The 119,260-nt window shown below is 45.4% G+C and overlaps 2 protein-coding genes across 10 annotated transcripts; one reads left to right on the top strand and one right to left on the bottom strand.

Moving 5' to 3' along the window:
- Positions 1-1,375: 1,375 nt before the first annotated feature.
- SNUPN (snurportin 1) lies at positions 1,376-39,591 on the bottom strand. 5 transcript variants are annotated; one of them, XM_081839202.1, is made up of 10 exons: positions 39,399-39,590; positions 37,377-37,539; positions 31,336-31,485; positions 27,229-27,333; positions 25,582-25,678; positions 23,487-23,584; positions 22,454-22,531; positions 17,962-18,042; positions 16,466-16,554; positions 1,996-2,191 (listed from the first exon to the last, which is right to left on the bottom strand). In XM_081839202.1, exons 1-10 carry the CDS (start codon positions 39,413-39,415, stop codon positions 2,131-2,133), a joined length of 939 nt encoding a protein of 312 aa, XP_081695328.1. In that variant the 5' UTR covers positions 39,416-39,590; the 3' UTR covers positions 1,996-2,130. The 5 variants fall into 5 exon arrangements, with proteins under 5 accessions (XP_081695325.1, XP_081695326.1, XP_081695327.1 ...); XM_081839203.1 differs by lacking the exon at positions 1,996-2,191 and adding an exon at positions 14,013-14,408 and having other exon boundaries at positions 39,399-39,591; XM_081839199.1 differs by lacking the exon at positions 16,466-16,554 and having other exon boundaries at positions 1,376-2,191; positions 39,399-39,585.
- Positions 39,592-46,821: 7,230 nt separating this feature from the next.
- Positions 46,822-92,828, top strand: SNX33 (sorting nexin 33). 5 transcript variants are annotated; one of them, XM_081838976.1, is made up of 2 exons: positions 46,822-49,691; positions 92,401-92,828. In XM_081838976.1, exons 1-2 carry the CDS (start codon positions 48,263-48,265, stop codon positions 92,811-92,813), a joined length of 1,842 nt encoding a protein of 613 aa, XP_081695102.1. In that variant the 5' UTR covers positions 46,822-48,262; the 3' UTR covers positions 92,814-92,828. The 5 variants fall into 5 exon arrangements, with proteins under 5 accessions (XP_081695102.1, XP_081695104.1, XP_081695105.1 ...); XM_081838978.1 differs by lacking the exon at positions 92,401-92,828 and adding an exon at positions 77,441-78,429 and having other exon boundaries at positions 46,825-49,691; XM_081838979.1 differs by lacking the exon at positions 92,401-92,828 and adding an exon at positions 74,040-74,360 and having other exon boundaries at positions 46,826-49,691.
- Positions 92,829-119,260: the final 26,432 nt, after the last annotated feature.

The raw sequence follows: 119,260 nt of genomic DNA, 5'->3' as shown, positions 1-119,260 counted from the left end.
TCATGGGGGAGGCGAGAAGCTCTTGTGCTCGAATCCTGCTTGCTGGTTTCCCACAGGCTTCTGCTCATCCTTGATCTAGAAGGCTCTTCTGTTATGAAACCCCTAAGCTGAAGGCACACAATTTTCCATCAGGCCTGCAGCCTGTTCCCTAGAAGGAAGCCTTGCTACGATGTTACGCTGCCTGGCTTTAACTACACGTGTTGCAAATACAGAGCTTGAACAATTCACCAAATGTGCAACATGCCTCCCTTGCAGCATCACAGAGAATTATGGGGTCCGACCACAGCCATTAACTCAATAATGTGCTGAAGTCACCCATCCCAGCAGCGCAGGAGGAGTGTCTGGCTGAAGAAAAGGATCTTGGGGGGTTTTAGCAGATCACCAGCTTAACATAAACTAACAGTGTGATGCAGCAGCAAAAAAAGCTGATGCACTTGTAGGCTGAATCAGCAGAGGTGTAGTGTTCAGATCAAGGGAAGTCATAGCCCCACTCTATTCTGCCTCACAGACCCCACCTGGAGTATTAACAGACCAACTGACCATACATTTGCTAATATATCTTTGCATTCAAAGGCTAGACATTTTTATTTTTAAAAAACACTGGATGCTGAGGTCCTGAGGAAGCTGGATCCTGCAAGGCAGATTCTGCAATTATAGTCATACCTCATGTTATGTTTGCTTCATGTTACGTTTTTTCAGGTTGTGTCCTGCAGCGACCCGGAAGTACCGGAAAGGGTTACTTCTGGTTTTGTTGCTCACGCATGCGCATAAGCGCCAAATCGCGATACGGCACTTCAGGTTGCAGGCTTTACATGTTGCGAATGGGCCTCTGGAATGGATCCCATTCGCAACCAGAGGTACCACTGTATTCTGATCCCACCCACTTTAGTCTACAGACAAAAGCATGCATTTAGTACTTGCTTATCACAGACACATTGACTCTCACATGTACTCTTCACATCCAATAATTTCCTTTTTGCTGCATTGACAGCTCTGTGTTCTCTCCACACATGTTGACTGATTTGGACCAATTAATTAATAACCCTGTTCTTTCTCAATATTTTTTCCAAAAGTGCTTCTATTACCTGCAATTTTTCCAACGGATTTTCAATTGTTAGCAAGGTGTCATCTGCAAATAACCTTATTTTCTCTTTTTCTTTATTGCTTATTCCTTTTATATTTCCATCTTCTCTAATTACATTGGCCAGAGTTTTAATGACCAATACAAATAAAATTGGGGGAAGGGGGCATTTTTGTCTTGTACCTTGGGCTAATGTTATTTGTTATGTTATACCATCGTTCACTAAGTTATATGCCTTGTTCCTCAAGTATAATTGATTTATTAATCCTTTAAATCGTTCTCCAAATCATAAACTTTCTATAATCATTTTTTAATGCCAGCCATTCTACTCAGTCAAAAGCCTTAAAGATATCCAATGCTACTATACCAGTTTTCAATATATTTCTTATTATATGTATTTTATTCAACACTCTTCCTATTAAACTAGACATCTGTTTTCCTACTAGAAAGGCTCATTGGTTTTTATTTATATATTTATACATGAAATTAGTCATCCTTTCCCCCTACTGATCAGAGAACGGAATGAGTTCACCAACAGAAGCCTCTGAACAGGACGGCTCCACATATTGCTCCACAGCTTTAATTCTTTTAAACAAGCCCTGCTGCTAGCAATTAGGATTTACGTCTCAGGCCTCAGCTAAATAACTTGCGATGCCTGGAGAATTATTATGGAAGTGGACATCCTTCTACCCAAAGTACTGTCAAAACAGAGCTGCTCCTATGTTAAGTTTCTTTTGCTCTCCTCCTGAACATGGAAAAGCAGCCACCCCAGGCTACCTATCAATTCTCCATCTTGCTCGCAGAATCCCTCAGAGCCGAGGGAAAGCCTTCTGCTTTTGGTGTGGACAAGTGTTCCAGTTCATAGCGGCCGTCCTGGGGGGCTGTGCTGACACTGGAAGAATCCTCCTTGGCGGCCTGCTGTAGGTTCCTCTTACGCTCCACGATCTGCTGCAGCTGGAATCCCGCGTAGTCTGGCTTGGCCGTCAGTGGGCAGAGGGGGACAGGTATGTCCAGGATGTCTGGCACCATGTACGGACGGAGCCAGCCCACTAATGGGGTGCTACCAGGGTTGTAATGAGTTTCCTTGTGGTAGAAGAGGAGCCCGTCCACCTAGGAAAGAGAACAGAGAGAAACCAGGTAGGCAGCAGCCTTGGGTCTATACAGTCCATGGCCACAAAAAGTTAGGGTTCCAGGTGGAGAAATCGAAGTTAGAAACAGAACTGTTAGAACCAAAGACAAAGGTACTATCTAGAATGTATAACTTGCTGCTAAAATGGAATACACAAGACGAAACGGTTAAATCGGCTATGATAAAATGGGCACAGGACATTGGGCATAACATTATGTTTGAGGACTGGGAAAGGTTGTGGACCACTGGGCTGAACTTCACCGCATGTAATGCTCTGAAGGAAAATGTAATGAAAATGATATATAGATGGTACATGACCCCAGTTAAACTTGCCAAAATATACCATTCGTCTGACAATAAATGTTGGAAATGCAGAGAAAATGAAGGAACATTCTTTCACCTCTGGTGGACATGCCCTAAGGTGAAGGCCTTCTGGGAAATGATATATAATGAGCTGAAAAAGGTATTTAAGTATACCTTCACAAAGAAACCAGAGGCCTTCCTTCTGGGTATTGTCGGCCAGAAGGTGTTAAAGAAGGATCGAACATTTTTTATGTATGCAACAACGGCAGCAAGATTCTCATTGCAAAAAACTGGAAAACTCAAGATCTACCCACACTGGAAGAGTGGCAGATGCAGCTGATGGACTATATGCAACTGGCCGAGATGACCGGCAGAATCCGTGATCTGGGAGAAGAGAAGATGGAGGAAGACTGGGAGAAATTCAAGATGTATTTACAAAAACATTGTAATTTGGTTGAATGTTAAGAAGGATGCTAGATTATAAAAAACTGGCCACCACTAAACTAGATTTAAATTCGATGATAAGTGAGACTAAAGAAAATATAAAAATTTTTGGAAGAAGTGCTAGATTATATTTGAATGAGTGGACATGAGATTGTAAACAAGTTGATAATTTGTTTGGAAAAAATTTTTTAACGATGTAAATGGGAGCGGGAGATGTGAGGGAGTCCAAAGAAGTGATGAAATTGTTGTAATAGAAGTAAGATCGTTTATTATGTGTGTATTTATATTTAAAAACCTTAATAAATATTAAAAAAAAAATATATACAGTCCATGGCCTTACATGAGGCCTTACCTGAGCCCGGTCTTGGCTGGGATATAAATAAAATTTATTATTATTATTATTATTATTATTATTATTATTACTACAGGATGGTTCAGGGGTAACCTGCCTTTTGAAAAATGGGAGAAAGTGCTGTGGGCATCCCACCTCACCTCCTGTTCTACTGGTTAGAAGGAAATGCTTCTTTCAAGCTTAAATCCAACAGGAGAAGAGGGGACCCTATGGGTATGCCTTTGGTGACAATTGGGATATTCTGTGGATTCAAAGCACACCCCTTTTGCTGTGGGAATCAGCTATAGCCTCTTTTAAAATAATGGCAATTTTCTTTTAAAAAAAGCCTACACCTTTTTAAAATTTCCACCTTTATTTTATGGAAGTAAATCACACAAACCAACAGAATAAAAATGACAGAAGTACATAAAAACAGTTCAGTATAGCTAGGAGAGACTGCCTATTAGGTTAGTAAAGAACTTAAGACCCTCAGGAAAGGCCAAATTTCACAGTGTACTATGGAGAGGGAGTTCTGTGAGTCTGTCTTTCCTGTATATAAGATAAAATCCCACCAAACGGCACAGAATTTTTCAGGGTCCTCCAAGCCCCTGGCAATATATACTGTAATTTACTAACTGCAGCTCCAATTCTACGGAGGCCAGCTTACTGTGCGGCACCGTTGGAAGGACAAGGTGTGATGATAGGCACCTTGCAGACCTTGATACCTTGAGCTCCTTGGATGGGAAACGATAACAGAATCTGAATCAAGTCCTACTGAACTCAGTGGGACTTGCCTGTGAGTAGGCATGAATAGAGCTGCACAGGTTGAACTGAAATCCAATCTGCATTTACCTGGAAGTCTGTCCCACTGAGCAAATATGTTAAAGGTTGTGCTTGTGGAGCAGAAAACATTCTTTCAAGTCAGGGGTGGGCAACCTGTGTCCTCCCAGATGATGCTGCGCTACAGCCCCCGTTTTCCCAGAGTATTGGCTGGGGGCTGATGGGAGTCAGATGTCCAGCAGGAGCTGGAGGACCCCAGGTTCCCTCCCGCCATCCTAAACTGAAAACTGCTTTGAGCACTTTGGCACAGCATGTAAGTGTTACCAAATAAATAATATGAAAAATGAGGTGCATTGATAGGGTAGCCAAGTAAAAAGAGGATGTGGTGGTGGTGGTGGGAAGAATCCCCTCTTCTCTACAACTATTACAGCTGCAGAAGCCCTGTCTTTTTCTTTTAATCAGCAGGCCACTGTAAGGTGCAATACAGATTTATAACTCTCTTGTGTACGCCATCACATGAGTGGCTTTTCATCAACTAGCCAAAAGTCTCTCTGTAAAAAGCTCCAACCCCACCCCCACACCTGGGTTATTTTTTAAATAGATACATGATTGGGTTTTGTATTTGCAAATCTAACAGCTTAAGGAGAAGATACCTGGATATCTAGTGCTGCTTAGTAATTAAAGCTGCCTGCATAATCCTGCTGGCATGTCCATCTGGCAAGGTCCCCATTGGTTGGGATGTAATAAGAAAACAAAAAAACATTTGCCTCCTTACTTACTTACTTCACCAAACCTTTATTAGACATTAAAAATATAGGCCATCATCAAACTTCTATATTTAAAAAATATACAAATAAACAGCCATGTAAAATATGTAATAACAAGGGTTTTCATTGGAGTTTCTTCCCACTAAATAGTGCTATTCACCACTCTGAGATACTATTGACAAAAAACTCAGCCACCTTTGCAGTTACTTCCGGGTTAATGTCAGACAGATTGAATCTGATATTTTCACCATGCCGTGATGTTAGACTACCCAAAAAGGGGGATAGCACACGTTTGCGTAGCTGATTGTACAATGGACAGTAGAAAAGAATATGTTTTACAGCATCTAGCACATTCAAAGAACATCCACAATGTCTATTATTTCTGGGGATGTTTGAATATCTGCCCTTGACAAAAGCTGAGGGGAAAACGTTCAGTTGGGCTAACATAAAGGCTCTGTGTTGGACTGGAATTATTAATTGTGAAATATAAGTGACCCTGTTATCTGTTGTATTTAAACCATAGAACTTGGGGGAGCAAATTTTATTTAGAGCTGACTTGATGTTTCGTTTTTCAATGACCCTTAGTCTGGATTGACTATTGTGATATATTGCTCACTTGAATTATACATGAGTTCCAAGTCAGTGCCAATAGATCTGATTTTGTTATGTAAGAGTTAGAACCATTTGGATTTATAAAAGTCCTCAAGTCAGAGAGCAGACTCGAGGGTTGGCAACGGAAATGGCAATGCAACCAGTGTTTTCCAGTGCTAGCCCACACCCAATATTCCATTGTGTGTATACCTAGTTCTGCACACATCATCTCATACTTGATTGAACTTGAGAGCCCCAGGATACGTCTCAAGAAACCTGAGTGTATCTTATCTAAATCACTATTATATGCTTGTCTCCATATTGGGATCCCAAAAAGTATCTGGGACGACACTTTAGTTTGAAAAATCTGAATATCAGCTGGTATAAATTGGTTACCTTTCTGAAAAGAAAAGCGAGCTACTGTTGAGGAGGTAAACTTTGCCTGTTTCATAGCACTTACATGATGGTTTGACCAACCTGAGTTGCTCTGGAATAAAATTCTGAGATATCTTTGAATCTTTACTTTACTTGGATTTCTTGTCCTCTAATTTTCCATTTCTCTAATTTGCAGGAATTAGAGAAGATCAGAAATTTTGTCTTCTCATAATTTATTGAAAATGTATTGCTTTCATAATAGGAAACCAGGGAAAGTAAAAGATGTTTCAGACCTATCGTCAGTGATAATAAGGCCACATCACCCGCATACAGTAACAATGGGACCGGGTTTTGATTGATTTTGGGGGCATGTGATTCTACTTTTTCAATGTGCTCTGGAAGATCTGATAAAAATAAATTAAAAAGAAAAGAGGCGAGAATACACCCTTGTTTTACACCTTTCGTATTCGGGATGTTGGAATAAAGCTGACCTTTGGCATTGAGTTTGATTTGGCAAATGTTAAAGGAATATAAATTCTGTATTAAGATCAGCAAATGATGATCAATTCCTAATTCCACAAGCATCTTCCACAATATATTTGCCATTGGGGCAGAGTTGCCTGCAAAAAAAGATTAGCTATGCTATTGCTTCTGTCCAATATGGAGACACCATTAGACATTTCCCAGGCAATAACGCTTATTTAAAAAGCAAGGTCCTATTAAGTCCAATTTTAAAGATTTAGTACCCTACTTTGTTGACCATTGGGTCTACAAAGCCTTTGCCGAAGCCCCATCAGTGCAGTGATTGTGGAATGAGAAAACAGCAACATTGAAATTAATTTTTTAATCCATCACTTTGTTTCTATGTTGTTCAAGACAGTTCTTAAATGCAAAGCTAACTTATGGAATTTCACTGCAATAAGGTGCAATGGTGGCCAGTAAGTTTGCGGTTTTTAAAAGGGGATAGGACAATTTTTGTGACATGGGCTGTGGTCTAAACCACTGAGCCTCTTGGGCTTGTCGATCAGAAGGTCCTTGCAATGGGGTGAGCTCCCGTTGCTTAGTCCCAGCTCCTGCCAACCTAGTAGTTTGAAAGCATACCACCCCAAAAAGGTGCAAGTAGATCAATAGGTACTGCTCTGGTGGGAAGGTGAATGGTGTTTCCATGTGCTGCTCTAGTTTCGCCAGAAGTGGCTTAGTCATGCTAGCCACATGACCCGGAAAAACTGTCTGCGGACAAACGTCGGCTCCCTCGGCCTGTAAAGCGAGATGAGTGCCACAACCCCAGAGTCGTCTGTGGCTGGACTTAACTATTAGAGGTCCTTTACCTTTTAGGACAATTTTATGGAGCAAGTTACTAGCCATAATGGTTCCATAGAACCTCCTGGTTCAGAGGCAGTATACCTCCAAACACCAGCTGCTGAGGGGGCAAAGGGAGATGATGTAGACCCTTGTTGGATGCTTGATGGAGGCATCTAGCTTTCTATCGTGGAAAACAGGATGCTGGACTGGATGAGCCTTTCATCTGAACTGGTAAAGCTCTTACATTTAATAAGCAATCAACATTTCCACAGCATTTTCAAGTGTTCAAAGCACTTCATATGCAAATCCCCTGCTGTAGCTTCCTCTGGGGGATGTCCCCATTTCTAAAAGTGCATTGTTTCATGAAAATAATACCAGCCAGACTGGTTAGTCTCAAATGTTCTAACTATCATTTTCAGAGGCAGCACCTAGGAAATACTTCTAAGTATCTAACAAATGGCATTTGGGGCACACTAAATTAGAACGCAAAAGTTCTGCAATTCTTGTATCCCTTGAAACTGAAACAATGTCAGGGAAGTGCATGCTGCTGAGTGACCAAATCTTCTAATAAAAATGGAAGGGACAAGTCAAGCCTTGCACTGGCTTGAATGCAACCTTAAACATGCATTTAATAATAATTTAAATAATAATAATTTAAATAATTTAAAGTGTGCTTCCTTGGATGCAAATACTTCCATTCCATTGAGATTCCAGGAGGGTGGGGGTGGGAATTGAGATTTGTATCCCAATGAATTTAGAATGTGAAAAATAGTTGCTGGTACCTCCAGCTTCATAAGGGTGGGGAGGGAGGGGAGAGTGGCTGTGTTTTGTATCTTCCTGCATGCTCAGGCTGAAGAAATCCTTAACATTCTCAGGATCCTCCTCTCCTCTGACAATCAATGTGAATTAAGAGCATCCTGTGCTTTAACAAGCCTTAACTCTTTCCATCATTTCCTCTTGCTGCAATACTGCAGCTGGCGAATACTCCACACCCCTCCTGCTAGTCCCATGTACATACATTCCCCCTTGGCAGTAAAAAAAAGAAAAGATTTTTCTATTACCCCTCATGTTCAGCTCCCCAAGGGGAACAGAATTTTACAGATAACCTGCTGTGGAGTTTCCTAAGATTTGAGCTTTTGCTACTTTCAGCTAAAGGCAATTTGTGTGCAGGGAAGTGATGACTCAGCTGGGAAGAAGTTGGGGGGAGGGAATGATGACAAAAGACACAAACTCTCTGCAAGCATTTCTGGCCGGTGAGGGGGGCTCCTCATTCCCACTCCAGCATTGTCTTTCCTTAAGAGCTCTGGCTCGAAAGAAGCAGCTTTGATCAAAGCCAGCAGCATCAACCTTAGAATCACAGAATCACAGAGTTGGAAGGGACACCAAGGATCATCTAATCCCAGCCCTTGCAATGCAGGAAGCCTGCCCACACTGTCTCGGGGGGGGGGGGGCTCCAGCCACCAACCTTCTGGTTAACAGCCAGACCCACTGACACACTGCGTTGTATGGGGGCCCTTGGCAAACTACAGCTTCCCAGGGTGCCAAGCCAAGACCCTTCCGAGAGAGACGTCATGGGTAATACCTTGGATTTTGTAAAAAGAAAATGCCCTGTTAGATCAGCTCAGAAGCCTGTTTACCGGGTATCCTGTTTCCCGAAGGGGTCCAACCAGATGCCTCTGGGAAGCCCACAAGCAGAATCTGAGCACAACAACACACTCCCCACTTGCAACTTCCAACAAGTGGCACTCAGAAGCTTGTTGCCTCCACCAATGGAGGGAGAGCAGAGTCATCAGGGCCAGCAGCCATCCAAGTCAGTGGCCATCACATTCCTTCCTTCATTCCTTCACTCAATACCTCCTGTGGAAGCACATTCCGCAGTTTAACAATGAGCTGGGGGGGGGGGTAATACGTTCCTTTGACTGTTCTGACTCTTTCAACATTCAGCTTCACTGGATGAATGCAAAGCTTGTAGCATCATTACAAAGGTTTGGTGTGCATGCTTTAAAGTATGTGTATCAGAACATACGGCGGGGGTGGGGGGGTAGCACCTGGCCTGACAGCAACACATGAAAAAAAGATCTAAGGCTCTTAGTAGACCACAAGCTAAACATGAGTTCACACAGGGTTGCAGCAGCAAAAAAGCTAATGCTATTCTAGGCTGCATCAACAGAAATCTAGTGTCCAGATCAAGGGAAGTCACAGTCCCACTCTCTTCTGCCTTGGTTAGACCACACTTGGAATACTGTGTACTATTCTGGACAACACAATTTAGGAAGAATGTTGACAAGCTGGAACATGTGCAGAGGGCAAGCAAGATGGTCAGGGGTCTGTAAACCAAGCCTTATGAGAAACGGTTGAAGGAGCTGGGCATATTTAGCCTGGAAAAGAGGAGACTGAGAGAAGATACTATCAGAAGGCCTCTTCTTCCTTGGAGGTTTTTAAGCAGAGGTTGGGTGGCCATATGTCGGGGTCACTTCCAACTCTAAGATTCTATGTGCATGTAACATACAGTATGTGCTACACCCACACATTCACCACAACACCCATCAACCAGGGTTCAGCACCTCACTCCCTCTGTATCCCTGGCACTCAGTTCTCACAGGATTGTCGGGTTCCATTGTCCCTTTGCACCTTTTAAATTGGATGCTGAGAGTTTTTCTTGCACAAAACAACCTTCATTTAGTCATTTATTTTTAAAAAAGCTCAGAACATGTGACCCAAACAAGGTTAATTGTTTTGGCATCTTATTTCCCATCTGTTTTTGGAGACTTTGGAAAAATACTGCCTTGTATGTACACAATTCAACCAGAGGGGCAAAGGAAGTATTGTCACCCTAACCCCCTCCCAAAAAACACACAGTTTCTGTTTGCTACTTTAAAAACTAAAATACTTACAAGAATTCAGTACCTGCACCCCTTAGGTCAAAACTATACAGCTATGTCTTAAGCCAGCTTTCTCCAGCTGGCGCCCTCCAGCTCTTGGACTCTGATGCCCCCCAGCCCATGCTGGTTGCAGTCCAAAACTAAAGGGGACACTTGTTTAATGACTGCATGGTTATCCTGCATCCCCCATATGGAACGGAAGATGGTATATACATGAGGTTGTTCATATTGCCAGCCCTTCTCCAGTTCAGACACTGGCCAGACCAAAATCTGCTTGCTTTCAGGATGGGGGCTGGCTGTACCATGCACTTTTGGACCTTGCCCAACCACAGCCTTCTCCAACCAACATTTCACACTGGACCTCCCAACAGCTGGAGCCAGCTGGCTTGGCTGATGAGAATTACCAGGATGGACACTTTCAACCCTTCTAAATGCATAAATCAGTTTCATACTATTTATACTGTTTGGGACACAAACAAAGAAAAAAGCTTCCCAAAGTGGGGAATACCTGCCCTCTCCTAGCTTTTTTAAAAAAGAAGACTGAAGGGTTTTTTGGAGTTGGTCACTCCAAAAGGAAGAGGATCAAACCACACTCTCCCGCCTCAGTTCCCCCCCAAGATCAAGGCATTTAGGGAAAGTCCCCGGAGAGCAGCAGAATCCGGAGGCTCAAAGGCGCTGCCTTTGTTAATAGCCTCTCCACTTTTCAGTAGCCCAGATTATTCCATCCAGTGAAGGTGCTCGTGTTTATTTAATGCACCGTCTGCCTCCTTCCCACTAACTCACAGCACTGACGCCAGCTGAATCAGGAAGGATAGATGAAGTTACTGTTTGCCTAAAAGCCTGGGGTCTGACTGGCAAGGAGTAGCATCAGCACTTTGCTCTCTGGACAGCCAGAGGTTCCAGACTCTCTAGACGAGACAGAAGCAGCTGAGCTGCGAACTGTGGCAGCAAAATGGCCATGCATGAGGCATGCTTAGAGCCAGACATGATGCTGGTCTCAAACCAAGGAACTGTGGGTGGGGGTGCTTTTGTTTTAAAAAGGGGCTCCTCAGAGACACATTTCCATCGCCACAAGCCATGCAAGTAGGGATGTGGCAGTGTGTGTGTGTGGGGGGGGTGTCCATGGCCCCTTCAGTTGTTGTTGGACTGTAGCTCCCATCCTCCTTGACGGTTTACCATGCTGGCTGAAGCTCATGGGAGTTGGAGTCCAACACGATTTGGAGGGTCCCCTATGCCTGCCTTACAGACAGAGCAGTGTTGCTCAACAGCACCACCTAGGTTGCAGTACAATATGGGGCTCAGTCAGCTGACACTCTCAGCTGATTCCCAGGGGCCAATCAGGTTCTGCCAAGCATTATAAAGCCACAGCCTCAGCCCCTGCCTTACTGCCTTTCCGCCAGCAGCTTGCCTTGCTGGCAAGGACTTTGCCTGGCTGAGCAACAGCTCCCTTTAGACCCTGGGCTACACTCTGTGCCTCAGCCCCTCCCTCTGCAAAATGGGGAATACTACTGTATTAATGGGAGCAAAAGAGGACAGGCATCTAGTACTGCTGAGGTATTCTGGGAAAAGTTCCAGAATTTTGGATGGCTCAGGGCAACCAACACAGGGCAGTAAACGCTGCAAGAGGACACGAGAAGAGTTCTGCCATATATGAGGCGAGGGGCCCATCACGTCCACCTTCAGGAAGCCTCCAAACTGGACATGAGGGGGAAAGTCCCTTCCTGCTGTTGCTCACTCAGCCACAGGTATTTCAGTGGTACAATGCCTCTGGATAATCATAGAATCATAGAGTTGGAAGAGACCACAAGGGCCATCGAGTCCAACCCCCTGCCAAGCAGGAAACACCATCAGAGCACTCCTGACATATGGTTGTCAAGCCTCTGCTTAAAGATCTCCAAAGAAGGAGACTCCACCACACTCCTTGGCAGCAAATTCCACTGTCGAACAGCTCTTACTGTCAGGAAGTTCTTCCTAATGTTTAGGTGGAATCTTCTTTCTTGTAGTTTGGATCCATTGCTCCGTGTCCGCTTCTCTGGAGCAGCAGAAAACAACCTTTCTCCCTCCTCTATGTGACATCCTTTTATATATTTGAACATGGCTATCATATCACCCCTTAACCTCCTCTTCTCCAGGCTAAACATGCCCAGCTCCCTTAGCCATTCCTCATAAGGCATCGTTTCCAGGCCTTTGACCATTTTGGTTGCCCTCCTCTGGACACGTTCCACTTTGTCAGTGTCCTTCTTGAACTGTGGTGCCCAGAACTGGACACAGTACTCCAGGTGAGGTCTGACCAGAGCAGAATACAGTGGCACTATTACTTCCCTTGATCTAGATGCTATACTCCTATTGATGCAGCCCAGAATTGCATTGGCTTTTTTAGCTGCCGCGTCACACTGTTGGCTCATGTCAAGTTTGTGGTCAACCAAGACTCCTAGATCCTTTTCGCATGTACTGCTCTCAAGCCAGGTGTCACCCATCTTGTATTTGTGCCTCTCATTTTTTTTGCCCAAGTGCAATACTTTACATTTCTCCCTGTTAAAATTCATCTTGTTTGTTTTGGCCCAGTTCTCTAATCTGTCAAGGTCGTTTTGAAGTGTGATCCTGTCCTCTGGGGTGTTAGCCACCCCTCCTACTTTGGTGTCATCTGCAAATTTGATCAGGATGCCCTTGAGTCCATCATCCAAGTCGTTGATAAAGATGTTGAATAAGACCGGGCGTAGTTTTTAGAGGAGGAAAACAAGAAAAAAATATTCTAAACGAAACAGTGGATGTATGATTTTTGTGGTTCATGATGTGGCCTCAGACATGTGATCTTACGGTGAGTTTGGGGTAGCCCAATGCAAAAATCCTGAGGATCCATGTGGATCCGTGCTTTGTAACCACGTTTTAAGTGGGGAGGGAAGGAAAAGAACTCAAGGGACAAGGAGCACGCGTGGGGGGTGTGGAGAAGGATGCTGCTAATAATGCAGGAGAGGCTCCTCTCCGGCTTTGCTCCTTTAGAATAAGCAGGCTCTGCGTCTCTCCCTCCTCCCCGGCAAGGAAACCATGATAGTAACCACTCTGAGACAAATCAAGAAAAATTGCGACCAACACTCTCCCCCAACAAGCGCAGTGAGGTCAAAACACACACACACACGCAGAGAGAGAACTGGCCCTAAAGTCGCAGGGCGCTGGAAGTCGCAGGGGCGCTGGGGGAGTGAACGGGAAGCAAGAGAAGGAGAAGGAGCCCTCACACACACAGAGACACACAGAGTGTCGATTCTAAAGTCGCAGGGGCGCAGGGAGAGCGCAGGGGCGCAGGGAGAGTGAACGGGAAGCAAGAGAAGGAGAAGGAGAAGGAGCCCTCTCTCACACACACAGACACACAGAGTGTCAATTCTAAAGTCGCAGGGGCGCAGGGAGAGTGAACGGGAAGCAAGAGAAGGAGAAGGAGCCCTCACACACACACAGACACACACACAGAGTGTCAATTCTAAAGTCGGAGGGAGGGCGCAGGGGCGCAGGGAGAGTGAACGGGAAGCAGGAGGAGGAGAACGATAGCTCAAGCACACACACACACAGCCCCTACAGTGGCTAATCCAAAATCGGACAGCAAAAAACTGCAGGCAGGGACAGAGAGCACGGGGTTGTTTTAAAGCAGCCAACCCCGCTCTGCTTCTCTCCCTCCTCCCGGCTAGGCTGGCTGAAAAGCTTTGCTGCTACTTAGCAGCTCAGTGGGGAGGAGAGAGGAACATAGAGGACGGGGTTGTTTTAAAGCAGCCAACCCCGCTCTGCTTCTCTCCCTCCTCCCCGGCTCCGCTAGCTGACAGGAGCCACTTACACCCGCTTTGCTGTTTCAAAGTGAGCCACGGACTGCTCACAACTGCAGCAGATTCCCCCGCCATCTGTAGGCATTCGCTCCATAACACGCACAGACATTTCCCCTTACTTTCTAGGAGGAAAAATCTGTGTGTTATGGAGCGAAATTTACGGTAATTATCTGTATTATCCTAATTATATGCACTGCACAACTCTTAATAAACTACAGGGCTGAGTATTATCCTGTACCTATTTTTGGTGCATCACGAACATGGAGCATTTCTCTACAAAACTGATGCATTGACTTGTTACATGCAGTACTCTGGAAAAGTCACAGCTTTTCCCCAACCTACAGATTGCTGTGAGATTATAACTCCTAGCAGCTCTGACCACCATGGCCAATGCTCAGGGGATGATGGGGCGTGTAGTCTACAATGCTTGTTTTACTGTCTGTGTTTAAAAATATCTGCAAGCTTCAACATTACTGCACATCCCAGATCCCACTCATCCCATTTCTCAGTGATGGCAGGTCCCTCTGTTTCCACTTATGGCCAATCGCCCGCCTGGCTGCCGTTAGTAACAAATCATCATCTGTCCATCATCCATGAGTACTTTCTTTCTTACACTGCCAAACAATGCAAACACCAGGCCGAATGACATGTTATAGCCTGGAATTTCCCAGCTATGACCCCACACCATTTCTTACTAATTACACATTCCCGAAAGAGACGTACCAAGCTTATTTCTCGTTAACAAAGAAGTCAGGGATCTAATTTGTTCTCATGCAAATGGTGCTGAGTTTGTTCAGATGCAGAAGACACCAGGCAGTTCCTATCACAGGAGGGAGGTATGGCTTGGCTGCGACGGAACGGGCTCTCTCCAGTGGAACATAATCATTCCTAAACTAACTGGAGCTAGAGATTACCAGCATTCATACAACATACGAAGCACCTGCTGGATCAGGCCAATGGCTCACCTGTTTCCAGCATCCTGTCTCCAGTGGCTAACCAGATGCCTGTGGGAAATCTGCAAACAGAACCTGAGTGTAAGAGCCCCCCCTCCCCCGTGGTTTCCAGCAACTGGCATTCAGAAGCGTTCCTGCCTGACAGGGGAGGCAGAGCAGAGGCATTATGGCCAGGAGGCATGGATAGTCTTCTCTTCCATGAATTTGCCCAAACCTCTCTGAAAGCCACCCAACTTGCCTCCTGTGGGAGTGAGTGCCATAGCTTAACCATGTTCTGTGTGAAGAAGTCCTTTCTTTTATCTGGCCAGAACTGTCTGTATGTCTTGAACCGTCTGAATCTCCAGCTAGAGCTTAGGACAATGCTAGTCTGAAATTGCTAGTCTGCATGAAGACAATACTTTATCCTGATGTTAAATGGACAAATGGTCTATTCATCAGGATAAAGCAGCTTCTTTCTATGTTCCACTGAGCCAACAAGTGCATGTGCCCCAAGGAAAAGGAAGGGGCAGAGCCCACTTGAGCTTGCAGGAAATCCCAGATCACCAAACCATGCTTTGCAGGTTGGGCAGTGCTGTGATATCCAACATCTATAAGTCACCCACACAGCCAAGTGTAGCATCATATTACTGAATCAAGTCATTAACAAAAAAGGAGCCTTTGCTCCCAAGCTAGGCTTAGCTGCACTAAACTTAAATGAGGAAGAACGGAGTCTCCGTTTGTGTGTGTGGTCAAAATGGGCTTCCATTGGCCAAGTTCTGCTGGCACAGCTGCATTTCAGTTAGAACATGCAAGGGACTCCTCAGCAGTTTCCTTGGATCCTGGCCAGCAACTCCGGCGCCTCCCTTGGTCCCACGACGGCTTGGAAAGCGAGGACCTGCCAAATACTGCTCAAATCCAGCTACTGCTACACCAGCCTGGTCAGAATCTGCAATGTTCAATAGCTGGGGCTGGGGGCTGCTCAGAAACAGGAGACTCTCCACTTGGATTTGGAGGATCATTCTGATCTGAGCTCTGCCAGTTGCTGGAGCCATTGAGGGCTCCATTCTACATGGAAGTACATGGAAGCAGCACACAGTTAAACTATGGAACTCCCACAGGAGCAGTGATGGCTATCAAACTGGATGGTTTTAAAAAAGAATGAGGCAGATAGGGGACGATTGATGGTCCAGGTTCTTGAGCTCATTGGCCAGTCAGTGATTCTCTCTGTGAGTCGGCGTCTGCGCTACGTCTTGAAGCTGGAGCAACAGGGAGACCACAGGAGGGGAGAGGGCTGCTCTTGTGCTCAAATCCCGCTTGCAGGTTTCCTTGGGGGCATCCGGTTGGCCACTGTGAGAACAGGAGGCTGGACCAGCTGGACCCCTTTGGCCGGATCCAGCAGGTGCTCTGCTTTGGTTCTTAAGAGAAGGTCTCCAGAGCTGCATCTCTTATTGTTTAACTTTCTTTCACTAGCAGCAGCAGCAGCAGCAGCAGCAGCAGCAGCGGGAAAATAGGCTTCCTCCTGCTTGCCTCTCCTTGCAAGCAAGAGGGGAGGGAAAGGGTGTTTGATTCCCTGAGACTCGGTCAGAAAGAAAGAAAGTGATCTGAAGGGAGGGGAGCTGGAGGACAGGAAGACTTGGAACGTCTGGTTCCAACATGTGGCACAAACAAGTTGTTAAGCCCTCTTGCACAACAACAGCATGGAGTCTGTAAGCAAATCCAACACATTTCCACTTCCTAACCTGATGCCTCTGGGAAGCCTGTCAGGGCAAAGGCCCTCTTCACCTGAGGTCCCCACAGACTGGTATCCAGAGCCTGCTCCCTCTGAGTGCTGGAAGATTCAGGACAGATAAAAGGAAGTCCATCTGTGCACAGTGCAGAGTTAAACCATGGAACTCACTCCCACAAAATGCAGTGATGACCACCAACTTGCCTGGTTAAAAGAGGACTAGATAAATTCATGGAGAGAGCTGATGATGGCTCCTAGCCACCATGGCTACGTTCTGCCTCCATGGTCGGAGGCAGCCATGCTTATGGATTTTTATTTTATTTATATATCACCCTATACCTGGAGGTTTTAGGGTGGTGACGAGGGGAGGGGACTCAAGTGCTTGAATCCCACTTGCAGGTTCCCCACAGACATCTGGCTGGCCACTGTGGGAACAGGATACTGGCCTAGAGGGGCCCCCATGGGCCGAATCCAGCAGGCTCCTCTTAGTGCTTCTGTTCTCTAAACCTGGACGTGGCATAGAACCATCATGACAGCAGCGACTGATGGCCTTATTTACTCATTTGCTTAGAGAACTGTTTTACTCACTCTTAAGCCCCCTAAAGGCTCTCATGACAACAGCTCAGTAATCCCCAACAGAAGAGCACCCAACCTCTTTTTAAAAACCTCCAATAAAGAAGAGTTCACCACCTGCTGAAGTAGTCTGTTCCACTGCCAAACAGCTGTTACCATCAGAAAGTTCTTTCTAATGCTTCTTAACAGTTTGGTCCAGTGGAGAGAATGAGTGTTTCTAGAGGGCAACAGCATAAAAACCACCTCCTGAGCTGTAGCCAATGCCTGTGCCAGCCCCAGCCATGTTCGCGAGTGACTGACAGCTGCCATCTGCTCCCCATCCACATGGTACTGGCCCATTTCTCTTCCTTCCTGCTAATCCGAATATTTGTGGCACACACGTTCTCTGCTCCCTCAAAAGGACAGGGTCAGATCTTTGGGGCTTAAGTTAAAGGAAGGCAATTTCAGCAGAACATTGGACAAAACTCTGAAACCGTAACAGCAGCAGGACATCAGAGCCGACTCCCCTTGGGGGCAGGCTGGCTCTCCCTCGCTTGGACGGTCAAGCACAGGCCAGAAGCCATACTTGGGGGTGCCCAATCACAGCTCTGGGCTGTCTGCATCAAGCAAGGGGTTGAGGGCTTTTTCAGTCCAAGGCCTGCAGTCCCTCCCGGGTAATCTTTTGCATCCTCCTTAAAGCCATCCAAATTGGTGGCCATCACTGCCTTCTGTGGGAGCAAGTTCCATTGCTCAACTATGTGCTGCATGAAGAAATACTTTTTTATTGGTCCTGAAAACTTTATTAATGGGGGGGGCAGTAAGCAGTATTGCTTAGCTGGAACCTGTTGCCCCTGGGGCTCCTACTCTCCAGGTTCTTTGGGGGGGTCTTTTCCACCAGGAATACAAGTCTTGGGGTTGAAAGAGACAGAGCTGTGGTGCCAACAGATGACTGCTTACCTCAAAGGGGAAATCTGTGGCCAGAACCTTGCACAGGCTTTCCGGTGTGCAGGAATAACTCTGCAGTCCCACAAATTTAAACTGAAAGGGAAGAAAGAAAGAAAAAAAAGAAAGATCAGAACTACAAGTGCTCACATCTGAGACTCTCCCATTCATCTCTCAATGGCTGAATGGAACCTCCAGATTCAGAGGCAGTGTATCTCTGAATCCCTGTTGCTGAGAAGGCTGCTGCACACAAGGAAAGGGCTATGCTCCCCTCACTGGAGGAATCCTCTTTGGTGGGTGACCTGGAGCTCCCACAGCAAAGCATCTTAGAGGAGCAGCCTGTGTTGAAGAACCAGGGGGCATGCCCGAGGGACCCAGCTTTCCCACTGGAGAGCCTTCTGATAGCCTGTGGCTGAGCCATGGGCTATGTGGCTGGAGGGCCACAGGTTCCCCATCCAGACTCCCACCAGTCCAGCCAGCATTATGATGGTTATTATTGTTGTTGTTGCTATTATTATTATTAATAATTTAAATTATACACTGCTATAAAATAGATGGTGAAGATGGGTGTTAGACACAGAACATACACATGGAGTTGGGGACCCACATTTCTTTCTTCAACAAGCCTTTAAACGGTGTTCAGCTCTCCAAAGTTTCCCAGAGAAGCAGTCAGCTGGCAGTGGAGAGCCATTTCTGAAATCTTTCCAGACCAGAAGCCCTGTGTGGTTACAAGGGGGAAACCGTATCTTTGTGTGTGTAAACCAGAGAAAAGTGGGGGTTGGAGTGTCCAAGAAAGAGCATAGCTGGCAGGAATCCTGAAGAGGAGCACCCTATGCTGCAGCATTTTGTTGCAGCAATTAGTCCAGGGGTCAGCAAACTTTTTCAGCAGGGGGCCAGTCCACTGTCCCTCAGATCTTATGGGGGGCTGGACTATATTTTGGAGGGGGGGAAATGAACGAATTCCTATGCCCCACAAATAACCCAGAGATGCATTTTCAATAAAAGGACACATTCTACTCACATAAAAACATGCTGATTCCCAGACCATCTGTAGGCCGGATTGAGAAGGCAATTGGGCTGGATCCGGCCCCTGGGCCTTAAGTTTGCCTACCCATGAGTTAGTCCTTCAAACATAAAAGTCATCCACCTGAGACTAATGTTCTAAGGGGCTCTTTAGCACACTGTGAGTCAAATCAAACAGTATTCCTTTTCTTCATCAAAGCCTTCTACAAACTGAAACCTGGAGAGATGTGCTATTTGCTAAAGTTTCCCTGTACAGAAGGCAGACAGATTCTGCCCCTGCCAGCTTCTCCTGCCCACAGTATAGGCACCAGGAGAACGCCCCCCCCCCCCACCAAAAGAAGGTAGGTGGTTTCTGTTTACATCTGCCTTTGTAACAGGGAGATTAAAAGCAGGGATGAAGTCAGCTAATACCCAAATAGTAAGGAAGGAGGCACACACAATTTAATCTTCCGGAAGGTTTGCCTTATGCCCGGAAGGTGGTATTTCACCATTGAGAGATGTTACTGTGTCCAAGATTGGCAGGTCCAGGATAAGCAATTCTTTACTGAATTGATCTACATCATATACACTGGGGTGGGGAACCTCAGTCAGGGGGCCAAATCCTTCCCAGACTTGTAGCCAGAGGAGCTGCTTTATAGATGTTTGATTTCTTCTTTGCAATGAGAAGAGAACAAAATTGTATACCTTGCAACTAGGCTGCTGCATTGCTGGCTGGCAGCTGCTTAGCAACTGGAAATAATACTACTACTAGTAATAAACATTTAGACCTCCTGCCTGGCCCCCAGAAGTCCCCCCAGGCCATTCCCCTCACTGTTTCTGCTTTGTACCCAGAGTGTTTTTTCCTGGCTGCAATGTGTCCTTGAACTCTGATCCCGCCTCTTGCTTGTCTGGATGGATAATAATAATAATAATAATAATAATAATAATAATAGATTATTTATACCCCGCCCATCTGGCTGGGCTTCCCCAGACACTCTGGGCGGCTTCCGTTTAGGGCTTTAAAGGTCAGCACCAACACTTTGAATTGTGCTCGGAAACGTACTGGGAGCCAATGTAGGTCTTTCAAGACCAGTGTTATATGGTATCGGTGGCCACTTCCAGTCACCTGTCTAGCTGCCACATTCTGGATTAGTTGTAGTTTCCGGGTCACTTTCAAAGGTAGCCCCATGTAGAGCGCATTGCAGTAGTCCAAGCGGGAGATAACTAGAGCATGCACCACTCTGGCGAGGCAGTCTGCGGGCAGATAGGGTCTCAGCCTGCATACCAGATGGAGCTGGTAAACAGCTGCCCTGGACACAGAATTGACCTGCGCCTCCATGGGCAGCTGTGAGTCCACAACAACTCCGAGGCTGCGCACCTGGTCCTTCAGGGGCACAGTTACCCCATTCAAGACCAGGGAGTCCTCCACACCCGCCCGCCTCCTGTCCCCCCAAAACAGTACTTCTATCTTGTCAGGATTCAACCTCAATCTGTTAGCTGCCATCCATCCTCCAACTGCCTCCAGACACTCACACAGGACCTTCACCGCCGTCACTGGTTCTTATTTGAAAGAGAAGTAGAGCTGGGTATCATCCGCATATTGATGAACACCCAATACAAACCCCCTGATGATCTCTCCCTGCAGCTGCATGTAGATGTTGAAAAGCATGGGGGGAGAGGACAGAATCCTGAGGCACCCCACAAGTGAGAGCCCAGGGGTCTGAACACTCATCCCCCAACACCACTTTCTGGACACAGCCCAGGAGGCAGGCATGGAACCACTGTATAACAGTGCCCCCAGCTCCCAGCCCCTCTAGACGATCCAGAAGGATGTTATGGTCGATGGTATCAAATGCTGCTGAGAGAACCAGCAGAACTAGGAAACAGCTCTCACTTTTGTCCCTAGCCTGCCTCTGGAGATCATCGACCAGTGCGACCAAGGCAGTTTCAATCCCATGATGAGGCCTGATTCCCAACTGGAAGGGATCCAAATGGTCCACTTCTTCCAGGCGTGCCTGGAGTTGTTCAGCAACCACTTGCTCAATCACCTTGCCCAAGAATGGAAGATTTGAGACTGGGCGATAGTTGGCCATATTGGCCGCATCTAAAGATGGTTTTTAAAGAAGCGGTTTAATAACCACCTCTTTCAGCAGATCTGGGATGGCTCCCTCACAGAGAGAAGCATTCACCATCCCACGAATCCCATTGCCCAGCCCTTCCCGGCTAGCTTTTATAAGCCAGGATGGGCAAGGATCAAGGAGACAGGTGGTTGGTTTCACTTGTCCAAGCAGCCTGTCCACATCCTCGGGGGTAACAGATTGGAATTGATACCACACAACTTGACTAGACAGGACTCTAGCACTCTCCCGCCCCGGCCCTGCTCCCACGGTGGAGTCTACTTCTTCCCAAATCTGAGCGACTTTATCTGCAAAAAACTTTGCAAAATCATTGCAGGAAATATTGTGGCCTATACTGGGCCCCGATGTAGCAGGTTGTTCCGCTAAATTGCGAACCACCTGAAAGAGTCTCCTGCTGCTGTTTTCTGCAGATGCAATAGAGGCGGTGAAGAAAGTCTTCTTTGCCGTCGCTACCGCCACTTGGTAGGCTCAACATTGAGCTTTAACCCGTGTCCGGTCAGCTTCAGAATGAGTTATCCGCCACCAGCACTCTTGCCATCACAGCGATTGTTTCATTGCCTTCAAATCTGTGGAAAACCACGGGGCTGTCTGGGCTCCATGCAATCAGAGAGGGTGCTTCGGAGCCAAACAGTCAATAGCCCCGGTTAACTCCACATTCCAGCAGGCCACCAGGGAATCAGCTGAAAGGCCATCAACATGGGATAAAGCATCCCCTGCCACTCTCTGGAAACCATTTGGATCCATTAAGTGGTGGGGGCGGACCATCCAAATCGGTCCCACCTCCCCGCAGAGGGGAAGGGTCGCGGATGACAAAGAAGGGTGGATGATCCTGTGTAGAAGCTAGCACATGGTGCAAAAGCGAAGTCTATAGCTTTGTTCTCTGCACACTGTTGCCTCTGGCCCTGCCCACCAGCAGCATGTGGCCCTCAGAAAGCTGCCCAGAAGGGAATGTGGCCCTTGACCTGAGAAAGTTTCCTCTCCGATATATTGCCACAGCAAACTCTATTCTCCATGTGCCTGCCAGCCCTTGCGCATCCAAAACCAACAGCGCCCAAGCACAAGGAGAAGGCATCAGCGAGTTTGCGGGTAAACCCAAAGGTATGCAGAAGCACCCACACAAAAAATAATAATTAAAAAATATTTAGGGAAGAACACCCTGCACCGGGGGAAAAAAAGCAGATTGAAGGCTGAGCATGCTGGCTGGTGGCAGGGGAGGGGGGAACAGGACAGAACACCAGGGATGGGGAGGGTAAATGGAATGGAGTATCCTGTAAGGGGGCCCTGAACAGGAAGACTTCACAGCAGATTATTTCCTTGCAGGTCTCACTTGTCTAGAACATCCACACTTCTGGGCAAAAAGGACTTACTGGATTAAGACGGCTTTTCTTTCCCAGGCCATCCTCTTCCTGCATTTTTGAATGCAGCCAATAGAACCTGAAGTCTGTCTGGGGGGAAAAAGAGAGGAGGAGGAGGAGTTTGGACTTGATATCCCACCTTTCACTCCCCTTAAGGAGTCTCAAAGCAGCTAACAATCTCCTTTCCCTTCCTCCCCCACAACAAACACTCTGTGAGGTGAGAGACTTCAGAGAAGTGTGACTGGACCAAGGTCAGCCAGCAGCTGCATGTGGAGGAGCGGGGAAGCAAACCCGGTTCACCAGATTACGGGTCCACCGCTCTTAACCACTACACCATGCTGGCCAGGAGGGTCATGTTAGGGGACTAAATGATAAGCAGCAGCCTCAAGAGCTCTGCCCTGAATATGGGAAATCCATCTGAATTTCTATGAGCTCCGCATGGAACAACCCCAAAAGGAGGCAACACAGAAGCTTTGTAGAAGCAGAGCAACTGCTTCTGCTCTGGATTGTGAAGCAAACTATCATGACTTCAACAGAATCCCTTATCTTGCTAAGCTCTTTTGTTGGTTATAGATTAAAAGAAAGTATATGGAGAGGTGGCCAAGACAAACAGGGATCCACTATTTAGGGCTGGTCTTGGTCGCCATGCCAAAAACCACAGTCAGCTGAAGATCGGAAGCTGCAGCCAGCGCAGAATGCTGCAGCATGGTTGCTGACATGAGCGAGGCCCTGTCAGCGTATTAACACCTCTGCTCAGAGATCTGCACTGGCTGCCAATTTGTTACTGGGCCATGTTCAAGGTGTCACTATTAGTATTTAAGTCCCATAATGGCTTGGGTCTACTTTGCTCCCAGAATTGTTTTACCTCTTATATGCCCCCCATTAAATAAAAAAAATTTAAATTTAACTATGGGGCAACATCTCCAAAAACACCATTACAGGTGAGTTTTAGCAGAATCCAGGAAGTGTCTCAGAAAGGGAACAGAGAGGAGGAAACAGCTGCCAGGGATGCAAGCCAGTGGCAGGACCAGAGGCAAAAAGGTACCTGGCAGTCGTACACAGGGTGTCCCCGCCAACACATCACATCGAGGATGTAGTACATCTGCTGGGCCTCGCTGTAGATGCAGTCCAGGATTGTGTATTCTTCACACAAGAAGAGGCAAGAGATTAATCTCGGCCAGTGGTTCCCAAACTTCTTTGGGCCACTGTCCCTTGCTTCCATACACTTATTCCCAGTGCTCCCTACCCTATAACAGGCATTATTCAGAATAGTTGTTTGCACAACCACTAAAGAAGAGAATTACACAATAAAATTCAAAATTTTGTTGTTGTTTAGTCGTTTAGTCGTGTCCGACTCTTCGTGACCCCATGGACCAGAGCACGCCAGGCACTTCTGTGGCGAAGTTGCCGTGGCAAAGGGGCTTGAATAACTCAGAGAAGCTATGAACTATGCCGAGCAGGGAACCCAAGATGAACAGGTCATAGTGGAGAGTTTTGACCAAACGTGATCCACCTGGAGGAGGAACCGGCAAGCCACTCCAGTATCCCTGCCAAGAAAACTCCATGGACAAAGACAACAGGCAAAATTCAAAATAGGAATGAATAATTGCACATTTAAAATCCAGTTAAAACTATTTGCTTTAGTTAATTCAGCCAAACTAAGGAAAGTGATCCTGAAGTTGCAAGAAAACAATGTTATAACAATGAACAATACAAATATGAAGAAACTTTGATCAAATTTACTCTAAGCTGTATAAAGCTCAAACAATCTTGGGGGGGGGGTCAGGGTCAGGTAGATGATTACTTGCAAAAACAACATCCAGCAAAAATCTGACTCTCCCAAAAATAGATAAATAAAAATCAATGGCCCTTTAACAATTCAGGTGTTATGTGATGCTATTAAAAAATCCAAGAAAGAAAAGGTACAGCGGCCAGCTGCTAACTACAACCCTTACAACAAGGACAATGAATAATATACTCATATACCAGATAGCTAAAAAGAGGCCAACATCCTACTTATACCTAAAGAGGGACAAGATTTGACCTCAGTAAAAAAAATATCAGCCAATCTTATTACTGAACAGTGACTATAAATTATTTGGAGTGATTTTGGCAGCAAGTGTTTTTTTTATTTTTTACAAGACTGGTCATGATGTATAATTTTTTTTATAGATTTTTTTATAGATTTTTACCTAAAAGACAGTTAAGAGACAATGTCAGAAATATGTTAGATATTTTGGAGTATTTGAACTGTCAGAACAAGAAGCTGTATTGATTTTTTGGGATACAGAAAAAGCTTTTGACATTGTGAACTGGGAATTTCTGTTTAGAGCTTTGCAAGAAATGAACTTTGGAGATTTCATTAAATGGGTGAAATTGATTTATTAAGCAGAAGACAGCTCACATAATTGTTAAATGAGAATTAACAAAACCTTGTGAGATACAGAAGGGAACAAGGCAAGGGTGCCAACTGTCACCATTGCTTTTCATTTTGGTTTTGGAAGTCTTGCTTAGAGATATTAGACAAGATGAGAGAATTAAGGGGATAAAGATTAAAAAGGGAAACTACGTTAGGAGTTTTGCAGATGATCTGATGATAGTTCTGGAAAACCCATTACAGGGAGTGGAAACTCTTATGAATAAATTAAAGGAATTTGGCATGCTAGTAAGTTTTAAGGTTAATCATTAGAAAATGAAAATTTTAATAAAGAATATGACTACAGAAGAACAAGACTTTGACAGAGAAAACTGAATTTCAAATTGACAAAAAAGTAAAGTACTTAGGTATTAACCATGAGAAATTTGAATTGTATGTTGTTTCAAAATAATTATGTTAAGACATGGGTGGAAATTTAAAAAGAGATGTTAAGATGGAATAAATTATAACTGTCCTTGTTGGGTAGAATTTCTGCGATAAAGATTAATATATTGCCCAGAATGATGTTCTTGTTCCAAACAATACCTGTTATAGCTAATGACTTATCGCTCAAGCAATGGCAAAAAGAAAAGAAAAAACCCATGGAAAGTGGGTAATGAATGGTACACGAAAGTTGGTTTTGAGTAAGGACCTGGAGTGTCTCTTTCAAGCAGATCTTTGCCCATTGGGAGATTGCAAAAAGGGAGGGGAATCAAGAAGTTACCTTTCCCTGTTGCTGAAGTACGGCGACTCCCACCTGGCAAAAGAGAAGGGAATCGGTTGACACAGAAACCGCTTTTGGTGTAAGCTGCAGTGGAGCCCTGGAAGGAGAGAAGAGAGGGAGGAGGAGGAGGAAGGGATCAAGAACAAACAAGAGTGATTCCCCCCCCCCCACTGTAAAAGGACTTCCTAAATGTATACTCCAAGTAGGGGGGGGGAGGCCCCCAAACCCCACATATATTTTATTATGTTTATAACCTCCCTTTTCTTCCATTGTGGAGCCCAAGGCAGTATTGCATGTGGTAGTAGTAGTAGTAGTAGTAGTAATAATAATAATAATAATAATAATAATAATAATAGTAACAACAACAAGAATAATTGTACCCCACCCATCTGTCTGGGTTGCTGTAGGCACTATGGGTTGTTTCTAACATATATAAAAACATAACAAAACATTACACATCAAAAGGCTTCCCTATACAGGGCTGCCTTCCGATGTCTTCTATAAGCCAGATAGTTGTTTATCTCCTTGGCATCTGGTGGGAGGGCATTCCACAGGGCAGGCATGACTCCCAAGAAGGCCCTCTGCCTGGTTCCCTGTAGCTTCGCTTCTCGCGCGGTGAGGGAACTGCCAGAAGGCTCTCGGCGCTGGATCTCAGTGTCCAGGCTGAACGATGGGGGTGGAGACGCTCCTTCAGGTTTTCAAACCGCCTGTTCAGACCCAGAACTGCTTAGCTTTAGCCTCATGTGCCTTTAGACCAGCTAGCTTCAACCTTTTCACACTCAGGACCCACTTTCAACCCAAATATGCATTTGGGGACCCATTTCTTAATCTTTTTACCATATATTTGCATGGTGGTAGTACTCCTATTGTGACCCACTTTGGATCAGGCTGTAACCCACTAGTGGGTCCTTCCCCAACAGTTGAAGACCATTACTTGAGACTGTACCTTGGAACTGTATTACTGTTGAAACTCATTGCAGTGATGCCTGCTCTCATTTCTTTTTTAAAAAAGAAACACATTAAGAGAAAATTATGGTTTTTTTAACAGCAGGAGTGGGGGACCTCTAGCCCATGGGCCAACTCTGGCCTGCCAGGCCATTCCTGGCAAGCCATGCCAACAGATGCCAAGCGGATGCTGGAGGAAGGATGGAGAGATTGGCTCCTCCCTCCGCCAGCTTGCTGACTCACCTATATGTAATTATTTGTCACCTACAGTGATCATGCAAGTTGTTAAAAACAAGGCTGGGATCACAAAAATGTTAAAGGCCACAAACACAATGCACAATTAAACAAACCTATCAACAAAACAGTAGATAAGAAGCAGCAGGGAAAACAAGTTCTTAGAAATCATCAAAATACTTCTTAAAATGGAGTGTGTGTTTTTAAAATTAAAAAAAATGCTCTGTTAAGCCCTGTTAAAATGCAGCTTGTTCAGATGGGGCGAGATGGAACAGATCCATTTCATAGTCTTGGAGGAGTTACACATGCAATAAGCCTTTGGACACGGACGCAAGAGTTGCCTGATTTCAAAGGTTCCTCAACCCCAGCTTGCCAAGCTATTAGAATGTGGCAGGAAGACAATTTACAAAGCAGCAAGATAAAAACTCTTCCTTGGTTTGTCTTGTGGTAGAAGCCATGGTCTCTTACCTGAGATGCCACAATAAGAGCCCTCTTCCCCACAGGGCACACCACCAGCAGCCACTCCTGCACCAAATCTGGGGGCACGTCAATCAGCCATTCAGACAGCATCAGCTACAAAGGCAGTAAAGAAAATTGTTCACTTGTAGCACTGGGGGAAATGGCAAATGTCACAGCCTTCCCTGGCCTGGTGCCTGCCAGACACTGTAGGACTACCACTCCCATCAGCCCCAAGCAGCATGGCCAATGGTCAGGGATGATGGGAGATGCAGCTGGGAAAAAGTGGAGGCACCAGTCTGGGAAAGCGTGGCGCAGAAGGAGAAATGCAACTAGAAACCTTACTGGTTAAAGCCAGGCCTGAACAGCTGTCAAGGCTATGAGATGGCCATAATCCAGCGGCAGAGCACTTGCTTAGCATGCAGGAGGCCTCAGGTTCATTCTCCCCTGGAAAGGACTTCCGCCCAAGAGCCTGGCAACCCAGTCAGTACTGAGCCAGCACTGGATTGATGATCTGAGGATACCTTCTCTGTTCCTCTTTATTTTTATTAATCCTGGCCCAAAGAGCCACTAGATGAAGCAAACCCCAGAACTGCCACAATGAAGCAAACCGCAGAGCTCTAGGCACCTCTTGGGGTTTGAGATGGAGGAAGCTGCTGTGGTCAGGAGTGTTGAAGTTTCAAATTCCAAGAATGAGGGATGCTAAAAAGTTGCAATGTGGCTCAGGAATTCTAAAGATACTTTGATTGATTGATTGATTGATTGATTGATTGATAAGATTGACTGCTTGGTAAGTAAAATATGTGTAAAATTGCATAGAAAACAAAAAAAATGATTGCCAAGTGCTTGAAGTTTTATTATTCATTATTATTGTTGTTATTATTAATCACTTTTCAGAAGGTAAAAGTAAAAGTCTTTCATTTTCTGAAAGCTGTTTATATGCTTCTTAATCAAAGGTAGACTTACTAAGCTAAATGTTTTCCAATCACAAAAATAATTGCAAGTGTGAACTCACACCCAAAAACATATTTTTAAGATCCCTCACTGAAGAAATGTACAAAAATTAAGTTTCTCCCCCTAAAATGACAATTCCTGCCTACTGCTGTAGATCTAAGTCAGGATTCCTCAAACTCAGCCCACCAGAGACTACAATTCCCATCATCCCAGACCACTGGTTCTGCTACCTAGGGATCATGGGAGTTGTAGGCCAATAACATCTGGAGGGCTGAGTTTGAGGAAGGCTGCTCTAAGCCACTTCCTTGGCTGGCTGGCAAGAAGGGAGAAAGAGAAAGCTTATCGCTCAGCAAAGGCTGATAAGAAAGGCCTCCTTTTGCAGAGAAAGCCATAACAAGCTGGCACCTGCTTATGGACAGCATTGAAACAGAACGTGCTTCCCAAACCAGTGGAATTAGGGTATAAAACTTAAAGAACCCTGGCTGCATTTGTCCCTAGAAAACTAAGCAAACAAAGTAAGTCGAAGGCCCTCAACAGCCCTCACAGTAAAGCCAACCAAGGCTTCCCTCTCGCCTTCACCCCAAGGGCTCACTGAGTAAGCCCTGCACTGGCAACTATGAAGGACTCTTCAAATTTAAAATGCTTTGTCGCTTCAAAGTTGCCATGAAACTTCAGCATCCCAGGAACTCTTATGTTGCAGGGCTAGAGGGATTTGAGGATGGAACCATCCGTAGGGGGAGACTAGCTTTGTCCTCGTGGTTTGTGGGCTTTTGCTATCATTTTCATATGACTTTTTAAAAATTCCTTTGCTATTTATTACACTGAGTATTATATCATTCCCTTTTTGTGGTTCTTTCTTGCTAAATTACTTCAGAATTCACAGTAATGATTAGGATAATTTAAAATGCAGGGTTTGATTTTCATTTTAGTTTTAAAAAAAGCAAACAACCCCGCATTTTTGTAAGTCATATGGAGACTATTTTTTATTAGGAGACTCATAAATGAAATAAAATCTATAAATGAGAAATAGTCACATTAATATCACATAAGGGTCATCCCTCAAGTAGTTTATTCTTTATGTTTATTTTCCCACTTTTCCTAGGTTGACCATTGTACATGAGTAAACTCTTTAATTAAGCATAGAACTGTAGAGTTGAAAGGGTCCTCAGGGTCATCTAGTCCAACCCTTGCAATGCAGAAATCTCAACTGGATCTGTTTCAGTTACAACTTTCAAGCTGTATAAACACCATACATTTAAAGAACATCCTCCTTAACTCCAAAAAGAACAATGGGAAATGTAGTTTGCTAAAGGTCCTAGGAGTTCTGTGAGAGGCAAACTACAGTTCCCAGGGGTTTAAATGTATGGTGTGTACATAGCCTGAATCTGTGGCCCTCTGCGGTTCCACTTTCTCTTTCTATAATGCTCCCAGATGACCATAATTCCATTGCTTGTACTCAAAACCACAAAGGAGAAAAATCAAATAAGGTTGTAGTCAACCAAGTTCTACTCAGAGGAGATCCACTGACATGAATGTACTCAAGTTAGTCATGTCCATTAATTTCTATCCTTAGGATTCGATATAACCCAAAATCTATTAACACTATACCAACTACAGTGGTGCCTCGCAAGACGAAATTAATCCGTTCCGTGAGGCTCTTCGTATAGCGGTTTTTTCGTCTTGCGAAGCAAGCCCATTGACAGCTTAGCGGATTAGCGCTATTAGCGGTTTAGCGGCTTTAGCGGATCAGCTGATAAGCGGCTTAGGGCTTAGGAAAAGGGGGGGGGGAGGGAAAAAACCCCGCAGGAACTTGCAAGACATTTTCATCTTGCGAAGCAAGCCCATAGGGAAATTCGTTTTGCGAAGCGCCTCCAAAACGGAAAACCCTTTCGTCTAGCGGGTTTTCCGTCTTGCGAGGCGTTCGTCTTGCGGGGCACCACTGTATACAAAAACAACAACAACCCACTCTCTTAATGGTGGTTATTATTTCTTAGATTTATAATCAGTCAGACAAACTTATTTGCTAAAAAAAGCTTGATCACTACAAAATACCAGATTGAGAAAGTTATAGTCTAGCACATGTGACCTCCAATATACTAGAATTTTTTGTCTGATTTTCAGGGCACCTAGAGCAAACAGAGCACAATTTATCCCTAACAATCAATACTTGGCAAATTTCTTTCCAGCAATTCAAAAAGAAAACTGTCCAAAAATCCTATTTAAAACCCTACGGTAGTTATATACAAGGAGCAATATAACAGTATATTAACAGTATATTCCAGTATATTCCACCTCTGCTTGGTCACAAACACATTAAATGGTGTTGGATTTATAGTCATTCATCAATAAACATTTCCTGGAGAGCTTACAACACAATATAGAATAGCATTAAAAACCAATGGCAAATGACATGAAAATATTTCCTTCCCTAAAGAAAGGAAAAATTGTTCACAACCTGGATTTAAAATATAGTGTGAAAGTCTATGCTGACTATATGAATGCACCTAACATATTAATTAGGACCGTATCAGCAAATAATAGAGGAACGGAAACCATGCATTGTCCAAGGGAGGTACAAATCTAGTTCATTCCAACACCAAACTAATTGGTTTGATTGGGATTGTAAAAAGTCTCCTACAGTTGCAAATATGCCAGAAAAATCAAGACAAATCACTCTCCAAAGATTATCAAGGAATTTATAAATAAGAAACACAGGAAGCAAATTAGGGATAAGAAAAGCGCTTTTCAGAGACACTTTTGGCTTAGCTCCTCTCTCTCTCAATATATATAACTCAGCCTTTTGGGGGGGAATTAATTTATAATTGTTTGAACAGAGATAATTTTTTATTAAGTTCCCAGTTTGTCAGATTAGATTGGGGGAAGTATTTGTACCTCATCTTTTTAATTCTGACCCGCTTCCTCAGGTAGATCAATCATTAGGCTCCTCTCAGAACCACAAATCTACAGCCTCCTGCCTCCACTCTAAAGAGCCAGAAACTTGAATTCACATTTTGCTAACAAATAAGGCACTGGGGAAAATTATGTCCCAGGAGGGAAATAATCAGAATGATACCTCATATACACAAAAGCAACAAGGGCTGGCTTCTATTTGGAGCCCAGTTTTCCCCTTGCTCAGTTTTCCTCTCTGCTACCAGTCCCCCTCACCTGGTTGGCGTAGCGTTTTGGTAGCTTCGTCCCGACTTCCATCTCCATGTCTGCACTGTCTGCACCTGCCCCCTCCTTCTCCTTCTCCTCCTCGGTGCCTGTCCAATCATCCTCTGCCAGCCTCCTAGCATGGTTGACATAATCCAATCGCTTACTTGTCAGGAGAAAGAAAAAGAAGGAAAGATTTGAAATTTCCCACCAACTTAGATAGGAAAGAAAATTCTTTATATCCTTTTCCTGCTGCCCAGTAACAATAGCTTTCGGGGTGACATACAAACAAAACAGTAATATTTTATTTAAAATATATATACAAAAATTTAAAAAATCCAATAAAACAAGGGTAAAAGACAAAACAAAACAAAATCAGTAAACAATGCAACTACAGTGGTGCCTCGCAAGACGAACGCCTCGGAAGACGAAAAACTCGCTAGACGGGTGCAGCTGATGGACTATATGCAACTGGCAGAGATGACTGGCAGAATCCGAGACCTGGGAGAAGAAAGGATTGAAGAGGATTGGAAGAAATTTAAGATTTATCTACAAAAATATTGTAATTTGGTTGAATGTTAAGAAGGATGCTTGATCATAAAATAATTGGCCACCACTAAATTAGACCGGAATTTGACGATAATTGAGATTAAGGAAAATATAAACCCTCTGGAGAATTGTTAGACTATTTTTAAATGAGTGGAAATAAGATGGTAAATAAGATGATAATTTGCTTGAAAAAATCATTCAACAATGTAAGTGGGAGCAGGAGACGTGAGGAAGTCCAAAGAAGTTATGAGATGTTGTTATGACATAACTAATGTTGTCTATTATCTGTGCATTTCTTTTATAAAAAAACCTTAATAAATATTTATTTAAAAAAAAAAAAGAAAACTCGCTAGACGAAGGAGTTTTTCGTTTTCTTAGCCGCTTCGCAAGACGCATCTCCCTATGGGCTTGCTTCGCAAAATGAAGGTGCACGCCTTCCCCTCTGTCCCTGGAGATTGCGGGGCAGGCAACGGGGAGAAGCAATCTTCTGCCCGCCGCCCCTTGCTTTAAACAGGTCCGGGGACAGAGGGGAAGGCGTGCGCCTTCCCCTCTGTCCCCGGACGGTCTCCATAGGAACGCATTGATTGATTTTCAATGCATTCCTATGGGAAACCGTGTTTCGCAAGACGAAAAACTCGCAAGAAGAAAAAACTTGCGGAACGAATTAATTTCGTCTTGCGAGGCACCACTGTACTGTATTAGAACAAACCACCATTCCAAAGCAGAGATAGTAAGGAAAATGTCAAAGAACAATAAATTAAGGAAGAAATGCAATAGCCCTAAAGCAATCAATTCCATAGTTAAAACCATTTTACTAAATCTACCGTGCAGCTTTTGTATGGTAGCATCCTGCCTTCATAAGTCTGCCTGCCTGCCAGGCTGACACTTTCTGTCTCATCTGAACTTTTCATTAACACAGGGTTGCCATATTTCAAAAAGTGAAAATTCAGACAGAAAAGTTGATCAGCTTTTTTTTCTTTCAAAATCTTGAATTATTATTTTTTTAAAAAATGGAATCCTAATTAACACTGACTTTGATGTCTTGCTATGGTCTGTTGGTTTCAATCTGAGCTGACCAATTTTATTCCATGCTGTGAATTTAAGATCTTCCCTCCACAATTTTTGCCATTCTGAGAGTTGTATATTATGACCTAGATCTCTTTCCCACTTTACCATGGCTGATTTTACCTCCTCATACTTCACTGACCATTCTAATAAAATTTTATACATTTTGGACAGTGTTTTGTTGTCATTATATATCATCTATATCTATCTATCTATCTGTCATCCATCTATCTATCTATCTATCTATCTATCTATCTATCTATCTATCTATCATCTTTTAAATTTTATTCAGTTTATTTACAACACGTATACACACACTTGTCAAACTGAACATAAAAATAATAATACAGAATCAAGAGAGAAACAAACAACAAGACATAAAACAAAACAAAAAAGTACAAATAAAACATAACATACAAAAACTTATACAAAACAAATAGTCATAGTCATACACACACACACACACACACACACACACATTTCAGTTCTTCTTTTCTTCCATTTGATTTAATCCTCTACATGGTTCTTTTATCGTTTTTGGTAAACCGTCTCCTTTTTAGTTCATTATTACTCCTTTTTCTTTGTTTTTAACTTAAGTACCATAAATTATTTTGCAGAAATCAATCAAAATAAGTCCAAGTATTAATTTGAGGGCACTGCTATTAAAAATATTCTCTTTGTTTTACCCATTCTTTTTGGAATTTTTGTTTGGTTTGACCCCTAATTGCCTCTGTCAATCTGGCCAATTTAATATAATAAAATAATCTGTCTTGCCATTATTTTTTTGTCGGGATTATTTCTTTTTTCCAATTTTTGGCAATTAGTGTTCTCGCCACTCCCATGGCGTAAAGGAATATTTTCTTATTTTCTCTGGCAATATCTATGTCTAGTATCCCCAATAAAAAAGCTTCTGTTTTCTTAACAGTTTTGTTTAAACATTTTCTTTAACTCTTCATACACTATATCCCAGAAGCCTTTGATTTTATCACATGTCCACCACATATGTATGAATGTCCCCTCTGCTTTGTTACACCTCCAACACAGATTTGATTTTGTTTTATGTATTTTACATATTTTGGTTGGTGTTAAATACCATCTGTAAAACATCTTTATTAAATTTTCCCTTATCGCTTCACAAGTCATCATCAAGTCACTTTTGAATCTTGAAGGTTCTTTACTAAAGCCCTTTTTTATCTTGTTTAAATAAGTCACGTATTTGGTGGTATTGTAACCAATTGTTGACTTTACTTCTTATTTCTTCAAAATTTTTGAGTCTTAGTTGGTTGCCTTCTTCACAGATAATTTCTTTATACGTAACCCATTCAACCATCTTGTTAATTTTCTTTACTGTCATGGCTCCCATCGGCAACAACCACCAGGGTTTCTTTTGTTCCAGGATACCCTTATTTTTTGTCCAGACTGCATATAGAGATCATTTTATTACATGAGGCGTAAAATCTCTGTGAACTCTCGCCTTATCGTAGCATAAGTGAGCATGCCAGCCAAACAGTTGTTAAAACCCTCTGTCTAATAAGTTGGGACGCGGGTGGTGCTGTGGGTTAAACCACTAAGCCTCTTGGGCTTGCCGATCAGAAGGTCGGCAGTTCGAATCCCCACGACAGGGTGAGATCCCATTGCTTGGTCCCAGGTTCTGCCAACCTAGCAGTTCGAGAGCACGTCAAAGTGCAAGTAGATAAATAGGTACCGCTCCAGTGGGAAGGTAAACGGCATTTCCGTGCGCTGCTCTGGTTCGCCAGAAGCTGCTTAGTCATGCTGGCCACATGACCCGGAAGCTGTACGCCGGCTCCCTCGGCCAATAAAGTGAGATGAGCGCCGCAACCCAAGTCGTCGTGACTGGACCTAACGGTCAGGGGGCCCTTTACCTTTTTAAGTCTAATAAATCAGTACAGTGGTACCTTGGGTTACATATGCTTCAGGTTACATACGCTTCAGGTTACAGACGCTTCAGGTTACAGACTCCGCTAACCCAGAAATATTACCTCGGGTTAAGAACTTTGCTTCAGGATAAGAACAGAAATCGCGCAGCGGCAGCAGGAGGCCCCAAGCGAATGTAACCTGAATGTCAGGCCTGGTCGTTGTCCTCTTCAGATCACCACACAAACGCTTCTTGTTCTTTTATAACTTTTTATTGTGTATCAACAAAACAATCTTATAAACGGTTCTTAAATATTATTCCTCGGAGTCACTTCTTTCAGATCCCTTCTGAGCTCTGCTTCTCCATGACCAGCCACTCTCAAAATGTCGAACGCGCCCTTCCCTTCGCTTTCCAGCTCTTTTTCCTACCCTCCTGGCTAGGGCTGGCCTGTATCTCCCCTCCTCCCAATCTGAGCTAGAACTGAACCCTTGCCTTTCCTGGGAACAGCCGGTCCCTCCCTGTTGTTCCTCTTGCTCTCTTCTATTAGATTCACTGCTCTCCGTCCCCCCTTGGGGAATGCTTTCTCCCTCTGAGAAACTGGAAACTTCTAACTCTTCCCTGACATCGAAGTGTATGTAACCCGAGGTACCACTGTACAGGGAAGCTACCAGAATCATGGGAGGAGGCCTATATAACCTTAATCCCTAAGGAAACATCAGTTAAGAATTACCGACCTATATCTCTCCTTAAAAATGACTATAAAATATTTGCAGATATAATAGTAAGTAAATTGAAACGTATACTGAAAGACTATATTCATGAGGACCAAGCAGGATTTCTCCCAGGAAGCCATATGAAAAATAATATGAGATATGTAATAGATACTCTAGAGCTGGGGTATCCAACTGGTTGACCACAGGATGATTGTGGTCAACCGTGGGATCTTTATTGCGTTGTTTAGAATCATGTCTCCACCCCTCCACCTTTCCCTGCGTCGCTGTGTTTGTGTGTTAGTGAATGTGTTGTTGGTGAGCAATTTATTTTAATTCTGCACACTTACTGTTTAAAAAAGGGGCAACAACTTTGACCTGCCCCCCTAAAAAAAGTTCAACAACTCTGAACTCCTCCCCCCATGGGTAGATCACTGCCAGTCCCCCCTCCCCCCCGGAGTAGATCGCAGTCTCTTGGGAGCTGGATGTCCCTGCTCTAGAGTATCTGGAAGTCACAATCGAAAAACAGGTGGCACTGTTATTTATTGATGCAGAGAAGGCATTTGACAATGTCTCCTGGAGGTTTGTGAAAAAAACATTAGAAATGATAGGAGTGGGAGAATTTTTTTATACAGGTATAAATGCAATATACTTGCAACAAAGAACTAAACTAGTTATAGTTTATAAATAGCAATCTAACAGAAAATTGTAATATAAAGAGAGGTACAAGCTAGGGGTGTCCTTTATTCACATTGTTATTTATATTGGTGTTGGAAATTCTGAATACGAACATTAGAAAAGAAAAGAAAAGAAAAGAAAAGAAAAGAAAAGAAAAGAAAAGAAAAGAAGGGGTATAATAAGGGGTATAGTTGTTGGAAACAAGACCTTCAAAGTAAAAGCCTTCACCAGTGACCTGACTATAACCACGGAGAACCCAAAAGAAAGTGTGCCAATAGTGATAGAGAAGATTACGGAATTTGGGCTAGTTGCAGGCTTTAAACTTAAGAAAGAAAAAAACTAAAATGTTAGTCAAAAATATGAGAAGAGGATAGAAGAGAACTACATCATCTTACAGGTAGAGTCCATTTCAGATACAACAGCTAAAGGCCAGAAATGATAAGCATTTAAGAATTTAAGAGACAGCACCTGGCATGTTGCCTGCAGACAATTATATATATTTTTAAAATATATTAACTATTATCTTTCCTGAGCGACAGGTGAGTGTGGCAGGTAACTGAGTGGCAAATGTGTCTGCTTCTTAAATTCCCCACTCCCTGTCTTCAATATGGCAGTAACGGTACTTGCCTGCTTTACAAGGTTGTTGTACAGATTAACAAGAAGACAATGAGATGTAGTCAGTGTGAGCTCAGAGCCAATCCATTGAAACGAATGAACATTATTCATTTAGGTCCATTAATTTCAATGGGTCTACTCCAAGGAGAACTTAGTTGGATACAATCCAATGTTTCATATATAATTTGCTTCCATGGCTCCTTTTTATGCCGCTTTGGGAGATTTATAGTTGCCTAATTATGTGGAATGACTATGATTAGCATTCTTTCGTTTTGAACGTGGAATTTGCATTTCCATGTTATATTGATGGTTTGGTTTACATTGCTTGGTTAGTATTGGACCTGAGAGCCCAGGATTCCAGCCCCACTCATTCATGAAGCTCACCAGTCTCTGTCTCTCAGCCTCACCTACCTGCCAGGGTTGTTGTGAGAATAAAATGGGAAGAAGAATCACCATGTGTGCCACAGTGGGCTCCTTGGAGGAAAGGCAGGATAGAAATTTAATAAATAAATAATACCCGCAACAACATGGAAATATAGCCATTTAGAGATGCCCCTTACGTTTTCTGAAATGCAAGGAGCTGCCGTCGCCTCTCTGCCTGCTCCAAGGAGCTGTACTTGGATTTGTACTGTGCCAGCCGGGGGTGTGGTGCTGCTGTGCTGTTGAGGTCCTGGGAGACAGCAAAGCTGAAAGCGAGAGCTTGGCTCAGCTCCTCCATTGTTTCTGTAGGCGAGACAGGGGAAAGGAAGCCAGACCAAGACATTTAGGTACAGCAGAATTAATTTGGTTCAGCTCAGAGTAGGTCAAGCCAATGCAAACACAACCAAAGGTCCATCTAGTCCTGCATCCTGTGGGCGTGGTCCAGATGATGCTTGGGGTCCTTTCCAACTACAGTGGTACTTCTGGTTAAGAACTTAATTCATTCTGGAGGTCCGTTCTTAACCTGAAACCGTTCTTAACCTGAGGTACCACTTTAGCTAATGGGGCCTCCTGCTGCCACCGCACGATTTCTATTCTCATCCTGAAGCAATGTTCTTAACCCGAGGTACTACTTCCGTGGTTAGCGGAGTCTGTAACGCGAGGTGTTTGTAACCCAAGGTACCACTGTATGCGATTCTACGATTCCTACATTGGCTACCCAGGATACTTCCAGGAAGCCCAAAGGCCAAAGATGAAGCTCACAGCTCTTAAATTGAGAGGAAGACTGCTCTGAGCCAGGAATGTCTCATACCTAGGGGCCAATGTGCCTTTGAGAACTCTGTCTGGCCCTTGTCACTCTCTCCAGGCCATGCCCCTTACTGGCCCCAGAGTTTTTGCCTGGCTGAAACATGTCCTTGAACTCTGATGATCCCACTTGTTTCTCTGGATGCAGGTCAAAAGTGTGTGTGAAGAAAGCAGCCTATTGGACCAAAATTAGATTCACTCTCATTGCTCCAATGGCCTTTTAGTCCATAAACATTTATACGGCGATGAATCTGTCAGGTGCAGAAAGTCTTGTCTTTAACGGACTGAAATCTGCTAACTAGCTTGTCTTTGCGTCTCTGCTAACTAGCTTGTCTCTCTTGTCATCACCAAATTCAGCATGAGGATTCCCAAGTTGGGGCAGCCTCTTCACCCACATTTGGATGCCAGGTGCCATTTTGAATCAAGATGGGAGACCAAAACATGGCATGGCATGACTTCGTCCTTTTTTGGGCATAGGTCCATCTGCCTCTCGATACCGCTGCCAAACTTGCATGAGACTTGGTGGTCTCTATCAACATTTGGACGCAAGGCACCATATGGAGTCCAAACGGCGGCTGAAACTTTGCCTGGTTTTTTGGCATAGGCTTGCCCACCTCTCAAGGTACCATTTGGCGAGGGCTCCTAAGACAGGAAACGGGGCCTGTCCACACTTGGGCCCCAAGCTGAATAAAGGCAGGGGACCAAAGCGGGACTTTGGCTTCACATGATGTTGGGGGTGATGGCAAACTCAGGAATTACACTCCCTACTGAAACACCGGCCTCTTTGGCGGCTCCTGGAGTTTCCTGGGCAGTGGCGGGTGGGTAGACCTACATGTAGGTAGGGAGCGCCCGGCACTGCATCACCATCTTTATTCTCTCTCTCTCTATACAGTGGTACCTTGGGTTACATACGCTTCAGGTTACAGACTCCGCTAACCCAAAATAGTACCTCGGGTTAAGAACTTTGCTTCAGGATGAGAACAGAAATTGTGCTCCGGCGGCGCAGCAGCAGTGGGAGGCCCCATTAGCTAAAGTGGTGCTTCAGGTTAAGAACAGTTTCAGGTTAAGAACGGACCTCCAGACCAAATTAAGTTCTTAACCCGAGGTACCACTGTATGTAGGAAATAAGCCCCAGATCCGAAGTTAACCCCTTCCGACTGTGATGACACGCCCTGGGGGGCTTCCCAGTCGCACAGCATCGCACCCCTCCGAGGAAGCCTGGTCCGTCGCCCGGCGGGGCTCCGCGGCTGGGCGGGGGCGGCGCTGATGCTTCTCGGCCGCCCGATATCCTCGGCCGCCCCCAGGCTGCGCCTCCCCCCCCCCCCCGCCCAGCAGCCCAGTCTCCCGCCGGAGCTCACCTTCCCCGCTGGACCATCCAAGGCGGGAGGCGGGGTCTCCCAGGCGCCCTTACCAGGCGAGCCTCGCTGCCTCCCGGCGGGACTCGAACCGGCAGAATTCAGGGCGCGGAGCGAGCGGCCGACCGCCACGCGCCCGCGGCCTCTGTCTCGCCTCGGCCAACCGGCTTCTTCCCCGGAGTTCGCCGCTCGGCGAGGCGGAAGGGCGGGGCCAGGAAAAGCCCCTCCCTCGGCCCGCCTCTCCCCGCCTCGGGGGGACGCATGCGCATTCTCCGCCCCGCCCCTCGGCCGCTTGCTTAAGGTCGTATTCCAAAAGCGCTTTGGTAAAGGCGGAAATGAAGAGAGCGCCTGCCCCAAGAAGACAGCCAGTTTATAAAATTGTGTACTGCACAGAGAAAGCGTCTAAAGAAAAGATTCCCCCCTTTCTAGAACCTGTGGACATCCATTGAGGCTGAATGGGGGAAGATCCCTGACGGATAAATAGAAGTCCTTCTTCACATATTTAAACTGTGGAACTCCCTTCCACAAGAGGCAGCCGTGGCCACCAGCTTGGATGGATTTCATAGAGGATTAGACTAATTCATGGAGGCTATCAGCGGCTGCTAGATGTGTGGCATAATGGATAGAGCGCAATGGTATCCTGGCTGCAAGGCCATGCACCATTCATTTGGGAATAAGCCCCATGGGGCACAGACGGACCTCTGGTTGTGCATGTATAGGATAGCACTGCCTGGCAGTTGCTCCCCCAGAAGCAGAGCTAATATGAAATGTGCTTTTGCAGGCATCCACATGTGACCTTCCTGACTGGCATTGTGGACCTTATTATTTTTATTGCGTCATTTATACTGCACTATCCATGCATATGGCCCTTAATAAAGTCCCTGGGGGCAGCAGTCTTTCCTGATGGGATTGCAATCTAAAATAGCTATAAATGAGAGTTGGAACAACCAGCTGCAAATCAATTCTGATAATCATATTTACTGCAACAGACTGCAATGGATGGAGGTGAGTATCAAGTTATTGCCCCTCACAGCAGACTCATTGAAATTAATCTGCGTACCCATTAATTTCATTGGGTCTACTCTGAGTAGGACTCTCTTTGGATTTAACCCCTCACCTGGGAGGTTTGGGTTTAAATCCCCATTCTGTCAGAGAGCTTGCCTGGGCCCGTCATTCTCTCTCTCATGGCCTAGACTACCTCCCACAATTGCCTAGCAGTGTTGGTCTGCCGTAGTCAAAACAAACAAACAAAATTCCTTCCAGTAGCACCTTAGAGACCAACTAAGTTTGTTATTGGTATGGGCTTTCGTGTGCATGCACACTTGTTCAGATACCCACAACTGCCATAAGGGGAAAGGGGCAGCAGGAAGAGCATCAGATCTTCATCAGCATTACAGGGTGGGATAAAACCTGCAGCACAATGTTGCAGCGCAGAGTGCTCTTGCTCAGGGTGCCAGCTATGCCCCTTTCCAGGGTGCTCCATTCCACCCCACCAGTCTTCTTTGGGGGCCTCCCATTATTCAGTAAGCAATCCATGCCCACTGAGCATGCTCATTCCTCATGGGGTTGGTTTTTTTATCCCCTCATGCCCTTTCCTTAGACTGCAACCCGTTCTCTGACCTGCACACTAATTTGGGAGCAAGCCACACTGAACACAGTAGGACTTCCTTATGAGAAGACGTACATTGGATTACTCTGGTAGGGTGTTTTTTGTTTTGTATTTTGTAGACCTTGGAGTCTGCCCCCCCCCCAGCTTGCTGATGCCGCCTTCTTATGTGGGAGGGGTGCCATTTTGTCTACACAAAGAGCCACCCTTGGTGTTATGTACTGAAGTTCTCACCCTGGGCCAGCAGGGGGATACTGTAGATAGTTTTCACTCAGGTCCACGTCAGTTATTTTAGGCGGGAAACCCTGGGTTGTTGTTGCTACAATGTTGACAGCCGGCTGCCTATAAAAGCAGGCCGGCTGAGCTGTTTGCTGTTCAGTTCTGTCCAGCTTACAAATAAAGAGCTGCTCTGGAGAAATCGCTGTGTCGTCTGCTATGTTCGCCCACAACTTAACACTGGCGACGAGGATGGGATCGATGGGCATCAGAGCACAGCCAGATGCAGCCACCTCTGAGCAGAGCTGAATCACTGATCGAAATCACTGAACAGAACCAATTCAGAGCTGACTGTTCTGGCTAGAGCACGGTGTTCCATCCATCGCCCTTCACGCCGGCATCGGAATCATGGCTTCACTTGTGCCTCTACCGCCGTTTGCGCCAGCCTCTGAATCATGGGACTCCTACCTCGCTCGCTTCAACTGCTACCTCCAAGTCAACGAGCTGACGCAAGTATCACAGGAGCGGAAGCGGGGCCTATTCCTCAGCCTCTGTGGGCCTGAGGTGTTTGAGACGGCCTGAGCATTGGTTGCGCCTGAAGCAGTCCAGGCAACACCGTGGGACACGATCCAAGAGAAGCTCTGCAACCACTACGCACCAAAGCCGTCCAAGATTGCTGCCCGCCATGCGTTCTATCACCGGAACCAGGCAGAGGGGGAGTCAATCAACAACTACACCACCGCCCTGCGACAGGCTGCAATGTACTGCAAGTTCTGAGACTTAGATGATGCCCTGATGGATCGAATCGTCTGCGGGGTCCGGGATATCCATCTGCAACGGCGTCTCCTCGCCAAGCCAGACCTCACGCTACAGAAAGCCATTGAGGAGGCTGTGGCCTCAGAAGCTGCTGAACGCTCAGGAGATTCGCAAGTCCAGCAACCCGCGTCTTGCTAGGAAGCCAGTTCCAGTGCATCATGAAGAGGCCAGCAGTGATGAGGCATCCTCCAGTGAAGACGTTGACGTGCACCAGACAAAGCGGGAGCGCAGGAAGTTCCAACAGAAGTCCAAGGGCCAACCGGAATGTGCCAGCTGCGGAGGGAACCATTCCCGTGCCAAGTGCCGATTCAGAGACGCCATCTGTAGGAAGTGTTCCAGAAGGGGCCACATCACTAAGGTCTGCCGATCGGCTCCGTCTGACACCCCCCCTTCACTGACTCACAAGTCCAAGTCTTCACTCCAGTCTGCCAAGGAAAGCTGTTTCACTCTCACCAACTGCCGCTGCTCGTCTGGACCCACGATTGGCCAAACCGACTCACCTACGCGACGCAAGCTGAACGTCACGGTGCTCATTGAAGGAGCTCCATGTGACATGGAGATTGACACCGGGTCTGCCCTGTCCATCGTGTCTTGGAGCACCATCAAAAGACTGGTACCCAGAGTGTCCAAAAGGCAACTCGACTCTCATCACGTACACCTGAGAGACTACCAGGGAAACGACATTCCTGTGGTAGGCGTTGGCCGGTTCCGGATCGCCTTCAAGGATTTTTCGGGCCTGCTCCGGTTGGTGGTGGTCAAAGGTCAGTGGCCAAGCCTCGTAGGGCTAGACTGGTATGATGCCCTCAGCCTGGAAGTCACTGGCATCAACTGCATCTCTAACGCAGAGACTGAGGGTCTGGTCAAAGACTTTGCCGAGGTTTTTTTGACGGCACTTTGGGGCAATATACTGGTACGCCCATCTCCTTTAGCCTTGATCCACAAGTCGCCCCCATCAAGCTAAAGCCACGGCGGGTTCCCTTTGCTCTTAAGGCTAAGGTGGACGAACAACTGGACAAGCTGATCGCCCAAGGAGTTTTGGAGCCAGTTGACCACGCCAAGTGGGAAACCCCCATCGTCACGCCTGTCAAGCTAGACGGGTCGGTGAGAATCTGCGCTGACTACAAGTGCACGATCAACAAGGCACTTCAGCAGCATGCTTATCCGGTTCCTGTTGTCCAACACCTGCTGCATTCCCTGGGTGAGGGTAAGGTCTTCGCTAAGCTGGACCTTGCCCAAGCCTATCAACAACTGCCCGTCGATGATGCCACTGCTGAAGCCCAGACGATCGTCACCCACTGAGGGGCATTCCGTTGCTGCTGGTTGCAGTTCGGGGTGAGTGTGGCTCCTGGCATCTTCCAAAGCCTTATGGAGCATCTCCTGCAAGGGCTTCCGGGCGTGGTACCATATTTTGATGACGTCTTGGTGTCCGCAGACTCACACCAGCAGCTGTTCGAGCACCTCCGTGCTGTGCTGACCAGGTTCCAAGAGGCTGGGCTCAAGGTAAAGAGGGAGAAGTGCCAGATCGCCGTTCCACAGGTGGAGTTCCTGGGCTATCTTATCGACGCCTCCGGCCTTCACCCTACCACATCCAAGATCCGCGCTATCCAGCAGGCCCCCATCCCAAAGAACAAGACGGAGTTGCAGGCATTCCTGGGGCTGCTGAACTTTTATAACATGTTCCTGCCCCACAAAGCCACGGTGGCTGAGCCTCTTCACCGACTCCTCAGCACAAAGACGCCTTGGTCCTGGGGTCATCGGGAGACGGCGGCCTTCAACGCGGTCAAGGCTCTCCTTTCATCGGACCGTGTGCTGGTACAGTACAGTGAATCCAGGCTGCTGGTCCTTGCCTGCGATGCCTCACCTTTTGGCATCGGTGCTGTCCTTAGTCACCGTTTTCCAGACGGAAGAGAAGCACCGCTCGCCTACTTTTCCAGGACGCTGTCTCCGACGGAATGGAATTACAGCCAGCTTGACAACGAGGCCCTGGCACTTGTGGCTGGAGTGAAGAGGTTCCATGAATACCTCTATGGCAGGACTTTTGACCTCATCACTGACCACAAGCCGCTCCTGGGCCTTCTCGCCGGTGATCGTCCAACTCCACCGGTCCTCTTGCCACGTATGCTGCGATGGACTGTTTTCCTGGCTGCCTACCACTACCGGCTCGTCCATCGCCCAGGGAAATCGATGGGCCATGCCAACGCCCTCAGCCGTTGCCCTCTTCCAGCATTTGTGGAAGACCCGGCTCCAGCTTCATCGCTCTTCCTGATTGAGGATCTTCCAGCAGCGCCTGTATCGGCTGCCACTGTGGCCTCCGCATCTGCCCAGGATCGCACCATCAGCCGGGTGCTCAACTGGATGTGGAGGGGGTGGCCACAAGGGCCTTTTGCATCAGAGTTCCAGCCCTTCGCAACCAGACAACATGAACTCTCGGCTCATCGCAGCTGTCTGCTGTGGGGAGACCGCGTCGTGATTCCCCAGGGACTCAGTCAGCGCGTCCTGGAGGCTCTGCACGTTGGCCACCCAGGAATTGTCAAAATGAAGGCGTTGGCTCGGTGTTACGTCTGGTGGCATAACATGGACGATGCCATCACTGCCTGGGTGTCCGCCTGTCAAGCGTGCCAAGAGTCGAGGCCTCCACCACCGGCAGCTAAGGGACACACCTGGGAGACGCCAAAGACACCCTGGTCGAGGGTGCACATCGATCTGGCTGGCCCCTTTCACGGCCGGACCTTTATGGTAGTGGTGGATGCCTATTCCAAATGGCTGGAGGTGGCCCTGATGCCCTCCACCACTACCGAGACCGTCATCTGGGTGCTGCAAGGCCTGTTTGCGATGCATGGGTGTCCTGATGTCCTTGTCTCCAACAACGGACCGCAGTTTACGTCAGGCACTTTTGAGCGGTATCTTTTGGGACTGGGCCTTTCATCCATCCAGCAACGGGCAAGCGGAGAGAATGATGCGCTTGGCAAAAGAGGCACTGGCGTGCTTGGCACGACCGGGGAGACTGGCACGAGCGGGTCGCCGAATACTTGTTCGTGCAACACATCACCCCTCATGCAGCCACAGGGTGGAGTCCTGCTGAACTGCTTATGGGCCGCCGCCTCAGGTCACCGCTCGACCGGCATCACCCGGACTTTGCCGTGGCTGAACCCCCAGGCTGTGCCAACGCGCCACGGTCATTTGTCCCAGGAAACCAGGTCTTTGCCCGGAACTATGTGGGGGGCACCACCTAGGGTCGCACCACAGCCTCATCAAGAATTGTGTGGCCCCCCCGGACTTGGCTACCAGTCCCCAGCGGTCTGGCAGAGTTTCCAAGCGCCCAACTTATTTAAAGGACTATGTTGTTGGACATGTATCACTGTTGGTCTAAGTATGGGAAATGTAACGGATATGCTTTTGAACCATTCAAAACGGATATGCTTTTGAACCATCTAATTGAACCATTACGTGTAGTGCGGTATATAAGGAAATCATTACGATTGTAACTAACGCCTTATCTCGGTGGGGAGGGGTGTTATGTACTGAAGTTCTCACCCTGGGCCAGCAGGGGGATACTGTAGATAGTTTTCACTCAGATCCACGTCAGTTATTTTAGGCGGGAAACCCTGGGTTGTTGTTGCTGCAGTGTTGACTGCCGGCTGCCTATAAAAGCAGGCCGGCTGAGCTGTTTACTGTTCAGTTCTGTCCAGCTTACAAATAAAGAGCTGCTCTGGAGAAATTGCTGTGTCGTCTGCTATGTTCGCCCACAACTTAACACTTGGCACATCAGTTCTTTCTTTGCATATAGGATTAGCATGCACCAAGCCAGTCTGACCTGAATCCCTAAAATGCATTTCCTTGGAAGCAAGTTCCACTTAAATAAACAATACTTCTATCCAAGTGAGCCTGAAATCCGTATAGGATAGAAGTATTGTTCTAGGTAACGTGGTTACCTAGACTAAGCACAACAGGGCAGTGAGTACCACTAACAAACAGGATCAGGCTGTACAGCTACAATCTTAACACAGTATTCAGTGGAACTTCAAAATAAGTGTAGGATTTTCTGGTGTGCATTGAGAACTGGTGTGCAACGTTCACTCCAGGGGTCTGCCTTTCACTGATGCAATCATTCAGTGTTTGGACTGCAGGTGCACAAGCAAATGAAAGACATGCATGCCCCTCCATATTTCACTCATTCCCTGTGCATAGAAAACCACCGGGAGCCCAATTTAAATGACTGCTTTCAATTAAATGTTCCCATCCCCTGTAATTCCTAAGCAAAGTCTTTGTTAATTGGCTGGAATAACTGAAAAGCAAAACTGAAAAGCTGGAGTCTCCATACCAGCTACATCAGTGGTCAGGGAGGGTGCGGGAGGACCACTTTTTCTTAAAGATAGCCGTGGGTCGCCTGAACAAAGCTGACAAGCCCCCGGTGGTCTGTAGAGCACAGCTTGCGAAATACAACTCGCAGCTCTCAGCTGGCTGCGGATGATGGGAGCTGTAGCAGCAGAAGACAAACCAGAGGTTGTGTTTTCGTTTTTCTTGAAGTCCGCCTGACGTGGACTTGGAGGAGCCTGCCGAGCTTCCCCGGGAGAGCGGGCGCGGCTCCGGCAGCGGGCTGCAGAGGGCAGCCGCGGTCCTCGCTGCCTGCCGGGGCGGCTCTGGGTCGCGGCTGGGCGGGAGCGTGCGCGCGTGTTCGCGGCGGCCAGCCGGCGCCCCAAACTTCCGAGGCTGCCCGGCTCCTGGCGCGCGTCACGGAGCGCTGCGCCCCCGACGAGAAGGCGGAGGCCGCGGAGGGTCGGGGCCCCGGGGACCTTGGGGGCTTGAGGACGGGGGCCGCCGGGGGGCCGGGCGAGGGCTGCTCCGCCTCCCCGCAGCCCCGGCCTCGTTCCCGGCGGAAGTGGCTCCCGTTGGCCCGGATCCTCCTCTCGGCGGAACCAGCCGGGCTCCGTCGCAGCAACTCCGCGGAAACTTTCGGCGCTCGGCCTCCCCTTGCGCGGCGGGACGGAACCCGCGCTCGCCCGCCCGCCGGGAGGCTGCCCTTGACACTTGGACTCCGCAGGCGCCGGGAAGCGGCGACCGCCTCGCACCAAGGACTGTCCTGCCCCGCTCTTTCGCCCCTTTCCCCCTTCTCTCCACGCAAGAAAGAGGAGACCCCTCGGACGAGGCTGGCGGGATCCGCTCTGAAGGAGTCCAGAGCAAAAGGCACCTGCGGCCTTGAAGGGATTTAACGCTCAGCTGGCGGAGCGGAATCCCTGGAAGCGAGGAGATCTATTTGGAGAACTGGGGGGGGGGGGGGGAGAAAGTCACGTTGCTGCGTGGAATCCTCCTGCCTTTTCGCCCTCCCAAGGCCTGCAAAGCAGCAAACTACTTCTGGTTTCTATTTTATTTTCTTCCCTCCTGGCAAAAGACATCAACAAGTCCTCTTGAACTCTGTGCTTGCCCGGTTGAAATAGGAGGGGCTGTGCATGTTTGTGTTATTCTCAGGGCTAAAGGCGTGACCCATTCAGTTTTGGATGGACTTGCGACTTTTAATTTTTTTCCCCACCCCTCTGGAGGGTTGTGGATTTCGAATCAGACCCAAAAGGCTTGCAAAGGCTTGCAAAACATTTTCAATCTGTAATAACAATAGTAGGGTTTTTTCAGATGTTCTTTTTTAATTCTTCTTGAAGGCGTTTTTTCCCCAGCACCATGATCGTGTATTACACTGGATTTACTTTCAGATGAAATTGAGCAAAATTATTTAATTTTAAAAATATAAATAGATTTTGAAAGATAAACTTTCCTTACAAAAGCCCTATCTTGGATATCACTCACCTAATGGGAGACTGCTTTTATGGATACCTCAGGTTTGGTTCAGGAATAACTTGCTTGCAAGATAAAATCAACACAGGACTGACAGTTTTCTAAATTATTCATGGATCTGACCAAGTCCTGTATAACCTGAAAGGGGGGCAGGGGTTGACAATGCTGTTTCCTTTGCCCTGAGCAGGTCACCCTTGACCAGGGCTTGCCGACTTGTTGGACCTGATAAACCTCAGGACTGATTCTGAAGAAAGCGACAAATTGTTTTGGTCTTTTCCGGGAAAGTCTATGAAACCCCTTTGATTTCGCAAAAGTGTTACAGATTTTAAGGCACATGGCAAGTGCTGTGCTTAAGTAGAGACTTAAGTATTCAAGGAACAACGGCAGTGCTTGTGGTAAGGAGACCTTTTTGTGTCAGCAGCGGGTTGTGCCACAGTGAGCAGCCATGGCAATGAAAGCCAGAGCTCTCTACAGCTTCCGCAGCGAAAACAAGGAGGAGATCAGCATCGAGGAGAACGAAGAGCTGGTCATCTTCAGTGAGAACTCGTTGGATGGGTGGTTGCAGGGGACCAATAGCCGTGGCGAGACAGGCCTCTTTCCCGCGTCCTACGTGGAGATCCTTCGCTCCAGGACAGCCTCGACTTACTCAGACTATTCCAGCAGCCCAGCCAGGTCCCCTGGAAATGGCTCCTCCTGCTATGAGACCCCGTCCAACACCAGTGTCTCCCACCAGGGCAGCTTCGAAGATGACGATGACGATGACTGGGATGAGTGGGATGACGGCAGCACTGTGGTGGAGGAACCCAGGAGCAGGCCTGGCACCAACGGGCACCCGTCCCCGCACCTGTCTTACCCTGGGCCGTACAATATGGGCTACCAGCCCAAGCCTTCCTTGGAGAGGCAGGACAGCATTGGGTCTTCCAAGAGGGGCAGCGTGGTGGGGAGGAACCTCAACCGCTTCTCTTGCTTTGTCCGGTCTGGGGTGGAGGCCTTCATCTTGGGCGATGTCCCCATGATGTCTAAGATCTCAGAGACCTACTATATTGACATGGGCCCCAGTGGGCCCCAGTGGAGGCCCAGTCCGCACCCTCTGGTCTGCTCCGTGGAGGATCCCACCAAACAGACCAAGTTCAAAGGCATCAAGAGCTACATCTCCTACCGGCTGACGCCCAGCAGCACCAACTCACCAGTCTACCGGCGGTACAAACACTTTGACTGGCTGTACAACCGGCTGCTGCACAAGTTCACCGTTGTCTCTGTGCCCCACCTGCCCGAGAAGCAGGCCACGGGGCGCTTTGAGGAGGACTTCATTGAGAAGCGCAAGCGGCGGCTGATCTTGTGGATGGACCACATGACCAGCCACCCGACGCTGTCGCAGTACGAGGGCTTCCAGCACTTCCTCACCTGTGGCGATGACAAGCAGTGGAAGCTGGGGAAGCGCCGGGCAGAGAAGGATGAGATGGTGGGCGCCAGCTTCCTGCTGACCCTCCAGATCCCGACGGAGCACCAGGATTTGCAGGACGTGGAGGACAGAGTGGACACGTTCAAGGCCTTCAGCAAGAAGATGGACGACAGTGTGCTGCAGCTGACCAATGTGGCTTCTGAGCTGGTGCGGAAGCACCTGGGCGGCTTCCGCAAAGAGTTCCAGAAGCTGGGCAATGCCTTTCAGGCTGTGAGCCAGTCCTTCCAGATGGACCCTCCTTACAGCTTCAGTGCGCTCAACGGTGCCCTCTCGCACACGGGCAAGACCTACGAGGCCGTGGGGGAGATGTTTGCTGAGCAGCCCAAGAACGACCTGTTCCTCATGCTGGACACGCTTTCCTTGTACCAGGGGCTCCTCTCCAACTTCCCAGACATCATCCATCTTCAGAAAGGTAAGTGCAGAGCACGCAGCCATCCAGGAGGGTGCTGCCAAGTGCACCTTAGGGGCAAAACACTGCTGGGGAGGAGGAGGCAACCGGTGTGGCTCGGGTGTTGCGTTCAACAACTGAGTGAGAGGCCGTCTGTAGTGGTGCCTCCTTGTAGCATCTCAGAGTGTGTGAAACGTTATTGTGTGTTGCTGCTACAGGACCATTGGCTCACATGGTGCTTTGCAGAGTGGAGGAAGTCGGGTCCCGAGGGGCTTACGATCTACAACCCGCCCCCTCTCCAGACGTTTGGGACTACAGCTCCTCTTAATGGGGCTGATGGGAACTATAAGCATAAACATCTGGGAGGGCACCAGGTTGGAGAAGGCTGTTCTTAGGAAAGAATCGGAACCCAATGAGGAAGGAACATGTAATTCTTTCACTTATTGTTATTTTATTTTAAAATGCTTGTTGCTGATTCCTTGAAAATGGTGTGCAAAAGATAAAAACATCCAATAGATGATAGAAACAATGAAAAAACCCTCAATAATGCAAAACAGAACCATACACTCTACTCTCCGTGGTGAGCAAGCAGGTTTGCCAATCCATATCGATGGCAGAGCAGAGATAGGGAGGAACATGGACATCTCCAAATGATGCTGGGCTCCAGCTACCCTCCCTTGACCACTGGCCATGTTGACTGGGCCTGATGTGAGTTAGAGTTCAGCATCCTCTGCATCCCTTGGAGTAAGCACGGAGTCTCAGGGTGTTGGTCCAATAACAAGGGTGACATATTTATTCCACTTAACTCTGCACCAGGCTGGGCTTCCTGTGGCCTCCCAGACATTGCAGGTCTCACAACTCCACTCAGCATCAGCCAGCTGGAGGGGGGTGGCAGCTGGAGTCTAGCAACATCCAGCGGGGCATAAGTTTCCTACATAAGATTCCCCCCCCCCCCCCGGTAAATTAGAATTTGAACTTACTAGCTTCCCCCAGAGACAATTCCTGAACCCATCAGTATTTCACAACCAGACTTCTTTCTTTTCTTTTCTTTTTTAAAAAGAATTATTTCTGCCTGAAAAATATTAGAAGCCTTTCCATAGGAAATGGGCCCTGGCTTCTTTGGGATTTAACTGTTGGAACTGATCCCACTTATAAGTGTAGAAGCCATTTGGGAGTTACAGTGCCATGGCATTTATTGCTTCCCTAAGGAGAATCCCAGGAAGCATAAGCAAAGGATTGTGGGTATTTTTTGGACTCATTCCCTTGAGGAAGGGGGACCATTTTCGCAAGGGACACTTCCTTTTATCACACTTACACTAGGCGTGTCTGCTTGGAAGCAAGTCCCAATGAATCCAGTGTTTTTTTCTCACAAGCTCTTTCTTGTGTGTAGGTAGCCTTAAGTCAGGTTTTTTTGCACCACCTGCCTTGGTAAATCTGCTCTGTGTTGGTTTGTTGCTGTGGAGCCTCTGCAACTGATTGCCTAAGTTGGTTTGACAGCATGCCATGGTTGGAAGCCTTGCAGCTGCTCATGCTGCAGTCTGGTTTCTGTGAAGGAAAGGGACATTGCTAGCTTGGCTGGGGTTAACACCCTCATGCAGTCTCAAAAGACAGGGCAGCTTTGCAGAGCAGGACTGGGAGGCTAAGCGGGAAGAAACCCTGTGACAAGGAAGAGGAAGGAAGGGTGCAGAGGATGCTTTGGGCTGATGACACTTGTCGGACACTGACCACTACACAACCACCAGCTCACTACTTCAGTGGGTCTGCTCTGAGTAAAGCTGACTCAGTGTAGTTGACTACATAGCAGAGCAAGACGTTGGGCACCATCTTCGCTGCAGGAGTTGCTGAAGGAGGCATCCTTCAGCTCCTAGAATTATTCAGCCCTTAGAATTATTCGTGGCAAAGGCTTTCAAGGATTAGAGCAGAGCACCCTCCATTGGACGCAGGAATCATTATCTTCAATGCACACAGGAAATCATAGTAAATGGTTAAGGCAGGGAGGGGGAACCTGTGGTCCTTCAGGTATTGCTGGACTACAACTCCCAGCTTGCATGACCACTGACCATCTGGCCTCTGGGGCTTTTGGGGGTTGACATCCAGCAGCACCTGCAGGGTCACAGATTTCCAGTCCTTGAAGCAGCGCTGAAAGGTGATGAAACTTCTTTCATCACCGTCTGTGATGTACCGTCTGTGATGTTTCAGTACAAAGTTCAGCTGCAAGCTAAGCACCCTGACCTTCACTGCAGCCATCACTGACAATGACACCATCTTCCTTGCTGTGGCATTTTGGCAATTTCACACCTGTAAGTGGGAGAGACCAGCTTAACTCAGACTGAGGCCTAAGCATATAGAAACCAACTGGCAATTTCTTGCTGGGAATATTCCTTGGAAGGTCTTTCATTGACCTTCCCGTCAGCATCTGAGCATCTGGAGTGTCTGAACTGTTCTCCACCCAATTCCTGAATGCTGAATTCTTTGAACTGCATGCAGTGAGTCCAGCAAAGGAGTCTTGAGATCTCAAAACACACATTTGCTAGAGAATAGGGAAGGGACCCTAGCCCAGCACTAGAAGCTAGGACACCTGCTTGGCATGCAGAAGGTTTCAGGTTCTGTCTCTGGAATGTCCAGTTTAAAAATTTGACTTGCAGGTGGGAGGAAGGGCTGCTCCTGGAGCCCCTGAAGAGCTGCTGCCAGAGTTGGCCCAGACATGAGGCCAGTGAGGCTTTAGAAGCTCTCTAGGTGACATTCCTGGGGGTGCCCCGCCTGCCCTGCCTCCTCCACCATCGGTGGAGAAGCACCTCCGCCATCAGCACTGATTTTAGACAAGATCACAGCCATGTTGGGCAAGATCTCACCCAAAATTGGAGCGAACTTGCCCAATATGGGCAGAGGTGGCGATGTTGCTTCTTCGCCAGCAGCGGAGGGGGCAAGGCACATGGCGGTGGCAGAGCAGGTGGTCACAGGAGCCTCAAGCGGCAAAATGGGACGTGCTGCTCCGGCTGTTGCCAGTCATAGTAGACAATACTGACAAGTACCTGGCCTGGTCTGAGTGGTGGTGCCTGGGGCCTGCTGGGGAAAGCAAAGAGCCCAGCAGCAGGTGGCACCAGAGCCAGTGGCAGGTGGAGCCTCCCCATCCTAATTTTGTCCCCATCATTGTTGTGTTTCCACAACAATGGTCTGGGACCAAGGAGGAGGAAGGTGACTGGCAGGGCCATCCCTCAGACCAGATGCAATCAGAAGGCAGAGAGCTGGGGGTCTGCTGGGGGCAGAGCCTCACTTGGGGCCAGGAAATTCCCAGGGAGAACACTGAGCATAACAAGGTCAGGAACTGAGTGTGGTGCTGGGGAAGAGCATCTCTGGGAAAAGGGCCTGGCCATCTGACTGCTGCACACTTTTCTTGGCGGGCTCACAAGGTGACATGTGGGGCCTCTGTGGTGATGGCAAGTAGCACACCAGCCCTGCCGTGTCTCCCTTTTTGAGGCAGAAGCCAGGAAGGATGGGAATGTTAGACATAGCTGTGTTTCCACCCAGGTAAAGGCTGCAGGATCAGGCCTGTTTGGTGGCTATATTGAGATGGTGGTTGTGTGATGCAGGGATAATTTTTACACCTGGAGTTTCTTTTCCTATGCTGTGCAGATTGTGACCAAGATCTCTACATCTCTAGCCGGAATGTACCATTTCAGGACTGGCGCAGGATGGGGTGCTTTTATCGGGCCCCTTTCCCTGCCCCAAATCCCTTCCATACAGAAAAAGAGTCTGTCAGGGAGGAGGGAATGCAGCCCAGCCTTCATCTTGATCTGCTAGTTTTCTGTGACTGAACTCCTAGGCATACCCTCAGCAGGCCTTGCTCCAGAGGGAGGGTGGCCCACCTGTTCTGGGACTCCCAGCTCCTCTCAGCCCCAGCCAGCATGCCCAATGGTCAGGGATGATGGGAGTTGTAGTCCAGGAACACCTGGAGGGCAGCAATTGCCCCGCCCTGCTCCAGAGTCATCTTGCATAGCATTGCACTGCATGTGTATATAGTGGTGAATAATCTGAATCAAGTGGGTCCTGCAAGCCTGGCAGTGCCACTCTCTAGTGTGTCATGGGCCCCCTGGGCTACACAATGAATGTCACTGAGCTTTGGAAATAGGAGGCAGGGATGCTGTTCCCATGTTATACAACTACCGCCCTGTGATTTTGTGCTCAAGGACTCCAGTGCAGGCTCTTTCTCTAGTCACATGCCCTAATTGCCCTTTGATTCAAAAAAAAGCTTGGCATGGGCTGAAGTGCAGTAAAAGCAGATCACTTGGATGAAAACTGGGACATGTATGCTAACATCCCCTGTATCTGATAGATAGGGAGCCTCCCTGTTCTCTGCCCCCATAATGTTCTCCCGGAGGCTCAGCTGTGCCTGTTGTCTACATTTGCTGTGTCTGCCCTGCATGGTTTTAAAAGTCAGCCCTGCTTTATTTCTCTCTTCCCTGAGGCCATAAAAGAAACGCAAAAAATAAATCAAAATAAACAGTGCATGAAATGGCTGATGACAAAACCTACACGCTGTCAGGACAGGCAGGAGATGGGTCAGCTGGCGTTAGTTGCCTCTGCGGCAGCAGCAATAGCAGTGCACAGAACAAGGTTCGGATAACTGAGCAGCCTTCACCAACCTGGTGCCCTCCCGAAGCCCTCCTAACATAGCCCAGTGGTCAAGGTTGATGGGAATTGTGGTCCAACAAGGCCTGGAGGATGCCGAGCAGATGGAGGCTGTGCTGAAGCACAAGATGCTGGCTTGAGCAACCCTCCTTTGCTAGCTGACAGGCTTTTAAAGATCTTTGTTTTTTCCTTGGAGAGAGGCCAGAGCAAGGGAGCTAAGGTGGCACTTGCAGATGAGGCCAGACTGCAACTCCCATGATCCCTGACCCTCAGCCATGCTGTCTGGGGCTGATGGGAGTTGGAGTCTCACAGCTTCTGGAGGGCACCACGTTGGCTTTCTCTATGCTGGAGAAACACAACTGTCCTCTGCTATGGGCTGCTGAGCCTGGCCAGTATTGGAAGTGGCAGGTGGTGGATTTAACGTGACCATTTAGAGACAAAATGCATCCTTCCCCAAGATCTTACGCAGAGTTTTGCAGTGCGTGCCTATTCAGAGGTAAAACACATTGCACCCCAGGGACTGGGTATTGCATGTATTCTTGTTTATTAAATTTGTATATTGCCCTCCATCCACAGATCTCAGGGTGGTTTGCAACATGCAAGATTATAACCTTAACTTCTGGCAGGGCTGGGACAGCGCTGTGAAATGGGAAGAGCAGCAAGCCTAGGCATTGGCCTGAATGATAATGGCAACTTGAAATGAAGAATAAGATGGAGACTTTTCAGGTTGTTGTTGTTGTTTAGTCGTTTAGTTGTGTCCGACTCTTCATGACCCCATGGACCAGAGCACGCCAGGCACTTCTGTCTTCCACTGCCTCCTGCAGTTTGGTCAAACTCATGCTGGTAGCTTTGAGAACACTGTCCAACCATCTCGTCCTCTGTCATCCCCTTCTCCTTGCGCCCTCCATCTTTCCCAACATCAGGGTCTTTTCCAGGGAGTCTTCTCTTCTCATGAGGTGGCCAAAGTATTGGAGCCTCAGCTTCACGATCTGTCCTTCCAGCGAACACTCAGGGCTGATTTCCTTAAGAATGGAGAGGTTTGATCTTCTTGCAATCCATGGGACTCTCCAGCACCATAATTCAAAAGCATCAATTCTTCAGCGATCAGCCTTCTTTATGGTCCAGCTCTCACTTCCATACATCACTACAGGGAAAACCATAGCTTTTACTATACAGACCTTTGTTGGCAAGAAGATATCTCTACTTTTTAAGATGCTGTCTAGGTTTGCCATTGCTTTTCTCCCAAGAAGCAGGCGTCTTTTAATTTCGTGGCTGCTGTCACCATCTGCAGTGATCATGGAGCCCAAGAAAGTAAAATCTCTCACTGCCTCCATTTCTTCCCATTCTATTTGCCAGGAGGTGATGGGACCAGTGGCCATGATCTTCGTTTTTTTGATGTTGAGCTTCAAACCATATTTTGCGCTCTCCTCTTTCACCCTCAATAAAAGGTTCTTTAATTCCTCCTCACTTTCTGTCATCAAGGTTGTGTCATCTGCATATCTTATGTCATCCAGCCCAGCCTTTCGCATGATGACTTCTGCATATAAGTTAAATAAGCAGGGAGACAATATACAGCCTTGTTGTACTCCTTTCCCAATTTTGAACCAATCGGTTGTTCCATATCCATATTTTTCAGGTGGAGGGATCAGCAAACAGGAAGTTCTGGATAAACATGAGCTGTTGGAGCATAGGGAGTTAGTATTTCCTATGCCTTGCAGCAGATGACTTCTTTTCCACAGTGGGAATTCTTTTTATATATATAATTTTTTATTGATTTTACATAATTTTATACATTTTAACTTTAACCATTTCAAAACATTAAAATAAAAGTTCTTGCCATCTCTGTATACTCCATCCATTTAGTCTGCCATTCTTCTCTGGTTGGCCCTTCTCCCTCCTTCCATCTCTGGGCTAGAAGTATTCTTTCTGCCGTCATTGTGTACATGAAAAGCTTTTTGTCTTCTTTTGGTATCTCTTCACCTATTATACCTAACTAAAAAGCTTCTGGTTTTTTAACAAAAGTTTTCTTAAACATTTTCTTTAACTCATTACTGTATATATCATTTCCCAGAAAGCTTTTACCACTCCACAGACCACCACATATGGTAGAAGGTACACTCTTTCCCTTTACATTTCCAACACAGATTTGAACTAGTTCTATACATTTTCGCAATTTTACTCAGTGTTAGATACTAACAGTACATCATTTTCATATAGTTGTACTTCAACGAACAGCATGCAGTAAATTCTAAATCCTCTTTCCATAACTTTTCCCATAATGAAAATTGGATATTGTTTCCAAAGTCTCTTGCCCAGTGAATCATCACTGTCTTAACTTCTTCATCTTTTGTACAGTGGAACCTTGAGTTGCAGACATAATCCGTCCTGGAGGCACGTCTGCAGCTCGAAGCGTTCGCATCCTGAGGTGCTTTGTCTGCGCATGCGCGGCGCGATTTAGCGCTTCTGCACGAGTGGCAAAACTCGGAAGTAACCGTTCCAGTACTTCCGGGTTGCTGCGGGACGCAACTTGAAAAAACGTAACCTGAAGCGGATGCAACATGAGGCATGACTGTATACAATTCTAAAAGTAATTTGTACATTTTTTAAAGTACTTTCACATTATTTTGCAACAGATCTATTTCAAACCTCGACCTCTCTGTATCAAAACCTTTTTTCTTATCTACTTTAAAGACGTCATTTTATTGATGATACTGTAACCAATCTGTTAGTAACTCTCTTATATCTTCATTTTTAGTTGATCTTCTGCTTCTGTTAATGATTCTTTATAAGTGGCCCACTCCCCTCTCATATTCAATTTTTTAACCGAAATTGCTTCCAATGGAGAGAGTCACCATGGTGTTCTCCGCTCCAGTAAACTTTTGTATCTATCCCATACCCCATAGATTGATTTTCTTACCAGGTGGTTCAGGAATCCCTTGTGTACTCTCGTTTTTTCATACCATAAATATGCAAGCTACCCAAACCTATTATCATCACCATCAACGTCTAAAGATCTGGGGTTTTTAAAAACAAAATCCAATCCTGAAGCCAGAAAAGGCAGGACGCTTCATAATATAACTTCAAATCTGGCAAGGAGAAGCCACCTCTTTCTTTAGAGTCTGTCAGTAACTTATATTTTATTCTTGGTTTAGTCCCCTGCCAGATAAATTTAGATATTGTTTTTTGCCATTCTTTAAAGTGCCCTACCACACTGATCGTGGTATTGATTGAAACAGAAATAGTATTCTTGGTAGCACATTTATTTTTATAGCTGATATTCTTCCCTAAAATGATAAATTCATCCTTCCCCACACCTCCAAGTTTCTCTTTACTTCTTTCCACATAGGTATGTAATTATCATTAAATTTATTAATATTTTTTGAAGTTAACTATACCCCTAAATAGTTGACCTTTTCCCCCACAGTTATTTCTATGATCAATTATTTAGATTGTACTGTCATATTTTTGACCAACATTTTGGGTTTTGTCTTATTAAGTTTAAAACCAGCAACTTGTCCAAACTGCTGAATCTTTTCTTTTTTTTTTTTTAAAAAAATAATTTTTATTAATTTTACAACACAAACAAAAAACAAACAAACATAACACGACTTCCCCAAACCTCCCCTTCACTGCATTCTTGTTTTACAATTTTTTAGCAATCCTTCATCCATTTTTATATTTAATTCTCTTTAAAGTTTTCTTAAGCTTAAGTTTTTACAGCTGTAATTCTTTATATCCAATCCCTTGACATCTTAACATTCCGAAATTTTACAACAATTTTTAAGATAGATTTTGATTTTTTTCCAGTCTTCTTCCACTGTCTCTCTCCTCTGGTCACGGATTCTGCCGGTCATCTCTGCCAGTCCCATAAATTCAGTCACCTTGGTCTGCCATTCTTCCAGAGTAGGTAATTCTTTAGTCTTCCAATACTTTGCCAAAAGAATTCTTGCTGCTGTTGTTGCGTACATAAAAAATGTTCTATCTTTCTTTGGAACCATTTGGCCTACCATGCCCAAGAGAAAAGCCTCCGGTTTCTTTACAAATGTCCACTTAAGGATTTTCTTAATTTCATTATAGATCATTTCCCAGTAGGCTTTAATCTTCGGGCAGGTCCACCAAAGATGATAAAAAGTTCCTTCACATTCATTACACTTCCAACAGTTGTTATTGGGCAAATGATATATCTTTGCAAGCTTGACTGGGGTCATGTACCACCTATAGATCATTTTCATTATATTCTCTTTTAGGGCACTACATGCCGTAAATTTAATACCTGTGGTCCATAACTGCTCCCAGTCAGCAAACATAATATCATGACCAATATCTTGTGCCCACTTAATCATGGCTGATTTAACCGTTTCATCCTGTGTGTTCCATTTTAGCAGCAAGTTATACATTCTAGACAAATTCTTAGTATTGGGTTCTAACAATTCTGTTTCTAACTTTGACCTCTCCTTCTGGAATCCTAGTTTCCTGTCCTGCTTAAAGGTCTCATTAATCTGGTAATAATGTAACCAGTCTCGGACTTTAGGTTTCAATTTCTCAAAGCTCTGTAGTTTCAACTTTTCACCATCATATTCTATAATTTCACAATATTTTGGCCAGTCTGAATCCATGTTCAGTCTTTTTACCGCCTTGGCTTCCATTGGTGACAACCACCTGGGGGTTTTACTCTCTAACAAATCTTTATATCGGTTCCATACATTATACAGTGCTTTCCTGACAATATGGTTTTTAAAGTTTCTATGAACCTTTACCTTGTCATACCATAAATATGCATGCCAACCAAAGTTTTTATCGTAACCTTCCAGATCAAGAATATCTGTATTCTCAAGAAGTAGCCATTGTTTCAACCAGCAAAAAGCTGCTGCTTCATAGTAAAGTCTTAAGTCCGGCAGGGCAAAGCCCCCTCTATCCTTTGCATCAGTCAAAATCTTAAATTTTATTCTGGGTTTTTTGCCCTGCCAGACAAATTTAGATATATCTTTCTGCCACTTCTTGAAACAGTCCATCTTGTCTAAAATTTGCAATGTCTGGAACAAAAATAACAATCTCGGCAATACATTCATCTTAATAACAGCAATTCGGCCTAACAAGGAAAGTCTCAGCCTAGACCATATATCGAAATCTTTCTTCACTTCCAACCAACATTTCTCATAATTATCTTTGAATAAATTCACATTCTTAGATGTTAAATTCACCCCCAGATATTTTACTCTTTTTGCAATTTCCAAACCGGTTTCTCTTTGGAAACTATCTTTTTCCCCCATCGTTAGATTTTTTTCCAACACCTTTGTCTTAAGCTTATTTAATTTGAAACCTGCTACTTGACCAAATATTTCAATTAATTCCAAAACTCTTTTTGTACTGGCTTCTGGCTGTTGCAATGTCAAAACTAGGTCATCTGCAAATGCTCTTAACTTATAATGTTTAGTTCCGACCTGTATTCCTTTAACCAGCTGGTCCCTTCTAATCATATTCAGGAAAACCTCCAGTACCGATATAAACAATAGAGGGGATATTGGGCATCCCTGTCGTGTCCCTTTCTCTATTGGGATCTCGTCCATGACCATACCATTTACAATTAGTTTAGCCTTTTGCTCAGAATATATTGCACCTATACCGTTTTCAAAGTTTTTGCCTACCCCCATCCCTTGGAGATTCCTCTTCATAAAACTCCAGCAAATATTGTCAAAGGCTTTCTCTGCATCCACAAAAATCAACACAGCTTTTCTATTTATGTCAGTTTCCAGAAGTTCCAAAATGTCTATAATGTTCCTCACATTGTCTGACAATTGTCTACCTGGTAGAAAGCCTGTTTGGTCCCTGTGAATCTCCTCTAACAAAACTTTTTTAAATCTTTTTGCTAAAATGTCTGCAAAAATTTTATAATCCACATTCAGAAGTGATATAGGGCGGTAGTTCTTGACTTGATGTTTCTCAGTTTCTGTCTTCGGTATAAGTGAGATGAATGCTTCCTTCCACGATTCGGGAGCCTTTTTCCCCTCCAAGATTTGATTGCAAACTTCTTTCAATGGTTGTACTAACCATTCCTTCAATGCTTTATAGTATCTCGCAGTTAGTCCATCTGGTCCTGGTGATTTCCCTAGTTGCATATCCTGAATGGCACTCTCTATTTCTTGATCTGTAATTTTCTCATTCAAACTCCTTCTGTTTTTTCCCGAAATTTTTGGCAGGCCGTATTTTTCAATAAATTCTTCTATCTCTTGTTCATTCTTTGGCCCTTGTTTATACAGTTTCTTGAAAAAACTTTGAAAGCAGTTACTTATCTCATTTGGTTTATTAATAAACTTCCCATCTACTTCGAGTGATGTCACCGTATTCAGCTTTTGTCTCTTTTTCAATTGCCATGACAGTAGCTTCCCACATTTATCTGCTAACTCGAAGGTCTTTTGCCTCATTTGTTTTATTTTCCATTCTATTTCCTGATTCATCAGTTCCATATATTGTGTTTGATGAAACTTTATTTCTCTTAAAATCTCATGAGACTTAGGCTTAGATCTCAGTTTCTTCTCCCCTTCTTTTATTAGGTTCCAAATTTTCTCTTTCCTCTCATTCTGTTTTTTCCTCTTTATTGAATTCTGTTGTATTAGGAAGCCACGCATCACGGCTTTGCTTGCGTCCCAAATTACTCTTTTTTCGACATCTGATCTCAGGTTTATCTCGAAGTAGTCTTTAAGTGTCTTTTGGGCCTTTTTACAAATTTCTTCATCTCCAAAAAGGGTGTCATTCATTCTCCATCTAAAGGTTCCAGCTGTTGTCAGTCTCATTTCCATCTTCACAGCATTATGGTCGGAGCAGGTTTTGGGGCAAATTTCTGTTTTTTTAACCCTTGATGCCAGATTACTAGAAATCCATATTTGGTCGATTCTAGTCCATGTCATTTTTGCTTCAGAGAAAAAAGTTCCCTCCCTTTCCAGAGGGTTCCTAGTTCTCCAAATGTCAATCAAGTCCATAGTGTCAGTCAGTTCAAAAAAAGTCTTTGGTAGTCTTCCATCATTGGATATTACTTGTCTTTGGGCCTTGTCCATGTTTGTGGAGACAACTCCATTCATATCGCCCATCATTATAATTTTAAGGTCCAAAAAGTCCATTAGAGTCTCATGCAACTTCTTGAAGAATTCAGCCTTCCCCTCATTTGGTGCGTAAACTCCAACAATCAAAATCTTTTCTCCTTGAATTTGAATTTCCACTGCCAGGTATCTTCCTTGCTCGTCCTTAAAGATCATTTTTGGCTCGAATTTTTCCTTGACATAAATCACTACTCCTCTTTTCTTGACTCTATCTGATGAGATAAATTCTAATCCTAGTCTCTTATTTGTTAGAAGTTTTCTATGTGCCCTGGCAATGTGGGTTTCTTGTAAGCAAATTACATCTAAGTGTTCTTTCTTTAATATATGAAACACTTGGCCCCTTTTTCGGGGATGGTTTAGACCATTACAATTCCAACTCAAGAGTTGCAGAGACATTTTTATTACTGGGTACCTCTTCCACCGACTGCACCAAGTTGTTGCTCCTCCTCGGTCGGTGCTTGGTTCAATCCAAATGATAGGTTTGAAATGTCCGGTATTTCCCTCTCACTAGCAGTTCCTTTCTGAAGATCCTCTAAGTTTCTTTCCAGAAAAAGTTCTTTATCCTGATTTGTTTTTATTTTAATTTTCTTCCCTTTAAAGTTGAAGGACAGCCCTTGTGGGAATTCCCACCTGAATGGAATATTGTTCTGTTTGAGTAAATCAACTAAATCTTTAAATTGAATTCTGACCTCCAAAAAGTGTTTAGGAATATCCTTGAAGATCTGTATCTGGGAGTTTTTAATGACCAAGGCCTTCTGGAAATGTAAATTCAATATTTTATCTCTTTGTTCCTTTGATCTCAGGGTGATTAGGCAATCTCTTGGTTTCTTGCCTTGCTTCCTGCCAATCCGAAAGGCTGTAGTTATTACAAATTCATCTTCCTCTCCATCTAGTTCATCATTCCAGAAATCTTGAAATTTATCTGTAAGGAATTCCCCAAGCTTGTCCTCTTCCTCTTCTGGTACCAATCTCAGTTTCAGGTTCTTACTTTTCCTCTCCAATTCCAACAGGGCTAAAGCTGCATCATGTTCATGTACTTTCTTTGCAATAGGCGCAAATTTTCCCTTGGTTTCTTCAGCAGTGGTCCTGGCACTCTCAGCTATTTTCCTTGTTTCCGTACTCTCTTGGATTAAACGATTGATAGAGTCTGTATTAGATGATATTGTCGTTGTGTTCAGGTCTAGTCTTGTTGTCAGCTCCGTCAGTTTCTTAGAGTTCTCTGTAGACTGTTTAGTAAGCTCTGCAGACTGCTTAGTAAGTACTTCTAAAGATTGATTTATTCTGAGTAGAGCCTGTGTCATAGAATCCATTGATGCTGCTGTTGTTTTCTCTTGTGCAGCTGCTGCTCCTGATATAGAACCTCTTTTTTGAACTTGTTTTTGAGCCTGCTTTGTTTTACTTCTTGTTGAAATTTCTTCCAGCGGGTTGCTCATAACTCAAGGTCGTTCACACAGGAAAGTTGCAAGTGGAAAATCCCGCTGAATACACCGTAATGCAACTGAAGCCCTCTAGAGGGAGAAATTATATCCAAACAGAGGTAACAGCTATACAAAGAAACGGAAAGTTCCAAAAGCACAAGTCCAACCAAAAGTCTGACCAAAGTCCCTACTTTGTAGCACTTTATGGTATTAAAACTTTAATCCACCAAAGTCCCGTTATTATGTTTCAAGTAGGTCTTATTTTGTAGCCACTATCTTTTGACAGCTCATTTGACAGTTCCTTTTCTAGGCGATCGCTGCTCCGGCAGTCTGGCCAGAAGTGTCGGCAGCGGAAGCTTCCCCGTTCATAACTCTTTCTTTCTTTTACAGGTTAGATTAATTCTGTTCCCCCCCCCTTCCCCTGCTCTACAGGGGGGAGATCCTTTCAATGTCTGGTCTGGTAAAATTTAAAGTAGCTTTCCTTTTAAATACAGCTCAGTCTTTTCATTGCTCCGTAACTCATGCAGATCCGGGAGGCTGACTTCCTTAATTTTGCCTTTCCCGTTTTCAGCCAAATCTTCTAAATTTTTAAAGTCCCGTTTCCTTAATTTTCCGTTATTACTCACGGCTATTTTTGTTGCCAATCGTTAGTTTCAGAAAGGAATCGGCGCTCTCCGTCAATGGCGACGCGGCTTCACTCCGCAAGCTGGGTAGCGATCCTCAGCACCGTGCTCGCCCCGATGCCGCTCCGGAGCCTTTAAAAAGGCTCTTTCACGATACCGGGGGGCGCAAAGGTGCCCACCGAATCTCCTTGCTCATAGGCTTCAGCGCCTGTGATTTTAGGGGTCCCCCGCTTGCCGTAGCGGGTAAGACCCGAACTCGCGGAGCAGTCCTGCCTCGGAGCTCGAGGCAAGGACCGCCATTAAACGCTGGCGCCGACCGGAAGTCCCAAACTGCTGAATCTTTTCTAGTGCCTTTGTTGCACTAGTCAAAGGTTCTTCAATTGTTATTACAAGATTGTCCGCAAAGGCTTTCAATTTATATTCTTTGCTCCCCACCGTAATTCCTTTCACTCCTGCTCTTACAGTTCTATCCAGGACTTCTAGGACTAAAATACCGGTAAATAATAATGGCAACAGGGGACAACCCTGTCTAGTTCCTTTAGTAATGTCACATTTTTCAGTCAGTACATTGTTAACAATCAGTATGGTTTCTGCTCAGAGTATATAGCACCAATTCCTTTGAGAAATGATTCTCCAAATTCCATCCTTTCCATAGTCCATGAAATATTGTCAAAGGCCTTCTCCGCATCAATAAACATCAAAGCTGCTTGCTTATCATTCTTGGCCTACAGATATTCTATTACAGTGATGCCTCGGTTTAAGTCTTCTCTGTCGGTCGTCCATTCCGTGGAACATCCGTGGCAAACCTGGAAGTACCGCAATGGGTTAATTCCGGGTTTTCCACTCACTCACACACAGAAGCGCTAAATCGCGCTTCACGTATATGCAGAAGTGCAAAACTGCTCCACATGCGTGTGCAGAGTGATGCTCTGTCGAGCGTCCAGGGCTCCAGAACGGATCCCGGACTCAAAACGAGGTACCACTATATGTCTATTATATTATGTTGTCTTTCATTTGTCGGCCAGGGAGGAAGCCTGATGAATAATATCTTTTAATACAGTATTTAATCTATTTGCTAAGATATTGGCATAGTTTCTAAACATTATTTAAGAGCGAGATTGGCCTATAGTTTTTAACTTAAAGTACAGTGGTACCTTGGGTTATAGATGCTTCAGGTTACAGACACTTCAGTTACAGACTCCGCTAACCCAGAAATAGTACCTCAGGTTAAGAACTTTGCTTCAGGATGAGAACAGAAATCGTGCTCTGGTGGCGCGTTGGCAGCGGGAGGCCCCATTAGCTAAAGTGGTGCTTCAGGTAGAATCATAGAATCATAGAGTTGGAAGAGACCACAAGGGCCATCGAGTCCAACCCCCTGCCAAGCAGGAAACACCATCAGAGCACTCCTGACATATGGTTGTCAAGCCTCTGCTTAAAGACCTCCAAAGAAGGAGACTCCACCACACTCCTTGGCAGCAAATTCCACTGTCGAACAGCTCCTACTGTCAGGAAGTTCTTCCTAATGTTTAGGTGGAATCTTCTTTCTTGTAGTTTGGATCCATTGCTCCGTGTCCGCTTCTCTGGAGCAGCAGAAAACAACCTTTCTCCCTCCTCTATGTGACATCCTTTTATATATTTGAACGTGGCTATCATATCACCCCTTAACCTCCTCTTATCCAGGCTAAACATGCCCAACTCCCTTAGCCATTCCTCATAAGGCATCGTTTCCAGGCCTTTGACCATTTTGGTTGCCCTCCTCTGGACACGTTCCAGTTTGTCAGTGTCCTTCTTGAACTGTGGTGCCCAGAACTGGACACAGTACTCCAGGTGAGGTCTGACCAGAGCAGAATACAGTGGCACTATTACTTCCCTTGATCTAGATGCTATACTCCTATTGATGCAGCCCAGAATTGCATTGGCTTTTTTAGCTGCCGCGTCACACTGTTGGCTCATGTCAAGTTTGTGGTCAACCAAGACTCCTAGATCCTTTTCACATGTACTGCTCTCAAGCCAGGTGTCACCCATCTTGTATTTGTGCCTCTCATTTTTTTTTGCCCAAGTGCAATACTTTACATTTCTCCCTGTTAGAATTCATCTTGTATGTTTTGGCCCAGTTCTCTAATCTGTCAAGGTCGTTTTGAAGTGTGATCCTGTCCTCTGGGGTGTTAGCCACCTCTCCCAGTTTGGTGTCATCTGCAAATTTGATCAGGATGCCCTTGAGTCCATCATCCAAGTCGTCATCCAAGAAGTCCATTAATCATTCCCCCGTGTCTCTTATTTAAGGATTTTTTCCTCCCACCACTAGGTCTGCGTGCTGTTTGCTCCATTTGGTCTATGACATTTGGGTGATCATCTTCATCAATTGATAGACTCCTACCTTCAGGAGCACTGTCTCCCTCCCCCACATTAGTCAGGTTAAGCACGGTTTCAGGTTAAGAACAGACCTCTGGAATGAATTAAATTCTTAACCCAAGGTACCACTGTAAATCCGAATCCTGTTTAGGAATTAATGTAATATAGGCCTCCTTCCAAGTATCTGGTAATTTACTGTATTTTTCGCTCTATAGGATGCACTTTTTCCCCTCCAAAAATTAAGAGGAAATGTGTGTGTGTGTTATGGAGCGAATGCAGGCTGTGCGGCTAAGCCCAAAGCTAGAACAGGGAGACGGAGCGCTCCGCAACGCTCCGTCTTGCTGTTCTAGCTTGGGGTTAGCTGCTCAAAGCCTCCGCAGGGCAGCGGGGTGAAGGCATCCCGCTGCTCTGCAGAGGTTTCAAAGGCTGCGCTCCGGGGCCTTCAGGTAGCTATCTGCAAGCCTTTGGAGCACAGCAGGAGTTCCCGCTGTGCTCCGAAGGCTTGCAGATAGCCGCTTGAAGCCTGGAGAGCGAGAGGGGTCGGTGCACACCGATCCCTCTTGCTCTCCAGGCTTCGCTTTGCTGGAGAGGCGCTGCACAGTTTTCCCTCCCTGCGCAACGCCCCTTCAGCGAAGCGGGAGGAGAAATGGAACGCGCCCCCCCCCCCCGTTCTCCCCCTCCTATGGTCTGGTGCGTCCTATGGTCCGGTGTGTCCTATAGAGCGAAAAATACGGTACCTCTACTCATTGTTATTCATCATATCTTTGAGTGGAAAACTAGTTGATCTTGTATTTTTTTTATTATATTTAGCTGAGAGTCCATCTGGTCCTGGCAATATTCCTGATTTGGCTTGTCCCATTGCTTGTTGTAATTCCATCATGTAATAGGTGCATTTAGCTGGTATATCTTTTCTTTTGGAATCTTTGGTAATTTATTCTGCTTTAAATAGTCCTAGATTTTAACTATATCTTCTTTTCCAGCCCAATATAGTTCCATATAAAATCTTACAAATTGTCTTCTACTTTCAATTTATTAATTGTATTTATACCTTTCTGACGCACAGCATAAATTAATAATGCAGAGTCTTCAGTAAAAGAATAAAAGCTTTACTGGGTTAAAATAAACTTGTTTGCAAATAACAGCATAGTGAACAGAAGTTTAAACTAGCTTCAGAGCATACACAGAGTTTCCACTGAGCACAGGCTTCACAGGCTCCACCACACACATAGATTGAGACATTGTAGACACTGACTGAGTCACTGAGTCTGCCTGCAAGCAGATACAATACTTATACAGGGAATGAGTGATCCTCAAGATGAGTCACAGTGATTCACCATGCTAAATGATTCTGAAGCTTTTTAGCATTTCACATTTCTAGACTCCTTTACTGCTTCTGCTCTCAAATACCTTTGTCACATGACACCTTCTTCTTTAATTGCCACACTAAAAGTTTCCCTGGTTTATTAAGAAATTCAAAATTTTTATGTTTCATCAATTTTTCACCCACTCAACTTCCTGATTTATTAGCATCGAAAATTGGGTTTGTAACATCTTAATACACTGTTTTATCAGTTCGTTTCTGGGTTTCTTAATTAATTGCTTTTCATAAACTCATCTAATAACTCTTTTTCTTCCCTTGCCTTTTTCTGCAAGGTGTTTTGTTGTGTAAAGAAACCTCTCATCACTGCCTTACTTGTGTCCCAAACCACATTTAAGTCCGTACCATGATTCAAATTCAATTCAAAATAATCTCTCAGGGTTTTTTGAGCTTTCTGCAAGGTCATTTGATTATCTAATAGTCCTTCATTTAGCCTCCACCTAAATGGTGAGTTTTCTTCTCTTCTTAATTCCAATAAAATTGCATTATGATCCTAAAGTGTCCTTGGTTGTATTTCCACCTTTCTCGTTCTTAATGTTAGTCACTGGAAATCCATATTGAGGCTATTCTTCTAGCAAATTGATTTGGTTCTGAGAAAAAAGTATATTCCCTTTCCAAAGGGTTTTTGAATCTCCAAATGTCCGTTAATGTAAGATTTTCCACCAGATTAAAAAAAGGTGGCAAGTAGTCTCCCTTCTTTCGAATCCGTCTTTCTTATTGTTCTATCTATATCCAGGGACACTACCCCATTAGTATCACCCGTAAATATTATTTTCTGATCTGTAAATTCAAATAATTTTTCCTCTAACAGTTTATAAAGTTCCAATTTTCTTTCATTCGGTGTGTATATTCTATTACATATTTTTTTTGCCTTGTGATGTTATGTGTTTGGCTATCATTCTTTCCTCCTCATCTTTAAAAATTTGCTGCAGGTCATATCTGTCTATACATAAATTACTACTCCTTTTTGTCTTATCTGATGTTATGAATTCTTTTCCTAATCTTTTATTTGTTAAGACTTTTCTCTGTTTCCTCGCTATGTGTATAGCAGTCTTGTATCTATACTTCCCATTAGAAAGATCGTACTTCCAGAGTTCAAGTAAGTCTTTATTTCCAAATTATAGCTCCCCCTTTATGTACAGGGATGGGAGTTAGTCCTTCTTTATTTTCCAACCCTGTAAATTATTTAGTGAAAGTTATTTGGCAGCAAAAGAAAAACAAAATGCAATCTGCTACTCTAGCACTTGTAGAAAGTCCCCATGCAGAGTAGAGCTCATCACAGCCAGGACAAACCTCCTTTTTTCATCCCATCTTTTTTGCCAATTATAATCCAGATTTTTTTGCCAATTAATTAATCCTTTTGGCTTTTAGCTTTAATTTATCCGAGAGCTTGCAGCTTTTTTGCTTGGAGCCTGAGGCTTCTCACCACGGGGTAGCGAATGGATCCTAGCACTCGCAGCTCAATCTCGCCCTTCTTCCCTGGTCTTTATAGGGCGGATCGGGGGCAAGAGAGCTTGCTAAGTGCACAGCCATATCCCCAGCACCCAAAACATCCTTTTGGGCTTCTTCCAAAGGTACACAGCGCCTTTGTGTTTCCCCTAAATCCCTTGCGGCGATCGAGTCTGTCCCAGAGAACTAGACTCACACTCCAATGCGATCTGCAGCAAACTGGAAATCCACGGTGGGAATTCTGTGTCCATGTCTCAAAGCAGTTTCTGTGTGGCTTAACCTGCAGTGTCCTTGCAATCCCCAATGAGGATGGAACAAGGATGGCCAAGTTGGGAGGGCGAGAAACTGGCTGTTTCACAGGAACATTTCTGGGGAATTAAAGGACCTATTCCCCCCAGCATAAAAATTTGCATATGTAAATTATCTGTAGAGATGCCTCTGGCAGGTTAAAGTGAAGGGGAGCAGGGACTGTACTTTGCCCAGCTGTAAAATAAGTAAAACAAAACAAAACAAAGTTTTTAAAAGGGAGGAAAGAGGCAGCAGATCTGAGGCCTTAGCACAGAAGTTCTGGAGCTGCCCCTGTTTGCTAGCTTGTTGAACCAAGCCAGTCTCTCTGGAAGCTTATTAATGCTCTGATCTCAACCCCTTGTTGCATGCATTTCGCTCAGCTTTCCCTATGGGAATTTTATTTATTTGTAACATAATTAATTTTATTCATATCCTGGGTTCCCCCTCCCTTCCAGCTGTTAATGCATGCAGATGCAGAATAGCTCACAAACTAAGTTAATGGAAGACTAGAATTTAAAATATAGTACAATAAAGAAGTACAATCCCAGGTTACTTTCAGGATTGCCTTACCCCAGACATGACCTTTTGATCATGTCAGTCTGCAGAACTGGTTACAGGTCCACATCATGCTTGCTCCGCACTCGTAAGAAGTCAGTCTTGTAGTGGAATAGCACCTACACTTTGGAACTCCCTGCCTGTTGACATTAGGCAGGCATCCTCACTGCAACCTTTCAGCACCTGCTTAAAATATCTTTGAGAATTTACTTTTTTGATAATTTGTAAGCAGCTTAGAGGTTTTCTGTAATCAAGCAGCATATAAATGTTGTTATATAGGTAAAATAAATAAATAAATGTAACAGTCAGGCATGAAAGCAGAATTGAAACAAGGGATCTGAAAGGATTCCATGACACCCAGCCTTTTGGTTTCATTACAAAGAGCCGCTGTCTCTGTGTGTGAGAGAAACAGAGACAGAGGCTGGCTGAGACTTATCTCCCTGGAACTGTGCCCAGGCATTGAGAAAAAAGGCAGACACACAGAGATCAGCAGCTCACAGGGGCACATGGGCATGGTTACACAGAGAGCTTGTCACCGCACAGGCAGCATTGTGGTGGCTCTTGGTTCTAAGACCTGGCGAGGCTGCCACGCTCTGCAGGGGGTGCAGAAGGAGGGCCTTGCCAGGGGCCTTTCCAGTTCAGCTCTGCTTCCCTCAGATTGGGGAGGCTCTTGTCCCAGGCAGACACTGCAGTAAAAGCATAAGAAGAGCCTGCTGGATCCAGCCCATGGCCCGTCTTGGCCAGCATCCTGTTCTCACCGTGGCCAAGAGCCCTCTTCCCTCCCTTCCAGCAACTGGTTTTCAGAACCCCTTGTGTACCTTGACTTTCTCCTAAACCATATACGTGTGCCAACCAAACCTGTTGTTGAAGCCCTCTAAATCTAATAAATCTGTGTCTTTAAGTATGATCTACTCTCTAATCCATGACAGCCCAGTCGCAGCATGGTATACTGTATTTTTCGCTCTATAAGACGCACCAGACCATAAGATGCACCTAGTTTTTGGAGGAGGAAAGCAAGAAACAAAATATTCTGAATCCCAGAAACCAGAGCAAGAGGGATCGCAGCCTCCATTCGCTCCATAAGACGCACACACATTTCCCCTTACTTTCCCCTTACTTTTTAGGAGGGAAAAGGTGCGTCTTATAGAGCAAAAAATACGGTAATTCAAGATCAGGTAGAGCAAAACCCCGCTCTCCCTCTGGTCAATAAGAATTAGATGTTTTATTCTTGGCCTTTTACCATTCCATTTAACCTTGCGATGGCCCTTCTCCAGTTTTGAAAACAATTCATACCTCCTAAAATGGGAATGGTTTGAAATAAAAAAATCATTTTTGGTAAAACATTCATCTTAACTGCCAATATCCTACCCCAAGGATAGGAGAGAGGTGAAGTTTGCTCCAGATTTCAAAATTTTTCTTAATTTCATTCTATGATTTCTTGATACAAGTCTATGCATTTAGCTGAGAACCAAACTCCTAGGTTGAGATGCCTGAAGAGAGAAATAATAATAATAATAATAATTTTTATTTATACCCCACCCTCCCCAGCCAAGGCCAGGCTCAGGGCAGCTAACAAGCAATAATAAAAACAAGTTGAATGAATACAAACTTAAAAACAAGATTAAAATACATTAAAATATTGAAAATGCAGCCTCATCACAGGAGGAGAAAGGAAAAAGAAAGAGGGGGAGGGAATCAAACTGATTCCAAGCCAAAGGCCACCGGGAGCCAGTGCAGCTGGAAAAGCACTGGGTGAATATGCTCCCATGGCAGAGACTCTGTGAGGAGCCTCGCTGCAGCATTTTGCACCTGCTGGAGTTTCTGGGACAGTTTCAAGGGCGGCCCCGCGTAGAACGAATTACAGTAGTCAAGCCTGGAGATGACCGTCGCATGGATCACTGTGGCCAGGTCGGGGCGGGAAAGGTAAGGGACCAACTGCTTGATGCGGCGAAGGTGGAAAAATGTCGCCTTGGCTGTTGCTGTAACCTGCGCCTCCATGGAAAGGGAGGCGTCAAGGATTACACCCAAACTCTTAACGGAGGGCAATGGCACTAATTGGGCCCCCGCAAGAGAAGGGAGTTGGTCTCTCATCCCCATGCCATCCTGACCCAGCCATAGGACCTCTGTCTTTGAAGGATTTAGTTTCAGTCGGCTCCTACAAAACCATCCAGCCACAGCTTCCAAGCATCTGGTCAGTGTATCCGGGGCCGAGTCGGTGTGGCCATCCATCAGCAGATTTTTTTTTTATAAAAAAGTAATATTTATTACTTTTCCAACAATTTAAACACTACAAAAAAAAGAAAAAAAAGAAAAAGAACAATACAATACAATACAAAAACACTACATAACACTAACACATTAAACTAACAAAACAAAGCAAAAACAGTTTAAAACACATCAAATAATTTCAGTATCTTATCTTTCATTCACTTATTTCCGCGACCTCCTCACACCTCCCTTCTTGTATTCCACTTCTGTTAATTGTTTCGGCTATTCCTTTCCATCTTCCTCTGTTTTCTATCCTATAATTATCTTAACACATTCTAACCTTATTTTTTCCTTTAATCTCTATTAATCTGTTTATACTTAATTCCTTATAACATTTCCACTAAAGCCATATAACTTCATTCCAACATTTTTCTAACATTCATTAATTTTACAATATTTCCGTAAATAATCTTTAAACTTTTTCCAGTCTTCTTCCACCGACTCTTCTCCCTGGTCTCGGATTCTGCCAGTCATTTCCGCCAGTTCCATATAGTCCATCAACTTCATCTGCCATTCTTCCCGGGTGGGTAAATCTTGTGTCTTCCAATACTTCGCGATGAGTATTCTTGCTGCTGTTGTTGCATACATGAAAAATGTTCTATCCTTCTTTGGCACCAATTGGCCGACCGTGCCCAGGAGAAAGGCCTCTGGTTTCTTCAGGAAGGTATATTTAAATACCTTTTTCATTTCGTTATAAATCATCTCCCAGAATGTCTTAATCCTTGGCCATGTCCACCATAGGTGAAAGAATGTACCTTCAATCTCATTACATTTCCAACATTTATTATCGGGCAAATGGTAAATTTTTGCAAGCTTGACTGGTGTCATGTACCACCTATAAATCATTTTCATTAAGTTTTCTCTTAGGGCATTACATGCCGTGAATTTCATACCAGTGGTCCATAACTGTTCCCAGTCAGCCATCATTATGTTATGTCCAACATCTTGTGCCCATTTAATCATATCAGATTTCACCATTTCATCCTGCGTGTTCCATTTCAACAGCAAGTTATACATTCTTGACAAATTCTTGGTTTTTGGATCCAACAATTCTGTTTCCAATTTTGATTTTTCCACCTGGAAACCAACTTTTTTGTTCAAATTGTATGCCTCCATTATTTGATAATAATGGAGCCAATCTCACACTTTATTTTTCAATTTTTCAAAACTCTGCAATTTTGTTCTGTCTCCATCTTGTTCTAAAATTTCCCAATATTTCGGCCATTTGGCCTCCATATTGAGAAGGGAGTTGGTCTCTCATCCCCATGCCATCCCGACCCAGCCATAGGACCTCTGTCTTTGAAGGATTTAGTTTCAATCGGCTCCCACAAAACCATCCAGCCACAGCTTCCAAGCATCTGGTCAGTGTATCCGGGGCCGAGTCGGTGTGGCCATCCATCAGCAGATAGAGCTGAGTGTCATCAGCATATTGGTGACAGCCCAGCCCAAAGCTCTGGACAGTCTGGGCAAGGGGGTGCATAAAGATGTTAAAAAGCATTGGGGAGAGGATTGCACCCTGCGGCACTTGCCACACCAAGGAGTGGTGCAACGACATCTCCCTCCCTAGCGCCACCCTCTGTCCCCGACCAGAGATAAAAGAGCACAGCCATTTACGGGCTTTGCCCCGTATCCCCATGTTGGTGAGGCGGTGGTCCAGAAGATCATGATTGACCATGTCAAAGGCTGCTGACAAATCTAAAAGAATCAGCCTTCCTGACCCACCTCAATCCAGTTGTCTACGGAGATAATCTGTTAGGGCAACCAGAGCCGTCCTGGTCCCGAAACCAGGACGGAACCCGGACTGAAATGGATCTAAAGCCGATGTTTCCTCCAGAAACCTACCAAGCTGTTCAGCAACTGCTCTCTCAATTACCTTACCCAGATATGGAAGATTTGAAACTGGGCGGTAATTGGATAGGTCTAAAGGATCTAGTGAAGTTTTCTTTAAGAGCGGAAACACCACTGCTTCCTTCAGTTCCCCTGGGAATGTCCCCGTGCCAAGGGACAAATTGATAATTTCAACCAGGGGGGTTCGTGCGACATCTGGACACGCCCTAATCAGCCAAGATGGGCACAGATCGAGAAGGCATGTGGTGGGCCTATCAGCTTGGAGGAATCTATCCACATCAGCAGGGAGTATCTGATCGAAATGGTCCAACACTGGACCCGAAGACAGTTGAGGGGCCTCCAGTTCAGTCACTGTATCTAAATTGGCAGGGAGGTCACGGCAGAGCAACAGGACTTTCTCCACAAAAAGGCTCGCAAATGCCTCACAGCTGTGGGTCGAATTTGTGCTTAAATTTGCTTGTCCTCCTAAGGACGTTATAAATGGATTGATGACCAGAAACGCCAAGAGACAAGCAGAGATGGACTTGAAGAAAGGTTCCAGGGGACAAGTGGAAGTGAGCACAGGACGAAAAGCCTTGAAGGTTGTGGTCGTTGCTGTGGGAAAAGATGGGAAGAAATGGAAGACACACCCCTTTCCCTTTTTTAAACAGGATGAAGCAGAATTATCTTGGAGTGTATACCTTGAATAAAGGTAAAGGGACCCCTGACCATTAGGTCCAGTCATGGCCGATTCTGGGGTTGCGGCACTCATCTCGCTTTATTGGCCGAGGGAGCTGGCGTACATGTGGCCAGCATGACTAAGCCGCTTCTGGCGAACCAGAGCAGCGCATGGAAACGCCATTTACCTTCCCGCCAGAGCAGTACCTATTTATCTACTTGCACTTTGACATGCTTTCGAACTGCTAGGTTGGCAGGAGCAGGGACCGAGCAACGGGAGCTTACCCCATTGCGGGGATTCGAACCGCCGACCTTCAGATCGGCAAGCCCTAGGCTCTGTGGTTTAACCCAGTGTTTCCCAACCTTGTGCCTCCAGCTGTTTTTGGACTACAATTCCCATCATCCCTTGCCACTGGTCTTGCTAGTCAGGGATGATGGGAGTTGTAGTTCAAAAACAGCTGGAGGTACAATTGGCAGACAGATAACCTGAGTGCACTCTTTTCATTTTTGTTTTTTCTTGCTTTTTTTCTCTTGCCTTTCTGTGGTCTTTAATCTTTGCTTGGTCTATGTTAATTATATATATATATTTATGCTTTGCTTTTTGGCATTTTCTTTCTTGGACTAATGAAGAGACACCCCAGAAGGTGGTGGGTGGAAGATGAGGGGCCTTGCATGACAAGAAGTGTGCAGAGGATCTCCCAGGTGGGAGGCTGGTGGAAGGGGGGGAGAGCTCCCTCTTGTGTGTGTGGAATGAGGGTCAAGATACCATTATGGCAGAGGACCTTGAGCTTCTTTCTTCTCCTCTTCTTTTTCTGTTACTTTATTCTTCCCTCTTGCTTCTCTTCTATTTATTTTCTTGGCTCAGAGTTCTCTTTATTGTACTCTATGTGGAAAACTCTCAATAAAGCTGACTTTAAAAGTCCAGGAAACGAGGCTCCCTTTGGAGAGCATTGCCAAAATGCCAGCAGCTGTCACTGCACCTTGTGGCAGCAGATTCCATCTCTTCCTTATGGCTGATGGGAGCAGAGAAGGAGAGAATTGCAGACAATGTGGGCGTCTCTCCTGTTTGCATGCCTCACTAAGGTGACACACACATGGAATCTAAACCACACCTGTGGATTGAAGGTGGGGTTTGGAGTAGGCTGACACTCCCGTGAATCAGGGCAGGGGAAAAGGAGAAGTCATGTTTGAGCTCAGAGGCAAGAGCTGCCTTGTTTCCCACTGAAAAGCGAGGTGGGTGGTGATCCGTGCCAGATGGGTTTGAAAAGGTGGCCTAGGATCATAACCACAGCCAATTTATTGGTGCGCTGCATTTCCCACAAATCCATTTTGCTCACAGCAGTTCAAATCCAGTTTGGCAGTTTTGAACTTCTGAGCTTTGCTTATGGGAGACAAAATAAACATGCTGAATTTAGATCACTCTAGGGCACTGGAAAAATTCCCTATGCAAATCTCCCTAGTTTGCATAGGATTCTCTTCTGGAAAGTTTAAAGTCAAAATGTTCTGGGAAATCTACATCACATCACGGAACCTACTTTATTGTGAGAGTTATCTAACACAGTCCGTATGTTTCATGTTCCAAAGTTCAATTGTCTTTTACAACCACTGCTGACCTCACTGGGCGTGGTAATCCAGTCAGGGAAAAAGGGAGGCAGACTATGTTTAGGGCACCTTTTCTAGCTCCTCCCCCTTTTCAGGGTGAGCAGAGTGGATCCTAAATAGGGCTGCTCAGTCATGGATACAGCTGCCGAGCTGTATTATATACAGCTGCCACTCCAATTGGAGAACAGCCTTCACCAAAAGTGTCATGGACTTTGAAGACATGCAAACTCGGGACGAAAGGGAGAAACATGCTAAGAGCAAGGCATACCCTCACCGTAATCAACCTGCCCAGAAACCTGTGTCCCCACTGTGAAAGGTAGCCAAGGGGTCATCCAGACCAAACCCCGGCAGTTTTAGAAATCCCCCCACCCCGCCATGGCCATCCGGCTGTGTGAGTGCAGGGGGAGGGAGCAGAGGGCCCCTCGAAGTGTCGGTGTGCTACAACTCCCATGAACTCAAGCCAGCATGGCCAACTGTCAGGGATGATGGGAGTTGTGGTACAGCAGCATCTCGAGGTCTCTGGAGCTTTACCCAAACTCTGCTTTCTGTTCTGTAAGATGTTCTTTTTCTGCTGAAGAAAGGCAGGAATCGTATGCGGGGTGGGGGTGGGGGTGTCATGAGGCCAGCTCCATAACTGCTTCCTGGGCTGCCACAATGGATTATATAACCTCCGGTCATCAGTGAGGGAGGACATGAACTCCTAGGGAAGCAAGATCCTGTTTACTTGCACGCAAGTGCCAGGAGGAAAGGGAAAGGACAGCAGGAAAGCAGTGAGTCCCAGCAGCTTCTCAGCACATGGTTTAAAAGCGGGAGTGCAAGTAGATAAATAGGTACTGCTCCGGTAGGAAGATAAACGGCATTTCCATGAGCTGTCTGGTGACTTCTGTTTCAGTGTATCTCAAGAAGTGTGCATGCCACGAAAGCTTTTACCCAGAACAAACTTAGTTGGTCTCTAAGGTGCTGCTGGACAATTTTTTAATTTATTATTATTAAAACAGTTTAAAAGAACAACTTGAAGCCATAAAAGTAAGGCCTGTCCTCAGGTGCCCAAGGCCAGGGTGAGAAGCCGTCTGCAGCATCCCCCAGAATCTGTCACTGTGAAGGCACCAGACTCACTTCTGTGGGTCCCACAGTTCAGGGGCCACCACAGAGAAGGCCCTTTCCCAGCCTGCTCCCACTCCCTGGAGCCAGTGAGGGTAGGAGAATTCACCACCCCTGGGAGAGCAAGCCTATGCGTTCAGTGGGCTTTTGGGGTATTGCAGGATTCTATTTCAGACCTCTTCTATATCATATTCTCTTCTCTGCCATTCTTCTCCTAGGACAGGGCTGGGGAACCTCTGGCTTTCCAGATAGTTCTGGCCTCCCATCAGCCCAAGCCAGCATGCTTAGTGGTCAGGGAGGATGGGAATTCTGGTCCAGCAACATCTGAAGCAGTTCCCCACCCATCTAAGGTTGACAGTTTGTAAAGAAGGGCAAGACGTGGGTATTTCCAACCACATATTCTCTTGGCATCTTGCTAATGTAAACAGTGACATGCTGGTGAATTAATAGAATTAATAGAGGTAGAGGGTATCCTAGTGGCCATCCAGTCTGGCCCCTTTCTTCAATGCAGGAATCCTGCAACTGCAGCATCCCAGACAGGAGGCCATCCAGCCAAGGAGAGGCCCCCCAACCCTGACTGTTAGGAGCTGGATCGGTCTTACTCCCAGGAAAGTAGGGTTAGGGGTAGGATCATTGCTTTTACAATGGTGCAATTGGGTAAGCTTAAGCTCTGGGTTTGATGGGGTGTATCCAAATACCTTAGATCATGATACCCATTTATGCCAATGGGCCTATTCTAAGTACAACTAGCATTGGGTGCAGCCCAATGAACTTAGATGGTGGCTTTTCAACTGTGATCTGGCAGCCCTGCTGCCTTTGTGGGGGCTTTTCTACCCCTGCTGCCACCTGGGGCAGGGGCCTGCCCTAAAGTCCTATACTCAGGAAAGACCAGGAGGCAGGAAAAGTCATGGTTTCCTGAAGTGAGGCAGCATTCTGTTGGCACATGGGAAGCGTCGAGAGTATGCAGAATCTTGCTGAATCTCTTTGTCTAGACACTTATTCTTGAAATTTAGCTGCTTATTTTTGGAATAGTTTCATTTTGTTCTCCTTCAGACTGGCAGAGGGAGGATTTGAGGAGCAAATTAAGCTTGTCTACGTAGGGATTTGGGGGCTGGATTAATTTGGAATTGGTCTGATTATCTGCTTTCTGTTCACTGAAAAAACCCCAAGTCCCTGAGAAGATAACAAGAGTTGGAATAAAGACAGGCAAGATTCAATCCAGAGAAGATTTGGCTGAAGAAAGTAGCTGGAGAGGAGAGCCTAATGCCCAAGAATTTTTAACCAGGTCAGGAAGGGTGTTGCCCCAAATGAGACTGAAGGGAAGCCAAGATTGGGCAGAACATCCTCCATGGAAGAAAATAAGGACGTCCTCCTGGCACTCCTGTTCCCACACCAAGGATCACTCTGCAAGCCCCGTTCTCTTCACAGTTAAACCTAATTGAAGGCTTGGTGGCTTTGCTGTGCCTCCACAATGGGAGGCAGACAGGCTTCTGATCAAATTTGCAGATGACACCAAACTGGGAGGGGTGGCTAACACCCCAGAGGACAGGATCACACTTCAAAACGACCTTGACAGATTAGAGAACTGGGCCAAAACAAACAAGATGAATTTTAACAGGGAGAAATGTAAAGTATTGCACTTGGGCAAAAAAAAATGAGAGGCACAAATACAAGATGGGTGACACCTGGCTTGAGATATGATAGCCATGTTCAAATATATAAAAGGATGTCACATAGAGGAGGGAGAAAGGTGGTTTTCTGCTGCTCCAGAGAAGTGGACACGGAGGAATGGTTCCAAACTACAAGAAAGAAGATTCCACCTAAACATTAGGAAGAACTTCCTGACAGTAAGAGCTGTTCGACAGTGGAATTTGCTGCCAAGGAGTGTGGTGGAGTCTCCTTCTTTGGAGGTCTTTAAGCAGATGCTTGACAACCATATGTCAGGAGTGCTCTGATGGTGTTTCCTGCTTGGCAGGGGGTTCTATGATTCTGAACCCCAGGTGCTGGAAGCCGCAGGAGGGGAGAGTTGCTCTGGTGCTCAGATCCCTCTTGCGGGTTTCCTTTGGAGGCATCTGGCTGGCCCCTGTGAGAACAGGCGAGTGGACAAGGTGGGGCATCCACAAGACTGCATCATAAGATGGCAATCTTTTCTTATTTGTGAGTTAAGTACTTGGGAATAAGTACCATCAAACTTAGAGGATTGTGCTGCACAGTTACCTGGTTTGCAGTCTTCAAAATCTAACTACCTAATACCAATAATTTTGAGACAGAATAAATTCCCTGGTGCAAATGCAGATGCCATGGCAATAGTGGCACAAGTTTTGCAAGCAGATGTGAACGGGTGCATGCAGTGAGAAAGTACAAAACCCAATCAATTATAGATGGGGAGTACATTGCAAATGACAGCAGATGGCCTGGTTTCTGCACTCTTCCAATGCTATCCCTTCTTTTTGTGCCCAGAAGATGCGGTTTTATGCCTGAGTAAGTCCGAAGGGTGGCCACTGTGCAGCAGCGAGAGCAGAAGGCAGTCCCCTGTGCCTGGCTCGTGTATTAGGCAGCCCATCTAAATTATTTATTGCCCAAAACTGGGTTATTTCTTCATTTGCATTAGCGTAAGGTAGCAGCTGGATAGTGAGGACTCTTGGCTTCATTCTTTATAGATTCAGAATCTTGCGAACACGAGGAGAGTCCTGCTGAAGTCCGTAGTGGCTAACGGGATGCCTCTTGCTTGCTTGGGGGCTGGCCCAAGACATTTTGTTGCCTGAAGCAAAGGATAAGATGGTGCCTTCCTCTCCTTCTGCATGCATCTTCTGACGAGACCAGCAGTTAAATTTTATTTGTGATTATGGGGCAACATCTTCCACTGTACCTGAGGGTTGCAGACTTGCTTAGGGGCTCCAGAGCAAGCTACTTGAGGAGACCCTGGGAAAATGGAGATGGCTACGGCCCCCAGATTCTCATTCTGTCTAATGGTAGGGCCAGCCTTGTTCTTGGCCTTGTCTTAGACCAATAGTCCTTTTCACTCGGGTGGCATTGATGTTAGCCAGCCTTCCAAGCTTGGTGGTTGAGACTCCCCCCAGTTATAAGTCATGGTAATCTGAGCAAATAAAGAACCATCTCCCTATCTCATGCTGGAACTGCTTCTTTAATATACCCCAAAAGAGAGCATGAGAGATGTTTCCTGTAAGAGCTTCATCCATTTCCATATATCTGGTGATATTTCTGGGCTGTGTGTGCTTAAAGAAATACTAGAAAATATATTGGCATGCTCACCCCACTTCTCCTAGCTAGCTAGGAGATTAATTAATTAATTAATTAACTGCTTGATTGTAAAAAAAAACAAAAAAAGCAGTTTGCAGAAAAGATATGTTTGAGCAGACCACATATAGGATTCCACTGTTAGTAAACTTTAGATCAACCACAGTTTTCTAGTTTAAGTGCAACAGGAAACTATAGTTAACTGTAGCTTCCTGGCTTTTTTGCTTGCGTGGGCAAATGCACAAAGCTTGTTTATATCAAAGGTTATTGATATGACAATCCAAATGTGGCCCCTCTCTGACTTTCCCGGTCTGTCTTGCTTGAAGTCAAACTGCACTTTTAATTATTTATTTCCACACTTAAGAACTAGATTGCATCATGCTTAGCTTGGAGAAGGGGGACAGTGATTTTAAGGAAGATATAAGGAAGTCAAGAAGTCAAAGCAAGATCAGAACACAGAGCAGTCTTTTGGCAACCTTCTGGTTCCAAAATTAACTTAAGCCAACAAGAAACCCTGACCTGTTAAGGCCATGGTAAATATTGTGGTAATCATTACTACCTTGGAATGTGAGACAGTTTATTTGAGATGGTTAGGTAGAACTGAAATGGTTTGCATTAGCGTAAAATAAGAATCAGAACGACTGAGAGCAGGTTTAGGCACTAGTAAAAAATAAAATAAAAAATGGGCCCCTCAGCAAGGGCGGAATGGCTAATTTTTATTTTTTTTACAAGGCTATAAAATAAATGTGCAATTTTATTTTTATGTTAAGAATAGATATGATAATATTTGTACTTGTTGAGAATATTAAGATCCTAATGACTAATATCAATAATATCAACACCCCCATGATTGTAGTCAAACAAACCTTATACTTTAAATGTTAAACTTGTACATGTAACACAACACAATGTGCACTATACAACTTTGTTGCATTTGCACAGTGTTCACTTAGAAAAACATACAAATGCAACTGTGCATAGTAAGATGTGTCTGGGCTGTCACACTGTCAAAGTGCAGAATCAAATATCTGTATAGAGTTGAAAATGCTTGGTTCACAGCACAAGTTTACAAGAATGTTACTCAGGATTAAAAAAATTCCTTCCAGTAGCACCTTAAAGACCAACTAAGTTAGTTCTTGGTATGAGCTTTCGTGTGCGTGCACACTTCTTCAGATACACAATAAGAAGTGTGCATGCACACGAAAGCTCATACCAAGAACTAACTTAGTTGGTCTTTAAGGTGCTACTGGAAGGAATTTTTTTATTTTTTTATTTTGTTTTGACTATGGCAGACCAACACGGCTACCTATCTGTAACTGTTACTCAGGATTGTGCATGCATTGGACATTAACTGTATATTCTGTTGAGAATTACATAAAACATGCCAGATAGTCAGGCACCAGAAAATTGTACCAGGTCCCCACACCCCGCTCTCATTGGCCCTGATAAAAATGTGCCAGGTATCCACTTGCAATGTTTCTCAACCTTGGGTCCCCAGCTGTTGCTGGACTACAACTCCCATCATCCCAAGCTAGCAGGACCCGTGGTAGGAGATGATGAGAGTTGTCGTCCAACAACAGTTGGGGTCCCAAATTTGAGAAACACTGATAGAGGAATTAATACCCAGTTTATTCTGCAGCCACTGAGCGTGCTCAGTCCTCATTGGACTGTTTTCAGACTGTGTTCTCATTTCTGCTTCTGTAAACCTCAGGTTTTCTGATGGTGTTTCCTGCTTGGCAGGGGGTTGGACTCGATGGCCCTTGTGGTCTCTTCCAACTCTATGATTCTATGATTCTATGATCCCTTGGGCCTGGGTGTTCATCAGTTTTGTTGAATTAATTAAACTAAATAGCTTTTATTGGATTTTGAATAAATGTGCAATTAATTGTTACTGGTCTGAATTTTACTGTGTTAATATCTTCCTTAGTGGGTCATGCAAACTGCTATTTTGAATGATGTTTTTATAGGGTTTGATAGGGGGCACTGGGGATGAACCAAAGGGGTGGGGGGGTCGCCCAAAATGAAGTTGGGAACCACTGGTTTAAAACAACTGTGCATTCATAAAATCACATCCAAAGCAAACGGTGCCTTTTAAAAGGGGAGACCGAGGATTATGAGTGGGTACCCTCCATCTAATGGTGTTGCCTTTGCTTGCTGTCTCTCTCTGCCCCGCTCCCCCCTGGGCAGGTGCCTTTGCCAAGGTGAAGGAGAGCCAGAGGATGAGCGACGAGGGGAAGATGGACCAGGAGGAGGCAGACGGGATCCGCAAGCGCTGCCGCGTGGTGGGCTTTGCCTTGCAGGCGGAGATGAACCATTTCCACGAGAGGCGCATCTTGGACTTCAAGAGGATGATGCAGTCATACCTCAAGCAACAGATCATCTTCTACCAGAGAGTCAGTCAGCAGCTGGAGAAGACCTTGCGGATGTATGACAGCCTCTAGTACCTCCTGGCTCTCATTTGCCTGGCAGGAGGATGAGCTGGGCTTGCATTTTCCTCTGTGCCTGGACAAGAGTACATCTGGGCATGAGAAGTGTGCCTTCCTACCAGGCTTGTACTTTTAAGGGGGTTTAGGAATGGGAGGGTGAGGTGGAGGCCTCATTGCCAGGTGGACTTGGGTGCCTTCAAGGCCCCTCAGTATGCACACAATCAAAAAGGGAAGCTTGCAGCACCAGCAACCCAACTCCATGTTGTAGCTTCTCTCTTCATCCGAACTGAACGGAGAGGCAAAATGGCATTCCAGCGAACACACCATCCTGTCTTCCTCTGCTCAGGGTTTGCTGGCTTCCCAATCTGCATTGTTTACAGAGGAAGTGAGAAAATATGTTTTGTAGACGAATTGGAAACAGAACTTTTGTCATCTTAGATTTTATTATTTGTTTTCTGCTGCTTCTCAGGCTTGATCTTCTAGAGTTTTCTCATCCTAATTGTTCCCAGTTCCCCACTGAATTGGTGAATGAGATCAGGGTTGTTTGCTGCTTATCACAACAGTACTTTCTAGATAGGTTGTGGTGAGCTTAAATAAGTGTTTTTTTTAAAGGCAGAGGGATTGGAATGTAAATTTTGGTGCAACAGAATGGATCTTTTTGGGAAATCACACAAACACACAAGGTATCAGCACCTTTGTATTTTTTTTCTAAACTGTCCACAGAGATAACTACAGGATTATTATTTTTTGTATTCTAAAATCAAAACAATACTTGGGAACCACAATTTTTGTGTTCTGCTTGGTTTGTTACTTAAAGTGTATTTTGGGGCAAAATTCAAAGGGTCCGTTGTATCGTCATTAATTAGTTTTTAAAAATGGGTGCAGGAGCTTTTGTTTATGGTGAACTGGGGCAAAGGATGGTCTGAAAAAGGCTCAGACATGTTGACATGCTGCGTTGCCTTGGCAGAGGGAGGCTGCACAGGGGGGGAATCCCATGTGACTCTTTGTACTCAGGCTAGTGATATGAAAGGGTGGGTGGCCCCTATTTCTATCCTGCTCTTCCCCCTCACTTCCCAGGAGCTGCCAGCCTGTGGCTGGAAATGCAACCAGCACAAGCCCTGGCTGAGGAGCCTTTGCTCATAGCCTGGGGACGAGACTCGCTCTTGACATCTTGAAGATCATAACGCACTCCCTGAACTCGGGATGTTGAGCCCATTCTGGACAAGCTCCCGAGGGCCACATTTCAGGGGTGGGCAGAGCCAAAGGCAACAGTGGGCAGAGGAAACATGAGGCTGGTTTCTACACACTCCTCTTTTATCCTCCACCCAAAGAAGTAGGAGGCAACATGGGAGTTTCAGGATGCAATACATGCAGGAAGGCGGGGGGGGGGGGCTAAGAGAAGGGGGCGGGGCTGGGGAGAATCCCATGTGTCAGATAAGTTCCCCACCCACATCAAAGCATGCACGTTGATGCACAGGGATTACATGACCCTTTGATTCCCTTCCAACTCTGTATAATTCTATGATTCTGTGAACTTTTTCAGGGTTCCTGAGAGCATGAAATGAGCTGGAGACACACAGTCTGATCTGAGCTTCAGCCGAACACCATGCATGCCTCTCCCTGCCTCCATGTCATCAATGCACATTCTACAGCTTCTAAGAGGCACTTGGACATACTGAAATGCCTTGTAATGAGAAAGGCTTTTGGTCCCTGTGGCCCAGTATTGTGGACTCTGATTGGTAGGGTCTCCATAAGGGCAGTAGCTCCGTGGTGGAGTGTCTGCCTTGCCTGTCCAAGGTGCCAGGTTCAATCTCCAGCATCTCCAGGTTGGACCAAGGATGCCTCCTGTCAGAAACCCTGGAGAGCTGCTGCCAGTCAGTGTTGACAATATTGAGCTAGATAGACCAATGGCCTGACTTGGTATAAGGCCATTTCGTATATTCTCATTAAAGAGTGGTCATTTCCAGCTGTCCCACTTGAGAGCCATCTAACTCGGAGAGCCTTTGGCCTTGACAGTGCCAGGGGCTGATGGATTTGAGAGTCACAGGTTTGCTATCCAGATGTGCTTGGACTCAAATCCATCAGTCCCAGCCAGCATGACCAGGGATGACAGGAATTGTAATTCAGCAGTTACTGGAAGGCTGCAGATTAGTCACCCCTGTTCTAACTGCAAATGATTCAACCTGGGGCTCTGCATGCAGAGCATGTGCTTTATTGCCAGGCGAGATGGTACTCCTGTAACCACCTTTTGCATTTCCTGTGGCTCACCAAGCATAGTCATGCATATTCAAGTGTGTGTTTCCTCACCCTTGCAGAAGCTGTTGCAGCATCTGAATCCTCCCCAAATGTGAATTCTGAGCAGGTGTGGTCAGTAAGAAAGTGGGAGGGGCAGAGAGGGGTGGGGGGGGGGGAAGAGGACATATTTGCAAATACTTTGGAAAGGGGAAACAGAGGCAGATAGGTATGTCTGTGTCAACCTTGATTAGCAAGCCTGGACTTGACATGAAGAGATTTCAGAACGGAAAGGATTTGGCAGCAGTGATGGGAGGCCTCCGGCCAGATAGGGGTGCCCTGCAGTCACACCCAGCCGATGAACCAGAGATTCAACTTCCTCGCTGCAGTGGATTGGGAAGCAGTGGATTGGGGTGGGAGTGGGCGAATGCAGGAAAGGGAGCAACGACAGGAGCAAAGAGCTACGGGTGGAGCGTGACCTCTTGTTATTCAAATCTACTTCACAATTGTGCCTACAAGACAGGATTCTGAGAAGAGGGGTGGATGTCCATGTCCGTAGGTATAAATTGCTTCCAGGCAGGCGCCTTTCCTTGGCTGATTGGGAGGATGTCAAAGTTAGTGGAGTTAGTTACTGTCAACACTTGCTGGCTGATAGATTGGCCTGGTGCGTGGGCTTTGTTTTCTCAGGGAAATATTGAGAATAAATTACAGCATAGAAAGGAAACCAGGCCTGGCTTGGACTTACTCCAGAGTTTCTCGCGGTACCAGAATGTTGTTTTAAGCCTTGAGTCAGTAACTCCTGCTGCTGAAAAATGCAGAGAAGCAACAAGTAATTTGCTTACCGATGTTCTTATGTCAGCATTGTGATTTCCATGTCATTTTCATAAACCAGGCAGACCCAATGTGCACCAGTTCTGCATCATGAATTTCCTGTCCCAGTCAAAATACCACACAGCCCTGGCACAGTGCTTATGCCTAGACCTCTGACGCATGAGGCCTCTGGAACAACAAGCTTCCTTCTACTTGTGCTCCTGTTTCAGATCATTTAGCCCGTTCTGAAAGAAGAGTTTCAAACTTCTGTAATCATGAGAACTAGACACTTAAGCCAGCAAACAAACCTCAGATCGTCTTGCACACTTTGATTGCACACTTTGGATTCTAAGACAGTGATGGGCAGCCTCTGGCAGAGGCAGATTTAGGTTCAGTTGCACTGGACACAGAATCTCATGGGGCCACAATTATGATGTAGAATGGAAGACTAGAGGTCGGGGTGCCAAATTTTGGCATCACACACACGGCATCACTGAAATTTGAGACCCCGAGGTCTGCCACTGCCCATGGCTCTTTGGATGTTGCTGCAATGCAACACCCATCATCCCTCACAAATGTTCCTGGGTTGCTCTGCTACTTTTGCCTGGCATGTGGCCCCTAGAAAGTTGTCCAGAGGGCAGTGTGACCCTCAATCTGAACCCCCACCCCATCCCTGGTATAGGATGATGTTGGTCTCCAGGATCCTCAAGTCTGAGCCAGCATGGGCAATGGTCAGGAATGATGGGAGTCCAACAACACAATGGGTATACAGGGTATTCTGTGTTTTTGTTTCATATGTTTATGTTGTGAACCACCCTGTGATCTTCGGATGAAGGGCGGTATACATATTTAATAAATAATGATGATGACATTAATGATAATATCTGGAGGGCCAGAGTTCTACTGCCCTGATCCAACCAGTCTTCCAATATAGCATCCCTTACAGAAGTGTGTGTTTCCAGGGGGGATGGATTTCTCAGTGGATTTTTGCTAGCAGCAGCAGGGCAGGACCCTGGCAATGTCCCCTTCACCCACTGCGTAACTAAGTAGCTATGAGGAACTTGACAGCTCCACCTCCTATTTTAACCCTGCCAGCTGGAAGGCGGGCAGCCATCTCTGATTATGTTCCCTTCCCTGTCCTCCATATCATCAGACCCAGTTTCTGACACGATGGCTGGGATTTTGAGCTGGGATTCACTAAGCTTCATTCACAGAGGTGGAACTTGCGGCCCTCTGGTGTTGTTGAGCTACAACTTCCAACAGCCCCAGCAAGTGTGACCAGTGGTCGGGGCCAATGGGAGCAACATCCAGCAACATCGGGGGGGGGGGCATGCAAGTTGCCCCATATATTCCAGCTCTGCTAACCCTGGAAAGAGAGAGAGAGATGCAGAGCACTGAAGCATCACCTACCCCTGACTACAACACGACAACCACTGCTGCAATTTCACCAAGCAACACGCACACAGTCTCGCTCCAGAGAGGTTGACCTGCTCCAGGTTGGAGTTTGCAGAGGACAAGCTTTGATGGAGTCCAGGGTAGTTTGCAGGAGAACAGGACCATGGTTAGCTCCCTGCAGAGGTGGCATCTAAGAGCAGAAGAGCAGGTGTTGCTCTGGCAATAGACTACAGACCACTTCCCACTTATGTGGGGGTTACGTTTCTGGCCCCCTGTGCAAAAGTGAAAGCATATAAAGTGGGGAGCATTCTCTAAACATTCTTTAAAAGTCCTCTGCTACTCTCGTTTCAATCCATATCAAAAAATACTATATCCAAAAATATCCACAACTCAGATTGAAGCTATAGGGCTGGCCAGAGGCCGGAGGATGTGAGGGACAGTGGCTGCTTCACTAGAGGTGCCAGCTTGTGAGGGTGATTGGGGGGGCAATCTCTAGAATCCCAACCATGGGAACTTAGCAACTTCATTTAAGGAAAGATTAGAAAAATTCATGGAGGTGCTATTATAGGCACCTTCAAATATCTGAACAGCTGTCATATGGATGATGGAGCATGCTTGTTTTCTGCTGCTCCGAAGAGTAGGATGGCTTCCTGACCAAACATCAGGAAGAACTCTCCTTCACTAGAGGTTTTTAAGGAGAGGTTGGATGGTCATCTGCCAGGAATTCTTTAGCTGAGATTCTTGCACTACAGGGGGTTGGACTAGATGAGCCTTGGAAGTCCCTTCCAACTCCAAAGTCTGTGATTTGTTCTCCATCCTCCTAGTCCATTTTCCTTCTGTGATGTGTTTTTTTCTTGTGTGTGTGTGTTTTTAAAATTAAGCCTGAGGGTAAGGACCATTAATAATAAAGCAACGTGTAAGTTGCTGTGGGAGCATTTTGGGGCTTAAGAGTGGGATTAATAGTTGATACAATTAATACAGAGTACAAATAAGTAAATAATAAGGCTATCAGTGGCCTTATTATTTAGTCTTTGTGGCTAAATGCTACCTCCAGATTCTTGACCGGATGAATACTAGAATCAGCAAGGGATACCCACATGACCTGAAAGTGTTGCTGTGCAATGCCAGGTCAATGATTCATAAGACCACTGCCATCCATGACTTGATCATGGATGGAGGACTTGACCTGGCATGTGTAACAGAGACTTGGTTGGATGAAGCAGATGGGCCTGTCCTTGCCGCTGCTTGTCCACCAGGTTTCTCTTACGCACAGCAACCCAGGTCATGTGGGCGGGGAGGGGGGGTTGCAGTGATTTTTAGGAAGTCATTAGTTTGCACCAGGCATCCTATTGGGAAGACCCAGTTTTCTGAGTGCATGTTCTGGAAGTTGGGCAATAGGGGCAGTACAGGATTCCTTTTGGTGTACCGACCTCCCCGCTGCACCAAGGATTCCCTGCCCGAGCTGCTTCAGGTCGTGGCGGATGTTCTCCTGGAGACACCTAGCTTGGTCGTCCTAGGGGATTTTAACATCCATGCCGACACGACCTTACAAGGGGCCGCTCGGGACTTCGTGGAAAGCATGGCCTCCATGGGGCTGTCCCTGAATAAGTCAGGCCCAACCCATAGCCTTGGACATGCCTTGGACCTGGTGTTTACCTCTACGGATGTTGGTGATCTGACACTAAGTAAAAGTGAAACAAAAGAAGTGCCATGGTCAGACCACTTCCTGGTGCAACTGGACTTCTCTGCGACCCATCCCCTCTGCAGGGAGGTGGGACCGATTCGGATGGTCCGCCCCCGCCACTTAATGGATCCAAATGGTTTCCAGAGAGTGGTTGGGGATGCTTTATCCCATGTTGATGGCCTTTCAGCCGATTCCCTGGTGGCCCGCTGGAATGTGGAGTTAACCAGGGCTATTGACTGTTTGGCTCCGAAGCGCCCTCTCCGATTGCATGAAGCCCGGAGAGCCCCGTGGTTTTCCACGGATCTGAGGGCAATGAAACAATCGTTGAGACGGCTAGAGCGCCGGTGGCGGATAACTCATTCTGAATCTGACCAGACACGGGTTAGAGCTCAACGTCGAGCCTACCAAGTGGCGATAGCGACGGCGAAGAAGACTTTCTTCACCGCCTCTATTGCATCTGCAGAAAACAGCAGCAGGAGACTCTTTCAGGTGGTTCGCAATTTAGCGGAACCACCTGTAACATCGGGGCCCAGTACGGGCCACATGTTCTCCTGCAATGATTTTGCAAATTTTTTTGCAGATAAAATTGCTCAGATTCGGGAAGAAGTAGACTCCACCGTGGGAGCAGGGCCGGGGCGGGAGAGTGCTAGAGTCCTGTCTGGTCAAGTTGTGTGGGATCAATTTCAATCTGTTACCTCCGAGGATGTGGACAGGCTGCTTGGACGAGTGAAGCCAACCACCTGTCTCCTGGATCCTTGCCCATCCTGGCTTATAAAAGCTAGCCGGGAAGGACTGAGCGATGGGCTTCGTGGGGTGGTGAATGCTTCCCTCCGTGAGGGAGCCTTCCCAGACCCGCTGAAAGAGGCGGTTATTAAACCGCTTCTTAAAAAACCATCTTTAGATGCGGCCACAATGGCCAATTATCGCCCAGTCTCAAACCTTCCATTCTTGGGCAAGGTGATTGAGCGAGTGGTTGCTGAACAACTCCAGGCACGCCTGGAAGAAGCGGACCATTTGGATCCCTTCCAATCGGGATTCAGGCCTCATCATGGGACTGAAACTGCCTTGGTCGTGCTGGTTGATGATCTCTGGCGGGCTAGGGACAAAGGTGAGAGCTGTTTCCTAGTTCTGCTGGATCTCTCAGCGGCGTTTGATACCATCGACCATGACATCCTTCTGGACCGTCTTGAGGGGCTGGGAGCTGGGGGCACTGTCATACAGTGGTTCCGCTCCTTCCTCCTGGGCCGTGTTCAGAAAGTGGTGGTGGGGGATGAGTGTTCAGACCCCTGGCCGCTCACTTGTGGGGTGCCTCAGGGTTCTGTCCTCTCCCCCATGCTTTTCAACATCTACATGCAGCCGCTGGGAGGGATCATCAGGAGGTTTGGGCTGGGTGTTCATCAGTATGCAGATGATACCCAGCTCTACCTCTCTTTTAAATCAGAACCAGTGAAGGCGGTAAAGGTCCTGTGTGAGTGTCTGGAAGCGGTTGGAGGATGGATGGCGGCTAACAGATTGAGGTTGAATCCTGACAAGACAGAAGTACTGTTTTTGGGGGACAAGAGGCGGGCAGGTGTGGAGGATTCCCTGGTCCTGAATGGGGTAACTGTGCCCCTGAAGGACCAGGTGCGCAGCCTGGGAGTCATTTTGGACTCACAGCTGTCCATGGAGGCACAGGTCAAATCTGTATCCAGGGCAGCTGTTTACCAGCTCCATCTGGTACGTAGGCTGAGACCCTATCTGCCTGCGGTCTGTCTCGCCAGAGTGGTACATGCTCTGGTTATCTCCCGCTTGGACTACTGCAATGCGCTCTACGTGGGGCTACCTTTGAAGGTGACCCGGAAACTACAACTAATCCAGAATGCGGCAGCTAGATTGGTGACTGGGAGCGGCCGCCGAGACCATATAACACCGGTCTTGAAAGACCTACATTGGCTCCCAGTACGTTTCCGAGCACAATTCAAAGTGTTGGTGCTGACCTTTAAAGCCCTAAATGGCCTCGGTCCAGTATATCTGAAGGAGCGTCTCCTCCCCCATCGTTCTGCCCGGACACTGAGGTCCAGCTCCGAGGGCCTTCTGGCGGTTCCCTCACTGCGAGAGGCCAAGTTGCAGGGAACCAGGCAGAGGGCCTTCTCGGTGGTGGCGCCTGCCCTGTGGAATGCCCTCCCATTGGATGTCAAGGCGATGGACAACTACCTGACATTCAGAAGACATCTGAAGGCAGCCCTGTTCAGGGAAGTTTTTTAATATGTGACATTTTAGTGTATTTTTTATCTCTGTTGGAAGCCGCCCAGAGTGGCTGGGGAAACCCAGCCAGATAGGCGGGGTACAAATAATAAATTATTATTATTATTATTATTATTATTATTATTATTATTATTAAATAACATAAGCACCTAGTAATGTAAGAGGAGCCTGCTGGATCAGGCCAGTGGGACCCTTCTAGTCCAGCATCCTGTTCCCACAGTGGCCAACCAGATAGAATTGAAAGGGAAGCCGAGAGTCGTCAGAAATCTCCATGAATTTGTCTAATCCTCTACTGCATTTTGTGGTAGTGAGTTCCATGGTTTAACTCTGCACTGTGCACAGAAAAAAATCTTTTATCTGTCCTGAATCTTCCAGCACACAGAGGGAGCAGGCTCTGGATACCAGTCTGTGGGGACCTCAGGTGAAGAGGGCCATTGCCCTGACAGGCTTCCCAGAGGCATCAGGTTAGGAAGTGGAAATGTGTTGGATTTGCTTACAGACTCCATGCTGTTGTTGTGCAAGAGGGCTTAACAACTTGTTTGTGCCACATGTTGGAACCAGACGTTCCAAGTCTGCCTGTCCTCCAGCTCCCTCCCTTCAGATCACATTCTTTCTTTCTGACCGAGTCTCAGGGAATCAAACACCCTTTCCCTCCCCTCTTGCTTGCAAGGAGAGGCAAGCAGGAGGAAGCCTATTTTCCCGCTGCTGCTGCTGCTGCTAGTGAAAGAAAGTTAAACAATAAGAGATGCAGCTCTGGAGACCTTCTCTTAAGAACCAAAGCAGAGCATCTGCTGGATCCGGCCAAAGGGGTCCAGCTGGTCCAGCCTCCTGTTCTCACAGTGGCCAACCGGATGCCCCCAAGGAAACCTGCAAGCGGGATTTGAGCACAAGAGCAGCCCTCTCCCCTCCTGTGGTCTCCCTGTTGCTCCAGCTTCAAGACGTAGCGCAGACGCCGACTCACAGAGAGACTCACTGACTGGCCAATGAGCTCAAGAGCCCAGACTGCTGAGCTGATATCCCTTAATCATCTATAGAGGGCACTGGGCTGTTGCCATAGCAACTGGCTTAGTTAACATTGCACCTGCTGGCTTATCTGAGACTGAGGTGATTCGTGTCCATGAAAAAATAGCCCTATCCTCTATGTCCAGCTGCTCCTACATCTCTCTGAGATGTCTGGGATTGAATTTGTGGCCTTTGCACAAAGCAGATGCTCTGCCACTGGGCCATGGGCCTCCCCCCAAGTCTTCCTGGGAAAGGGTCACCAGTATCCCTGCAGTTTGCGATGGTCTTCCAGTGTCATGCAGGTCACAAAGGGATGTTTCCTATTGGCATATTATTATTTTTAAAAAGACCCATGAACAATGGGGTTCCACCAGCTGCTCTGCTGCCTGACCGTATTCCTCCTGGTCTCTTCCTTATCAGGTCTGCTTCCCTCCACCTTATCTGTGATGGCCTGGGAATCCGATTCAGAGGCTGAACCGGAAGAATCCCAGCCTACACAGGAGTTCCTGCCTCCAGGGCCGGCTGAGCTGGGGCAGGGCCTTGATCCTGAAGCGCCTGCACCTGTGCCGGATCCTCAGGAGCAGGCACCAGGTGAATCAACTCTGGCTCTGGAGGTGATTGAGGATGCATTGCCTACAGGTACGCCTCTCCCAGCCCTGTCAGGGGAAAGTGAGTCTTCCCCTGGGTCCAGTAACCCACCGGCCTCTCCTGAGCTGCAGAGGCTCAGGGCAGAGAGGCGGAGGGAACTGGTTTCTCCCAGGAGGAGTGCTCGCCTTAAGGCCAGGAGAGGCGGGTCACCTGGGGGCCAGGACCGCCCCTGGCCTCAGAGATGATAAAGGCCAGTCAGCTCAGTCCCAGGTTGCGGGAGCAACGTTGATGAAGAGCTGTTTCAGCTAGCACCCAGTCCTGTTCCCCCGGAGTTCCTGTCCTTGCCCGGCTCCTCGCTGTGGAGGACCCCAATGCAATTCTGGGCTGCATCAATAGGAGTATAGCATCTAGATCAAGGGAAGTAATAGTGCCACTGTATTCTGCTCTGGTCAGACCTCACCTGGAGTACTGTGTCCAGTTCTGGGCACCACAGTTCAAGAAGGACACGGACAAACTGGAAGGTGTCCAGAGGAGGGCAACCAAAATGGTCAAAGGCCTGGAAACGATGCCTTATGAGGAACGGCTAAGGGAGCTGGGCATGTTTAGCCTGGAGAAGAGGAGGTTAAGGGGTGATATGATAGCCATGTTCAAATATATAAAAGGATGTCACAGGGAGGAGGGAGAAAGGTTGTTTTCTGCTGCTCCAGAGAAGCGGACACGGAGCAATGGTTCCAAACTACAAGAAAGAAGATTCCACCTAAACATTAGGAAGAACTTCCTGACAGTAAGAGCTGTTCGTCAGTGGAATTTGCTGCCAAGGAGTGTGGTGGAGTCTCCTTCTTTGGAGGTCTTTAAGCAGAGGCTTGACAACCATATGTCAGGAGTGCTCTGATGGTGTTTCCTGCTTGGCAGGGGGTTGGACTCGATGGCCCTTGTGGTCTCTTCCAACTCTATGATTCTATGATTCTATGATTCTATGACTGTCTGCCAACCCTCGACTCAGGTCCTGGACCTCACCCCACGGTAACCTCCCCCCTGGACCAGCACATTATAATCAATCTTGCTTTTCTACTGCCGGAGGCTGTCGCTTTGCTGCAAGACAAGTCCCAAGCAGAGCTGGGCTTTTCCATGGAGGTTCCTGTGGAGTCCTCGAGTGGGGAATGTGGAGGCCTCTGGACATTGTTGGACTACAACAAGGGAGGAGGGAGAAATTAAATTACGTTCACTTTTGAAAGTGAACCTGCCAAAATTGTGTTTTCCAAAACAATACGTAAACCAAAACACAACCACCCTGAGAAATTTTGCAGTGCAGTTTTCCAGCCAAGTTCTGTGGGGCATGTTCCCATTTCAGGTCCTGAAACTGAGTGGATTGGGTAGTTGGGTCTTACTTAACACTGGCAGTGAGACAGGATCCTCCATCCACCTGAGGGCAGAAGGCAGTTAATCTGGTCCTGGTAGGTATTGGGTCGGTTGGAGGGGTTTCATGTCTGTTAGATGTTCTTGGACCCAGCTAGCACCAGCCCCAGCCAATGGCAGAACCAGCCCAAGACATTTTGGCACCTGAGGCGAACCACAAAATGCCGTCGCCCCCCCGGAAGAAGGAGTGAGGGCAGATCAGAAACAAGGGGAAAGTAAACCTCTGCATCAGGATCTGCTACCCATGTGGATCCTGTCACCTGAGGAGTCACCACAGCTTGCCTCATGGGTGGCTGGTCCTAGCCAGTGGGCAGGAATGATGGGAGTTGGACTGTTAGTTCCCTTACTTTCTCATTTTGTAATCTTAAATTCAGTTCTCCACATATTTGCAGCAATGTGCAATTTTTTTAAAAATACCCCTTGTGAGTGAGACATGGTCTGAATGCACAAGTGTAGCCATATGTCTGTGGAGCTGTATGTGGGTTTCCTCTTATGTAGGATGGCTTCTGAGCATACCAAGGCTGCCCAGAAATGGCATTTTAATAGAGAATTCCTGGCAAGGTTTAACTTCGGGGTGTGGGTGGGTGTTTTTGTTTTGGTCTCTGTAATGGGAAGGAAAAGGGAACTACCTTCTTGAACCTGACAGCAGAAGAATAGCCTGCTAGATCCAGCCAAAGGGGCCCATCTAGTCCAGTCTCCTCTTTTCTCAGTGGCCAACCAGATGCTTGTGGGAAACCTGCAAACAAGATTCGAGCACAAGAGCAGCCCTCTCTCCTCCTGTGGTTTCCAGCAGCTAGTATTGTGCATGTATGAAATATAAATTCTTCACAAACTGATATTGTGTCAGCCTGTGGTAGAAAAATAGCCTATCTGTTCCCTCACCTTCCTGTTTTTTGTTTTGTTTTTTACATTTCAACCCTGAACCCACTTCACTCCCCCCTCTCAGCCTGGCAGGGCTTTCAAGGAGTGGCTGGCACAGCAATGAGATTGCTCAGATGGCTCCTGATGCCATCATGCAGCTGGAGTAAAACCTGCCTCTGAGGACTCCGTGCTTTCCCTGCCAGCTACAACAGTTGCCAGCCGCTGCCGCCATATTCCATGCCTTAAGACTGGAGGAAAGGCTCTCCCATGCTGCCAAAATCCAGCTGAAAACCAGCTCAGGCCCAAGATCCCAAGTGGAAGGCCACCCAGACATCGCCAGGAATGGGACACCTGCTGCCAACAGACACTGTGTTTTTGGTAAGGGGAGGGGAGGGGGTAATAAACGCAGAGCACTGAGCAAGCCTGCTTCCATTTAACATTCCTCTCTGTTCTTTGTGGCCTGGCTTTGAAGTATGTGTTTGATTCCCCCCCCCCCCGTAAGTTCATGCTGTGCTGCAATGACTAAGCAGTGCAGGAAAGGAAGGAAGGAAGGATGGGAAGGAAGGGGTGGTGGTTGCATCTTACGGCATTTTTCAGCAATTGTGCTTTATGGAAAAATGGGTTATGCCTACATGGCTGGTTTCAAGAACTTTGCAGTCCTTGGATTCCACACTGCATTTGGGAAGGAGTTAGTTATTTCTTGCATCATGATCTCCATGTCCCAGAAGTGAGCTAAACTGAAAGGCAAACTAAAGGCTATTTTTGTTTGCACCACTCTAATTTTTAACCCTGGAACTTTCTCTCCCTCCCCCCCCCCCGCCTTCCTTCTCCAGTAACAGACGTAATGGGTCTGTTAATAATTCAATAAAGCTGACATAGCAGGAGAGAGCTGAAAAGTCCCCATGGCTTTGTGGGAATGTTCAGGGAGGCAAGAGAGGATATATTGTTTAATGATATCCTTCCTAACTTGTGTTAGCTAGTTCTATATCTTAGCAGAGTTTAAACATTCCCCCTTTTTAAATTTGCACAGCAGTTAGCTTGTTGCAGGCTCGTCTGAGCCTCTCTAAATAAGATTCCTTGTAAGATCCCTTCTTGTCCCTCTTAAAAAGAATAGACACGACAATTTTATTAAAGTCAATATAAAAGTAGTTTACTCACATTCATTCAGTTCACAGTTGGATCCCAGAAGGCAGACTTAGGTTACAAAACTATATACACATGTGGAATTAACCCATAAGGGAGTTAATTCCTAAGTGACTGCAAACAGGCAGTCACTTCTGCTCACATATAGAGAGAAAGAAAACTGAGAAGAAGAGAGCAAGAGAAGAATGTGTGCTCCTTCTTGCCCAGATTAGGCCACACCTACTCTCTGGTCACATGCAGAGGAAGTTTGCCCCAGCTCAGGAGAAAACAAGAAGTTTTCTCCTGGCTGGTACAAAGCATCTCCTAGCATGTCCATTCTAGGAATGTTGTACTTGACTGCTATGTGTTTCACATCCCACAGGCTTGCGAAGAGACCCTCCACAGAGCCTGAAGAGGATGTCAATGAGCCCAAAGTCCAGAAATAAAGTTTTTAAAAGCTGTAAAAAAGAAAAGATTTCAAGGCCTCCAAAATGGGAGTTCTCGCTGCTGCTCTGCTACCCCCCACAACAACAGCTGTTGGGTGGGAAGCTGTATCACAGGGGGCTCCCCACTTATGTGCATTTCGCTTATGCTTGAGGGGCCCCAGAACGCAACCCCCACATAAGTGGGGAGTCAACTGTATTTCAATAACCGTTGAACCTGCTCTATCGGAGGATTATTGCTTCCTTGAACAAACAAGGGTTTTTAAAAGTGACTCCTTGGGCCAGCATATAAGGGGCAATATAACAAATAAAGAAAAATATCTTCCACCTGCAATTGTGCACATATGCATAATCTATCTGCATTTGGTATCCTGTTTGGCATTGCTTGACATCACAATTCAATAAAGGCAGATCTTATTGCTACTGACATTTTAATTGCAAACATTAATATTGTGCAGCTTGAAACAACTGAATGCATAAAACTGACTCTTTTTGGAAGGAAACATTGTCTGAACCCATTAGCTATTATTCAAAATTTTACTTGCAGAATTTTCTTCAAAACAGAACAAAAACATCAAATATGCATCCACATAATTCCATAATACATGTGCTTATCTTAGAAATAACTTTAAAAAGGACTAGTTACAGATAGGTAGCCGTGTTGGTCTGCCATAGTCAAAACAAAAAAATTCCTTCCAGTAGCACCTTAAAGACCAACTAAGTCAGTTCTTGGTATGAGCTTTCGTGTGCATGCACACTTCTTCAGATACTGTGTATCTGAAGAAGTGTGCATGCACACGAAAGCTCATACCAAGAACTGACTTAGTTGGTCTTTAAGGTGCTACTGGAAGGAATTTTTTTGTTTTAAAAAGGACTGTGATCAAAATTCGGTCTCTCTCCAATTCCAGCCTCCATTGCAGCCTAAGGCTGTGTGATCCTGAAGAGCTTCATTATATCTCTGCTTCCACAGAGCCTGGGAAAAAAAGACTCCAGCTACCAAGATGGTGATTTGCAATTCAGCAACCTCTCATTCGATCTAAAGTTAAACACCTCATCAGAGAACAATAACAGTTAGTGATGAACCCATCAAGCAGCTCAGCAAGCTCTTTTGCTCTTCTTTAGCTTTAACGGAGTCTTCTAGTTAAATACACACAGGCATTCTCCATTTCAGTGTGAATTAAACAATTATACTTAACCATTGAGACAAGTAGCTGACTCTAAAATGCTCTGTTTTCAGTACAGTGGTACCTCGGGTTAAGTACTTAATTCGTTCCGGAGGTCTGTTCTTAACCTGAAACTGTTCTTAACCTGGAGACTTCCGGGTTGGCGCCTCCGGCAAATGGCGGATTCCCTCTGAGCTCCAGAGGGATCAGCTCCACGAGATCGGGTCCTGCCGCTGCAGCAAAGCGGGGACCCTTGAGAATCACAGGTGGGTGAAGCCTGTGAGCGTGGGGACTCAGCGGGCACCATTTGCGCCCCCCCGAACCGCGAAAGAGCCTTTTTAAAGGCTTCGGAAGGGATCGGAGTGAGCGGCGCGGTGCTGAGAGTCGACTGCTTCTTTCGTGGAGTGAAGCTGCGCAGCTGTGGTCGGAGAGCGCTGACTTTTTCCTGAACAATTGGACTTTAAAGCATCTACCCGTGAGTAGGTTTACTGAACTAATTGAAGGAACAAATTGGATAAATTCGGCACCGAAAAGGGAAAGTATAAACAGGAAGTCTGCTTCCCCTGCTTGTAGATAGATCAAAGCAAAGAGACTTTAAAGCGGAAACCTTGAGGGACTTCCGGAGGCGGCGCGAAGGGTAATGGCTGCCCTTTCCTAACCGGGAAGGGAGCTCCGTCCGAGAAAGGGTCGTCCGCTACGGCGAAAGCGGAGACCCACAACGGAAACCCGCAGGTGGCAGAAGCCTGCGGTCCTGGGACCCGGCGGGCGCCAGTAGCGGCCCCCAAAACGTTGAAGGAACCCCGTAAGGGGCTCCGGATCGCGGAGGAGGCTGCGGCGCTGAGGGTCGTTCCGCAATCGGCGGAGTGAAGCCGCGTAGCTGTTGCCAGTGAGCGCTGACCTTTCTGCCTGAAATTCTTGCTTTGAAAACAACAACCCGTGAGTAAATAATTGACTGTATGCAATTTGGAACCTTAAAGCATTAAATTTGGCTGAAAGCGGAGTGACGAAAAACAGGAAGTCCGTCTTCCGCTCCTGTTGAACTTGAACGCAAAGAGCTGGAGGAGTGGAGGCAAAGAGAGTCTTTTTAAACTATTTGATCTGAGCACCCATTGAACTTTATCTTAAGTGGAATAACAATTTCATGTACTGGATTTTATGAATTTTAGCTGCATGGGGATATCTTTCTTCTTTTGGAGCTACATTTTAACTAAAAACCCCAGGTGCTGGAGCTGCCTGAGAAATTGAGCTGTCAGTTTGCAGTTTGCAGTTTGGATACTTTGAATCTGAACTTTGAAACAATCTGAGAGAGTCTGAACTTGCTACTTTGAGGCATTTGGACTACTAGTTTGCACCATCAGAAACACTGTTGCTGTATTAAACCCTAACTCTGCTGGAAAAATTTTTATTGAAGGTTCTTGGACTTAGAAATCTGACTTTATTTTAACTGAAATTGATCTCTTCCTTGAAATATTTTAAACTCCCCCTAGAGGACTTGGGACTTATAGCAGTGACTTCTATTTTACTTTCCTTTTCCCGGCCCTCTGTTGACTGTTACCATCTGGGCCGCTGCTTTCTCATGGGAACAACTCAGCTTGACCTTGACTTTTAGATAACTTTGGAATGAGTGGTGCAAGAAGGAGAGGAAGAACTAAACAAACAACTTTGACAACTTTAACCGCAGCCTCACAGGCACGTAGATCATCTGTGCCTACTTTGCCTTCTGAGGAGGTAGCTGCCTCTCTGCCACGGGCAGGGGAGGGAGAAACTGAGGAATTACAATTTGAAGATATGGCCTCAGGGGCAAGCACTGCTATTTTAGAGAAAATTTTTGAAAAATTAGAATCTCTGGACAAGAAAGTAGAATCTTTGGACAAGAAGGCTGATGAGCAAACATATAAAATTGACCAGAACACTCAATGTTTAAATAAACTATCTGGACAAGTTGCACAGAATACTCAAGCAATTGGAGAATTGAAGGAGGCTGCAGGGGAAAATCGGAAATTGGCTGAAGATACCAGCCCAAAACTTGAAAATTTAGAACAAGAGGTAAGACCACTCTGCAAACAAGTAGGTGAACACCAGACCTATCTATCTATGATTGAACTGCGGAACCGGGAGAGCAATTTAAGGATAAGAGCAATACCAGAAGTGGAAGAAGGCAACCTAGCTGAGTTTTTGACCAAAGAATTCTCCAAATTTTGGAGTCTAGAGGAAAAGGATTTTAAAATTGTTTCAGCTTTTAGGCTCGGAAGACTTATAAAGAAAGAGAAGCCCAGAGACTGCTTGATAACATTGAGGTCAAAGGAGGAAAGGGACAAGATTCTGGGCCTACACTACGGAAAGTCACTGGACATTTTGGATAAAAGAATTGAGATCTACAAGGATATTCCTAAACAACTGTTAGATCTTAGATCTAACTATTTGGAGTTGACAAGATTACTAAGGAAGAATTCAATCATCTTTAGGTGGGAATTTCCTCAAGGACTATCTTTTACCTTTAGAGGGAAGAAGATCAAAATCAGAACATTGGAAGATAGAGATAAATTTCTGAACGTATACGGAGAGGACCTTCACAAAGGAATTGACCAACTTCCAGGGCCTGAAACACCAGAGGTAACTGCACCCTTGGACCCTGAAGATCCTTTGAACAAGGTACCACCCCTTGAAAAATAACCAGATTTATTCAGGATGTCTCTGCAACTTTTGAGTTGGAATATTAATGGCTGTAACATCCCGGAAAAAAGGAGGAAAATTTTTCATATATTAAAAAAAGAACAATTGGACATTATCTGCTTACAAGAAACACATGTGACTAGGCTCCATAGAAAGGTGTTAATAAACAAAAGACTTGGCCAAGAATTTATATCTTCGGACAGAGTAAAGAAGCGAGGAGTGGTGATATATGCAAAAGAGAGCCTGTCACCTAAATTTTTATTTAAAGATGAACATGGAAGAATATTAGCAATTGAGATACAACATCAAGGAGAAAAGATTCTGATATTAGGAATTTATGCACCAAATGACGGGAAATCGGAATTTTATAAGAAGTTGCATGAGATTATGCTGGACTATCTGGACTACAACAACATCATTATGATGGGAGATATGAATGGGGTCGTATCGACTAACATGGATAAGTCACAAAATCAAAATGTTACAAAAGACGGCAGACTACCAAAGACCTTTTTTGAAATGACTGACAATATGGACTGGATTTACATTTGGAGAATTAAGAACCCCCTGGGAAGAGAGGGAACATTCTTCTCTGAAGCCCAGCTGACTTGGACAAGAATCGACCAAATATGGATAACTAGAGGTCTGGCACCCAAGGTTAGAAAAGTGGAAATCTGCCCAAAGACCTGCTCCGACCATAACGCCCTGAAGATGGATATGACACTCTTGCCAACCGGCTCCTTTAGATGGAAGATGAATGATAGCTTGTTTAGAGACCAGGAGATTATTAAGAAGGCCCAAAAAACTCTGAAGGATTATTTTGAAATAAATATGAACACTACGGTGGAAAAAAGAACTATCTGGGACGCAAGCAAAGCTGTGATGAGGGGGTTCTTGATACAACAGAACGCCGTAAAGAAAAGGACACAAAATGAAAGGAAAGATAAGATCTTGCAGAAAATTAAAGAACTGGAGAAGAAATTAAGATCAAACCCGAAGTCACAGCCGATTCTGAGAGAAATTAAACTATACCAAGCACAATATTCCAAATTGATAAACCAAGAAATAGAATGGAAGATTAAATTAATGAAACAAAAAACTTTTGAATCGGCGAATAAATGTGGGAAACTGCTTGCTTGGCAGTTGAAGAAGAGACAGAAATTAAATACAGTTACAAACCTAGAAATTGAAGGAAGAAACATTCAGAACCCCATGGAAATTAGAAAGTGCTTCCAGAGATACTTCAAAAAATTATACACTCAAGGGCCGCAGGATGAGGTTGAGATTAAACAATTTTTGGAAAGAAATGGATTAACAAAGTTGTCACAAAAAAACAGAGTAATCCTGAATAACAAAATAACACAACAAGAGATTGAACAAGCTATTCAGAACATGCAACTGGGCAAATCTCCAGGGCCAGATGGCTTGACCTCCAAGTATTATAAGACATTAAAAGACTATCTGATCCAACCAATGACGGAGGTCTGTAATGAAATTATGGAAGGGAAGAAGGCGCTGGAATCGTGGAAGGAAGCTTTTATCACATTGATACCAAAATCTGAAACTGAAAAGACACAACTCAAAAACTATCGCCCCATTTCCCTTCTGAATGTGGATTACAAAATATTTGCAGACATTTTGGCAAGTAGACTTAAAAGAGTTCTTAATGAAGTAATTCATAAAGACCAGGCAGGCTTTCTCCCAGGTAGACATATGTTTGCTAACACTAGGAACATTATTGACATTTTGGAACTTTTGCAAACAGACATAAATACAAAAGCAGTGTTAATTTTTATAGATGCGGAGAAGGCCTTTGATAATATTTCTTGGAAATTCATGAAGGGAAATTTGAAAGAAATGGGAGTGGGACGGGGGTTTGAGAATGGGATTGATGCAATATATTCAGAACAAAAGGCCAAACTGATAGTTAACAATGTGGTTACAGAAGAGTTCAAAATTGAAAAAGGAACACGACAAGGCTGCCCGATTTCCCCTTTGTTATTTATCTCGGTTCTGGAGGTGCTCTTGAATATGATTAGAGGGGACCGGTTGGTGGAAGGGATTCAGGTCGGAGCGAAACAATACAAACTTAAAGCTTTTGCAGATGACCTAGTTTTGACCCTGCAGGAGCCAGAATCTAGTACGAAAAGAGTATTACAATTGATACAGGACTTTGGTCGGGTGGCGGGATTTAAATTAAACAAACAGAAAACCAAAGTGTTGGGAAAAAACTTGACAGACATAGAGTCAGAACGGTTTCAGAGAGAAACAGAATTAACTATGGTTAAAAAGGTAAAGTACCTAGGGGTAAACATAACAGCAAAAAACCTGAGTCTATTCAAGGATAACTATGAAAAATGTTGGTCTGAAATTAAGAGAGACTTGGATAGTTGGACAAAATTGAAGCTTTCTTTGTTAGGCCGAATTGCTGCTATTAAGATGAATGTATTGCCAAAAATGCTGTTTTTGTTTCAAACATTACAGATTGTGGACAAGACGGAGTGCTTCCGGAAGTGGCAGAAAGATATATCTAAATTTGTCTGGCAGGGCAAAAAGCCCAGAATTAAGTTTAAGATATTAACTGATGCGAAAGAAAGAGGGGGCTTTGCCCTGCCAGACTTAAAGTTGTACTATGAAGCCACAGCTTTCTGCTGGCTAAAAGACTGGCTACTTCTCAAAGACACTGATGTACTAGATTTGGAAGGTTTTAACAATGCTTTTGGTTGGCATGCATATTTATGGTATGACAAAGTTAAGATCAATAAGGCCTTTAAGAACCATATTGTCAGGAAAGCAGTGTTTAATGTCTGGACAAAATATAAAGACTTATTGGAAAATAAAACTCCAAGGTGGCTTTCACCTCTGGAAGCTAAGGCCCGAAAAAGACCCAATATGGAGGCCAAATGGCCAAAATATTGGGAAATATTAGAAAAAGATGGAGACAATTGGAAATTGCAGAGTTTGGAGAAAATGAAGGATAAGGTGTGAGACTGGTTACATTATGCTCAGATTAAAGAAGTTTTTAAAAATGACAAAAAGTTAGGGTTCCAGGTGGAGAAATCGAAGTTAGAAACAGAATTGTTAGAACCAAAGACCAAGGTATTATCTAGAATGTATAACTTGCTGCTAAAGTGGAATACACAAGACGAAATGGTTAAATCGGCTATGATAAAATGGGCACAGGACATTGGGCATAACATTATGTTTGAGGACTGGGAAAGGTTGTGGACCACTGGGCTGAACTTCACCGCATGTAATGCTCTGAAGGAAAATGTTATGAAAATGATATATAGATGGTACATGACCCCAGTTAAACTTGCCAAAATATACCATTCGTCTGATAATAAATGTTGGAAATGTAAAGAAAATGAAGGAACATTCTTTCACCTCTGGTGGACATGCCCTAAGGTGAAGGTCTTCTGGGAAATGATATATAATGAGCTGAAAAAGGTATTTAAGTATACCTTCACAAAGAAACCAGAGGCCTTTCTTCTGGGCATTGTCGGCCAGAAGGTGTTAAAGAAGGATCGAACATTTTTCATGTATGCAACAACGGCAGCAAGGATTCTCATCGCAAAAAACTGGAAAACTCAAGATCTACCCACACTGGAAGAGTGGCAGATGCAGCTGATGGACTATATGCAACTGGCCGAGATGACCGGCAGAATCCGTGATCTGGGAGAAGAGAAGTTGGAGGAAGACTGGGAGAAATTCAAGATGTATCTATAAAAACATTGTAATTTGGTTGAATGTTAAGAAGGATGCTAGATTATAAAAAACTGGTCACCACCAAACTAGATTTAAATTTGATGATAAGTGAGTCTAAAGAAAATAAAAAAATTTTTGGAAGAAGCGCTAGATTATATGTGAATGAGTGGACATGAGATTGTAAACAAGTTGATAATTTGTTTGGAAAAATTTTTTTAACGATGTAAATGGGAGCGGGAGACGTGAGGGAGCCCAAAGAAGTGATGAAATTGTTGTGAAAGAAGTAAGATTGTTTATTATGTGTGCATTTATATTTAAAAACCTTAATAAATATTTATTAAAAATAAAAAAAATAAAAAAAATAAAGCGGAAACCTTGAAAGACTTTTCTGCAAAGGCTTAAAATCCAGGACCAAAAAGTGGTCCCCCCCCCCAGTTTGCAGGAGCGGAGGGGGAAAGACTTAAACCTTTATACCTGCATGAGAAGGGGGAAAGAAAGTTACTCCCGCTGCCTCAAAACCCTGGGAACGGACTGCCTTTAAATAGGGAGCCGATCAGTGGGAAGCCTGCCTCAAACTAGAGTGAAAGCTAAAGACTTTTAAACCAGCTCTGCGAGAGAGATACAGTGTTTCTGGACTTCTTCTGATTCTAAAGTAACCTTTTTAGGATTTTAAAGTAACTTTCAGGGATTTTGAAACTGTGGCATTGAGTGGCTGGAGGGACTTGTAAGGTATATATTTGTTTCTAAAGAGTTGCAAATTGAAGTTGTCCCCCAGAGGAACATTGACATTGTTGCAATAACAACTACACCACTGGAAAATTCCTCTCCAAAACAAATCTCTCAGGCGTGGGATTGACCTTGGACTTTTATGAGAGGGTTATGGCAGATGGGAAAGGAAAACTAGAACCAGCACATAATACCAGGTCTGGCAAAACATATCGGGCTGATACCACACACCAGCGAAGGGCCTCAACATCTGGAGCACCAGGAGGAGCAGCTGCTACACAGACTAAATCAAAAACTATGTCATCTGAAGATGTATTGGCCCAGGCACTTAGTAAAATTAATGACTCTTTGGAAAATTTAGCAAAACAGGTAGCAGAAACGAATAAACAAGTGGCCAAAACAAATAAACAGGTGGCTGAAGCATCAGCAAAAATTGACTTGAACACTACAAGTATTAAGGATCTGGGAAAGAAAGTGAACTTTAATACACAGTCTATTGAAAAATTAATTGAGGAATCGGCCACGACTCGAAAAGTAGCTGAGGAAGCGAAAGAAATTGCGTCTGCTGCCCAGGAGAAGATACTACCTGCATATAAGAAACTGGAGGACCATGACCTGACACTGTCCATGATAGAACGACAAGAGAGAGAGAAGAATTTGAGAATCAGAGCGGTACCTGAAAGTGAGAAGGAGAACTTGGCGGACTTTCTTACAAAGGAATTTACAGACTTTTGGCAAGAGGACTTGGGGAAGGAAGAATTTAAGATAGTGAGTGCATTTAGAATTGGGACACGACAGAGGAAGAACAAAGTAAGAGACTGCTTGATCACTTTTCGAACAAAAGAAGAAAGAGACAAAATTTTAAATCTGCACTACCAGAGAACCTTGGAAACTGAAGACTCATTTGTGGAGATCTTCAAGGACATCCCAAAACATATTTTGGACATAAGGACCTACTACAGAGATCTCGTTGTTTTGCTGAGGAGATACCCTTCAGGTGGGAATTTCCCCAAGGCCTATCTTTTAAATACAAAGAAAGGAAAAATAAGAATAAGAACGGTGAATGATAAAGACAAGTTTTTGAAAGACCACGAAGAACACCTACAGAAAGAAGCGGAATCAGGAGAAGAGCCAAAAACACTGGAAAAAGGAATTTTGGGCATAGCAAACTTATCATTTGGACTCCTTGGCTAGTTTAGATGTATTCAAGTCATCAATGGTTCCTCTTCATCCTGGAGAAGAGTGACTAGTGGGGTGCCACAGGGTTCTGTCTTGGGCTCGGTCTTATTCAACATCTTTATCAACGACTTGGATGATGGACTCAAGGGCATCCTGATCAAATTTGCAGATGACACCAAACTGGGAGGGGTGGCTAACACCCCAGAGGACAGGATCACACTTCAAAACGACCTTGACAGATTAGAGAACTTGACAGATTAGAAAACAAACAAGATGAATTTTAATAGGGAGAAATGTAAAGTATTGCACTTGGGCAAAAAAAAATGAGAGGCACAAATACAAGATGGGTGACACCTGGCTTGAGAGCAGTACATGTGAAAAGGATCTAGGAGTCTTGGTTGACCACAAACTTGACATGAGCCAACAGTATGACGCGGCAGCTAAAAAAGCCAATGCAATTCTGGGCTGCATCAATAGGAGTATTGCATCTAGATCAAGGGAAGTAATAGTGCCACTGTATTCTGCTCTGGTCAGACCTCACCTGGAGTACTGTGTCCAGTTCTGGGCACCACAGTTCAAGAAGGACACTGACAAACTGGAACGTGTCCAGAGGAGGGCAACCAAAATGGTCAAAGGCCTGGAAACGATGCCTTATGAAGAACGGCTAAGGGAGCTGGGCATGTTTAGCCTGGAGAAGAGGAGGTTAAGGGGTGATATGATAGCCATGTTCAAATATATAAAAGGATGTCACCTAGAGGAGGGAGAAAGGTTGTTTTCTGCTGCTCCAGAGAAGCGGACACGGAGGAATGGTTCCAAACTACAAGAAAGAAGATTCCACCTAAACATTAGGAAGAACTTCCTGACAGTAAGAGCTGTTTGAATCAGCGAATAAATGTGGGAAATTATTGGCCTGGCAAATGAGAAAAAGACAAAAACTTGCCTTGATGTGGGTTATCTGTGAGAGGTTTAGTGCTGTGGCCCTACCTTATTCATGTACCCCTATGATGTTTTAGTTCATAATTCTGTATTGTGTTTTATTTCTGTGTTTTATTTCTGACTATCGGTCGAATAAAGGAAATTGATTGATTGATTGATTGACAAAAACTAAACACCATTACAAACTTAGAAGTGGAAGGAAAAAACATACACAATCCAACTGTGATTAGAAATTGCTTTCAGAAGTATTTTAAACAATTATATTCACAAGGGCCACAGAAAGAAATGGACATAGAACGATTTTTAAAGACAAATGGACTACAAAAAATTTCTCAAGAAAGTAAACTGATGTTTAACTATAAAATTTCAGAACAGGAAGTAGAAGGTGCCATCCAAAGTATGCAATTGGGCAAATCTCCAGGACCGGATGGGCTGACTTCCAGGTATTACAAATCTTTGAAGGAGTGCCTATTACAACCTTTGAAGGAAGTCTGCAATGAAATTCTGGAGGGGAAAAGGGCGCCAGAGTCATGGAAAGAGGCATATATCACACTTATACCGAAAACAGAGACTGAAAAGACTCAACTTAAGAACTACCGTCCGATATCGTTATTAAATGTGGATTACAAAATTTTTGCTGGTATTTTGGCTAAAAGATTGAAAAAAGTATTGATGGAAGAGATTCATAAAGACCAAGCGGGCTTTCTCCCAGGAAGACATTTGTCTGACAATTTGAGGAATATAATTGATATCTTAGAAAAATTAGAAGTGAATATAAACACTAAAGCAGTTTTAATATTTGTGGACGTGGAGAAAGCTTTTGACAACATCTCTTGGAGTTTTATGAAAAAGAATCTACAGGGGATGGGGGTAGGGCAAGGCTTTGAAAATGGTATAGGTGCAATATATTCTGAACAGAAAGCAAAACTAATTGTAAATAATGTGGTTACGGAAGAATTTAAGATAGAAGAAGGGACACAACAGGGGTGCCCAATTTCCCCGTTGCTTTTTATATCGGTTCTGGAGGTCTTGCTGAACATGATTAGAAGAGACCAGTTGGTTAAAGGTATACAGGTCGGAGCTAAACAGTACAAATTGAGAGCATTTGCAGATGACTTAGTTTTGACGTTACAGGAGCCAGAATCTAGTACTAAAAGGGTTTTAGACTTAATTCAAGAATTTGGTCAAGTGGCAGGATTTAAATTGAATAAGTTAAAAACTAAGGTTTTAGAGAAAAAATTAACACCAATTGAAAAAGAAAGGTTTCAGAATGAGACAGGTTTGACTTTGGTTAAGAAAGTGAAATATCTGGGGATTAATATGACAGCAAAAATGTGAACTTATTTAAAGATAATTATGAAAAAGCTTGGACGGAAGTGAAAAAAGATCTAGAAACTTGGTCAAACTTGAAGCTTTCCTTGATGTGTCGAATTGCAGTTATAAAAATGAATTTATTGCCTAGAATGTTGTTTTTGTTTCAAACATTGCAAATTGTGGACAAGATGGACTGTTTCAAGAAGTGGCAGAAAGATATTTCTAGATTTGTCTGGCAGGGCAAGAAGCCCAGAATAAAATTTAAGATATTAACTGATGCAAAGGAAAGGGGTGGATTTGCCCTGCCAGACCTTAAACTTTACTACGAATCAGCAGCATTCTGCTGGTTGAAAGACTGGCTGCTTCTTGAGAACACAGACATTTTGGATTTAGAAGGATTTAATAATGCTTTCGGGTGGCATGCATATTTGTGGTACGACAAGGTTAAAGTACATAAAGCATTTAAAAACCATATTGTCAGGAAAGCATTGTTCAATGTCTGGATAAGATACAAAGACTTATTGGAAAACAAAACCCCAAGGTGGTTTTCACCAATGGAAGCGAAAGCTTTTAAAAGACTCAATATGGAGTCCAAATGGCCAAAATATTGGGAAATTTTGGAGCAAGAGGGAGACAAATTGAAATTGCAGAGTTTTGAGAAATTAAAAAACAAAGTGCGAGACTGGCTTCATTATCATCAGATAATAGAGGCTTATAAATTGGACAAGAAAATTGGATTCCAGGTGGAAAAATCAAAATTAGAAACAGAATTGTTAGAACCTAAAACTAAGATTTTGTCAAAGATGTATAACTTGCTGTTGAAATGGAACACTCAGGATGAAACGGTGAAGTCTGCTATGATTAAATGGGCACAAGATGTTGGACATAACATTATGTTTGCTGACTGGGAACAGTTATGGACCACCGGTTTGAAATTTACGGCATGTAATGCCTTAAGAGAGAATATTATGAAAATGATTTACAGGTGGTACATGACACCAGTCAAGCTTGCAAAAATTTATCATTTGCCCGATAATAAATGTTGGAAATGTAAAGAGACTGAAGGTACATTCTTTCACCTTTGGTGGACGTGCCCAAGGATTAAGGCTTTCTGGGAAATGATTTATAATGAAATGAAAAAGGTATTTAAATATACCTTCTTGAAGAAACCAGAGGCCTTTCTCCTGGGCATGGTTGGCCAAGTGGTGCCAAAGAAGGACAGAACTTTTTTTATGTATGCGACAACAGCAGCAAGAATACTTCTTGCAAAATACTGGAAGACGCAAGATCTACCCACTTTGGAAGAATGGCAGATGAAGGTGATAGACTATATGGGACTAGCAGAAATGACTGGCAGAATCCGAGACCAGGGAAAAGAGTCGGCGGAAGAAGACTGGAAGAAATTTAAAGACTATCTGCAGAAATACTGTAAAATTAATGAATGTTAGAATGATGTTGGACAGAAATTAAGTGGTTACCAGCTGTAATGTAAAGGTTGAGCAATAAGTTATAATAAGTTATAAATAAGTTACAATAAGGATTTGTTGAGTTAAGAATTTGAACTGGAATACAAAAGGGGGAGGTGAGAGGAGGTCTGGGAAACAAGTTAATGGAAATAAGTAATGGAAATGATATTTGTTTTAACTGTTTTTTAATTTTATATTTTTGTATTTTTGTTACTTTTTGTTACTTTTTGTTACTTTTTGTTTTTTGTTTTTTGTATTAATTTGGAAACTCTAATAAATATCTATATAAAAAAAAGAAACTGTTCTTAACCTGAAGCACCACTTAAGCTAATGGGGCTTCCTGCTGCCGCTGCACCGCTGCTGCACAATTTCTGTTCTCATCCTGAAGCAAAGTTCTTAACCCGAGGTACTGTTTCTGGGTTAGCGGAGTCTGCAACCTGAACCGTATGTAACCTGAAGCATATGTAACCTGAGGTACCACAGTAAAGGGAAATGCAGGACATATTTAGATGATTTAATCAATTGTAAGTCCAGATCAAGGTAGTTGTAGTCCCACCCGCTTTCTCACCCTTGAGATGCAGCCATCATCTCCACAGACCAAAAGGTATGAAGCTTTGTGTATTCTAATGGTTTCCTTTTTGAGGAGGTGGGGGAATGTTGCCTCAAATGCATCTTACAGCTCTGCATCCAGCCTTGCTTGTGGGTTTCCTATTGGGGCATCTGGTTGTCCACTGTGAGCCAGATGAGCCCTTGAGCAGATCCTGAAGATCTCTTTTTAGGTTTTTAAGTCCATATATCAAGTCAGCTGTTTTATAGAACTGTAGTCTCACCCCTTGACCCCATCAAGCCCTATTTATCTCTTCTAGACAAGGGATCTGTAAACGGTGTTTCCGTGCGCTCTGGCACTCATCACGGCCCTCCCCGTGCTAGTAGTGGTTTAGTCATTCTGGCCACATGACCTGGAAAGCTGTCTGTGGACAAACGATGGCTCCCTCGGCCTGAAAGCAAGATGAACTCCATACCCCATAGTCACCTTTGACTGGACTTAACCGTTCAGGAGTCCTTTACCTTTACCTGTGACAAAAGTGCAAAACATGTTCCTCAGAGACAGGCTAAGACATCGCTGTATTTTAGATGGCTATTGTTATTTTATTGTGATTGATTGATTGATTGATTAAATTTATTAGTCACTTTTTGCCACTGGAACTCAAAATGACTTACAATATTTTAAGAAAGAAAACAAACACATACATTAAGACTAGCCAACAACAGCAATAGTTAAAAGCCAAAAGGCCTGATTAAAATGGAGTCCTTTTGCCTGGTGCCTAGAGATATGTAATGATGGTGCCAAGTGAGATTGCTGAGGGAGAGCGTTCCACAAGTGGGAAGCTACCCACTTTTCTTGTGTTGCTACCATCCAGACCTCCCAAGGAGGGGACACACAAAGAAGGTGCTCAGATAATGATGGCAGCTCCAGGTTGTTACATATGGGGAGAGGCGGTCCTTGAGCTATGGGGGTCTTGAGCTGCATAAGATTTTATAGGTCAAAACCTGCACTCTGAATTGGGTCCAGAACCTAACTGGTAGCCAGTGCAGTGATGTAACCTGCTCTGGGACCTTAGCGTCCAGAGTCTTGGGTCTTTAAAAAATATTATTTTGTAAATAAGTGGGAATTCAAGTGAGCGTCCATAGAAAGCTGTCTAACTAAGACAGACTATTGGTCCATCAAACTCCTTATTGCCTGCAATGACTGGTCGGGCCTCTCCAGGGTTTCCTACTGCAATCACAGAGACCTTGGAGATCATCCAGTGTAACCCTCTTCTCACTGCAGGATCTGCAATACAGGATGCAACTACAGCATCCCTGACAGGTGGCTGTCCAGCCCCTGCTTAAATAGGTCTAACAATGGAAATCCCAACACCTCTTGAGGCATTTGATGTGTTTTTTAATAGCTCCCACCATTTGGAAGCTCCTCTGAATACTGAGCTGAAATCTCCACCTCTGAAATTCCCATCAATTGGCTCTTTCCTTCACCTCTGGAGCAACAGGGAACAAGCCTGCTCCATCATTTGCAGGGAAAACCTTCCACATGTTCCCACCATCTTTACCCACTGATGCTGGAAATCGACTCTCACTGTCTGCATGCAAAGTATTGCATTAAGCTGCAGGACAGGTAGAAAATCCAACAGGGAAGTGGATCCAAATATATAGTGAGGATGGACAAGGCATGCTCCCCCAACAGCTTCCGTTGCCCAAATCCAGCACATGCTCTTGCCCTGTAGAACCCAGACTACGTTTGCCCCAATACTTTAGACCTATTTCAACCTCTTTTGCATCTTGTTCTAACTATAGGGAAAATGTGCAAGAAATTGTGTGTGCTCCCAGGAGTCCAAGGAGGAAGCCAGCAAAACTCTGGGGAAATGGCACCTAGACAAAAACCAGGGGCACCAGGGGACAAAAATCAGTCTGCTCTCTTCCCATGCCTTTATCAGCAGAAATCAGCTGGTGGAATTTTTCACCATGGAGAGATGAAGTTTATTGCAGGGAGGGGAACCTGTGGTCCTGTGGATGCTGCTGGATTCTGTCAGCTCCAGTTCCTGGTCAAGGATTATGGGAGTTGTAGTCCAGCAATATCTGGAGGGCCTCACCTTCCTCCACACTGTTCTATCATTTTGTCGGCTGGCCAATCTCTCCCTAGAAACAGAAGAGCAGAAAAGACCCAAAGGCTGTGAGGCAGGTTAGGCTGAGAGACGCCAGACACACTTTGGTTACCCCATGAGCTTCAAGGCTGAGCGAGAACTTGGACCTGGGTCAATCAATCAATCAAACCTTTATTGCATTAGCATACAGCCATAGCAGGATAAAAAATAAAATAAAATAAAAATGCTAGAGGCAAACAACCAAACAAAATTCAAAGCGATATTACTGCGAATGTATATAAAGCCTGGGTCAATCCAGTCCTGGACTGATGCTGCAGCCACTACTCCAAGACATGGGTGAGGAAGTACTACTAGAACCTAAATACCATTTTTAAAAATCATCACAACAACCCTGTGAGGTAGGCTAGGCTGAGCGAGAGAGGGACTGGCCCTCATTGGTCTCTGAGCTTTGGGACTGAATGGGGTGTTGTAATCCCATAATACACAAACTTCTAAGAGGCTGCCTATGGTTCCCTGAGCCAAACTGGCTCCTTTCTTATAGAATCATAGAATAGAATCATAGAGTTGGAAGAGACCACAAGGGCCATCGAGTCCAACCCCCTGCCAAGCAGGAAACACCATCAGAGCACTCCTGACATATGGTTGTCAAGCCTCTGCTTAAAGACCTCCAAAGAAGGAGACTCCACCACACTCCTGGGCAGCAAATTCCACTGTCGAACAGCTCTTATTGTCAGGAAGTTCTTCCTAATGTTTAGGTGGAATCTTCTTTCTTGTAGTTTGGAACCATTGCTCCGTGTCCGCTTCTCTGGAGCAGCAGAAAACAACCTTTCTCCCTCCTCTAGGTGACATCCTTTTATATATTTGAACATGGCTATCATATCACCCCTTAACCTCCTCTTCTCCAGGCTAAACATGCCCAGCTCCCTTAGTCGTTCTTCATAAGGCATCATTTCCAGGCCTTTGACCATTTTGGTTGCCCTCCTCTGGACACGTTCCAGTTTGTCAGTGTCTTTCTTGAACTGTGGTGCCCAGAACTGGACACAGTACTCCAGGTGAGGTCTGACCAGAGCAGAATACAGTGGCACTATTACTTCCCTTGATCTAGATGCAATACTCCTATTGATGCAGCCCAGAATTGCATTGGCTTTTTTAGCTGCCGCGTCACACTGTTGGCTCATGTCAAGTTTGTGGTCAACCAAGACTCCTAGATCCTTTTCACATGTACTGCTCTCAAGCCATCATCTTGTGATGATGAAGAGAGGCCCCTGACTCGTAGCAACACCTCAATCTTGCACTGCCTCCTATTTAAAAATAGTCTTTTTACATTCCAAATTTAGGACCTGGAGAAAGAGTTTGGTCAATTGGCTGAGCCTCCAAAGAGCCAGCAGTTGGCCAGCAACTAAGAGGGGCAGTGATGGGGCAGAGAGGCAGACAAAAAGAAAAAAGCAAAGACCTCCTATGTGTGTGTCCTCCGCCCCCCACAGTAGAGCTTTTGCGGCTTGGGGTGGGGTGGAGACAGATCAATTCCTCCTGCACAGATGGTTGCTGCAACCCTGCTCACACGCTGCCCTGCGTGCAACTCCCCGCCTGCCCCCCTGCACTGGATGATCTTGGCATTTCATCACATTCCATCAGGAGCCGAGATCCACTGGTCCAAAGCCTCTGGGAGTCAAGACAGCAAGTTTTCTCTGGCATTTAGCAGCTGCATTTATTAAACCCTGCGGCTGCTCTTGGAGAAAGTGAGAGAATATCCCTCAGAAATATTCCCCTCCTGAACTCTTGAATGGTCCTCATCAGGCCTGGACAACCTCTGCTCCAGTAAAAATGGGTAAAAGCCCAACATGTCTGGCTTGATAAATTTCTCCTTTAAACAGTCGTGGCTCCATCCCAAAGAATTCCAAGAGCTGTAGTTTGCCAAGGGTGCTGAATCCCACCCCCTGCCCAGAGCTACAATGCTCAGAGTTCCAAGGTAAGAGGGATTGGCTGTTATGTGACACTTCATTTTATGTGACACTTCAGTGTCTACCCAGAACAGAATCTCTAAGACCGTTGGTTTTCAACCTGTTTGCCATGGCACCCTGAGGTCAGTTGAGGAATGTTCAGGGAAGCCCTGGGGGACTGTCCTCTCCTTACCTTGCAGCCCATTAGTTTCCCAAAATATAACAGGAGCAAAAAAAAGTGGGGAAACGCTTTTGCACAACTGCTTATCTTCTGAAAATCTCTCCCCCCCCCCAACAAAAATCCTTCCCAGCTTCAGTAACTAACAGTTCCCTAGTTTTACATAAAGGGCTGGATAAATGCAAGAAAAAAAGCAAAGTAGCTTGATGGTGCATGGGCCTGGATATGTGTGTGTTAAAAATAACCCTGAAAGTGGGGAGTGTCTGCTGTGTTTCTCTCTCCTTCTACCCTCAACATCCTTCCCCCCTCTTCCTGTCTCCCTCCCCCCCCCCGGCAACCCCCCTCCTTTTTGACAGCCACTCAGCTTTTTGAGGACAGGGAGAATGTTGCAGGAAAGGACCATGTCTGCATGTGTGTTCTGTGCTGTGTGTTTCTCGCTTTCCTTCCCCACAATGACAAAATATTTCTGCTTTTAATCGTAATCTTGTTTTGCCCTCTCCTCATTAATTTCAGGAAAGGCAGGCTGGGGCTGCCAGCTGGAGTGCGTCAGCTCGGCCCTGCAGAGCAGTGGCATTGCTTGGGCTCCCATAGGAATGTGTGCTCCCACTTGCACGTGCACCAAAAACTGCACCAAAGGGGGGGGGCAGAACGGGCAAATCCCCACTTATGCATGTCTTGTAACGGAACCTCAGCGAAAGTGGCTTCCACAGGGGAGCCGCAGAAAGAATGTGGTTGGAGCTATGGACTCATAAAGGTTGAAAACCACTGCCTAAGACAGTAGGATGGTGTCTTGTATGCCTCATTCTGGCAACTCCTGCAGCCAAGCTGATGCCAAATGCCTTTTTTCCTGTGGACCACATCAGTGAGGCTGACAGGAGGATCTTTTTGTCTGGGCAGCCCACAACCCCCAGACACATGGCCCAGGCTCATGTCCCAAGGAGGTCACTTTGGGACTGCAAACACAGCAAAAACAATGCAGGAGGCAGCATGCGAGTTATAAGCTCAATGTGATTGGCTTAAGGTATGAGCACTAGAGGTTGCCTCCGTTGGTGGGAGAGATTATTGTGTCTCACTGGCCTGCCTTAAACTGGGCAGCCCCCAGCCAGTGAAGTGCCAGCCCACCATGGTCTGCCTGCTTCGGGGTGTGTGCCAATTTTGTTCTCAGCCCAAAGAACGCACATGGCAGATATTGTCACAAGGTTAGAATGGGACCTTGGAGGTCCTGAAGGCCATCTCTTAGCAGGTGGTTGTGCAGACTTTGCTGAAAGCACTCCCGTGACTTGCCATGTCTGAAGCAAGTGCATAATAGAATAATAGAACTGAAGAGTTGGAAGGGGGGAGCCACAGTGTCATCTAGACCAACCTACTGCAATGCAGGAATCACAACCACCTCCAGCACATTTCCTTCTGAAGAAGGCCTCTTAAATATCTCACTTGGATGAGATATAGTGGCTCAGGGGTTGGACACTGCATGCAGAAGGTGCCAGGGTAGCCCGTGGTAGCCCCAGAGAGCTGCTGCCAGGCAGTGTAGACAATATTGAGCCGGATGGGCCAGTCATTTGACTCAGTAAAGTGTATGAGCAGGATAGTGACTCTCAGTCATCAGCTTTCTCTGCACCCAGGTGCCTGGAAGAAACACATTATTCTGCTTTTTCCAGAAAAGGAGCAAAGCACAGCAAGCTTGGCACAGGAAACCAGGGTGGTGCTGGCCCATGATGCCAAGTTGCACAAAGGATGTGCAGAGTGCCTTGGGCAGGGCTGGACCAAGACATTTTGGAAGCTGCAGCGAACCACAAAATGGCACCCCCCCTTCCCCACCAGGGAAGAAGAAGAGAGTGAAGACCTATATCAGAAAGGAGCAACGTAATATCTACATCAGGACTTGCTGCCCCTGTGGATCCTGCTGCCGGCCCTGGCCTTTGGGCAAATGAAGGTGGCGGGTGGCTGGGATCTCATGGGCATTGCAGTGCACTCTGCTGCCCTGAACACATAAGACCCCCACCTACCCTAAGTTTGAAAAACACCCCTACAGAAGATTCTTCAGTTTCCTTTCATGTGCAAATCAGAGAGGATTACTGGTATCTAGAGCCGCTGGATGGTCCCTAAGGAATTGCTGATATCCTGCTGTCGCCTCCAGGATTCATTTATCCTCAAGAGATAGCTCAGTCAGTAGAGCAAGAGACTCTTAATCTCAGGGTCATGGGTTTGAGCCCCACATTGGGAGAAAGATTCCTGCATTTCAGGGGGTTGGACTAGATGACCCTTGTGGTCCTTTCCAACTTTACAGTTCTATGATTCTAAGGGAGTCACGCCTCAGGGGTGGTGGTGAGGCTTAGTGGGGGGAGTCTCAGTGCTCAGAGATTGTTTTATAGAGAAATCCGGGGGCCCAACATTGCTATCATGTGAGGAATTTTAAGATCCTGGATAATTTAGTGTTTGTCAGTGAAGTGTGTGAGAAGACACCTTTGGGGCTGCAGGGGAATTGGTGATCCTTTAGCCATTCTTTTGCCTCAGATCCTGCAAAAGCAGTTTGTTATGAAGGCAAATTAACCTGTTTGGATCCATCAACGAGCATCTGCTCTTTGTCAGACATGCAAAACCAATCACTCTGCACAGGTTGCTGAATGACCTTGGTGGATAGTGACTGTAAAGGGTTAAAGATTAATTTTCATAAAAAGCTGTGTTTGTGTGCATTGTGCCTGAAACTTAGTGGAGGTTTGCATTTGCAGAATGTCTTGTTTTGCAAGTGCAAAAGGGTGCAAAAAGCTGCAAAAAGCTACAAAAAGAGGACTGATTCTTTTGTTTCAATGGTCATGTTAATTGTATTGGTGCAGGAGAAATATAAATATATATAAAAGGATAATTCTTGGATGCCAAGATCCATGTTTGGGGTAAGTACTCTAGGGAGAGAATCCCAGCAGAGATTTAAAATCACAAAACATGCAGCAAAGTAAAGCACTGGAATATAGACTGCTAGACCTTTAAAATATGCCATTGTTCTTGTTCTTGCCGGCTAAATATTATAAAATTTTAGAGGATCAATTAACTCCGGTTTTATGTGAGATCATGAACAGCATTTTGCGAGGAGGGAAGATACCAGGTACCTGGAAAAAGGCTCATATTACGATGATACCTAAACCCAACACTAACAGTTTGAACATAAAAAATTACAGACCTATATCATTACTAAACAACGACTACAAAATTTTTGCAGAAGTATTGGCAAATAGACTTAAAAATGTTTAACAAATTTTATACATAAAGATCAAGCAGGATTCCTCCCGAACAGACAACTTAAGGATAACGTAAGACACATTATAAATTGCAGGGCAGCAGCTGAAGAAGGAGCAAAAAGGGTTTTCTTGTGTGTGTGTTTCTTTGTGGCTGATTAGCTGCTCTCCCTGTGCAAAGGTCAGAGGGGGCAGGGTTTCTGTTGAGGCAGGTGAGTAGCTGTGGGAGGAGCTTGTCAGAGCTTGCAGGGCAGCGGCGCGCACAGTTTGATCCATGTTTTAGATTTAGGGGAGCTAGTCTCAAACGTTTGTTGGGGGAGACCTAGGTTTTTTTGGGGGGGAGTTATTTGTCCTGTCTTCACGCTTTTTATGATGGAGGACCACTGTAGTCACCCCCAACGACACGTTCTCAAGATGGAGGGTGAGGGAACAGCTGCAGTCGCCTGCGGTTCCTGCGCAATGTTTGCCATCTTGCCAAAGGTTGCAGGCAGCTTTACCTGCAGCAATTGCATGTTGATTGCCCTCTTAAAAGACAAAGTCCAGCAACTGGAGGAACGTGTGGCTACGCTCCAAAGAATTAGAGAGCTGGAGCTCTTCTTGGAAGCAACAGAGCACACCGTCTCCGCCAAGGAGGAGACAGGGGACTCCCCTGAGAAGGAGGCTAGTTCACCAACACAGGAGCCAGATATATGGAGAAACGTGACTCAAAGAAGTAGGAGGCCCAGGGTTCGCTCTGATTGTTTAGAAATACACAATCGCTTTGAGGTCCTCTCCCCTAGCATGGAAGACGAAGAGCAGACTCCATTTGAGGATCTCTCCCTCATTACAGTCGATCAGGTATATGAAGACGAGCAGCAAAGTCAGTCCTCAGGGAATGTGCAGGCCACCTTGGAACGGACAGCTCACGGAAGAACCCCGACCAAACCTAAGAGGAGGCGTGTAGTGGTGATAGGGGATTCCCTACTGAGGGGAACAGAAGCAGTGATCTGTGGGCCTGACAAGATGTCTCGGGAAGTGTGCTGTCTCCCCGGGGCTAAGATCCAAGATGTAACTGAACGACTGCAAGGAATCATAAAACCCAGTGACAAATACCCCTTCCTCTTGGTTCATGTGGGAACCAATGACACTGCAAGCAATAGCCTCCAGAAGATCAAAAGAGACTATGAGGCTCTGGGCAGGAAATTGAAGCAATTAAATGCACAAATTGTCATCTCATCTGTCCTCCCAGTTGAACGACGTGGCCCAGGGAGAGAGGGAAAAATAGTGGAAGTGAACAGCTGGCTTCGCAAATGGTGTAAACAGGAACGGTTTGGATTCTTAGATCACGGACTGCAGTTTCTTGAAGATGGACTTCTGGCAAGCGATGGGCTGCACTTCACAACGGTTGGGAGGAATGTTTTTTGCCAAAATCTCAGAAACCTCATCAGGAGGGCTTTAAACTGACTAATGTGGGGGAGGGAGACAGTGCTCCTGAAGGTAGGATTCTATCAATTGATGAAGATGATCATCCAAATGTCATAGACCAAATGGAGCAAACAGCACGTAGACCTAGTGGAGGGAGGAAAAAATCCTTAAATAAGAGACACGGGGGAATGATTAATGGACTTCAGTGTCTGTACACTAATGCGCAAAGCATGGGAAATAAACAAGATGAGCTTGAGCTCTTGGTAAAGCAAA

This window comes from Podarcis erhardii (genome assembly GCF_964252035.2).
Source record: "Podarcis erhardii genome assembly, chromosome: 14".
Taxonomy (NCBI): domain Eukaryota; kingdom Metazoa; phylum Chordata; class Lepidosauria; order Squamata; family Lacertidae; genus Podarcis; species Podarcis erhardii.
This window is presented reverse-complemented; position numbering and strand designations above follow the sequence as displayed.

What these genes read in the sequence shown, in the direction of transcription:
- SNX33 (XM_081838976.1), top strand. Translation starts at nt 48,263, where the DNA reads ATGGCAATGAAAGCCAGAGCTCTCTACAGCTTCCGCAGCGAAAACAAG. An exon ending in CATCATCCATCTTCAGAAAG is followed by an intron (nt 49,692 to 92,400) that starts GTAAGTGCAGAG and finishes CTTCCTTATCAG; the next exon opens with GTCTGCTTCCCTCCACCTTA.
- SNUPN (XM_081839199.1), bottom strand. An exon ending in CAAAACGCTACGCCAACCAG is followed by an intron (nt 27,334 to 31,335) that starts GTGAGGGGGACT and finishes CTGCCTTTGTAG; the next exon opens with CTGATGCTGTCTGAATGGCT. An exon ending in AGAAAAGCCGTCTTAATCCA is followed by an intron (nt 18,043 to 22,453) that starts GTAAGTCCTTTT and finishes CTTCCCTTTCAG; the next exon opens with TTTAAATTTGTGGGACTGCA.